Source organism: Procambarus clarkii, chromosome 13 (genome assembly GCF_040958095.1).
Source record: "Procambarus clarkii isolate CNS0578487 chromosome 13, FALCON_Pclarkii_2.0, whole genome shotgun sequence".
Classification (NCBI taxonomy): Eukaryota; Metazoa; Arthropoda; class Malacostraca; order Decapoda; family Cambaridae; genus Procambarus; species Procambarus clarkii.
Genome location: NC_091162.1, coordinates 21,419,563 through 21,563,741, shown reverse-complemented (window position 1 = coordinate 21,563,741; position 144,179 = coordinate 21,419,563). Strand labels below are relative to the sequence as shown.

Below are 144,179 nucleotides of genomic sequence, written 5' to 3'. Positions count from 1 at the left end.
GCGTGTCACTTTATAAACAGTGATGAACACCATTTTATTCATGGTTGGAAAAGATGCACAACCAAATGTTTTCCCAAAGAGATGGCAGCCATTAAATGTGGAAACAATTTTGATTCGTCCCCGTGTACACATGGTTGTGTCTGCTGTACCAAGACACCACACAACACAACTACAACCACTACCACAACCAGCCCTGAACCCACCACTACAATCACTAGCACTTCATCTACCAGTACATCGACCACTACCAGCACTACATCGACCACATCTACAACCAGCACCTCATCGACCACTACTACCTCTAGTACTACATCGACAACGACAACCACCAGCACTACATCGACCACTACTGTGACCACTACAACCACCAAATCAACAACAAACCAAACAAGTACTATTTCGACAACTACCACAACTACTTCGACCACTAGTACCACACATAAAATGTGTCATTTTGTCAACAGTCACGAACACCATTTTATTCATGGCAGGAAAAGATGCACAACCAAATGTTTTCCCAAAGAGATGGCAGCCATTAAATGTGGAAACAATTTTGATTCGTCCCCGTGTACACATGGTTGTGTCTGCTGTACCAAGACACCACACAACACAACGACAACCACTACCACAACCAGCCATGAACCCACAACTACCATCACTAGCACTTCATCTCCAAGTACATCGACCACTACCAGCATTACATCGACCACTACCAGCACTACATCGACCACTTCTACCACCACCACCTCATCGACCACTACTACCCATAGTAATATATCGACAACGACAACCACCAGCACTACATCGACCCCTACCAGCACTACATCGACCACTACCAGCACTACATCGACCACTACCAGCACTACATCGACCACTTCTACCACCACCACCTCATCGACCACTACTACCCATAGTACTACATCGACAACGACAACCACCAGCACTACATCGACCACTACAACCACCATACCAACAACAACCCCAACTAGTACTATATCGACAACTACCACAACTACAACTATCTCGACTACTAGTACCACACATAAAGCGTGTCACTTTATAAACAGTGATGAACACCATTTTAGTCATGGTTGGAAAAGATGCACAACCAAATGTTTTCCCAAAGAGATGGCAGCCATTAAATGTGGAAACAATTTTGATTCGTCCCCGTGTACACATGGTTGTGTCTGCTGTACCAAGACACCACACAACACAACTACAACCACTACCACAACAGGCCTTGAACCCACCACTACTATCACTAGCACTTCATCTACCAGTACATCGACCACTACAAGCACTACATCGACCACACCTACAACCAACACCTCATCGACCACTACTACTCCTAGTACTACATCGACAACAACAACCACCAGCACTACATCGACCACTACTGCCACCACTACAACCACCATATCAACAACAAACCCAGTAAGTACTATTTCGTCAACTACCACAACTACAATTACTTCGACCACTAGTACCACACATAAAGCATGTCACTTTTTAAACAGTGATGAACACCATTTTAGTCATGGTAGGAAAAGATGCACAACCAAATGTTTTCCCAAAGAGATGGCAGCCATTAAATGTGGAAACCATTTTGATTCCTCTCCGTGTACACCAGGTTGTGTCTGCTGTACCAAGATAGAACACAATACAACGACAACTACTACCACAACCAGCCCTGAACCCACAACTACCATTACAAGCACTTCATCTCCAAGTACATCGACCACTACCAGCACTACATCGGCCACTACCAGCACTACATCGACCACTACCAGCACTACATCGACCACTACCAGCAATACATCGACGACTTCTACCACCACCACCTCATCGACCACTACTACCCCTAGTACTACATCGACAACGACAACCACCAGCACTACAGCGACCACTACAACCAGCATATCAACAACAAACCCAACAAGTACAATTTCGACAACTACCACAACTACAACTACTTCGACCACTAGTACCACACATAAAGCGTGTCACTTTATTAACAGTGATGAACACCATTTTACTCATGGTAGGAAAAGATGCACAACCAAATGTTTTCCCAAAGAGATGGCAGCCATTAAATGTGGAAACAATTTCGATACATCCCCGTGTACACCAGGTTGTCTCTGCTGTACCAAGACACCTCACAACACAACAACAACCACTACCACAACCAGCCATGAACCCACAACTACCATCACTAGCACTTCATCTCCAAGTACATCGACCACTACCAGCACTACATCGACCACTACCAGTACTACATCGACCACTACCAGCAATACATCGACCACTACCAGCACTACATCGACCACTACCAGCACTACATCGACCACTACCAGCACTACATCGACCACTACCAGCACTACATCGACCACTTCTACCACCACCACCTCATCGACCACTACTACCCATAGTACTACATCGACAACGACAACCACCAGCACTACATCGACCACTACAACCACCATACCAACAACAACCCCAACTAGTACTATATCGACAACTACCACAACTACAACTATCTCGACTACTAGTACCACACATAAAGCGTGTCACTTTATAAACAGTGATGAACACCATTTTATTCATGGTTGGAAAAGATGCACAACCAAATGTTTTCCCAAAGAGATGACAGCCATTAAATGTGGAAACAATTTTGATTCGTCCCCGTGTACACATGGTTGTGTCTGCTGTACCAAGACACCACACAACACAACTACAACCACTACCACAACCAGCCCTGAACCCACCACTACTATCACTAGCACTTCATCTACCAGTACATCGACCACTACCAGCACTACATCGACCACTACCAGCACTACATCGACCACATCTACAACCAGCACCTCATCGACCACTACTACCTCTAGTACTACATCGACAACGACAACCACCAGCACTACATCGACCACTACTGTGACCACTACAACCACCAAATCAACAACAAACCAAACAAGTACTATTTCGACAACTACCACAACTACTTCGACCACTAGTACCACACATAAAATGTGTCATTTTGTCAACAGTCACGAACACCATTTTATTCATGGTAGGAAAAGATGCACAACCAAATGTTTTCCCAAAGAGATGGCAGCCATTAAATGTGGAAACAATTTTGATTCGTCCCCGTGTACACATGGTTGTGTCTGCTGTACCAAGACACCACACAACACAATAACAACCACTACCACAACCAGCCATGAACCCACAACTACCATCACTAGCACTTCATCTCCAAGTACATCGACCACTACCAGCACTACATCGACCACTACCAGCACTACATCGACCACTACCAGCACTACATCGACCACTTCTACCACCACCACCTCATCGACCACTACTACCCATAGTAATACATCGACAACGACAACCACCAGCACTACATCGACCACTACCAGCACTACATCGACCACTACCAGCACTACATCGACCACTACCAACACTACATCGACCACTTCTACCACCACCACCTCATCGACCACTACTACCCATAGTACTACATCGACAACGACAACCACCAGCACTACATCGACCACTACAACCACCATACCAACAACAACCCCAACTAGTACTATATCGACAACTACCACAACTACAACTATCTCGACTACTAGTTCCACACATAAAGCGTGTCACTTTATAAACAGTGATGAACACCATTTTATTCATGGTTGGAAAAGATGCACAACCAAATGTTTTCCCAAAGAGATGGCAGCCATTAAATGTGGAAACAATTTTGATTCGTCCCCGTGTACACATGGTTGTGTCTGCTGTACCAAGACACCACACAACACAACTACAACCACTACCACAACCAGCCCTGAACCCACCACTACAATCACTAGCACTTCATCTACCAGTACATCGACCACTACCAGCACTATATCGACCACATCTACAACCAGCACCTCATCGACCACTACTACCTCTAGTACTACATCGACAACGACAACCACCAGCACTACATCGACCACTACTGTGACCACTACAACCACCAAATCAACAACAAACCAAACAAGTACTATTTCGACAACTACCACAACTACTTCGACCACTAGTACCACACATAAAATGTGTCATTTTGTCAACAGTCATGAACACCATTTTATTCATGGTAGGAAAAGATGCACAACCAAATGTTTTCCCAAAGAGATGGCAGCCATTAAATGTGGAAACAATTTTGATTCGTCCCCGTGTACACATGGTTGTGTCTGCTGTACCAAGACACCACACAACACAACGACAACCACTACCACAACCAGCCATGAACCCACAACTACCATCACTAGCACTTCATCTCCAAGTACATCGACCACTACCAGCACTACATCGACCACTACCAGCACTACATCGACCACTACCAGCAATACATCGACCACTACCAGCACTACATCGACCACTACCAGCACTACATCGACCACTACCAGCACTACATCGACCACTACCAGCACTACATCGACCACTTCTACCACCACCACCTCATCGACCACTACTACCCATAGTACTACATCGACAACGACAACCACCAGCACTACATCGACCACTACAACCACCATACCAACAACAACCCCAACTAGTACTATATCGACAACTACCACAACTACAACTATCTCGACTACTAGTACCACACATAAAGCGTGTCACTTTATAAACAGTGATGAACACCATTTTATTCATGGTTGGAAAAGATGCACAACCAAATGTTTTCCTAAAGAGATGGCAGCCATTAAATGTGGAAACAATTTTGATTCGTCCCCGTGTACACATGGTTGTGTCTGCTGTACCAAGACACCACACAACACAACTACAACCACTACCACAACCAGCCCTGAACCCACCACTACTATCACTAGCACTTCATCTACCAGTACATCGACCACTACCAGCACTACATCGACCACTACCAGCACTACATCGACCACATCTACAACCAGCACCTCATCGACCACTACTACCTCTAGTACTACATCGACAACGACAACCACCAGCACTACATCGACCACTACTGTGACCACTACAACCACCAAATCAACAACAAACCAAACAAGTACTATTTCGACAACTACCACAACTACTTCGACCACTAGTACCACACATAAAATGTGTCATTTTGTCAACAGTCACGAACACCATTTTATTCATGGTAGGAAAAGATGCACAACCAAATGTTTTCCCAAAGAGATGGCAGCCATTAAATGTGGAAACAATTTTGATTCGTCCCCGTGTACACATGGTTGTGTCTGCTGTACCAAGACACCACACAACACAACGACAACCACTACCACAACCAGCCATGAACCCACAACTACCATCACTAGCACTTCATCTCCAAGTACATCGACCACTACCAGCACTACATCGACCACTACCAGCACTACATCGACCACTACCAGCACTACATCGACCACTACCAGCACTACATCGACCACTTCTACCACCACCACCTCATCGACCACTACTACCCATAGTAATACATCGACAACGACAACCACCAGCACTACATCGACCACTACCAGCACTACATCGACCACTACCAGCACTACATCGACCACTACCAACACTACATCGACCACTTCTACCACCACCACCTCATCGACCACTACTACCCATAGTACTACATCGACAACGACAACCACCAGCACTACATCGACCACTACAACCACCATACCAACAACAACCCCAACTAGTACTATATCGACAACTACCACAACTACAACTATCTCGACTACTAGTTCCACACATAAAGCGTGTCACTTTATAAACAGTGATGAACACCATTTTATTCATGGTTGGAAAAGATGCACAACCAAATGTTTTCCCAAAGAGATGGCAGCCATTAAATGTGGAAACAATTTTGATTCGTCCCCGTGTACACATGGTTGTGTCTGCTGTACCAAGACACCACACAACACACCTACAACCACTACCACAACCAGCCCTGAACCCACCACTACAATCACTAGCACTTCATCTACCAGTACATCGACCACTACCAGCACTACATCGACCACATCTACAACCAGCACCTCATCGACCACTACTACCTCTAGTACTACATCGACAACGACAACCACCAGCACTACATCGACCACTACTGTGACCACTACAACCACCAAATCAACAACAAACCAAACAAGTACTATTTCGACAACTACCACAACTACTTCGACCACTAGTACCACACATAAAATGTGTCATTTTGTCAACAGTCACGAACACCATTTTATTCATGGCAGGAAAAGATGCACAACCAAATGTTTTCCCAAAGAGATGGCAGCCATTAAATGTGGAAACAATTTTGATTCGTCCCCGTGTACACATGGTTGTGTCTGCTGTACCAAGACACCACACAACACAACGACAACCACTACCACAACCAGCCATGAACCCACAACTACCATCACTAGCACTTCATCTCCAAGTACATCGACCACTACCAGCACTACATCGACCACTACCAGCACTACATCGACCACTTCTACCACCACCACCTCATCGACCACTACTACCTATAGTAATACATCGACAACGACAACCACCAGCACTACATCGACCCCTACCAGCACTACATCGACCACTACCAGCACTACATCGACCACTACCAGCACTACATCGACCACTTCTACCACCACCACCTCATCGACCACTACTACCCATAGTACTACATCGACAACGACAACCACCAGCACTACATCGACCACTACAACCACCATACCAACAACAACCCCAACTAGTACTATATCGACAACTACCACAACTACAACTATCTCGACTACTAGTACCACACATAAAGCGTGTCACTTTATAAACAGTGATGAACACCATTTTAGTCATGGTTGGAAAAGATGCACAACCAAATGTTTTCCCAAAGAGATGGCAGCCATTAAATGTGGAAACAATTTGATTCGTCCCCGTGTACACATGGTTGTGTCTGCTGTACCAAGACACCACACAACACAACTACAACCACTACCACAACAGGCCTTGAACCCACCACTACTATCACTAGCACTTCATCTACCAGTACATCGACCACTACAAGCACTACATCGACCACACCTACAACCAACACCTCATCGACCACTACTACTCCTAGTACTACATCGACAACAACAACCACCAGCACTACATCGACCACTACTGCCACCACTACAACCACCATATCAACAACAACCCAGTAAGTACTATTTCGTCAACTACCACAACTACAATTACTTCGACCACTAGTACCACACATAAAGCATGTCACTTTTTTAAACAGTGATGAACACATTTTAGTCATGGTAGGAAAAGATGCACAACCAAATGTTTTCCCAAAGAGATGGCAGCCATTAAATGTGGAAACCATTTTGATTCCTCTCCGTGTACACCAGGTTGTGTCTGCTGTACCAAGATAGAACACAATACAACGACAACTACTACCACAACCAGCCCTGAACCCACAACTACCATTACAAGCACTTCATCTCCAAGTACATCGACCACTACCAGCACTACATCGGCCACTACCAGCACTACATCGACCACTACCAGCACTACATCGACCACTACCAGCAATACATCGACGACTTCTACCACCACCACCTCATCGACCACTACTACCCCTAGTACTACATCGACAACGACAACCACCAGCACTACAGCGACCACTACAACCAGCATATCAACAACAAACCCAACAAGTACAATTTCGACAACTACCACAACTACAACTACTTCGACCACTAGTACCACACATAAAGCGTGTCACTTTATTAACAGTGATGAACACCATTTTACTCATGGTAGGAAAAGATGCACAACAAATGTTTTCCCAAAGAGATGGCAGCCATTAAATGTGGAAACAATTTCGATACGTCCCCGTGTACACCAGGTTGTGTCTGCTGTACCAAGACACCTCACAACACAACAACATCCACTACCACAACCAGCCATGAACCCACAACTACCATCACTAGCACTTCATCTCCAAGTACATCGACCACTACCAGCACTACATCGACCACTACCAGCACTACATCGACCACTACCAGCAATACATCGACCACTACCAGCACTACATCGACCACTACCAGCACTACATCGACCACCACCAGCACTACATCGACCACTACCAGCACTACATCGACCACTTCTACCACCACCACCTCATCGACCACTACTACCCATAGTACTACATCGACAACGACAACCACCAGCACTACATCGACCACTACAACCACCATACCAACAACAACCCCAACTAGTACTATATCGACAACTACCACAACTACAACTATCTCGACTACTAGTACCACACATAAAGCGTGTCACTTTATAAACAGTGATGAACACCATTTTATTCATGGTTGGAAAAGATGCACAACCAAATGTTTTCCCAAAGAGATGGCAGCCATTAAATGTGGAAACAATTTTGATTCGTCCCCGTGTACACATGGTTGTGTCTGCTGTACCAAGACACCACACAACACAACTACAACCACTACCACAACCAGCCCTGAACCCACCACTACTATCACTAGCACTTCATCTACCAGTACATCGACCACTACCAGCACTACATCGACCACTACCAGCACTACATCGACCACTACCAGCACTACATCGACCACATCTACAACCAGCACCTCATCGACCACTACTACCTCTAGTACTACATCGACAACGACAACCACCAGCACTACATCGACCACTACTGTGACTTCTACAACCACCAAATCAACAACAAACCAAACAAGTACTATTTCGACAACTACCACAACTACTTCGACCACTAGTACCACACATAAAATGTGTCATTTTGTCAACAGTCACGAACACCATTTTATTCATGGTAGGAAAAGATGCACAACCAAATGTTTTCCCAAAGAGATGGCAGCCATTATATGTGGAAACAATTTTTGATTCGTCCCCGTGTACACATGGTTGTGTCTGCTGTACCAAGACACCACACAACACAACGACAACCACTACCACAACCAGCCATGAACCCACAACTACCATCACTAGCACTTCATCTCCAAGTACATCGACCACTACCAGCACTACATCGACCACTACCAGCACTACATCGACCACTTCTACCACCACCACCTCATCGACCACTACTACCCATAATAATACATCGACAACGACAACCACCAGCACTACATCGACCACTACCAGCACTACATCGACCACTACCAGCACTACATCGACCACTACCAGAACTACATCGACCACTTCTACCACCACCACCTCATCGACCACTACTTCCCATAGTACTACATCGACAACGACAACCACCAGCACTACATCGACCACTACAACCACCATACCAACAACAACCCACACTAGTACTATATCGACAACTACCACAACTACAACTATCTCGACTACTAGTACCACACATAAAGCGTGTCACTTTATAAACAGTGATGAACACCATTTTATTCATGGTTGGAAAAGATGCACAACCAAATGTTTTCCAAAGAGATGGCAGCCATTAAATGTGGAAACAATTTTGATTCGTCCCCGTGTACACATGGTTGTGTCTGCTGTACCAAGACACCACACAACACAACTACAACCACTACCACAACAGGCCTTGAACCCACCACTACTATCACTAGCACTTCATCTACCAGTACATCGACCACTACAAGCACTACATCGACCACACCTACAACCAACACCTCATCGACCACTACTACTCCTAGTACTACATCGACAACAAAACCACCAGCACTACATCGACCACTACTGCTACCACTACAACCACCATATCAACAAACAAACCCAGTAAGTACTATTTCGTCAACTACCACAACTACAATTACTTCGAGCCACTAGTACCACACATAAAGCATGTCACTTTTTAAACAGTGATGAACACCATTTTAGTCATGGTAGGAAAAGATGCACAACCAAATGTTTTCCCAAAGAGACGGCAGCCATTAAATGTGGAAACCATTTTGATTCCTCTCCGTGTACACCAGGTTGTGTCTGCTGTACCAAGATAGAACACAATACAACGACAACTACTACCACAACCAGCCCTGAACCCACAACTACCATTACAAGCACTTCATCTCCAAGTACATCGACCACTACCAGCACTACATCGGCCACTACCAGCACTACATCGACCACTACCAGCACTACATCGACCACTACCAGCAATACATCGACGACTTCTACCACCACCACCTCATCGACCACTACTACCCCTAGTTACTACATTGACAACGACAACCACCAGCACTACAGCGACCACTACAACCAGCATATCAACAACAAACCCAACAAGTACAATTTCGACAACTACCACAACTACAACTACTTCGACCACTAGTACCACACATAAAGCGTGTCACTTTATTAACAGTGATGAACACCATTTTACTCATGGTAGGAAAAGATGCACAACCAAATGTTTTCCCAAAGAGATGGCAGCCATTAAATGTGGAAACAATTTTGATTCCTCCTCGTGCACACCAGGTTGTGTCTGTTGTACCAAGATACAACACAATACAACTACAACCACTACCACAACCAGCCCTGAACCCACAACTACCATTACAAGCACTTTATATCCAAGTACATCGACCACTACCAGCACTACATCGTCCACTTCTACCACCATCACCTCGTCGACCACTACTACTCCTAGTACTGCATCGACAACGACAACCACCAGCACTACATCAACCACTACTGCGACCACTACAACTACCATATCAACAACAATCCCATCAAGTACTATTTCGACAACTACCACCACTACAACTACTTCGATCACTAGTACCACACATAAAGCGTGTCACTTTATAAACAGTGATGAACACCGTATTACTCATGGTCGGAAAAGATGCACAACCAAATGTTTTCCCAAAGAGATGGCAGCCATTAAATGTGGAAACAATTTCGATACGTCCCCGTGTACACCAGGTTGTGTCTGCTGTACCAAGACACCTCACAACACAACAACATCCACTACCACAACCAGCCATGAACCCACAACTACCATCACTAGCACTTCATCTCCAAGTACATCGACCACTACCAGCACTACATCGACCACTACCAGCACTACATCGACCACTACCAGCAATACATCGACCACTACCAGCACTACAGTCGACCACTACCAGCACTACATCGACCACTTACCAGCACTACATCGACCACTACCAGCACTACATCGACCACTTCTACCACCACCACCTCATCAACCACTACTACCCATAGTACTACATCGACAACGACAACCACCAGCACTACATCGACCACTACAACCACCATACCAACAACAACCCCAACTAGTACTATATCGACAACTACCACAACTACAACTATCTCAACTACTAGTACCACACATAAAGCGTGTCACTTTATAAACAGTGATGAACACCATTTTATTCATGGTTGGAAAAGATGCACAACCAAATGTTTTCCCAAGAGATGGCAGCCATTAAATGTGAAACAATTTTGATTCGTCCCCGTGTACACATGGTTGTGTCTGCTGTACCAAGACACCACACAACACAACTACAACCACTACCACAACCAGCCCTGAACCCACCACTACTATCACTAGCACTTCATCTACCAGTACATTCGACCACTACCAGCACTACATCGACCACTACCAGCACTACATCGGACCACATCTACAACCAGCACCTCATCGACCACTACTACCTCTAGTACTACATCGACAACGACAACCACCAGCACTACATCGACCACTACTGTAATCACTACAACCACCAAATCAACAACAAACCAAACAAGTACTATTTCGACAACTACCACAAAACTACTTCGACCACTAGTACAACACATAAAATGTGTCATTTTGTCAACAGTCACGAACACCATTTTATCATTGGTAGGAAAAGATGCACCACCAAATGTTTTCCCAAAGAGATGGCAGCCATTAAATGTGGAAACAATTTTGATTCGTCCCCGTGTACACATGGTTGTGTCTGCTGTACAAGACCACCACGACAACACAACGACAACCACTACCACAACCAGCCATGAACCCACAACTACCATCACTAGCACTTCATCTCCAAGTACATCGACCACTACCAGCACTACATCGACCACTACCAGCACTACATCGACCACTACCAGCACTACATCGACCACTTCTACCACCACCACCTCATCGACCACTACTACCCATAGCAATACATCGACAACGACAACCACCAGCACTACATCGACCACTACCAGCACTACATCGACCACTACCAGCACTACATGGACCACTTCTACCACCACCACCTCATCGACCACTACTACCCATAGTACTACATCGACAACGACAACCACCAGCACTACATCGACCACTACAACCACCATACCAACAACAACCCCAACTAGTACTATATCGACAACTACCACAAGCTAAAAACTACTTCGACCACTAGTACCACACATAAAGCGTGTCACTTTATAAACAGTGATGAACACCATTTTATTCATGGTAGGAAAAGATGCACAACCAAATGTTTTCCCAAAGAGATGGAAGCCATTAAATGTGGAAACAATTTTGATTCGTCCCCGTGTACACATGGTTGTGTCTGCTGTACCAAGACACCACACAACACAACTACAACCACTACCACAACAGGCCTTGAACCCACCACTACTATCACTAGCACTTCATCTACCAGTACATCGACCACTACAAGCACTACATCGACCACACCTACAACCAACACCTCATCGACCACTACTACTCCTAGTACTACATCGACAACAACAACCACCAGCACTACATCGACCACCACTGCTACCACTACAACCACCATATCAACAACAAACCCAGTAAGTACTATTTCGTCAACTACCACAACTACAATTACTTCGACCACTAGTACCACACATAAAGCATGTCATTTTTAAACAGTGATGAACACCATTTTAGTCATGGTAGGAAAAGATGCACAACCAAATGTTTTCCCAAAGAGATGGCAGCCATTAAATGTGGAAACCATTTTGATTCCTCTCCGTGTACACCAGGTTGTGTCTGCTGTACCAAGATAGAACACAATACAACGACAACTACTACCACAACCAGCCCTGAACCCACAACTACCATTACAAGCACTTCATCTCCAAGTACATCGACCACTACCAGCACTACATCGGCCACTACCAGCACTACATCGACCACTACCAGCACTACATCGACCACTACCAGCAATACATCGACGACTTCTACCACCACCACCTCATCGACCACTACTACCCCTAGTACTACATCGACAACGACAACCACCAGCACTACAGCGACCACTACAACCAGCATATCAACAACAAACCCAACAAGTACAATTTCGACAACTACCACAACTACAACTACTTCGACCACTAGTACCACACATAAAGCGTGTCACTTTATTAACAGTGATGAACACCATTTTACTCATGGTAGGAAAAGATGCACAACCAAATGTTTTCCCAAAGAGATGGCAGCCATTAAATGTGGAAACAATTTCGATACATCCCCGTGTACACCAGGTTGTGTCTGCTGTACCAAGACACCTCACAACACAACAACAACCACTACCACAACCAGCCATGAACCCACAACTACCATCACTAGCACTTCATCTCCAAGTACATCGACCACTACCAGCACTACATCGACCACTACCAGCACTACATCGACCACTACCAGCAATACATCGACCACTACCAGCACTACATCGACCACTACCAGCACTACATCGACCACTACCAGCACTACATCGACCACTACCAGCACTACATCGACCACTTCTACCACCACCACCTCATCGACCACTACTACCCATAGTACTACATCGACAACGACAACCACCAGCACTACATCGACCACTACAACCACCATACCAACAACAACCCCAACTAGTACTATATCGACAACTACCACAACTACAAACTATCTCGACTACTAGTACCACACATAAAGCGTGTCACTTTATAAACAGTGATGAACACCATTTTATTCATGGTTGGAAAAGATGCACAACCAAATGTTTTCCCAAAGAGATGGCAGCCATTAAATGTGGAAACAATTTTGATTCGTCCCCGTGTACACATGGTTGTGTCTGCTGTACCAAGACACCACACAACATAACTACAACCACTACCACAAACCAGCCCTGAACCCACCACTACTATCACTAGCACTTCATTCTACCAGTAAATCGACCACTACCAGCACTACATCGACCACTACCAGCACTACATCGACCACATCTACAACCAGCACCTCATCGACCCACTACTACCTCTAGTACTACATCGACAACGGACAACCACCAGCACTACATCGACCACTACTGTGACCACTACAACCACCAAATCAACAACAAACCAAACAAGTACTATTTCGACAACTACCACAACTACTTCGACCACTAGTACCACACATAAAATGTGTCATTTGTCAACAGTCATGAACACCATTTTATTCATGGTAGGAAAAGATGCACAACCAAATGTTTTCCCAAAGAGATGGCAGCCATTAAATTGTGGAAACAATTTGATTCGTCCCGTGTACACATGGTTGTGTCTGCTGTACCAATACACCACACAACACAACGACAACCACTACCACAACCAGCCATGAACCCACAACTACCATCACTAGCACTTCATCTCCAAGTACATCGACCACTACCAGCACTACATCGACCACTACCAGCACTACATCGACCACTACCAGCAATACATCGACCACTACCAGCACTACATCGACCACTACCAGCACTACATCGACACTACCAGCACTACATCGACCACTACCAGCACTACATCGACCACTTCTACCACCACCACCTCATCGACCACTACTACCCATAGTACTACATCGACAACGACAACCACCAGCACTACATCGACCACTACAACCACCATACCAACAACAACCCCAATTAGTACTATATCGACAACTACCACAACTACAACTATCTCGACTACTAGTACCACACATAAAACGTGTCACTTTATAAACAGTGATGAACACCATTTTATTCATGGTTGGAAAAGATGCACAACCAAATGTTTTCCTAAAGAGATGGCAGCCATTAAATGTGGAAACAATTTTGATTCGTCCCCGTGTACACATGGTTGTGTCTGCTGTACCAAGACACCACACAACACAACTACAACCACTACCACAACCAGCCCTGAACCCACCACTACTATCACTAGCACTTCATCTACCAGTACATCGACCACTACCAGCACTACATTGACCACTACCAGCACTACATCGACCACATCTACAACCAGCACCTCATCGACCACTACTACCTCTAGTACTACATCGACAACGACAACCACCAGCACTACATCGACCACTACTGTGACCACTACAACCACCAAATCAACAACAAACCAAACAAGTACTATTTCGACAACTACCACAACTACTTCGACCACTAGTACCACACATAAAATGTGTCATTTTGTCAACAGTCACGAACACCATTTTATTCATGGTAGGAAAAGATGCACAACCAAATGTTTTCCCAAAGAGATGGCAGCCATTAAATGTGGAAACAATTTTGATTCGTCCCCGTGTACACATGGTTGTGTCTGCTGTACCAAGACACCACACAACACAACGACAACCACTACCACAACCAGCCATGAACCCACAACTACCATCACTAGCACTTCATCTCCAAGTACATCGACCACTACCAGCAATACATCGACCACTACCAGCACTACATCGACCACTTCTACCACCACCACCTCATCGACCACTACTACCCATAGTAATACATCGACAACGACAACCACCAGCACTACATCGACCACTACCAGCACTACATCGACCACTACCAGCACTACATCGACCACTACCAACACTACATCGACCACTTCTACCACCACCACCTCATCGACCACTACTACCCATAGTACTACATCGACAACGACAACCACCAGCACTACATCGACCACTACAACCACCATACCAACAACAACCCCAACTAGTACTATATCGACAACTACCACAACTACAACTATCTCGACTACTAGTTCCACACATAAAGCGTGTCACTTTATAAACAGTGATGAACACCATTTTATTCATGGTTGGAAAAGATGCACAACCAAATGTTTTCCCAAAGAGATGGCAGCCATTAAATGTGGAAACAATTTTGATTCGTCCCCGTGTACACATGGTTGTGTCTGCTGTACCAAGACACCACACAACACAACTACAACCACTACCACAACCAGCCCTGAACCCACCACTACAATCACTAGCACTTCATCTACCAGTACATCGACCACTACCAGCACTACATCGACCACATCTACAACCAGCACCTCATCGACCACTACTACCTCTAGTACTACATCGACAACGACAACCACCAGCACTACATCGACCACTACTGTGACCACTACAACCACCAAATCAACAACAAACCAAACAAGTACTATTTCGACAACTACCACAACTACTTCGACCACTAGTACCACACATAAAATGTGTCATTTTGTCAACAGTCACGAACACCATTTTATTCATGGCAGGAAAAGATGCACAACCAAATGTTTTCCCAAAGAGATGGCAGCCATTAAATGTGGAAACAATTTTGATTCGTCCCCGTGTACACATGGTTGTGTCTGCTGTACCAAGACACCACACAACACAACGACAACCACTACCACAACCAGCCATGAACCCACAACTACCATCACTAGCACTTCATCTCCAAGTACATCGACCACTACCAGCATTACATCGACCACTACCAGCACTACATCGACCACTTCTACCACCACCACCTCATCGACCACTACTACCCATAGTAATATATCGACAACGACAACCACCAGCACTACATCGACCCCTACCAGCACTACATCGACCACTACCAGCACTACATCGACCACTACCAGCACTACATCGACCACTTCTACCACCACCACCTCATCGACCACTACTACCCATAGTACTACATCGACAACGACAACCACCAGCACTACATCGACCACTACAACCACCATACCAACAACAACCCCAACTAGTACTATATCGACAACTACCACAACTACAACTATCTCGACTACTAGTACCACACATAAAGCGTGTCACTTTATAAACAGTGATGAACACCATTTTAGTCATGGTTGGAAAAGATGCACAACCAAATGTTTTCCCAAAGAGATGGCAGCCATTAAATGTGGAAACAATTTTGATTCGTCCCCGTGTACACATGGTTGTGTCTGCTGTACCAAGACACCACACAACACAACTACAACCACTACCACAACAGGCCTTGAACCCACCACTACTATCACTAGCACTTCATCTACCAGTACATCGACCACTACAAGCACTACATCGACCACACCTACAACCAACACCTCATCGACCACTACTACTCCTAGTACTACATCGACAACAACAACCACCAGCACTACATCGACCACTACTGCCACCACTACAACCACCATATCAACAACAAACCCAGTAAGTACTATTTCGTCAACTACCACAACTACAATTACTTCGACCACTAGTACCACACATAAAGCATGTCACTTTTTAAACAGTGATGAACACCATTTTAGTCATGGTAGGAAAGATGCACAACCAAATGTTTTCCCAAAGAGATGGCAGCCATTAAATGTGGAAACCATTTTGATTCCTCTCCGTGTACACCAGGTTGTGTCTGCTGTACCAAGATAGAACACAATACAACGACAACTACTACCACAACCAGCCCTGAACCCACAACTACCATTACAAGCACTTCATCTCCAAGTACATCGACCACTACCAGCACTACATCGGCCACTACCAGCACTACATCGACCACTACCAGCACTACATCGACCACTACCAGCAATACATCGACGACTTCTACCACCACCACCTCATCGACCACTACTACCCCTAGTACTACATCGACAACGACAACCACCAGCACTACAGCGACCACTACAACCAGCATATCAACAACAAACCCAACAAGTACAATTTCGACAACTACCACAACTACAACTACTTCGACCACTAGTACCACACATAAAGCGTGTCACTTTATTAACAGTGATGAACACCATTTTACTCATGGTAGGAAAAGATGCACAACCAAATGTTTTCCAAAGAGATGGCAGCCATTAAATGTGGAAACAATTTCGATACATCCCCGTGTACACCAGGTTGTCTCTGCTGTACCAAGACACCTCACAACACAACAACAACCACTACCACAACCAGCCATGAACCCACAACTACCATCACTAGCACTTCATCTCCAAGTACATCGACCACTACCAGCACTACATCGACCACTACCAGTACTACATCGACCACTACCAGCAATACATCGACCACTACCAGCACTACATCGACCACTACCAGCACTACATCGACCACTACCAGCACTACATCGACCACTACCAGCACTACATCGACCACTTCTACCACCACCACCTCATCGACCACTACTACCCATAGTACTACATCGACAACGACAACCACCAGCACTACATCGACCACTACAACCACCATACCAACAACAACCCCAACTAGTACTATATCGACAACTACCACAACTACAACTATCTCGACTACTAGTACCACACATAAAGCGTGTCACTTTATAAACAGTGATGAACACCATTTTATTCATGGTTGGAAAAGATGCACAACCAAATGTTTTCCCAAAGAGATGACAGCCATTAAATGTGGAAACAATTTTGATTCGTCCCCGTGTACACATGGTTGTGTCTGCTGTACCAAGACACCACACAACACAACTACAACCACTACCACAACCAGCCCTGAACCCACCACTACTATCACTAGCACTTCATCTACCAGTACATCGACCACTACCAGCACTACATCGACCACTACCAGCACTACATCGACCACATCTACAACCAGCACCTCATCGACCACTACTACCTCTAGTACTACATCGACAACGACAACCACCAGCACTACATCGACCACTACTGTGACCACTACAACCACCAAATCAACAACAAACCAAACAAGTACTATTTCGACAACTACCACAACTACTTCGACCACTAGTACCACACATAAAATGTGTCATTTTGTCAACAGTCACGAACACCATTTTATTCATGGTAGGAAAAGATGCACAACCAAATGTTTTCCCAAAGAGATGGCAGCCATTAAATGTGGAAACAATTTTGATTCGTCCCCGTGTACACATGGTTGTGTCTGCTGTACCAAGACACCACACAACACAATAACAACCACTACCACAACCAGCCATGAACCCACAACTACCATCACTAGCACTTCATCTCCAAGTACATCGACCACTACCAGCACTACATCGACCACTACCAGCACTACATCGACCACTACCAGCACTACATCGACCACTTCTACCACCACCACCTCATCGACCACTACTACCCATAGTAATACATCGACAACGACAACCACCAGCACTACATCGACCACTACCAGCACTACATCGACCACTACCAGCACTACATCGACCACTACCAACACTACATCGACCACTTCTACCACCACCACCTCATCGACCACTACTACCCATAGTACTACATCGACAACGACAACCACCAGCACTACATCGACCACTACAACCACCATACCAACAACAACCCCAACTAGTACTATATCGACAACTACCACAACTACAACTATCTCGACTACTAGTTCCACACATAAAGCGTGTCACTTTATAAACAGTGATGAACACCATTTTATTCATGGTTGGAAAAGATGCACAACCAAATGTTTTCCCAAAGAGATGGCAGCCATTAAATGTGGAAACAATTTTGATTCGTCCCCGTGTACACATGGTTGTGTCTGCTGTACCAAGACACCACACAACACAACTACAACCACTACCACAACCAGCCCTGAACCCACCACTACAATCACTAGCACTTCATCTACCAGTACATCGACCACTACCAGCACTATATCGACCACATCTACAACCAGCACCTCATCGACCACTACTACCTCTAGTACTACATCGACAACGACAACCACCAGCACTACATCGACCACTACTGTGACCACTACAACCACCAAATCAACAACAAACCAAACAAGTACTATTTCGACAACTACCACAACTACTTCGACCACTAGTACCACACATAAAATGTGTCATTTTGTCAACAGTCATGAACACCATTTTATTCATGGTAGGAAAAGATGCACAACCAAATGTTTTCCCAAAGAGATGGCAGCCATTAAATGTGGAAACAATTTTGATTCGTCCCCGTGTACACATGGTTGTGTCTGCTGTACCAAGACACCACACAACACAACGACAACCACTACCACAACCAGCCATGAACCCACAACTACCATCACTAGCACTTCATCTCCAAGTACATCGACCACTACCAGCACTACATCGACCACTACCAGCACTACATCGACCACTACCAGCAATACATCGACCACTACCAGCACTACATCGACCACTACCAGCACTACATCGACCACTACCAGCACTACATCGACCACTACCAGCACTACATCGACCACTTCTACCACCACCACCTCATCGACCACTACTACCCATAGTACTACATCGACAACGACAACCACCAGCACTACATCGACCACTACAACCACCATACCAACAACAACCCCAACTAGTACTATATCGACAACTACCACAACTACAACTATCTCGACTACTAGTACCACACATAAAGCGTGTCACTTTATAAACAGTGATGAACACCATTTTATTCATGGTTGGAAAAGATGCACAACCAAATGTTTTCCTAAAGAGATGGCAGCCATTAAATGTGGAAACAATTTTGATTCGTCCCCGTGTACACATGGTTGTGTCTGCTGTACCAAGACACCACACAACACAACTACAACCACTACCACAACCAGCCCTGAACCCACCACTACTATCACTAGCACTTCATCTACCAGTACATCGACCACTACCAGCACTACATCGACCACTACCAGCACTACATCGACCACATCTACAACCAGCACCTCATCGACCACTACTACCTCTAGTACTACATCGACAACGACAACCACCAGCACTACATCGACCACTACTGTGACCACTACAACCACCAAATCAACAACAAACCAAACAAGTACTATTTCGACAACTACCACAACTACTTCGACCACTAGTACCACACATAAAATGTGTCATTTTGTCAACAGTCACGAACACCATTTTATTCATGGTAGGAAAAGATGCACAACCAAATGTTTTCCCAAAGAGATGGCAGCCATTAAATGTGGAAACAATTTTGATTCGTCCCCGTGTACACATGGTTGTGTCTGCTGTACCAAGACACCACACAACACAACGACAACCACTACCACAACCAGCCATGAACCCACAACTACCATCACTAGCACTTCATCTCCAAGTACATCGACCACTACCAGCACTACATCGACCACTACCAGCACTACATCGACCACTACCAGCACTACATCGACCACTACCAGCACTACATCGACCACTTCTACCACCACCACCTCATCGACCACTACTACCCATAGTAATACATCGACAACGACAACCACCAGCACTACATCGACCACTACCAGCACTACATCGACCACTACCAGCACTACATCGACCACTACCAACACTACATCGACCACTTCTACCACCACCACCTCATCGACCACTACTACCCATAGTACTACATCGACAACGACAACCACCAGCACTACATCGACCACTACAACCACCATACCAACAACAACCCCAACTAGTACTATATCGACAACTACCACAACTACAACTATCTCGACTACTAGTTCCACACATAAAGCGTGTCACTTTATAAACAGTGATGAACACCATTTTATTCATGGTTGGAAAAGATGCACAACCAAATGTTTTCCCAAAGAGATGGCAGCCATTAAATGTGGAAACAATTTTGATTCGTCCCCGTGTACACATGGTTGTGTCTGCTGTACCAAGACACCACACAACACACCTACAACCACTACCACAACCAGCCCTGAACCCACCACTACAATCACTAGCACTTCATCTACCAGTACATCGACCACTACCAGCACTACATCGACCACATCTACAACCAGCACCTCATCGACCACTACTACCTCTAGTACTACATCGACAACGACAACCACCAGCACTACATCGACCACTACTGTGACCACTACAACCACCAAATCAACAACAAACCAAACAAGTACTATTTCGACAACTACCACAACTACTTCGACCACTAGTACCACACATAAAATGTGTCATTTTGTCAACAGTCACGAACACCATTTTATTCATGGCAGGAAAAGATGCACAACCAAATGTTTTCCCAAAGAGATGGCAGCCATTAAATGTGGAAACAATTTTGATTCGTCCCCGTGTACACATGGTTGTGTCTGCTGTACCAAGACACCACACAACACAACGACAACCACTACCACAACCAGCCATGAACCCACAACTACCATCACTAGCACTTCATCTCCAAGTACATCGACCACTACCAGCACTACATCGACCACTACCAGCACTACATCGACCACTTCTACCACCACCACCTCATCGACCACTACTACCTATAGTAATACATCGACAACGACAACCACCAGCACTACATCGACCCCTACCAGCACTACATCGACCACTACCAGCACTACATCGACCACTACCAGCACTACATCGACCACTTCTACCACCACCACCTCATCGACCACTACTACCCATAGTACTACATCGACAACGACAACCACCAGCACTACATCGACCACTACAACCACCATACCAACAACAACCCCAACTAGTACTATATCGACAACTACCACAACTACAACTATCTCGACTACTAGTACCACACATAAAGCGTGTCACTTTATAAACAGTGATGAACACCATTTTAGTCATGGTTGGAAAAGATGCACAACCAAATGTTTTCCCAAAGAGATGGCAGCCATTAAATGTGGAAACAATTTTGATTCGTCCCCGTGTACACATGGTTGTGTCTGCTGTACCAAGACACCACACAACACAACTACAACCACTACCACAACAGGCCTTGAACCCACCACTACTATCACTAGCACTTCATCTACCAGTACATCGACCACTACAAGCACTACATCGACCACACCTACAACCAACACCTCATCGACCACTACTACTCCTAGTACTACATCGACAACAACAACCACCAGCACTACATCGACCACTACTGCCACCACTACAACCACCATATCAACAACAAACCCAGTAAGTACTATTTCGTCAACTACCACAACTACAATTACTTCGACCACTAGTACCACACATAAAGCATGTCACTTTTTAAACAGTGATGAACACCATTTTAGTCATGGTAGGAAAAGATGCACAACCAAATGTTTTCCCAAAGAGATGGCAGCCATTAAATGTGGAAACCATTTTGATTCCTCTCCGTGTACACCAGGTTGTGTCTGCTGTACCAAGATAGAACACAATACAACGACAACTACTACCACAACCAGCCCTGAACCCACAACTACCATTACAAGCACTTCATCTCCAAGTACATCGACCACTACCAGCACTACATCGGCCACTACCAGCACTACATCGACCACTACCAGCACTACATCGACCACTACCAGCAATACATCGACGACTTCTACCACCACCACCTCATCGACCACTACTACCCCTAGTACTACATCGACAACGACAACCACCAGCACTACAGCGACCACTACAACCAGCATATCAACAACAAACCCAACAAGTACAATTTCGACAACTACCACAACTACAACTACTTCGACCACTAGTACCACACATAAAGCGTGTCACTTTATTAACAGTGATGAACACCATTTTACTCATGGTAGGAAAAGATGCACAACCAAATGTTTTCCCAAAGAGATGGCAGCCATTAAATGTGGAAACAATTTCGATACGTCCCCGTGTACACCAGGTTGTGTCTGCTGTACCAAGACACCTCACAACACAACAACATCCACTACCACAACCAGCCATGAACCCACAACTACCATCACTAGCACTTCATCTCCAAGTACATCGACCACTACCAGCACTACATCGACCACTACCAGCACTACATCGACCACTACCAGCAATACATCGACCACTACCAGCACTACATCGACCACTACCAGCACTACATCGACCACCACCAGCACTACATCGACCACTACCAGCACTACATCGACCACTTCTACCACCACCACCTCATCGACCACTACTACCCATAGTACTACATCGACAACGACAACCACCAGCACTACATCGACCACTACAACCACCATACCAACAACAACCCCAACTAGTACTATATCGACAACTACCACAACTACAACTATCTCGACTACTAGTACCACACATAAAGCGTGTCACTTTATAAACAGTGATGAACACCATTTTATTCATGGTTGGAAAAGATGCACAACCAAATGTTTTCCCAAAGAGATGGCAGCCATTAAATGTGGAAACAATTTTGATTCGTCCCCGTGTACACATGGTTGTGTCTGCTGTACCAAGACACCACACAACACAACTACAACCACTACCACAACCAGCCCTGAACCCACCACTACTATCACTAGCACTTCATCTACCAGTACATCGACCACTACCAGCACTACATCGACCACTACCAGCACTACATCGACCACTACCAGCACTACATCGACCACATCTACAACCAGCACCTCATCGACCACTACTACCTCTAGTACTACATCGACAACGACAACCACCAGCACTACATCGACCACTACTGTGACTTCTACAACCACCAAATCAACAACAAACCAAACAAGTACTATTTCGACAACTACCACAACTACTTCGACCACTAGTACCACACATAAAATGTGTCATTTTGTCAACAGTCACGAACACCATTTTATTCATGGTAGGAAAAGATGCACAACCAAATGTTTTCCCAAAGAGATGGCAGCCATTATATGTGGAAACAATTTTGATTCGTCCCCGTGTACACATGGTTGTGTCTGCTGTACCAAGACACCACACAACACAACGACAACCACTACCACAACCAGCCATGAACCCACAACTACCATCACTAGCACTTCATCTCCAAGTACATCGACCACTACCAGCACTACATCGACCACTACCAGCACTACATCGACCACTTCTACCACCACCACCTCATCGACCACTACTACCCATAATAATACATCGACAACGACAACCACCAGCACTACATCGACCACTACCAGCACTACATCGACCACTACCAGCACTACATCGACCACTACCAGAACTACATCGACCACTTCTACCACCACCACCTCATCGACCACTACTTCCCATAGTACTACATCGACAACGACAACCACCAGCACTACATCGACCACTACAACCACCATACCAACAACAACCCACACTAGTACTATATCGACAACTACCACAACTACAACTATCTCGACTACTAGTACCACACATAAAGCGTGTCACTTTATAAACAGTGATGAACACCATTTTATTCATGGTTGGAAAAGATGCACAACCAAATGTTTTCCCAAAGAGATGGCAGCCATTAAATGTGGAAACAATTTTGATTCGTCCCCGTGTACACATGGTTGTGTCTGCTGTACCAAGACACCACACAACACAACTACAACCACTACCACAACAGGCCTTGAACCCACCACTACTATCACTAGCACTTCATCTACCAGTACATCGACCACTACAAGCACTACATCGACCACACCTACAACCAACACCTCATCGACCACTACTACTCCTAGTACTACATCGACAACAAAAACCACCAGCACTACATCGACCACTACTGCTACCACTACAACCACCATATCAACAACAAACCCAGTAAGTACTATTTCGTCAACTACCACAACTACAATTACTTCGACCACTAGTACCACACATAAAGCATGTCACTTTTTAAACAGTGATGAACACCATTTTAGTCATGGTAGGAAAAGATGCACAACCAAATGTTTTCCCAAAGAGACGGCAGCCATTAAATGTGGAAACCATTTTGATTCCTCTCCGTGTACACCAGGTTGTGTCTGCTGTACCAAGATAGAACACAATACAACGACAACTACTACCACAACCAGCCCTGAACCCACAACTACCATTACAAGCACTTCATCTCCAAGTACATCGACCACTACCAGCACTACATCGGCCACTACCAGCACTACATCGACCACTACCAGCACTACATCGACCACTACCAGCAATACATCGACGACTTCTACCACCACCACCTCATCGACCACTACTACCCCTAGTACTACATTGACAACGACAACCACCAGCACTACAGCGACCACTACAACCAGCATATCAACAACAAACCCAACAAGTACAATTTCGACAACTACCACAACTACAACTACTTCGACCACTAGTACCACACATAAAGCGTGTCACTTTATTAACAGTGATGAACACCATTTTACTCATGGTAGGAAAAGATGCACAACCAAATGTTTTCCCAAAGAGATGGCAGCCATTAAATGTGGAAACAATTTTGATTCCTCCTCGTGCACACCAGGTTGTGTCTGTTGTACCAAGATACAACACAATACAACTACAACCACTACCACAACCAGCCCTGAACCCACAACTACCATTACAAGCACTTTATATCCAAGTACATCGACCACTACCAGCACTACATCGTCCACTTCTACCACCATCACCTCGTCGACCACTACTACTCCTAGTACTGCATCGACAACGACAACCACCAGCACTACATCAACCACTACTGCGACCACTACAACTACCATATCAACAACAATCCCATCAAGTACTATTTCGACAACTACCACCACTACAACTACTTCGATCACTAGTACCACACATAAAGCGTGTCACTTTATAAACAGTGATGAACACCGTATTACTCATGGTCGGAAAAGATGCACAACCAAATGTTTTCCCAAAGAGATGGCAGCCATTAAATGTGGAAACAATTTCGATACGTCCCCGTGTACACCAGGTTGTGTCTGCTGTACCAAGACACCTCACAACACAACAACATCCACTACCACAACCAGCCATGAACCCACAACTACCATCACTAGCACTTCATCTCCAAGTACATCGACCACTACCAGCACTACATCGACCACTACCAGCACTACATCGACCACTACCAGCAATACATCGACCACTACCAGCACTACATCGACCACTACCAGCACTACATCGACCACTACCAGCACTACATCGACCACTACCAGCACTACATCGACCACTTCTACCACCACCACCTCATCAACCACTACTACCCATAGTACTACATCGACAACGACAACCACCAGCACTACATCGACCACTACAACCACCATACCAACAACAACCCCAACTAGTACTATATCGACAACTACCACAACTACAACTATCTCAACTACTAGTACCACACATAAAGCGTGTCACTTTATAAACAGTGATGAACACCATTTTATTCATGGTTGGAAAAGATGCACAACCAAATGTTTTCCCAAAGAGATGGCAGCCATTAAATGTGGAAACAATTTTGATTCGTCCCCGTGTACACATGGTTGTGTCTGCTGTACCAAGACACCACACAACACAACTACAACCACTACCACAACCAGCCCTGAACCCACCACTACTATCACTAGCACTTCATCTACCAGTACATCGACCACTACCAGCACTACATCGACCACTACCAGCACTACATCGACCACATCTACAACCAGCACCTCATCGACCACTACTACCTCTAGTACTACATCGACAACGACAACCACCAGCACTACATCGACCACTACTGTAATCACTACAACCACCAAATCAACAACAAACCAAACAAGTACTATTTCGACAACTACCACAACTACTTCGACCACTAGTACAACACATAAAATGTGTCATTTTGTCAACAGTCACGAACACCATTTTATTCATGGTAGGAAAAGATGCACAACCAAATGTTTTCCCAAAGAGATGGCAGCCATTAAATGTGGAAACAATTTTGATTCGTCCCCGTGTACACATGGTTGTGTCTGCTGTACCAAGACACCACACAACACAACGACAACCACTACCACAACCAGCCATGAACCCACAACTACCATCACTAGCACTTCATCTCCAAGTACATCGACCACTACCAGCACTACATCGACCACTACCAGCACTACATCGACCACTACCAGCACTACATCGACCACTTCTACCACCACCACCTCATCGACCACTACTACCCATAGCAATACATCGACAACGACAACCACCAGCACTACATCGACCACTACCAGCACTACATCGACCACTACCAGCACTACATGGACCACTTCTACCACCACCACCTCATCGACCACTACTACCCATAGTACTACATCGACAACGACAACCACCAGCACTACATCGACCACTACAACCACCATTCCAACAACAACCCCAACTAGTACTATATCGACAACTACCACAGCTAAAACTACTTCGACCACTAGTACCACACATAAAGCGTGTCACTTTATAAACAGTGATGAACACCATTTTATTCATGGTAGGAAAAGATGCACAACCAAATGTTTTCCCAAAGAGATGGCAGCCATTAAATGTGGAAACAATTTTGATTCGTCCCCGTGTACACATGGTTGTGTCTGCTGTACCAAGACACCACACAACACAACTACAACTACTACCACAACAGGCCTTGAACCCACCACTACTATCACTAGCACTTCATCTACCAGTACATCGACCACTACAAGCACTACATCGACCACACCTACAACCAACACCTCATCGACCACTACTACTCCTAGTACTACATCGACAACAACAACCACCAGCACTACATCGACCACTACTGCTACCACTACAACCACCATATCAACAACAAACCCAGTAAGTACTATTTCGTCAACTACCACAACTACAATTACTTCGACCACTAGTACCACACATAAAGCATGTCACTTTTTAAACAGTGATGAACACCATTTTAGTCATGGTAGGAAAAGATGCACAACCAAATGTTTTCCCAAAGAGACGGCAGCCATTAAATGTGGAAACCATTTTGATTCCTCTCCGTGTACACCAGGTTGTGTCTGCTGTACCAAGATAGAACACAATACAACGACAACTACTACCACAACCAGCCCTGAACCCACAACTACCATTACAAGAACTTCATCTCCAAGTACATCGACCACTACCAGCACTACATCGGCCACTACCAGCACTACATCGACCACTACCAGCACTACATCGACCACTACCAGCATTACATCGACCACTAGCAGCACTACATCGACCACTTCTACGACCACCACCTCATCGACCACTACTACCCCTAGTACTAAATCGACAACGACAACTACCAGCACTACATCGACCACTACCAGCACTACATCGACCACTACCAGCACTACATCGACCACTACTAGCACTACATCGACCACTACCAGCACTACATCGACCACTATTAGCACTACATTGACCACTACAAGCACTACATCGACCACTTCTAACACCACCACCTCATCGACCACTACTACTCCTAGTACTACATCGACAACAACAACCACCAGCACTACATCGACCACTACTGTGACCACTACAACCACCAAACCAACAACAAACCAAACAAGTACTATTTCGACAACTACCACAACTACTTCGACCACTAGTACCACACATAAAATGTGTCATTTTGTCAACAGTCACGAACACCATTTTATTCATGGTAGGAAAAGATGCACAACCAAATGTTTTCCCAAAGAGATGGCAGCCATTAAATGTGGAAACAATTTTGATTCGTCCCCGTGTACACATGGTTGTGTCTGCTGTACCAAGACACCACACAACACAACTACAACCACTACCACAACGAGCCCTGAACCCACCACTACTATCACTAGCACTTCATCTACCAGTACATCGACCACTACCAGTACTACATCGACCACTTCTACGACCACCACCACCTCATCGACCACTACTACCCCTAGTACTACATCGACAACAACAACCACCAGCACTACATCGACCACTTCTGCCACCACTACAACCACCATATCAACAACAAACCCAGTAAGTACTATTTCGACAACTACCACAACTACAATTACTTCGACCACTAGTACCACACATAAAGCGTGTCACTTTATAAACAGTGATGAACACCATTTTATTCATGGCAGGAAAAGATGCACAACCAAATGTTTTCCCAAAGAGATGGCAGCCATTAAATGTGGAAACCATTTTGATTCCTCTCCGTGTACACCAGGTTGTGTCTGCTGTACCAAGATAGAACATAATACAACGACAACTACTACCACAACCAGCCCTGAACCCACAACTACCATTACAAGCACTTCATCTCCAAGTACATCGACCACTACCAGCACTACATCGGCCACTACCAGCACTACATCGACCACTACCAGCACTACATCGACCACTACCAACACTACATCGACCACTACCAGCAATACATCGACGACTTCTACCACCACCACCTCATCAACCACTACTACCCCTAGTACTACAACGACAACGACAACCACCAGCACTACAGCGCCCACTACAACCACCATATCAACAACAACCCCAACAAGTACTATTTCGACAACTACCACAACTACAATTACTTCGACCACTAGTTCCACACATAAAGCGTGTCACTTTATAAACAGTGATAAACACCATTTTAGTCATGGTAGGAAAAGATGCACAACCAAATGTTTTCCCAAAGAGATGGCAGCCATTAAATGTGGAAACAATTTTGATTCCTCCTCGTGTACACCAGGTTGTGTCTGCTGTACCAAGACACCTCACAACACAACAACAACCACTACCACAACCAGCCTTGAACCCACCACTACTATCACTAGCTCTTCATCTACCAGTACATCGACCACTCCCAGCACTACATCGACCACTACTAACACTACATCGACCACTACCAGCACTACATCGACCACTACCAGCATTACATCGACCACTACCAGCACTACATCGACCACTTCTACGACCACCACCTCATCGACCACTACTACCCCTAGTACTAAATCGACAACGACAACTACCAGCACTACATCGACCACTACCAGCACTACATCGACCACTTCTACGACAACCACCTCATCGACCACTACTACCGCTAGTACTAAATCGACAACGACAACTACCAGCACTACATCGACTACTACCAGCACTACATCGACCACTACCAGCACTACATCGACCACTACCAGCACTACATCGACCACTACCAGCACTACATCGACCACTACCAGCAGTACATCGACCACTACCAGCACTACATCGACCACTTCTACCACCACCACCTCATCCACCACTACTACCCCTAGTACTACATCGACAACGACAGCCACCAGCACTACATCAACCACTACTCCGACCACTACAACCAACATATCAACAACAAACGCAACAAGTACTATTTCGACAACTACCACAAATACAACTACTTCGACCACTAGTACCACACATAAAGCGTGTCACTTTATTAACAGTGATGAACACCATTTTACTCATGGTAGGAAGAGATGCACAACCAAATGTTTTCCCAAAGAGATGGCAGCCATTAAATGTGGAAACAATTTTGATTCCTCCTCGTGTACACCAGGTTGTGTCTGCTGTACCAAGACACCTCACAACACAACAACAACCACTACCACAACCAGCCTTGAACCCACCACTACTATCACTAGCTCTTCATCTACCAGTACATCGACCACTCCCAGCACTACATCGACCACTACTAACACTACATCGACCACTACCAGCACTACATCGACCACTACCAGCACTACATCGACCACTACCAGCACTACATCGACCACTACAAGCACTACATCGACCACTACTAACACTATATCGACCACTACCAGCACTACATCGACCACTACCAGCACTACATCGACCACTTCCACCACCAGCACCTCATCGACCACTACTACCCCTAGCACAACATCAGCCACTTCAACCACCAGCACAACATCGACCACTACCAGCACTACATCGACCACTACAAACACTACATCGACCACTACCAGCACTACATCGACCACTACCAGCACTACATCGACCACTACCAGCACTACATCGACCACTACCAGCACTACATCGACCACTACCAGCACTACATCGACCACTACCAGCACTACATCGACCACTTCCAGCACTACATCGACCACTACTAACACTATATCGACCACTACCAGCACTACATCGACCACTACCAGCACTACATCGACCACTTCCACCACCAGCACCTCATCGACCACTACTACCCCTAGCACAACATCAGCGACTTCAACCACCAGCACAACATCGACCACTACCAGCACTACATCGACCACTACAAACACTACATCGACCACTACCAGCACTACATCGACCACTACCAGCACTACATCGACCACTACCAGCACTACATCGACCACTTCCACCACCAGCACCTCATCGACCACTACTACCCCTAGCACAACATCAACCACTTCAACCACCAGCACAACATCGACCACTTCTGCGACCACTACAACCACCATATCAAAGACAAGCCCAACAAATACTACTTCGACATCTACCACAACCACAACTACTTCGACCACTAGTACCACACATAAAATGTGTCATTTTATCAATAGTCACGAACACCATTTTATTCATGGTAGGAAAAGATGCACAACCAAATGTTTTCCCAAAGAGACGGCAGCCATTAAATGTGGAAACCATTTTGATTCCTCTCCGTGTACACCAGGTTGTGTCTGCTGTACCAAGATAGAACACAATACAACGACAACTACTACCACAACCAGCCCTGAACCCACAACTACCATTACAAGCACTTCATCTCCAAGTACATCGACCACTACCAGCACTACATCGACCACTACCAGCACTACATCGGCCACTACCAGCACTACATCGACCACTACCAGCACTACATCGACCACTACCAGCAATACATCGACGACTTCTACCACCACCACCTCATCGACCACTACAACCACCATATCAACAACAAACCCAACAAGTACTATTTCGACAACTACCACAACTACAACTACTTTGACCACTAGTACCACACGTAAAGCGTGTCACTTTATAAACAGTGATGAACACCATTTTACTCATGGTAGGAAAAGATGCACAACCAAATGTTTTCCCAAAGAGATGGCAGCCATTAAATGTGGAAACAATATTGATTCCTCCTCGTGCACACCAGGTTGTGTCTGCTGTACCAAGACACCTCACAACACAACAACAACCACTACCACAACTAGCCTTGAACCCACCACTACTATCACTAGCTCTTCATATTCCAGTACATCGACCACTACCAGCACTATATCGACCACTACCAGCATTACATCGACCACTACCAGCACTACATCGACCACTTCTACGACCACCACCTCATCGACCACTACTACCCCTAGTACTAAATCGACAACGACAACTACCAGCACTACATCGACCACTACCAGCACTACATCGACCACTACCAGCACTACATCGACCACTACCAGCACTACATCGACCACTACCAGCACTACATCGACCACTACTAACACTACATCGACCACTACCATCACTACATCGACCACTACTAACACTACATCGACCACTACCAGCACTGCATCGACCACTCCCAGCACTACATCGATCACTACCAGCACTACATCGACCACTACCAGCACCACATCGACCACTACCAGCACTACATCGACCACTACCAGCACTGCATCGACCACTACTAACACTACATCGACCACTACCAGCACTACATCGACCACTACCAGCACTACATCGATCACTACCAGCACTACATCGACCACTACCAGCACTACATCCACCACTACCAGCACTACATCGACCACTTCTACCACCACCACCTCATCGACCACTACTACCCCTAGTACTAAATCGACAACGACAACCACCAGCACTACATCGACCACTACTAACACTACATCGACCACTACCAGCACTACATCGACCACTACCAGCATTACATCGACCACTACCAGCACTACATCGACCACTTCTACGACCACCACCTCATCGACCACTACTACCGCTAGTACTAAATCGACAACGACAACTACCAGCACTACATCGACCACTACCAGCACTACATCGACCACTACCAGCACTACATCGACCACTACCAGCACTACATCAACCACTACCAGCACTACATCGACCACTACTAACACTATATCGACCACTACCAGCACTACATCGACCACTACCAGCACTACATCGATCACTTCCACCACCAGCACCTCATCGACCACTACTACCCCTAGCACAACATCAACCACTTCAACCACCAGCACAACATCGACCACTACCAGCACTACATTGACCACTACTAACACTACATCGACCACTACCAGCACTACATCGACCACTACCAGCACTACATCGACCACTACCAGCACTACGTCGACCACTTCCACCACCAGCACCTCATCGACCACTACTACCCCTAGCACAACATCAACCACTTCAACCACCAGCACAACATCGACCACTTCTGCGACCACTACAACCACCATATCAAAGACAAGGCCAACAAATACTACTTCGACAACTACCACAACCACAACTACTTCGACAACTACCACAACCACAACTACTTCGACCACTAGTACCACACATAAAATGTGTCATTTTATCAATAGTCACGAACACCATTTTATTCATGGTAGGAAAAGATGCACAACCAAATGTTTTCCCAAAGAGACGGCAGCCATTAAATGTGGAAACCATTTTGATTCCTCTCCGTGTACACCAGGTTGTGTCTGCTGTACCAAGATAGAACACAATACAACGACAACTACTACCACAACCAGCCCTGAACCCACAACTACCATTACAAGCACTTCATCTCCAAGTACATCGTCCACTACCAGCACTACATCGACCACTACCAGCACTACATCGGCCACTACCAGCACTACATCGACCACTACCAGCACTACATCGACCACTACCAGCAATACATCGACGACTTCTACCACCACCACCTCATCGACCACTACAACCACCATATCAACAACAAACCCAACAAGTACTATTTCGACAACTACCACAACTACAACTACTTTGACCACTAGTACCACACGTAAAGCGTGTCACTTTATAAACAGTGATGAACACCATTTTACTCATGGTAGGAAGAGATGCACAACCAAATGTTTTCCCAAAGAGATGGCAGCCATTAAATGTGGAAACAATATTGATTCCTCCTCGTGCACACCAGGTTGTGTCTGCTGTACCAAGACACCTCACAACACAACAACAACCACTACCACAACCAGCCTTGAACCCACCACTACTATCACTAGCTCTTCATATTCCAGTACATCGACCACTACCAGCACTATATCGACCACTACCAGCATTACATCGACCACTACCAGCACTACATCGACCACTTCTACGACCACCACCTCATCGACCACTACTACCCCTAGTACTAAATCGACAACGACAACTACCAGCACTACATCGACCACTACCAGCACTACATCGACCACTACCAGCACTACGTCGACCACTACCAGCACTACATCGACCACTACCAGCACTACATCGACCACTACTAACACTACATCGACCACTACCAGCACTACATCGACCACTACTAACACTACATCGACCACTACCAGCACTACATCGACCACTCCCAGCACTACATCGATCACTACCAGCACTACATCGACCACTACCAGCACTACATCGACCACTACCAGCACTACATCGACCACTACCAGCACTGCATCGACCACTACTAACACTACATCGACCACTACCAGCACTACATCGACCACTACCAGCACTACATCGATCACTACCAGCACTACATCGACCACTACCAGCACTACATCCACCACTACCAGCACTACATCGACCACTTCTACCACCACCACCTCATCGACCACTACTACCCCTAGTACTAAATCGACAACGACAACCACCAGCACTACATCGACCACTACTAACACTACATCGACCACTACCAGCACTACATCGACCACTACCAGCATTACATCGACCACTACCAGCACTACATCGACCACTTCTACGACCACCACCTCATCGACCACTACTACCGCTAGTACTAAATCGACAACGACAACTACCAGCACTACATCGACCACTACCGGCACTACATCGACCACTACCAGCACTACATCGACCACTACCAGCACTACATCAACCACTACCAGCACTACATCGACCACTACTAACACTATATCGACCACTACCAGCACTACATCGACCACTACCAGCACTACATCGATCACTTCCACCACCAGCACCTCATCGACCACTACTACCCCTAGCACAACATCAACCACTTCAACCACCAGCACAACATCGACCACTACCAGCACTACATTGACCACTACTAACACTACATCGACCACTACCAGCACTACATCGACCACTACCAGCACTACATCGACCACTACCAGCACTACGTCGACCACTTCCACTACCAGCACCTCATCGACCACTACTACCCCTAGCACAACATCAACCACTTCAACCACCAGCACAACATCGACCACTTCTGCGACCACTACAACCACCATATCAAAGACAAGCCCAACAAATACTACTTCGACATCTACCACAACCACAACTACTTCGACCACTAGTACCACACATAAAATGTGTCATTTTATCAATAGTCACGAACACCATTTTATTCATGGTAGGAAAAGATGCACAACCAAATGTTTTCCCAAAGAGACGGCAGCCATTAAATGTGGAAACCATTTTGATTCCTCTCCGTGTACACCAGGTTGTGTCTGCTGTACCAAGATAGAACACAATACAACGACAACTACTACCACAACCAGCCCTGAACCCACAACTACCATTACTAGCACTTCATCTCCAAGTACATCGACCACTAGCAGCACTACATCGTCCACTTCTACCACCATTACCTCGTCGACCACTACTACCCCTAGTACTGCATCGACAACGACAACCACCAGCACTACATCAACCAGTACTGCGACCACTACAACCACCATATCAACAACAATCCCAACAAGTACTACTTCGACAACTACCACAACCACAACTACTTCGACCACTAGTACCACACATAAAATGTGTCATTTTATCAATAGTCACGAACACCATTTTATTCATGGTAGGAAAAGATGCACAACCAAATGTTTTCCCAAAGAGACGGCAGCCATTAAATGTGGAAACCATTTTGATTCCTCTCCGTGTACACCAGGTTGTGTCTGCTGTACCAAGACACCACACAACACAACAACATCCACTACCACAACCAGCCTTGAACCCACCACTACTATCACTAGCACTTCATCTACCAGTACATCGACCACTACCAGCACTACATCGACCCCTACCAGCACTACATCGACCACTACCAGCACTACATCGATCACTACCAGCAATACATCGACCACTACCAGCACTACATCGACCACTACCAGCACTACATCGATCACTACCAGCAATACATCGACCACTACCAGCACTACATCGACCACTACCAGCACTACATCGACCACTACCAGCACTACATCGACCACTTCTACCACCACCACCTCATCGACCACTACTACCCCTAGTACTAAATCGACAACGACAACCACCAGCACTACATCGACCACTACTGCGACTACTACAACCACCATATCAACAGCAAACCCAACAAGTATTATTTCGACAACTACCACAATTACAACTACTTCGACAACTAGTACCACACATAAAGCCTGCCACTTTATAAACAGTCACGAGCACCATTTTACTCATGGTTGGAAAAGATGCACAACCAAATGTTTTCCCAAAGAGATGGCAGCCATGAAATGTGGAAACAATTTTGATACATCCCCGTGTACACATGGTTGTGTCTGCTGTACCAAGACACCACACAACACAACGATAACCGCTACAACAACAAGGCCTTAATCCACAACTACTATCACTAACACTTTATCCAAACCAACATCGACCACTACAACCATTACATCGACTACAATCACCAGTACATTGACCATTTTCAACAATATATTGACGACTACAACTACGAGCACTACATCGACTACTACCATTACCAGCACTGTATAGACCACTACCACTATCAGTACTGCATCGTCTATTACCACCACAAGCATTACATCGACAACTGCTACCACTACATCGACAACTACCACCACTACATCTACAACTACCACCACTACATCGACAACTACCACCACTACATCGACACCATCGACCATTACCACCAAAATCATTACATCAACATCTACCACCATAAGTATTACATCGACCACTACCACCAAAATTATTACATCAACAACTACCACCACTACATCTACACCTACCACCACTTCATCGACCTTTACCTCCACCAACATTTCATCTACAACTATCACCACTACATGGACCACCTCCTCCACTACATCGAACACTTCCACCACAAGCACTACATTGACCTCTATTATCACCAGCACACCAGCACTCAAACGTCAAGGCCGTCGGGTACTTATCTACCGGGTGCCAAGTCATGTGGGAATACTAGGAAATGACATTGCAGACGAAGGTGCAAAACATGCAACTAAGCGAAGAAATATAGTCATATATATATGTCTATATTTCTACATCGACAACTTAGAGCATTACATCATATACGACAGAGTCTATCACAGATTAAAAAAGTAATTAGAAATAAAGCAATGCAGATGATGTACATTGACTATAACACAGCAGTTGCAACATCGGGATCTGTGAGTTGGTACAAGAAGTCAACCAACTAAGAACAGCTTATTTTGATGAAAGGGAGAAGTAGAGCAACAGACGTATACTTACATTGCATCATGCTTGGATACCCATGTGCATGGGAAATAGTCTTACAGGTTCCGGAAGATGAAAGGAAATGTCAACACTGTAGAGAAAAGCTCAACAGACACTGAAACAGTATCTAACACAGTGCACAGTTACAAACTCATTAAGATTTCAACTAAGATTCAACAGAGCAGCAGAAGTTGTTAAACACATGGAACAAAATTTTACTGAAGCGACCATATGAGTCATAAATATTCATACTCCGCCCAAGTAAAACAGGAAAAAGCAACACTTAGTGGGCCAGCCAGAGGCATAGGGCCCGCGAAGGAATTTCCCTTCTAAGAAGAAAAAAAAAAAAAAAAAAAAAGCACTGCATCGACCACTATCACCATTACATCGACCACTATTACCGTTACATCGACCACTACCACCACCAGTAGTACATCGACCACTAAAACCACCAGTAGTACATCAACCACTACCAGTACTGCACCCACCACTACCACTACCAGCTCTTCATAGACCACTACATCGACCATTTCCACCACTACAACGACAACTATTACCACCAGCACTGCTGGTCGTAATACCACTAAATCGACAACTACCACCACTACTTCGACAACTACCACCACTACTTCGACAACTACCACCACTACTTCGACAACTACCACCACTACTTCGACAACTACCACCACTACATCGACAACTACCACCACTACTTCGACAACTACCACCACTACTTCGACAACTACCACCACTACTTCGACAACTACCACCACTACATCGACCACTTCCACCACCATCGATAGTAGTGGGAATAACAGCTTTTGGACTATATTTGTTTTTTTTCAAATATTGTCCATATGGAGTTAAAGGTTTCTTATGGGGGAAAATCAAGACAAAAGTGCCTCATTCGGACTTAAATGTTTCTTATTGGATAAATTCAAAATATTTTCAAAGTTTAGGACCAAAATTTTTCAAAAGCCCATTTTCAGAAATTATTGTCATAGATGTTTGTTAAGAAATTGTTATAGCATAAAATTCAGAATAAAAGTACTTGCTTTCTTTTCTTTTTTATTACTAGCTCCAGTCTTATTGAAAATAAACTCTACCGTCATAAACTGATATTTTCAACTGAAGTCTGAAGTAAAATTTATTAAAACATTTACTTAAAACACTCCCCCTGCCCCCCCCCCCCCCCCCCTCCACTGATCCTAACCGGGCCAGGTGTCTCCACCGTAATATAATCTAATCATCCCTCCCACCCCTCCCCCGCCCCCACTACCCTCCTGCTCCACCTGTTCCATCCTTACCCAGCACCCCCTCCCTCCCTCCCTCCCTCCCTACCCAGCTCTACCCTCCCACCCCTGCCAGGCGCTACCAATCCTACGTCACCCAACAGGTGTCTTACCTAAATCTAATCGCCCGCCTCTCCCCCTCCCTCGCTCCACCTGTTCCGACCTCACCTCACATCTGCCTCCCTCTCTCCCTCACTTCTCTACATAATTCATTAACATATTTTTTGTCATATCTATATAAATATAAATTTTCAGACGCCGTTAAACAAATCATAATCTTTAGTTCCGTGTTCATATCAAACTATTCATCAGACCTCTGTTCCTTATCCTTCTAATATGTGTACACAGCTGTGGAGCAGCCGAGACATCCTTATCAATATGTCCCCATGCCACTCTTTAAAACACCTGCCTCAATATGCCCCCAGGCTACTCCCTGAAACACCTGCTTCAATATGCCCCCCAGGCCACTCCCTGAAACACCTGCTTCAATATGCCCCCCAGGCCACTCCCTGAAACACCTGCCTCAATATGCCCCCCAGGCTACTCCCTGAAACACCTGCCTCAATATGCCCCCAGGCTACTCCCTGAAACACCTGCCTCAATATGCCCCCAGGCTACTCCCTGAAACACCTGCCTCAATATGCCCCCCAGGCAACTCCCTGAAACACCTGCCTCAATATGCCCCCAGGCTACTCCCTGAAACACCTGCCTCAATATGCCCCCAGGCTACTCCCTGAAACACCTGCCTCAATATACCCCATTCCACTTCCTGAAACACCTGCCTCAATATGCCCCCCAGGCCATTCCCTGAAACACCTGCCTCAATATGCCCCCAGGCTACTCCCTGAAACACCTGCCTCAATATGCCCCCAGGCTACTCCCTGAAACACCTGCCTCAATATACCCCAAAGGCCACTCCCTGAAACACCTGCCTCAATATACCCCATTCCACTTCCTGAAACACCTGCTTCAATATGCCCCCCAGGCCACTCCCTGAAACACCTGCCTCAATATACCCCATTCCACTTCCTGAAACACCTGCTTCAATATGCCCCCCAGGCCACTCCCTGAAACACCTGCCTCAATATGCCCCCCAGGCTACTCCCTGAAACACCTGCCTCAATATGCCCCCAGGCTGCTCCCTGAAACACCTGCCTCAATATGCCCCCCAGGCAACTCCCTGAAACACCTGCCTCAATATACCCCAAAGGCCACTCCCTGAAACACCTGCCTCAATATACCCCATTCCACTTCCTGAAACACCTGCCTCAATATGCCCCCCAGGCCATTCCCTGAAACACCTGCCTCAATATGCCCCCCAGGCCATTCCCTGAAACACCTGCCTCAATATGCCCCCCAGGCAACTCCCTGAAACACCTGCCTCAATATGCCCCCAGGCTACTCCGTGAAACACCTGCCTCAATATGCCCCCCAGGCCATTCCCTGAAACACCTGCCTCAATATGCCCCCCAGGCAACTCCCTGAAACACCTGCCTCAATATGCCCCCAGGCTACTCCCTGAAACACCTGACTCAATATATCCCAAAAGGCCACTCCCTGAAACACCTGCCTCAATATACCCCAAAGGCCACTCGCTGAAACACCTACCTCAATATACCCCCAGGCCACTCGCTGAAACACCTGCCTCAATATACCCTGTTATGACCCTTGTCCTCTGGGTATGGTTCCTCTGCTTCTGCAGTTGTAAAACATATATAATAATATGGCCTTGCCTACTAAAAGTGTCTAGGTTAAATAATTCAACTGCTTACTCAACAAAGCAATATACTTAAAGTAAGGGTAACAAAGAACATACAAACAAATAAATGAAAATATAGGCAGCCAGAAATATTAATGCACCAGGAAACAATAACACAATATCATTATATAAGCACTGATCACTATTTTAAAACTTAAATGAATAGATGGGTATGCAAATAATGGTCTAACCAGGCAATTAGCTATGTTACTAAACAATAAACAGGTACCACAGACTTATTTCAACATGTCCACCCCAGCCAGCTCCACCCACGCGACTGGCGTGCTCCAGCAGGCATGCAGGCATGGAGTATACAGGTTACTAACTAAAAACCACATGAAATCTCTAGATACTCTGCTATCAGAGATAAATACTTAAGAACATAATTATAACTAAACTTATATGCATATAACACTGCTAAGGTGTAATTAAGAAATTAAGTACCATCAATAAACAGGAACGATTACAAGGGTGAATCAGTGACGCTAGCTTGATATACTGCACGCATTACTGGAACATCACACATATGGTCATCCCCCCATGAGATGCCACGGTCTCCCACAGGAATGAACATGCAATAGCATTAGCAAAATATTACATACAGGCACACTACAACATGCAACATATAACTCAAACACATATATATATATATATATATATACCTAGAAGGGCTACCACCTCTGGTGCAAATGTAGGGACCCATAGCCTCGGAGAAGAAAATAAAGAGTACTCAGAGAAGACCTTGTGGATCCTCACTGAACACTTTGATATTTTCTTCTCCTACCACCCCTATTCTTTTGTTAAGTGTGTATATTTATCTAACTTTATTTGAAAATGTCATTACACAAAAAAAGTTACAATATTGATTACATACAGGGTACAAGGCTGCTTGTCACAAGTTGAATAGCTCCTCCAGCTCCTCAGATGGCGGGCAGGAACCATGGATGCAGTGAGCATTTCCTCTCTGGATTGCCACACTAAGGCGCTGAAAAAGAAAACTGGCAGCTCTGGGGTCTCTAGTTGTTTCGATTAGCTTAGACCCCAACTCCTTTAAAAAGCTAGCAGCACTTTTACCCCAGGCACCAAGCGTCTCTGAGGCAATGGGGACAAAATTGTAGTGGTGCTCAAGGTCTCTGTATTTACATATATATATATATATATATATATATATATATATATATATATATATATATATATATATATATATATATATATATATATATATATATATATATATATATATATATATATATATATATATATATATATATATATATATATATATATATATATATATATATATATATATATATATATATATACTGGAAAACAACTGGATACAATGTTTAATTTAAATAACTGAGGAAAGAAATAATGGACATACATGTTTATCATGATAAATGTTAGAATCAAATATATGGATTTGTAACATACCCCCAGGCCACGCTCTGAAACACCTGGCTCAATATGCCCCCAGTCCACTCCCTGAAACACCTGCCTCAATAAGCCTCCAGGCCACTCCCTGAAACACCTGCCTCAATATGCCCACAGTCCCCAGTCAGCCCTGAAACATCTGCCTTAATATACCCCCAAGCCACACCCTGAAACACCTGCCTCAATATACCCCCAGGCCACTCCCTGAAACACCTGCCTCAATATACCCCCAGGCCACTCCCTGAAACACCTGGCTCAATATGCCCCCAGTCAGCCCTGAAACACCTGCCTTAATATACCCCCAGGCCACACCCTGAAACACCTGCCTCAATATACCCCAGGCCACTCCCTGAAACACCTGCCTCAATATACCCCCAGGCCACTCCCTGAAACACCTGCCTCAATATTCCCCCAGGCCACTCCCTGAAACACGTGTCTCAATATACCCCCAGGCCACTCCCTGAAACACCTGCCTCAATATACCCCCAGGCCACTCCCTGAAACACCTGCCTTAATATACCCCCAGGCCACTCCCTGAAACACCTGCCTCAATATACCGCCAGGCCACTCCCTGAAACACCTGCCTCAATATACCGCCAGGCCACTCCCTGAAACACCTGCCTCAATATATCACCAGGCCACTCCCTGAAACACCTGCCTCAATATACCGCCAGGCCACTCCCTGAAACACCTGCCTCAATATACCGCCAGGCCACTCCCTGAAACACCTGCCTCAATATATCACCAGGCCACTCCCTGAAACACCTGCCTCAATATACCCCCAATGTGGAAAAACTTGACTCATGTAAATCAAATAAATTAATACTATTTTCGATAGCTTACGAAGGAACACCACTTTTTGGGAAAAAATGAAAAACAGGGTAGAGCAAGTGGTTTGATATTTTACTCCATGAACTAGTGTCCTGTGGATGTTTTAATTAATATGACATTGAATATGACTATTATGAGTCAAATCCTCTCACCCAAAATGGGGGATTTACATGCAAAAGGATTAATATATCCTAAGCATGATTTCAGTGCCGGTTCGTTCACTAAATTAAGTAAAAGTAAATGAATATTGAATGAATTAGATAATAGTAATTAGAGGCGAATGTGCCTCAAGATACTACAATACTATAGAATAATATTACTAAAATAAAAGGGTTAGTAATATTGATCTCATTAGATCATTAAAGTACTATAGGGTTATTTATCTACAGACAACATTAACAGCTTAGCTGTAAAATAAGAGATGCGAAATCGGTTGCCACACTCCACTGACGACGTGTCGCGTCGGGGAAATTGTTGCACGTGAAGGTGGTGGTGGGATAGCCTAGCTCCTCGCCTGACGTGGACCCGGGAGCTGGAAGGCAATTACATTGTAGAGATTTCCTACGTAACTAATTCCCTACGTAACTTTACAGACATATATAATCATAAGGAATGCTTCCTAATAAATTAAACGATATATCTGACGCTGTAGAATTCTTCTACAGATATTAAGGAAACACTTATTCCCATACAAATTACAGAACACGGCTAGAGAGTACACGCACTGGATTTTGATGTTAATTTCTCAGCCTAACGACAACTATCTAAGTGTAATATGTGCGCACAGTAATACAAATAGAATACTTAGTTGGCGGGCCAAGTGTCCGTTGATTAAGAAACGATTCCAGGTCCCTCGTCTTCAGCTGCCGTGATAAGAAGTCAGTTGTGGGTTGGAGTAATGATTAGTTCCTTGGACACTGCCGTGATGTGCCAAGATAACGTGGCACCGCTCTCGTGGTTGTAGGAGCGAAAATTAAAGACACTTAAGATCAAGACGTTGCTCTCTGTTGCACGTTGCTAATAGCGTCCGAGTCGCGTGATGGCGGAATGGCGTCTCTAGTAGGAGTGGCGTTTCCTTCTCCCTTGGCTGCGATACGCATGCTCAGAACGCTCTAAAGTATTCTCGAGCGTAAATTATTTTACTTATAATTAATCAAGGAAAGTAAGGAATTGTGACAAGTGTTTATGTCACTAATAAATGTATTAAGTTGTAATATATTTTGCACAATGCAAGTCAGTTTATTAAGACTGCATTAAGATATTTTATATAAATCGTTTTATACTATAATAATTTACACTGTAGTTATTAATACACCTAAATGAATGAATTCAGTAAGCAATAATATGCTATGTAAATGATCAACTAAATAAACGATCATTTTTAGTAAAGAGAAATAATTAACTAAACTCTCTTCAAGTTCAAGTTCATGTATGTTTATTGAGACAAGAAAAAATACATCTCAAAGGGATAGAGTAGCTTAGGCTATTTCTACCACATCCCCCCCCCCTCCCTACTTCAAGTCCCTCTAGGGGCGCACAAATTCAGTGAATACAAATACACAAATCACAATACAAGAATCCCATTTAACATTGCAGGTTAATATAGTAAGCACAGCATATAAGTGTTACACTCTTGGGGTAAAATTCTTGTAGCTCCTAGGTATACTGTCTATCATATCATTATCACACATCCAAACAATTTGATGTGGTACACTACTTATTTCCTTATTTCTATAGTTATAAGGTGACACTCTAATACGTAATGTTCTAAGGTGTGGGCGTGCGGCATACTACATAATTTGCACTCCTTATTCAAGTTCAAGTTCAAGTATGTTTATTAAGACAAGAAAAAATATACATCTTAAAGGGGTAGAGTAGCTTAGGCTATTTCTAATCCCCCCCCCCCCTCTCTATTTCAAGTCCCTCAAGGGGCGCACAATTCGGTGAGTACAGATATCATATCTATTTTCTTTTTTATTTCTCTATACCGTTTTACTTTAACCTTTGTTTCAACATTTGTCACTACAGAAGGTTGAACACCGCTAACACTACTAGAAAGTTCATTTTCCTGACTATCCTCTATCATCAATACGTCATGTTCTTCCTTACTTTCTTCAACGCACGTTTCACTTTCCATTTCACGTCCGGTTTCACTTTCCATTTCACGTCCTGTTTCACTTTCCAGTTCACGTCCTGTTTCATTTTCCATTTCACGTCCTATTTTACTTTCCATTTTACGTCCTGTTTCACCACCATCTTCACCCCGTCTACCCTCCATAACTAATTTTTCTAATGCCTCAATCCTCTTGTCTAGTTTTTTTTTAGATATTCCAATATTTGAGTACCAACCTCAGAGTTCACTATATTGTCCTGAACATTTTTTTCCACAAGGTTTAATTTTTTCAGCTGCATTTCCTACTTTCCCTAGGCTCGCTTTAAGTGTCTCCGTTCCTTTCTCCCACACATTGTTCATAGGCGCTGCCATTGGCTTCCAGCTGTTTCCTCTATGATCCTGCTGCACAATCTTTCCTTCCTTAGAGGATACATCTATCCTACTTGTAGCACCCGTCCTAGATTCTTTCAGATGAGGCTTCATGCGGCATAGATAGGAATCAGGGGCCGGATTCAGGAAGGTACTTACGAAGGTTTTTTCTTCTTAGCTACGAATGTTTTCCTTCTTAGCGCCTTCGTGGTGGCTACGTCGGTATTCAAGTAGCTACACTAAGTGGAAAAACCTTCGTAAGTTCATTCCGGGATCTAAGTGTGGTTTCGACCACTCGTAGCTTTACGTAAACTGGATATAACTCAATTTTTCTCTACTACATAACACTGGGATCGATTTTAAGATTTTGGAACATAAACAAAAGATTATAAAAATTGAATCTAGTGAAGAGGAGTCCTTCGTGTTAGTTATATATGCATTCTCTGCTTGAAACTTAAAGTAAATATGTCTTTTATGATAGTAGAATTAGTTTTATAATAGCAAGATATTATACCCGTAGTTATTAAGTAAATAAACACTGGTGAACATGAAATATGAGAGAAGGTGATGAGCCCTGCCTGATGGGATCATTTACTATCACCAAATGCCCCTGTTCACCTAGTAGTAAGGGTGTACCTTTGCTATACATACCCATTTCTAATTTATTTAGTTTGGTTTTATTTTGAAATTAAATCTGGGTGAAACATAAAATAAAAATATGCTGCACAAATGATGTTAGGTAAGGAGAAGGGTAAAAATGTCAAAAACTTTATTCATTGAATACTTAAAGCTATAATTATGACTATATAGATTATTAAAAAAGAGAGAGGGAAGTAGGGGTCCAAGACCTCTTCCTGTTATACAATTTGGGTGTGGAACAAGTAATTATCAAAAGAAGGCACCATGCCGGGAAGGCTATGTAACAGTAAGGCAGTGAGGTGAGGCAGCTACTTATTTGAGAAATGCTTATTTTATTTACCTTATAAGCTGAGACAACTTATTTTATTTGAGGAATACTCAGCTGATTCCTCTGCATTTAGCAAGGAACAAATTTGTGTCCAAGACTTCTTCCTGTTACACAATTTGGCTGTGTGTAACCAAACTAGAAGTGCTCTACAAATCAAGGGACCCAGAATGTGGAATGACCTCCCGAATCATGTCAAAGGCTGTACCTCTCTCAACCAGTTTAAGAGTTAAACCAAGTACTGCCTAATTAACTCCATGTAACCTAACTTACCTCCTAAATGTCAACCCATGTCTTGCTATTTTTTAAACAACGCTGTTCACCAACATATGCAATTGCTGATTTATGCTATGTTAACCCCCCTTTTTGTATTTCTTATTCCTTCTTTCAACACAATTTATACCTAATCCCGATTACTATTAACTTTTAGTCTGTGTTTTTCCCCCCACACCTTGCCCGAAATGCTATGAGTATTAGTGGCTTTAGGTATTGTATGTACTAGCTCTGTCTATAAATTCAACATTATGTTTGTAAATCAACTGTATGTACTTTTCCTGAAGTTAGTTTAGTTCATTTATTATGCACCCCATACCCCATCTTGTGGGCGGTAGTGGAAAGGGTTACAGAGGCACATAATGGGCTCAGGGACTGAACCCCACAATTCATTTAGCTAAGCAAGTTACAATCTTGATGAGTTAGTTACAAAATTCAATATATGTCGTCACATCAACAATGGGTTCGAGATCGACCTCAAGTACAGGTATAAAATGTATTTATTATTTATTTTTTAATCAGTAAGTATTAAAAGAAGGCACCAAGCTGGGAAGGCTATGTAGCACCATTGTGTGTAACAATAAACCAAATTTTTTTTTAACAAATAATGCACCTGTATGGTAAAACAAATCCTGTCAGCTGTAAAAATATTGATGCAGTTATTTAAATGAAAAATATAATGAAAGAAATATTACTGGTTTATTTTTATCCTATCTTTTTGTACTGTACAGTATATCCAAGGAAGTGAAAAATTGAGACATAATGCACAATTTAATGAATGATTAGCATGGATTAGCAGTTCAAAAGAAATATGACTATTACATATCAACATGAGATCTTAATGATCCATGGTCAACATGATTTAATAAGGATAATACAGTACTGAATTTGTAATAATACAAACTATAATTTAAAATCTTTATTACTGATTTTTTTTATTAAGAAGATTAGGTATACACAGCAATGTGCTACTACCCTATTCTATATGGAATATTACACAGTGTAGATAAAAAACTAGCTATAAGTTTATCTAATACTCCCATCTCACAGGATGGTTAGACATACTGTACATGGAATCAATTTAGAAAATACCAGCCTCAATACAAAAAAACAAATCAACTCTGACTAAACAACTCTAAGCAATTTTCACAAGAGGTAAGCACTCGAATCATGGAAACATTATATTATAATTACTCTTACCAGTTTCTACAAGACTCCTCTCAAACAATGTATTTTTAAACATGTTTAGGTATACACAGCAATGTGCTGCTTCCCTATTCTGTATAAAGGACCACACAGTGTAGATCAAAAACCAGCTACAAGCTCATCCAACATCCTCACCTCACAAGATGGCCAGTCATACATGGAATTAGGAGAGAACAAAATACTTAATGCTGATCTATTAGCCTCCACTGGCAAAATCTGGGTGCAGCACAAGAATATCTTCCAATATTCCTGAGTGTATGATGTAATTACAGAGCTCAAAATACCTCATATCATTTGGTATGAAGTCACTGATAACAGGGCAATCACAGATATAGTGTTGGAGAGTATGTTCTCTCAAGTAGGACTGAAAACAGATGTTTTTTTCCACCAAGAGGGCTATAAACCCATGGAACCGCCTACCCGCTGAAGCCGTAAATGCCAAATTCCAGCTAAAAAATATCATTAAGACAATTGGCGGGCCCTTTAACAAGCCGCCGGCTTTCTGTCCTCTTCGAGGCCACTAGATAGTTAGTGGCCCTTGGGTAAATTCAGTAAATATATATAATAATTGTCAGCGCATCTTCCGAGCAACAAGGACAGCTACACAGTATCTCTTAGAATTACGTAGGTAAACAACAAAAGTAACATATTTGTTTACTACAATGTCGGTGCTGGCTGTAGAAGTTGAAAAAACATTGTTTTACTTCGAAATATACTAATTTTATAAGAAAATTCGACGTAAATAGGAGGCAGTAGAGCTCCGATAAGCCAGCGCTAAATCCTCAATATGAAGAATGTTGCTGCTCTCTGATTGGCCAAACGAAACACAGTAGTGACCTCTATCGACACGCAGGTGAACCAACAAATTTCTTCCTAAGTGGACGTTATTGAATTGCACCTAAGCATCTTCTTAGGGCACACTTAGGAACCTTCGTAGCAAACCCACTTACGAAGAAATACACAGAGCTTCCTGAAACTAGGTCCAGCATTGTGGCTGCCTCGACAATTGCAACAAGATGGGACGATTTTTTCACCGTTTTTAATCTTGACTCTACACTCTCGAGAGTCATGTTTCTTACCACAGTACCGACACCTGGAGTCAAACTGGCATTTCCAAGCCATATGTCCCCAACGAGAACACTTCATGCATAATATGTGCTCCTCAATGTATTTTACAGCTTTCCTGTAGCCTAGTCCTTGCACAAAAATTCTTTCTGGAGCCTCACCCTTTACCAAGGCAACAACCTGGCTTTGTTTTTCACCACGAACACTGTTCCTCTTTGCCCAAACAACACTATCATTGTTGAGCAATAGATAATCAGGATCCAAATAAATTGGATACTTAAACACTATGACCTTGGTGTTATCATACCTTCTTCCGGAGTAACCATCACAATATTCTCAAATCCATCCGTCGTTAGGTGTTCCACGGCCTCTTCTGTCCCAGCTGTTATGTAGGGCCGGTGAAGACCCTCCTTGAATAGTGGTTCATATTAAAAAAAAAAACTCCTTAGCCAAACGATCCGTCCACTCCAGCTTTTGATGAAAATTCAGTTGACACGCTGCAGGGAACAACAGCCTCTTCCTTCCATTAGTCTGCATCTCCCGCGTCCTGCTGAGCATGTCTTCATTTTTTGGTCTCTGTTATTTCCTCCTCACTGTCTCTGTCTCGCTGTCTTTGAATATTTCTCCGTTTATATCTGTTCACTACTGCTTGATACGGCCTAGTATCATCCTGTCTGCCATCCCCACTGTCACACTCTCCAGGCCCAGTACAGGATCTTCCATCACCTAGGCAGACCGCCTCAGCCATTTCCTCAATACACAAAGGCACTGTATCACTGCAACAGTCGAGAACAAATTCACAACATCTAGCTGCAGCAGCCACGTGCAAACACGAAGATGCGGAGCAACATGTCTTCCTCGCATCATGCAGCAGACCCCACTGTAAACTCTCTTTAGATGTCTTCAGATGCAACTAACTGTGGAGAGATTCATGTTTTAGCCTGTCGTTCCTCACGTCGTCTCTCTGACTAGGAAGAATCTGGCAAATACTGCTTCGTAATAGAAACATTAATTGAATTAGTTCTACAAATTAGTAGGGTTAGTAATTAATGTGGTTAATACAGTAATGATGTTTTATTATACAAAAATGATGTATTAGTGTTGGAAAATTTGCAACACCCAGGCCACTCCCTGAAACACCTGCCTCAATATATCCCCAGGCCACTCCCTGAAACACCTGCCTCAATATATCCCCAGGCCACTCCCTGAAACACCTGCCTCAATATATCCCCAGGCCACTCCCTGAAACACCTGCCTCAATATATCCCCCAGGCCACTCCCTGAAACACCTGCCTCAATATATCCCCAGGCCACTCCCTGAAACACCTGCCACAATATACCCGCAGGGCCCAGGCTATACTACCGGCCTGCAATCAGTCATTGCCAGCGTTCACCAGCGTAATAATTGACATAGTCATTAGGCATTAATAAGACGTGTTTATTCTTTATTTATTTATTTATTCATCTAATTTTAGTTTACACAAGGATATCATCATTTATCCTGAGCTAACAGAAGCTCTCTCTACAATCCGCGTATATAATCTCCATCTTGCTCAGTCCTCATCTCTGTAAAATAGATAGAATAACAGTTTAGCTGGCGTTTACACCAATACAATATGAATCAAACGCAGAAGAGGCTAAAAACAAAAGTACTCACCATTGTAAGATAGTTTTTTCACATGTAGACTCCTTCAGCTTTACATCTCCACTTCCGGGGACTTTTTCCGACAATTCTCACTTCTATTGTAACGTAATGTTTCATAGCAGCTCGGCATATTTATAAATATATCATAAGATAGTTTCATTACTTTCCTATCATTCTGCATATAAGTTCTATAAGGAAAACTAGTTTAAATAGCTTTAATGCGTCTTTTAGATCCTTATTTGAGAGATGATAACAGAAAAACATTGCATATTGCCCGCATACGTATGTATTTAGACTCTGTAGTCGTTCTGTGAACATATATACATCGCAGTCTTTATAACAATTAAAAAAAACAAAATGTAGGGAGAATAAACATTTATTCCATAAGAATCTAGTAAACTATTTTCATTTTAGATTTGTATACAGTAATCCAGTCTCCCATCACTTCCTTAGAGTCTCTTCCTAATGTATTTATTTAAAAAATAATCAGATCATCACATATTCTTTTCATTATTTTATATATATATATCCGTCGCTAAATGGTAGTCTACATATTCAGCTTTATTGCCCATCATATATTTCAATGCTTTATTAAATTGTTTACAATTCATGCTCTCGTATCACACATAATTCCCCGATCAGAATATATTCTCAAAACTCCCGTTGTATTTCCAAATAAGATAATAACTTTATTTGATTTCACCGGAACAGCAAATTCTAGAGTAATTCTCAAGTTTCCCGATGCCTCTATAGGGAGAGTGTCTCTCAGCTCCTCAGGAGTTAGTCTATATGCCAACAACGTTCGTCCTTTTATAAATTAATTATATGTTAAGGTATTACAAGCGATAAAGCCTACTGTATTTTGAGTCTCATAGTATAGTTTTGAACATTTATTTGGGAACTTGCAAGATATTTTGAGTGAATTCGTCCCATCACAGGTGATATATACATTAGATAAATCACAATGATCGAAATAAAGAGGATTATGTGTATACACTCCAGATATCGCCTCCATGTCCATCATCATAAAAAATAATTTATCTGGGATAATGCTCCCCCATGGCTGATCAATACTTAATCTCTGCTGTCCATTTTCTTGAATAAACGTGATTGATTGATTGGTGAAGATTAAGCCACCCAAAAGGTGGCACGGGCATGATTAGCCCTTTAGAGCCATTACCAGTATCAATAAATGATACTTGAGATCTGTGGAGGTGCGACTGCACCTTGCGTGACGGGAGATGTCTCCCGTGGTAGTGTCCAAGATGAAGATGATTGATGAAGATTAAGCCACCCAAAAGGTGGCACGAGCATGAATGGCCCGTAAGTGGTGGCCCTTTTGAGCCATTACCAGTATCAAGAGATGAAACTGGAAATCTGTGGAGGAACCCTGCGTGACGGAAGATGTCTCCCGGGCCAAATGGTGACCAAATGGACCTTCTCTAGGCTGGGTTGAATTGTTTTATGTATCACTCAATGACGAGTTGCCAATTTAGCAATTTCATCAGCTTTCTCATTTAATGGGATTCAAACATGAGATGGGATCCAGTTTATGGTTATGTTGAGTCCTTTGACTTTAGCGACTGCTCCAAGATACAAAATGGTGGTAATTATTTCACGTTATCTTTCCACTGTTTTTGTCCTAGTATTTGAAGTGCAGCTTTTGAGTCTGTGTGTATGATTGCATTTTGAGTGTTTTGTGCAATCACATATATGAATGCCTGTTGTATGGCAAACAGCTCAGTTTGGGTTGATGATACTAGTCCTCCCAGTCTCCAGTAAGCCTGTACGCAGGCCGTGCAAAGAGCAGCGCCAGCACTCTCATATTCTGTGTCCACCGATCCGTCTGTGAAGATGTGGGTGGCTCCTGCTACTGCAATGCTATACATTTGTTCTTCTATTATGCGCCTTAGAATTGTCGGATCATAGGCAGCCTTTTCATTAGGAGACTTTCTATTACTATTTTGAAAGTAGGCTCTTCCCACGGTGGGGAAGAAGTTAATTTTGGGTGTGGTTGATCACCCTCTATCAAGAATCATGCTTTTTAAATGTAGTCTGTTTAGGATTTATCCTGCTCTTGCAGCCCAAGAGTTTCCATTGTTTTGACCTAGTCCAACCACCAAGGCCTGCCGTACTGGGATTGGATCAGGAGAAATAATTATCTTACTGATAATTGTAGCTGTTCTTTGTGATATTCTTTCTTGAAGAGAGGGCAAACCCGTTTCCAGTCTAAGAGTTTCAAGCCTGGTCCACATGGGGGCTCCCAGTGCGGCTCTCAGAGCATTGTTTTGGGCAACTTCAAGCTTTTTCCACTGTTGGTGTGATAGACTTGTGAGTGCAAGTGCGGCATAGTCGATCACTGATCTGACTACCAGTACATAGTATGTGCGAAGGACTTGCAGATTGGCTCCTCCAGAGAGGGAGGTTAGCGACCTGGGGCCGGATTCAGGAAGGTACTTACGAAGGTTTTTCCTTTTAGCTAAGAACGAATTCCTTCTTAGCGCCTTCGTGGCGGCTAGGTCCGTATTCAAAGAGCTACCCTAAGTGGAAAAACCTTCGTAAGTTCATTCCGGGATTTAAGTGTGGTTTCGACCACTCGTAGCTTTACGTAAACTGGATATAAGTCATTTTTTCTCTACTACATAATACTGGGATCGATTTATGATATTGGAACATGACCAAAATATTATAGCTGGTGAATCTAGTGGAGAGGAGTCCTTCGTGTTAGTTATATATGCATTCTCTGCTTGAAACTTGAAGTAAATATGTGTTTGATGATAGTAGAATTAGTTTTATAATAGCAAGATATTATACCAGTAGTTATTAAGTAAATAAACACTGGTGAACATGAAATATGAGAGAAGGTGATGAGCCCTGCCTGATGGGATCATTTACTATCACCAAATGCCCCTGTTCACCTAGTAGTAAGGGTGTACCTTAGCTATACATACCCATTTCTAATTTATTTAGTTTGGTTTTATTTTGAAATTAAATCTGGGTGAGACATAAAATAAAAATATGCTGCACAAATGATGTTAGGTAAGGAAAAGGGTAAAAATGTCAAAAACTTTATTCATTGAATACTTAAAGCTATAATTATGACTATATAGATTATTAAAAAAGAGAGAGGGAAGTAGGGGTCCAAGACCTCTTCCTGTTATACAATTTGGGTGTGGAACAAGTAATTATCAAAAGAAGGCACCATGCCGGGAAGGCTATGTAACAGTAAGGCAGTGAGGTGAGGCAGCTACTTATTTGAGAAATGCTTATTTTATTTACCTTATAAGCTGAGGCAACTTATTTTATTTGAGGAATACTCAGCTGATTCCTCTACATTTAGCATGGAACAAATTTGTGTCCAAGACCTCTTCCTGTTACTCAATTTGGCTGTGTGTAACCAAACTAGAAGTGCTCTACAAATCAAGGGACCCAGAATGTGGAATGACCTCCCGAATCATGTCAAAGGCTGTACCTCTCTCAACCAGTTTAAGAGTTAAACCAAGTACTGCCTAATTAACTCCATGTAACCTAACTTACCTCCTAAATGTCAACCCATGTCTTGCTATTTTTTAAACAACGCTGTTCACCAACATGTGCAATTGCTGATTTATGCTATGTTAACCCCCTTTTTGTATTTTTTATTCCTTCTTTCAACACAATTTATACCTAATCTCGATTGCTATTAAGTTTTAGTCTGTGTTTTTTTCCCCCCACACCTTGCCCGAAATGCTATGAGTATTAGTGGCTTTAGGTATTGTATGTACTAGCTCTGCCTATAAATCCAACATTATGTTTGTAAATCAACTGTATGCACTTTTCCTGAATAAAATGTATTTATTATTTATTTTTTAATCAGTAAGTATTAAAAGAAGGCACCAAGCTGGGAAGGCTATGTAGCACCATTGTGTGTAACAATAAACCAAATTTTTTTTAACAAATAATGCACCTGTATGGGAAAACAAATCCTGTCAGCTGTAAAAATATTGATGCAGTTATTTAAATGAAAAATATAATGAAAGAAATATTACTGGTTTATTTTTATCCTATCTTTTTGTACTGTACAGTATATCCAAGGAAGTGAAAAATTAAGACATAATGCACAATTTAATGAATGATTAGCATGGATTAGCAGTTCAAAAGAAATATGACTTGTATTACATATCAACATGAGATCTTAATGATCCATGGTCAACATGATTTAATAAGGATAATACAGTACTGTATTTGTAATAATACAAACTATAATTTAAAATCTTTATTACTGATTTTTTTTATTAAGAAGATTAGGTATACACAGCAATGTGCTGCTACCCTATTCTATATGGAATATTACACAGTGTAGATAAAAAACTAGCTATAAGTTTATCTAATACTCCCATCTCACAGGATGGTTAGACATACTGTACATGGAATCAATTTAGAAAATACCAGCCTCAATACAAAAAACAAATCAACTCTGACAAAACAACTCTAAGCAATTTTCACAAGAGGTAAGCACTGAATCATGGAAACATTATATTATAATTACTCTTACCAGTTTCTACAAAACTCCTCTCAAACAATGTATTTTTAAACATGTTTAGGTATACACAGCAATGTGCTGCTTCCCTATTCTGTATAAAGGACCACACAGTGTAGATCAAAAACCAGCTACAAGCTCACCCAACATCCTCACCTCACAGGATGGCCAGTCATACATGGAATTAGGAGAGAACAAAATACTTAATGCTGATCTATTAGCCTCCACTGGCAAAACCTGGGTGCAGCACAAGAATATCTTCCAATATTCCTGAGTGTATGAAGTAATTACAGAGCTCAAAGTACCTCATACCATTTGGTATGAAGTCACTGATAACAGGACAATCACAGATATAGTGTTGGAGAGTATGTTCTCTCAAGTAGGACTGAAAACAGATGTTTTTTTTCCACCAAGAGGGCTATAAACCCATGGAACCGCCTACCCGCTGAAGCCGTAAATGCCAAATTCCAGCTAAAAAATAACATTAATTCAATTGGCGGGCCCTTTAACAAGCCGCCGGCTTTCTGTCCTCTTCGAGGTCACTAGATAGTTAGTGGCCATTGGGTAAATTCAGTAAATATATACAATAATTGTCAGCGCATCTTCCGAGCAACAAGGACAGCTACACAGTATCTCTTAGAATTACGTAGGTAAACAACAAATGTAACATATTTGTTTACTACAATGTCGGTGCTGGCTGTAGAAGTTGAAAAAACATTGTTTTACTTCGAAATATACTAATTTTATAAGAAAATTCGACGTAAATAGGAGGCAGTAGAGCTCCTATAAGCCAGCGCTAAATCTTCAATATGAAGAATGTTGCTGCTCTCTGATTGGCCAAACGAAACACAGTAGTAACCTCTATCGGCACGCAGGTGAACCAACAATTTTCTTCCTAAGTATACCTTATTGAATCGCACCTAAGCATCTTCTTAGGGCGTACTTAGGAACCTTCGTAGCAAACCCACTTACGAAGAAATACACAGAGCTTCCTGAATCTAGGTCCAGCTGAGGCTTGCCGTCCGGGCCACAGTTCGCTCTCTCAAGTAAGTGACCTCAGCATTAAAATTCATGTGTGTGTCCAGGATTATTCCTAGATACTGATAGGTGTCCACCCATTCAATTGGTTGACCCTGTACTATGAGTTGGATGTTGGGCTTCGCTATTTTTATGAGCATGGCTTTTGACTTTGAGGGGTTGAGTTTGATACCAATCTGTTTTGCCTCTTTACTGATGCAGTCTAAGCATTTGGGTGCAAGACATGCCGCATCCCTTCTTTTTTTTTAGATATATATAAGAGTTGTTACATTCTTGTACAGCCACTAGTACGCGTAGAGTTTCGGGCAGGTCCCTGGAATACGATCCCCGCCGCGAAGAATCGTTGTTACAACCAAGTACACATTTTACTGTTGCGTTAAACAGAGGCTACAGTTAAGGATTTGCATCCAGTAAATCCTCCCCGGCCAGGATACGAACCCATGACAAAGCGCTCGCGGAACGCCAGGCGAGTGTCTTACCACTACACCACGGAGACTGTAAATGATGATTTTATGATGATAACAAAGTCGTCCGGGTAGTTTAGCAGCCTGCAGTGATGAGGAACTTTCAACCTCATTATTCTTTCCATTAAACAGTTAAAGAGAAGGGGGCTGAGAATACCTCCCTGCGGTGTACCATTTTCATGTCTTTTGTACTCAGAAACTGTGCCATGAAGTTTTACTCTTGCTTCTCTGTTTATGAGACAGGTTTTGGTCCAGGAGAGCAGGTTGCCTCTGACCTCTTTGTCGATGAGGCAGCAGAAAATAGCTGGGGCGCTAGCCAGTTCAAAGGCTTTTTCGAGGTCCAGGAATATCAGCATTCCTGGTCTGTCATTCAAGTGGGCTAACAGAGTTGTAATACATTCCACTGTACCAACCCCTCTTCTATAGGCATGGTGCAGTTTAGGCATTTTCCACTCCAGTCTGTTGAGTGCCATTCTGTCAGCCGTCTTGGCTGCACAGCTTTGGAGAGAGATGGACCTGGGATTAGCTGGATCTTTGGGTTTTGGGATCGGCACTATGTCTGCTCTATTCCAAGCAGAAGGTCTAGTTTGAGAAGTCCAGGCTAAATTAATTAACCTTAGGTATGCAGCGTCTCCCTCTGAGCCGAGGTTTCTAATCATTTTATAGGTTATTTTGTCGTCTCCAGGGGATGTATCCTTGGAGTTTTTTTTAGCCCGATTGATCTCATCCAGTGTGAAAGGGGCATTAGTGTCAGAGACTTCTTCACATGCTGTAAGGATTCTGTGCCACCTTTCTTCCTCTAGTCCGGTCTGTACTGCTAATACATCTGGTGGAAGCTGATTGCTGGCTGCTCTCTCTGCAAACCTGGTTGCCAGTACTTCGGCTTCCTGTTGAGGATCCTTGGGGTGTGGGGCTTTAGGTGTTTTATTCCCTTTGGCCCGGTGAATTTGCTGCCACATCTCTCCGAGAGAGGTGTGTTCATTCAGGTGTGAACACCATTCCAGCCACTTTTGTTCTTTTATTAGTCTGGTCTATCGATGCACATGTTCCTTGACCTCAGAAAGTAATGTCTTGTTGCAGTCACTTTGCTGCTTTTTGTATAGCTTTCTTGTTCCGTCGAGTCTATGGTTGAGTTCTTTGACACGTTCGCAATAGTACCAATGACCTTTATGGTGTCCGGTGGACTGTTTTTTCAGTGGGATTGAGTGGTTGGCTGCACTTTGAATCGCTTTGACAAATTCTTGTTCTGCCTGATTAAGGTCTTCGGGAAGATCATAGTTTCTATGCCACTCTGAAATGAGGTTTTAAAATCGGTCCTAGTTTGCTAAAGCAAAGTTCCAGGCTTCAGATGGAGGCGGAGGTGGGGTGGGTAGATCTAACTTAAGATCAATTTGGACCCCATAGTGGTCGCTTGTGAATGTGGGCTCAACTGACCATGTTGCTGCATCTCTTAGGGAGGCTGAAACGAAGGTAAGGTCTAATCTGCCTCCTTGGATGTGGGTGGGTTCATTCTTGTTTAGGATTTGGCTCGCTAAAACCCTGACACCTTACCTTGGCACTTTTTCCCCTGCCCACCTTCGTCACTCTCAGGACTTCATAGAAAGACTGCGCCTGCAGCCCTTTTGTAAGATGCTTAGTCTTGATGTCGACTCTCTGTTCACTAATGTTCCGCTCGATGACGTTCTCTCTTTCCTTAGACAGAAGGCGTCAGAGGGCCTCTTTCCTCTCCCGCTTCCCACTGACGTTTTCCTCGATCTCATTAGACTCTGTATTGATTCTAACTCTTTCTCTTTCAACGGTAAATATTACACTCAAACTTTCAGTGTCGCTATGGGTTCCCCTCTCTCCCCTGTTTTTGCTAATTTCTACATGGAATACTTCGAAACTGTTCTTCTTCCTTCTATTGATACTCGTCCCTCTCTCTGGCTTCGCTATGTTGATGACATTTTTGCTTTATGGCCTCATGACCTTAATCTTTTCCAGCCTTTCCTCGCCTCTCTTAACAATCTGGCTCCTTCTATCCATTTCAAAGTGAGTGGGAATCTAATTCCCTCCTTCCTTTTCTTGATGTTCATGTTCACAGCTCTGTGCCTGGGTTCTCTTTCTCTGTCTACCGTAAGCCCATGCATAGTGGCATGTACATTCACTTCTTTTCCTACCATCCTCCTTCTGTTAAGAAAAGTGTCCTCGTCTCCCTCTTCCTCCGCGCTCTACGCATCAGCGACCCTCAGTTTCTTGATTCTGAAATTGCCTTTATCTACAAATCATTCTCTCGCCTTGGTTATCCTTTGCATTTCATCAACCTTGCCTACTCTCAAGCTAAACGAAATTTCTTTCATCCTAAACCTGCTTCCAACACTAGTAGCACTGTACTATGCCTTCCCTTCATATCTGAACTCAAAACTTTTACCAATACCTTTCGTCCTCTTGACATTAAACTCGCCTTTCGACAAACCAACACACTTCGTAGCAATCTAGTTCACACTGCTCCTCCTGCTGCTGGTGTCTACTCTATTTCCTGTTCATCTTGTCCTCTCCAATACTTTGGCGAAACTGGCCGTACACCGAATGACAGACTTAAAGAACACAAGAGAAGTGTTAAGTCTGCAGACACTAACAATGCTCTCTTCTGCCATGTGAGGGATTCTAATCATCCCATTGATTGGTCTTCCACCAAAATAATCTTTCCTGCCTCTACTCTACACAGACGCCGTCTTGTAGAATCGGCTCTGATACACAATGTACCCAACATGAACTTGAGTCCTGGCTTTGTTGCTGTGGACTCTTCCCTTTCACAGTATATACTCAAATGCTCTAATCTTTCTAACAAACGTGACTTAACATAAGCTTACCCCTTCCATTTATCTTTCTTTCTCTTTCCTTTTCTTTCTCTCTTCTCCCCTTTTTCTGTTCATTGTCTTCTCCTACGCTCCCTTGCTATCCTCTTCTTATTCCTATTACTATCTCCTTCTCATTCGGTGGTTATAATGGGAGCTGCCTCGTATGGGCCAATAGGCCCTCTGCAGTTCTCATTATTACTACTATCCCCTACACCTTACTTTCCTCCTCAGCTCTCTCTTGCCTATTTATTGCCTGTCTCTACCTCCTCATCAAGACCATCTGGTCACCATTTGGTCCGGGAGACATCTCCCGTCACGCAGGGTGCAGTCGCACCTCCACAGATCTCCAGTATCATCTATTGATACTGGTGATGGCTCAAAAGGGCCACCACTTACGAGCTATTCATGCCTGTGCCACCTTTTGGGTGGCTTCATCTTCATCTTAAACACATTCACAAGGGAGACATCTCCCGTCATGCAGGGTGCATTCGCACCTCCACAGATCTCCAGTATCAGCTCCTGATACTGGTAATGGCTTAAAATGGCCACCACTTACGGGCTATTTATGCCCGTGCCACCTTTTGGGTTGCTTCATCTTCATCTTAACACATTCATAAGGGAGTCATCTCCCGTCATGCAGGGTGCATTCGCACCTCCACAGATCTCCAGTATCAGCTCTTGATACTGGTAATGGCTTAAAAGGGCCACCACTTACGGGCTATTCATGCCCGTGCCACCTTTTCGGTGGCTTAATCTTCATCAATCAATCTCCTCATCAAGCAGCTGGACACCCTCATAAAGACTGTGAAGCAGTATCCTCCCCCGCGATAAAAGCTTGACGATTAAATGCAACCTCAGAATACTGAGAAAAAAAATTGTACCACTTACGGGCTATTCATGCCCGTGCCACCTCTTGGGTGGCTTAATCTTTATCAATCAATCAATCTCCTCATCACAATCGACTTGAGAATGGTCCAGGACAGACCGAAACGTCGTCGTCCCTTCAACTTCTAGTGTGTGGTCTGGTCAACATAGGACACTGGGATTTATTAATCGAAGTGTTAGTAACAAGACATCTGGTGTTGTTCTTCATCTATATCATGCTCTGGTTAGGCCTTATTTAGACTATGCAGTTCAGTTTTAGTCGCCGTACTATAGAATGTGTAACTGTTCTATTGTTACGTAAAGTATGGTGACAAATAAACACAGACACTAAGATACTATATATATATTTGGTCGAATATACAGAAGTACACAGGTGATACGTTGGTGTGAGTTGAGCGCACTGAGCGTTGGTACAGTATCTCGCAAGTGTCTGCTCTAGACCACACTTGAAAGTAGACTAGTTAATGTTCGCTACACCGCTGCTTATATTGCTCGGGCATCTCACCGTGTTGCCCGGGCAACGCCTCACCTCAATTATCTCCAAAGGTTGACAGGAACATTAACACTATATTTGGAGCGAGTATATTATTGGGATAATCTACTCGCTACAGAACTCCCCCTCCCAGGGGATGAAAGGAAAAATACTTGATCAAGGAACTTAGCTGGTCGGCGAATTGTACGCCCTGCTCGCGTTACATAACCATCAAAGTTAACTTCCTCCTCTTCGCTGATGTCATCTAACTGGGGTCGTAGGGTGGGAGGTCGCACAGGATCGTCCGTCGTCGCAGGATCAGGTTGTGGTGCGGCTGGTAACTGGGGTTGTAGGGTGAGAGGTCGTACAGGATCGTCCGTTGTCGTAGGATCAGGTTGTGGTGCGGCTGGTAACTGGGGTCGAAAAGTGAACTGCGTAGTCGGCGGATGTGTCTCTGGAGGGATGTCTGGGGCAGCGTCACAGTGTGCTGGTTTAAGGCGATCGATGGAGATGTTTACCCGCTGTCCTCGGCGTTCAATGGTGAAGAACTTCGGTGTTCGAGAAACCACTTTAAATGGTCCTTCGTAAGGTGACTGTAGAGGGCGTCGAACAGCGTCGACTCTTACAAACACGTGTTCAGTTGTGTGGAGCTCATGAGGCACATATGTAGCACGAGTTGTCGGTTGGCGTGGTGGTGTAGGCCGAATGTTTGTCATGGCCGCCCGTAATTTCTGGACAAAAGTGGGGTCTGGGGGTGTGATAAGTGGCGTTGGGGTTAAGAACTCGCCCGGAAGCCGCAGGCTAGATCCGTATACTAAGTCTGCTGCCGAGAATCCACTGCCCTCCTTCGTGGCCGAACGGATGCCAAGCAAGACTAATGGAAGGTTGTCGATCCAATCGTCAGGGCGTGCTTGAGCTCTTAGGGCAGCTTTTAGTTGTCTATGAAAGCGTTCTACCATTCCGTTCGACTCAGGGTGGTATGCTGTGGTTCGGTTATGTGTGGTGCCGAGGAATTCCATAAGTTCCTTCCATAGATATGATTCGAACTGTCGTCCTTGGTCGGTGATGATGACGGAGGGGCTGCCAAAACGGGCGACCCATCCAGAGAGGAAAGCCTGGACCACTGACTCAGCTGAGATGTTGATTAATGGGATTGCTTCCGGCCATCTGGAGAATCGATCGATGCAGGTGAGTAGATAAGAATATCCTCTTGCCGACGGTAATGGTCCAACGATGTCTACATGCACCACCTCGAAACGGTCAGAAGGTAACGGAAACTGTTGAAGTGGGCTCTTTGTGTGACGATGTGTTTTCGCTCGCTGGCACTGGAGACATGAGCGAGTCCATCGTCGAACATCGGCATTGATTCCTGGCCATACAACACGCTCCGTTAGTAGTTTCTGGGAAGCGCGTACTCCTGGGTGTGCTAGGGAGTGAAATACTGAGAACGTTTTCCAGCGAAACTGGGCAGGAATGTAGGGCCTAAGTGCTCCCGTCCGTGAGGTGTCACAGATTATACTTCCGCCACCTTCCATGGGAATCTCGATGAACCGGAGAGCTGTGTCAGATGTTCGTAATCGCTGCAGATCAGGGTCTTCCCGTTGGGCCTTACTGATTACACAATAGTCCACCTGAGCTGGGTTTGTCACGACGTGGTTTATGGTGGGTCGAGACAGTGCATCGGCTATGACATTATTAGTTCCTTTGACATGACGGATATCCGAGGTAAATTGGGAAATAAATCCCAGGTGGTTGGCTACTCGAGGAGAGTGAGCATCACCCTTGGCCGCCAGCGCATAAGTGAGAGGTTTGTGGTCTGTGAGGATGTGGAAGTTCCGCCCCTCGAGAAAGTGCCGGAAATGTTGTATGGCTGAGTAGATGGCGAGCAGTTCCCTATCAAAAGTGCTGTACTTCTCTTCAGTGGGTGACAGGCGCGCTGAAAAGAATGCAATTGGGCGCCATTCTCCTTCAATGAGCTGTTGTAGTACAGCACCAATTGCTGTGTTTGAAGCGTCGGTAGAGAGATTGGTGGGAGCGTCAGACACTGGGTGTGCGAGTAAGGTGAATTCCGCCAGCTTGTTTTTTATGTCGGTGAATGCTGTCTCTGCCTGGGGAGTCCACTCCAACGGAAGACGGGACGTGAGTTTCCGACCATGTAAGAGGTCGTATAAGTGTCGCAAGATGTCCGAACAATGTGGGATGAATCGATGATAAAAATTCACCACACCAAGAAATTCTTGCAACTTCTTTGGAGTAGATGGGCGCGGGAATTCCTTGATTGCCTCGATTTTTTTCTCTAGTGGTTGGACCCCTGCTGCTGACACACGGTGTCCCAAGAAATCCAGCTCTGGAACATGGAAAATACACTTCTCGGAGTTGAGCTGCAAGCCGAAGTTGCGCAGACGGGTGAGAAGGAGTCGGAGGTGTAGCAGATGTTCTGTTGGTGATGTACTGGCCACCAGCAGATCGTCAATGTAGGCGTAGCAAAAAGGAAGGTCCCTAACTACTTGGTCGATGAAGCGTTGGAATGTCTGGGCTGCATTCCGTAGACCAAAAGGCATCCGGACGAATTCAAACAGTCCGAAAGGTGTTGTGATCGCTGTTTTCGGAATGTCTGCCGGTTCCACAGGGATCTGGTGAAATGCCCGCACAAGGTCAATTCTCGAAAAAACGGTTGCGTTGCTCAATCCCTGTGAGAAATCCTGGATGTGTGGTATTGGGTAGCGATCCGGCAGAGTATGGACGTTGAGAGCCCTGTAGTCTCCGCAAGGGCGCCATTCCCCTGGGGCTGTTTTCGGGACCATATGGAGAGGTGAAGCCCATGGACTGTTCGAAGGGCGGATTATTCCCGCCTCCTGTAGCTTATTGAATTCAGCACGTGCTACCGCCAGTCGTTCCGGTGCCAGGCGGCGTGGTCTGGCGAAGGTAGGTGCTCCCGTTGTAGTAATGTGATGCGTAATCGTATGTTGCACCTCTGGTCGAGGGCTGGCGGGTTGGGTCACATCTTTGAATTCATCCAGGAGTGCTTGAAGTTCCGTAGATGCGACTGGGGTGACGATGTTAACTTGTGGTGAGGTACTAGGAGAGGCTCGAAGTACTGCACCTGTGGGATCCACCATAAGTCGATGGTGTTGCAGGAAATCCCATCCAAGAATGGGTTGTTCCACATCCGCTATGAGGAAAGTCCACGTAAAGCGACCCAGAGAGGCGAACTCGAGAACCAGGGCGCGGGTCCCATATGTACGGACGGACGTACCATTGGCGGCTCGTAAGTCCAAACCAGGAGTACGGGTTGGTTTGACCAGTGGGGGAGGCAACACACTAGCTGCTGCACCTGTGTCAACGAGGAAACGGCGTTTGGTTATGACGTCAGATATGTAGAGCAGTGTAGTGTTTGAAATGGCGGGGTCACTGGCCGTTAACAGTCCCCGCCGAAGTAGTTTCCCGACCAGGAACAAGGAGCCCTACAGTTGCGGGCTTGGTGTCCGAACTTCTGGTGGTAAGAACAAAGTTCTCCACGACGTTCTCGCTGTCGCTTAGAGACTGATACTGGATTCGCATGGTACGTCTTCCCTGGGTGGAAAAAACGCCGGTTCTGGAGGACGTCGAGTTGTTGGGTGTCTGTAGTCTGCTGTGTATCACTGAGGTGGGACAGCGTAGCGTTATCAGACGTCGTATGAAGCCGGTCTGCCAGTGTAGCCAGCTGGGCTAATGGGGTGTCGTCAGCCATACTGAATAGGGCCGGTTGAATGTGTTTTGGACAGAGTTGTATCCACAGTGATCTCACAATCTCGCTGGGGGCTGGACCAGTTGCAGTATGCATCACATACTGAATATGCCGCAGAAGCTGGGCTGGTGTTTTGTCTACTAACCTTTTGTCAGTGAGGAGTTGGTCCCTTTGTTGAATGCGGCGTTTCATTGCTGCCTGTAGAAGAGCGGCCTTCAATGCAGTGTACGTCCTGGTGTCCGGTGATGGCGCGGTGATGACAGCGGAGGCAGTGTGCATAGCCTCCAAGGTAAGTGTTGGCAGGGTACAGGCATATCGGGCTTTCTCAGTCGAAATTTCGTGAAGGTCGAAAATAGCCTCCATCTGCATGAACCAAAATTCTGGCTCATCTGCGTTGTATGCTGGAAACCTGGTAGATAAATCCATGGCGAAGATCTAGTTTGTGACTAGGTGTTCTTTGTCACTCACTGGGTCACCAATGTAACTGTTCTATTGTTACGTAAAGTATGGTGACAAATAAACACAGACACTAAGATACTATATATATATTTGGTCGAATATACAGAAGTACACAGGTGATACGTTGGTGTGAGTTGAGCGCACTGAGCGTTGGTACAGTATCTCGCAAGTGTCTGCTCTAGACCACACTTGACCACACTATATAAGATATAAAGTGATATAAATTCACTTGAACGTGTCCACCGTAGGATGACTAAGTTAATTCCCCAAATTAGAAATCTTTCATATGAAGAAAGATTAACAAAGATTAAATTGCATTTTTTTTTTGAGATATATACAAGAGTTGTTACATTCTTGTACAGCTAATAGTATTTATTTATTTATTTATTTATTTATTTATTTATTTATTTATATACAAGAAGGTACATATTGGGTTTGTGAGAATACATAGCATAGTACAGTAATTACACTCTTGTAAAGCCACTAGTACGCGCAGCGTTTCGGGCAGGTCCTTAATCTAACAGATAATTTTAAGTAGGTAAATTCTATCAGAATTAGTAAAATGATAACAAATACATTGCAAGATAAAAATTAGATGAGAGAGATTAGTAAGTATATTAAAGCACATTGGTATATTAAAGCTCTGATTGATTACACTGACAGCTTGATTGGTAATTTAAACAAGAATAATAGACACCATACAACAGATTGACAGCACATATAAGAAGACAGCAATGATCGCAATGATAAAGATGTTCAGATACGTTCTGAACAGATAGTTCAGATAGTACGCGTAGCGTTTCGGGCAGGTCCCTGGAATACGATCCCCGCCGCGAAGAATCGTTTTTACAACCAAGTACACATTTTACTGTTGAGTTAAACAGAGGCTACAGTTAAGGATTTGCGCCCAGTAAATCCTCCCCGGCCAGGATACGAACCCATGACAAAGCACTCGCGGAACGCCAGGCGAGTGTCTTACCACTACACCACGGAGACTGGTCTGTCACTGGAAAGGCGAAGGGTTAGGGGTCACATGATAGAGGTTTGCATGTGGATAAATGGACACAACAAAGGGGATATTAATAGGGTATTCAAAGTATCAACACCAGACAGAACATTATATAAATATAAATTGGTATAAATTGGATAAATTTAGATTTAAGAAAGACCTGGGTAAATACTGGTTCGGTAACAGGGTTGTTGACTTGTGGAACCAATTACCGCTTAACGTGGTGGAGGTGGGGTCCCTCGATTGTTTCAAGCGCGGGTTGGACATGTATATGAGTGGGATTGGGTGGTTATAGATAGGAGCTGCCTCGTATGGATCAATAGGCCTTCTGTAGTTCCCTTTGTTCTTATGATCTCACACCTGACATACATCCTTGATACCACACCTGAGCCTTCCTTTCCTAAAGATAATCCCCTATCCAGTGCAATAATCTCCCTTTAACACCAAGATCAGCTAATTCATATAAAATAACCTCTTTGTTGGCTTTATCAAAAGTTCCTTGTAAATCATTAAAAATTCTATAGTAATCATTATCATTAGTTAGACATTTAATAATGAAGTCAGAGGTACTTTAAGGCACAATTAAGGTTGGGAAATCTATGGCTTCTGGGGAGGATTACGTTGCCTTGCGGTTACTTTTTTTCAAAGGTTCCTAGGATCAACGTCCCCAGGGGGGCCGGTCTCTTACCAGGCCTTCTGTGGTAAGTGGTCTAGTCAATCAGGCTGTTTAACGCGGCTGTGATTTGTACACATTACATTATAAAAGCATAAAGTGATTTGTACACATTACATTATAAAAGCATAAATAATCATCATTCAGTTTGTTAACGTTACTAGCCCAACTTGCTTTTAAAGTAGCCCAAAAAGTCGCAAGCAGCAAAATTAAAAATTTGGGAGCGCGGAGCTTTCAAAAGTAGCCCAATCTGGCAACCCTGGTCCACTCGGCCACCTGTTAAATTCTATTTGTGAGGGCTAGGAGATGTGGTAGAGGTATGTGACGGATAGAAGATGTGGTAAAGCTGTGTTGGTAAAGGAGGAGGAGACAACCTGTGCCACCCAAGGCTCAGGAACAGTCCTCCGGTGACCTTGTGGCCACCGTCTTCAGTTTAAACCCTGGCGGCCTCCTTGGCCGCTGCGTCCCGCTTCCTTACATTTGCACAAACTATTATTAAATGCGTACGAGATATAACCGTGATTTACAATCGTATAAATTTGATAGTAAGTTCTTTTATATTCGTAATTGTACGTTAAGATAGACGAAATTGTGGTAGAATTTAGTAAAACTAGCAAGCTTCGTGAAGTGTTATGCGAGGATTGAGACACTAGGTTTTCTCAAACATTGTGGCCATGCTAGTGTACGACAATCTCTACCAAATTCAATCACAATATAATACAAAATAACTAGTTTTATTGTAACATAGGTATACAAAACGCATGAAGGCAAATTTATTGACAGTAAAAGATCATAATAATTTTAAAGTAAAGTGTATTACAAACATAACAATGTAAATAGTTTGGCGGCGCGGCACCTTGAAGGCAGGAGCGGAAGGGGGCTGCTCGAGCGTGGCGGGAGACCAATACACTCGGATATATGTATGATGAATGGCTCTAAATCTCAAGGTACGTGACCTACTTCCGCTTGACAGTGCCATGCATGCAAAGGGGGAGTTACATGCTCAGCAACTATACAACGTTACAAGCACGGGTAGCCACAAGGCTCGAGCTTGCGGGAAGATGGATTGAATTGTGGCTTGAGTCTAGGATATGTTTTGTGTTGTATGGACTTGTCTTGAGGTGTTTGGCTGTTGTGTATTTTTCCCCATTAAGCGCATAGATGTGTTGTACAAAGATGGGTTGGGTGGGTGTTACAGGGGGGTGCCTGAACCCCTACTGTACCCACTGGGGGTGCCCGAGCCCCTACTGTACCCACTGGGGGTGCCCGAGCCCCTACTGTACCCACTGGGGGTGCCCGAGCCCCTACTGTACCCACTGGGGGTGCCCGAGCCCCTACTGTACCCACTGGGGGTGCCCGAGCCCCTACTGTACCCACTGGGGGTGCCCGAGCCCCTACTGTACCCACTGGGGGTGCCCGAGCCCCTACTGTACCCACTGGGGGTGCCCGAGCCCCTACTGTACCCACTGGGGGTGCCCGAGCCCCTACTGTACCCACTGGGGGTGCCCGAGCCCCTACTGTACCCACTGGGGGTGCCCGAGCCCCTACTGTACCCACTGGGGGTGCCCGAGCCCCTACTGTACCCACTGGGGGTGCCCGAGCCCCTACTGTACCCACTGGGGGTGCCCGAGCCCCTACTGTACCCACTGGGGGTGCCCGAACCCCTACTGTACCCACTGGGGGTGCCCGAGCCCCTACTGTACCCACTGGGGGTGCCCGAGCCCCTACTGTACCCACTGGGGGTGCCCGAACCCCTACTGTACCCACTGGGGGTGCCCGAGCCCCTACTGTACCCACTGGGGGTGCCCGAGCCCCTACTGTACCCACTGGGGGTGCCCGAGCCCCTACTGTACCCACTGGGGGTGCCCAAACCCCTACTGTACCCACTGGGGGTGCCCGAGCCCCTACTGTACCCACTGGGGGTGCCCGAACCCCTACTGTACCCACTGGGGGTGCCCGAGCCCCTACTGTACCCACTGGGGGTGCCCGAGCCCATACTGTACACACTGGGGGGTGCCCGAGACCCTACTGTAAACACTGGGGGTGCCCAAGCCCCCTACTGTACTCAATGGGGTGCCCGAGCCTTTACTGTACACACTGGGGGTGCCCGAGCCCTTACTGTAAACACTGGGGGTGCCCGAGCCCCCTACTGTACACAGCGGGGGTGCCCTGGCCCTTAATGTACACAGCGGGAGTGCCCTGGCCCCTACTGTACACAGCGGGGGTGCCCGAGCCCCTACTGTACACAGCCGAGTTACTTGAGGCGTGTGTTTTGACTGGTTACCATTATTTATCTTGACAAACCTGTGAGATTGCTGTCACTGCTCAGTTTTGACAACTTAGCTTTGGTGTCTTACTGCAAGGACTAAATAAGCAATTCTCCTTTGTTCTTTCTGAGACCTGGCAGAATGATGACACAACTGAACAATATAACATTCCCAATAATTCAGCTATTCGCAACTGTAGACCTAACCAGAAATGTGGGGTTACAGCAGTTTATTACCACAAGGAACTATCTTCCTCAAAAGTTATCAATACTAGAGACAATTGTGGAGCATATATATATATATATATTTTTTTTTCTCAGTTTAAAATGAAGAGCTTGGACACTAACTTTATGAGCAGCCTTTAGGATTGGGTACTATATAGGGCAGCATATATATAGGTACTATATATATAGAGCAGCCTATAGGATACACACGATCTTCCCGATTGAAAGCTATACTGTCTATTATTATGTAAGTTCACTCCGGAGATGTTCTACTCATTTGGGTTTAAGGATTTTTTTCCATTTTCCATTTTTTTTTTTGTTTTTAACTACCACGACTAGTCTATAAGAGTCTTCCCTTCTACTATTTCTGCATTGATAGTATTTTCCATATATCTGCCAAGACTCCTGCTCACAAAGATGACTGAAAAGGAAACTGGAGTGCTGAGCTAAGATGTGCATTATCTCGGAACGTAACATAAAAACTCCATCGAGGCCAACTGCTTTGTTTCTACTTATTTCCTTGAGCATTTTTTCCCATTTTTTCTCAAGACACCTCTATGTACTTTGTAATACTTTGAAATTTGTATTGTCTTGGTTCTCTGAAAACTTTATTTTTTGCAAATACATTTTGGAACGGTTTCAGTGTTACACATATTTCCTTTTTCATTCTCCGTTAGTCTGCTCCCTATTTTCAACCTCTGAATTTTATCTTTTATCTGCACTTTGCTTTTAATGAATTTATAGAATGCTGTTGGCCAGGTTCTGTTTTACATTTGCCCACTATCCCTTCTCAAAATTTCTCTTATCTTTTCACTGCTGTATAGTTGTTTCTTGTGTCTTTGTATTGTTGGTATGTTTGAGAGTTTGGTCTCTTGCTATTTTGATTCCATTTAAAAAAAACTTCACAAAACTCTTAAGCCTCTATAATACTCCCTGTTCCTTGCTTACTAAACAAGTCACAACAAAAAGGACTAACAACTCTTACTAAAGCTTAATAAAGGAATACTTAATCAGTAGTAAACATGAATGAGAATAAATACTGGATTGGAGTTCCCTATTTCACCTGCTAACAGGTAGGTATGGTAAAGTACTCATTGTTCTCTTAACACTTTCGCGCTAACCGGACTCACCGAGGAGTCCTGTTTCGCCTAACGCTACTGCATAGTGGACATAAAGTTATGTCCTCTTTTAAATTATTTGTATAAAATTCAATTTTTATCCGATTTACTTTGGGTTTGTTTCAAACTGCGCGCCATGAGGCTCTCTTTCTCACCACTAGGCTGCATGGTACAATAAGTTCATGAAAGGTGTGGACCACTTCGATCAAATGGTATTATGTCCCAAACGGGTTGCAGGTGGGTGACTTTAGCCGTTTATACTGGTAATGCTTCCCCCATATCATGTATTATATGCATATGTCTGTTTAGGGAATTTTATTCCGATCAATGTACAACCAAAAATAACTGTGTGCAACAAGTATAAACTTGACAAACATAACAAAAGTAAAAACATTTCGTGTGTGTTTGACGCTCACTGATATGTTCCAGCGTTGTTTTATATTTGGCGCTATTCTATCTTACGCTCTGTTGATCTTTTTTACGTATGGGCTCATAGAATATTCTATTGCGAACACATTGACACAAAAATGAATGACGTACATAGAAAATTAATGTCATGAGAGTGAAATAAGTATAAACTTTCAAAGCGCCGTGCGTCGTCCCGTCACCGATACCGGGTAACAATTTCACCACTTCCCACACTCTTGCGGGCGGGCCGCAATCATTATTCTATGCTTATATTCATATCACCGTGTTGGGAATTTCATTGCGAGTCCATTGATACCAAAATTAACGCTGTAGGACAAGTGTGGAGGTGATAACAATCCCAAGAGTAAAAACATTTTGTTGCTGTTGGGCGCTCACGGCGAGTCATCTTCGTAGTTATTTATTTGGTGCTGGTATCCCTATACGTTTCGTGACTTTTTTTACTGGTGTTCTTCTAGATAATTTTATTGCGAACACGTTGGTACCAAAATGAAATACGTAGCTCGAGAACTAAGGTAAGGAAAGTAAAAAGAGTATACACATTTTTGTTTTTACGCTTACGCAGTAAAAACGCCCCACGCACATACCGCTTTTTTTTTTTTTACCATCCCAGAGAACGCGAAAGTGTTAAGATGATGATAAAAGCGAAGACAATCTTGCTATGAAAAGGAATTTATTCAAGTAAAAGGTAACATGAAAAAAATTGAACACTATTTCCCTATTTCCATGGAACACTAGGGTCAAAGAACAACTTGGATAAAAAAACATTTCCTGGAAATGGAATGTCATCAAACGCTGACATGGCTATTAAATTTAATAGCTTCTTATCCATTGGCACATTCCTTGCAAATGAGATCCCAGCATTCCAAACAAATCTAAAACACTTATGTCTATGGTAAAGTTGGAAATGAAAATAATATTGAAGCCTTACAGTGAGAGCTACATGAACTTCACGAAGGCCTTAAGACTAGCAAATGCTTTTTAATATAAAAAATGCAAGACTTTGCATGTGGGGCATAATAACCCGTGTTACAACTACCAAATTAATAAGCTAACCTTGCAGCAGATTGATGAAGTAAAGGACCTGTGAGTCAAAATCCACCATTCACTGAAAGTTACACAACAGGTGGGAGCAGCAGTAAGAAAAAACTAACCAAACCCTAGGAATAATCAATTATGCCTTTGATTGTAAGGAAAAGGTGGTGATTCAACTACTACTGGGTATATAAATCTCAGATTTACCCCACCTGGATTATTGTATCCAAGCATGGATACAATAATGGATACATCTTCAGGACAGTGCTGCTTTGGAGATAGTACAACATCGGGCGACAAAAATAATTTCCAGAACTAAGTCAACTCTCGTGCCAGAATCGAGGCCTTCAGGGCAAACAGCACTGCAAACCAGGCATGACAAAGTAGATCTCATCAAAACCTTTCAAATACTGAATAATTTGGAAGATGTTGATTCAGACAAATTCTTCAAAAGGTCAGATGTAACATAAACAAGGAGAAATAGTTTCAAGCTTGGCAAGCCACACTGCAGGACTGAAAACAGTAGATGCTTTTTCACCCACAGGGTTTTAAACCCATGTAACTGCCTACCCCCCGAAGTCGTAAATGCCAGAACTGTTTAATTTTAAAATACAGCTGGAAAAAATCATCAGGGTAAATGGGAGTATCTTCAACAAGCTGTTGGCTTCCACAATTCTCTCCACAATCAGATATGTATGGTGCCCTGCCATGGTCTCTATTATTTGCTAATTTATTCATATATCAAATATGGGATCTATGCCTGAGGGATCTACAACCGTGTAATTATTCAACTTAAATCAGCAATCAGAACAATAACAAATCCAGTCCTAGACAGCATTCTGCTTTCTTACTTACTGAGATCTTTGAATATGTTAAATATCCAGCTACATGTATGTGCATCTTCTCAAGTGAACTAATTAATGTACTGTATTTGCTTTTGCTAAATTGCTTATTCAGGTCATGTTATCCTGTTTATTATTAATGGCTTACCCTATTAAACTTTAAAATTTTACTGATTTGTTTTGTTATGTTCTAGTGCTCTATAAAATTAAACTTCTATCCCTGCTGTTATTAATTTTAATTAATAACTTTACTGTTGCTAAAACTTCAGCTTCTTTAAAGTAGGGGGTCTATTCATGTCATCATGAAGTATCACCATTATTGTGTAAATCATTTATGTTTAAATGAAATTTATGAAAATTTCACATTTGTAATGTCATCAAGTATTAAGTGTTTATCCCTTTTTTCCTATTAATAATGATTATTTGAAAGTTTTGCCTGAAATGCTTTGCATAGTAATGGGCTCATTTTATGTGCAGTCCGTGTACCCTCTCTCTCTTTTATTATTCATATGATGTATGATTATTACTGTACATACTTGGGTACCTGAACTACTGTACAGTATGGGGCTACCTGAACTTCTACTGTATACCATTGGTACCTTAGCCCTGACTGTACACTAGGGGTACCTTAGCCTTTACTGTACACTGGGGGGTACATAAACCCCTATTATGTACATAAGGGTACCAGAGTCCCTACTGTACATATGGGTACCTGGGGCCCCCTACTGTACATATGGGTACCTGAGCCCCTACTGTACATTTGGGTACCTGAGCCCCTACTGTACATTTGGGTACCTGAGCCCCTACTATACATTTGGGTACCTGAGCCCCCCTACTGTACATTTGGGTACCTGAACCCCTACTGTACATTTGGGTACCTGAGCCCCTACTGTACATATGGGTACCTGAGCCCCTACTGTACACACTAGAGAGGACCAGAGAACAAAAGATAAAAGCATGGAATCATTATAGAAAGAGGCCAAACCCCCCAAACATACCAGCGATAAAAAGAGGCAAGAAACAACTACACGTCAGTAAGGAGAGAGGCAGAGAGGGACTTTGAGAACGGTATAGCAGACAAATGTAAATCAGATCCAGGCCTTTTCTATAAATTCATTAAAAGTAAGCTGCAGGAAAAGATAATATTCACGAGGTTAAAAATGGGGGGGGGAGACACACAGAAAATGCAAAGGAAATGTGTGAAACATTAAACGAAAAGTTCCAAAGTGCGTTTGTACAAAATGAGATCTTCAGAGAACCAGACACAATAAGAATTCCACAGAACAACATAGAGCGTATAGAGGTGTCTAGAGATGAAGTGGAAAATATGCTAAAGGAGCTAAGTAAGAATAAAGCAGTTGGCCCAGATAGTTTCATCATGGGTGAATGAATTTCATCATGGGTCTTTATGAATGACATTCAAGCTGCAGATAATATAACGGATATTACCACAAACTCGGAAGACTTTGAAAGAGAAATTGATAATATGCCTATGCACTCAGCTCCTGGGCCTGACTCATGGAATTCAATATTCATAAAGAAATGTAAAGTACCAGTAGCGAGAGCACTCAGCGTAATATGGAGAAAGAGCCTGGATACAGGGGAGATACCAGCAGCACTTAAATCTGCAGATATAGCTCCGTTGCACAAGGGGGGGAGTAAAGCCTTGGCAAAAAATTATAGGCCAGTTGCACTAACATCACACATAATAAAAGTGTTTGAAAGAGTGATTAGGAATCAAATTTCTAGTTTTATGGAAAACAATGAATTGCACAATCCAGGACAACATGGATTTAGAGCGGGAAGATCCTGTCTGTCACAGTTACTCAACCACTATGACAAAATCACAGAAGCCCTAGAAGAAAAGCAAAATGCAGATGTTGTATACACAGACTTTGCAAAGGCGTTCGACAAATGTGACCATGGGGTGATAGCTCACAAAATGAGGTCAATGGGAATAACTGGAAAAGTAGGACGCTGGATACTCAATTTCCTGTCGAACAGAACACAAAGAGTAACAGTCAATCAGATAAAATCGAGTCCAAGCGATGTTAAAAGCTCTGTACCTCAAGGTACAGTCCTTGCACCGCTACTGTTCCTTATTCTCATATCTGATATAGACAAAAATACACGCCACAGCTTCGTGTCGTCCTTTGCAGATGACACAAAAATCAGCATGAAAATTACCTCTGCTGAAGACATTGAAAAACTACAAGCAGATGTCAACAAAGTTTTTGATTGGGCAGCAGAAAATAACATGATGTTTAACAGTGATAAATTTCAGGTACTCAGGTACGGCAAAAATGAGGATCTGAAACATAATACAGGGTACAAAACACAATCGAATCTTCCCATAGTAGGAAAACAGCATGTCAAGGATTTGGGAATAATGATGTCCGATGATCTAACGTTTAGGGAGCATAACCAAGCAAATATCGCGTCAGCCAGAAAAATGATCGGATGGATTACGAGAACTTTCAAATCCAGGGATCCCATCACAATGGTTGTACTCTTCAAGTCACTTGTGCTGTCCCGTCTCGAGTACTGCTCAGTACTCACTTCCCCCTTCAGAGCAGGAGAGATTGCTGAAATAGAGGGAATACAGAGAACATATACGGCACGCATAGACGAGATAAAACACCTAAATTATTGGGATCGTCTCAAAGCTCTCCAAATGTACTCTCTAGAAAGGAGACGAGAGAGATACCAAATAATATACACCTGGAAAATACTGGAGGGTCAGGTCCCAAATCTACACAGTAAAATAACAACGTACTGGAGTGAACGATATGGAAGAAAATGCAAGATTGAACCTGTGAAGAGCAGAGGTGTCATAGGCACAATCAGAGAGCACTGTATAAACATCAGGGGTCCGCGGTTGTTCAACGTCCTCCCAGCGAGCATAAGAAATATTGCCGGAACAACCGTGGACATCTTCAAGAGAAAACTGGACGGTTTTCTAAGAGAAGTTCCGGATCAGCCGGGCTGTGGTGGGTACGTGGCCCTGCGGGCCGCTCCAAGCAACAGCCTGGTGGACCAAACTCTCACAAGTCGAGCCTGGCCTCGGGCCGGGCTTGGGGAGTAGAAGAACTCCCAGAACCCCATCAACCAGGTATCAACCAGGTATGGGTTCTGAGAGAATGTGCATCTGAGCTCAGCATTCCACTTCACCTGATCTTTCAGGCATCCCTGTGTACAGGAGTCATAGCAGACGTGTGGAATCAGGCTAACATAGTTCCAATCTACAAAAGTAACAGCAGGGAAGACCCCCTCAATTATAGACCTGTATCATTGACTAGTGTAATAGTGAAAGTTTTGGAAAAACTAATCAAAACTAAATGGGTAGAACACCTGGAGAGAAATTATATAATATCAGACAGACAGTATGGTTTTCGATCTGGAAGATCCTGTGTATCGAATTTACTGAGTTTCTATGATCGAGCCACTGAGATTTTACAGGAAAGAGATGGTTGGGTAGACTGCATCTATCTGGACCTAAAAAAGGCTTTCGACAGAGTTCCACATAAGAGGTTGTTCTGGAAACTGGAAAATATTGGAGGGGTGACAGGTAAGCTTCTATCATGGATGAAAAATTTCCTGACTGATAGCAAATGAGGGCAGTAATCAGAGGCAATGTATTGGACTGGAGAAATGTCACAAGTGGGGTACCACAGGGTTCAGTTCTTGCACCAGTGATGTTTATTGTCTACATAAATGATCTACCAGTTGGTATACAAAATTATATGAACATGTTTGCTGATGATGCTAAGATAATAGGAAGGATAAGAAACTTAGATGATTGTCATGCCCTTCAAGATGACCTGGACAAAATAAGTACAATGGGGCCTTGACTTCCGATGCTAATCCGTTCCCAGAGATGGATCGGAAGTCGAAGCGAATTTTCCCATAAGAAATAAAGGGATTTGAATTAATCCGTTCCCCACCCTCCAAAATATTAACATAAAAATACATTTTATACTGAATACAATGTTTTTTCTAACTACAATACAGTACCAAAGTTTCTCTTACCTTTATGGAGGGCTCTTGATGGTGTATGGAAGATGGTGATGAGGGGGGAGGAGGAGAGTTGTTACTGTTTAGAAGGAGAGTCCCCTTCCATTATCACATCAGGCAGTGATGTTTTCTCTGGGATACTCTCTCTCCTACGTTTTGCCTGAATACCACTAGGACCTGGTTGTGGTTCAGTGCTTGTTTGTCTCACTACAAATTTGTCAAGAGACATTTGTTTTTCCATTCGTTTTAACATTTGTCTGTAATGATGCATCACTTTAGCACCCATAATGTCTTTTTTTCTTAGCTAGTATGGTGGATATCGTTGACTGAGATTTGTTGTACTGGCTAGCCAGTTCACCTACCTGCACACCATCTTCATATTTACGAATGATCTCTTGTTTCTCTTATGTTGAGTCTTACCACTGACTTTCCTGGGACTCATGGCGTATTATATAATAATTACTTTAATGTTCAAAATGCAAAAAATCACCACTAAAGCGGAATTTCTTATAGGTGCGATCGTCACTAAGCGGGCAGCTGCAGTAAACTGAGGCAGGTCGGCCGCGTGACCGGGAACCACGCGCTCGGCCGACCCGAACGTGTACCAACAAATATCGGATGTCGAGTCACATTTTTCGATGAAATATATATCGTAACTCGAAATTATCGTAAGTAGGGGCAATCGTATGTCGAGGTGCCACTGTATATGGAGCACCACTTGGCAAATGGAATTTAATGTTAATAAATGCCATGTTCTGGAATGTGGAATAGGACACCATAGACCCCATGCAACCTATATATTATGTGAGAAATCTTTAAAGCATTCTGATAAAGAAAGAGATCTAGGGGTGGTTCTAAATAGAAAACTATCACCTGAGGACCACATAAAGAATGTTGTGCGAGGAGCCTATGCCACACTTTCTAACTTCAGAATTGCTTTTAAATACATGGATGGCAATATACTAAAGAAATTGTTCACGACTTTTGTTAGGCCAAAGCTAGAATATGCAGCGGTTGTGTGATACCCATATCTTAAGAAGCACATCAAACTGGAAAAGGTGCAAAGACATGCTACTAAGTGGCTCCCAGAACTATGAGGAGAGGTTAGAGGCATTAAATATGCCAAAACTAGAAGACAGAAGAAAAAGAGGTGATAAGATCACTACATACAAAATAGTAACAGGAATTGATAAAATCGATAGGGAAGATTTCCTGAGACCTGGAACTTCAAGAACAAGAGGTCACAGATTTAAACTAGCTAAGCACAGATGCCGAAGAAATATAAGAAAATTCACTTTCGCAAACAGAGTGGTAGACGGTTAGAACAGGTTAGGTGAGAAGGTGGTGGAGGCCAAGACCGTCAGTAGTTTCAAAGCGTTATACGACAAAGTGTGTTGGGAAGACGGGACACCACGAGCGTAACTCTCATCCTGTAACTACACTTAGGTAATTACTAGAGATACTTGACTCTACTTTGCACATTGGGGTACCTGAACACCCATCTGAAAACATGGTGGGGGGGGGGGTTACCCAAGTCCCAGCTATATAAATGTGGGATACCTTATCCCCTAATGTATGCACCAGGGAAGTCACCTTAACCCCTACTGTACATACCATGGGTACCTTAGCCCCTACTGTACAAACTCCGGGTACCTGAGCCCCTATTGTGCACATAGGCACCCGAACATCTTAAGGGGCCTACTGTAAAGTATATTTGTCCAAATATGAAATATGGTATAAAATGTTAAACAAATCTAATGTTATTTGGCATCAGTGTCTTGTAAAGTTAATTGCAATATGTTAAGAAATTGATTTTTATGATTTAAAAAAATGCTTGCAATTGGTACTGATGATAACAATAACACCTAATTAGTGGAACACATGGATAATGCAGTGATAGAGATGCAAGCATCTGTCCGACACACAAAAAAGTACAGTAGTAGTAAGGAGGGTCCACAAAGTGAATATGCAGCTGGTGCCTTCTAGGAGTGTTGATTCCCACCTGGAGGGCAAAATAATAATGAGTGATTACATTATTTTGCTCTATTTTATTTATTAAATATCACATACGTAAATGCATTGTCCAATGCCAATATTTCTTATGTCCTCCAATTCGTTTTTTTCCTATTTGATTTTGTTGTGGCTTCTACATCTTGGAAAATGCATACCTTCACTAAGTATGTGAAGTTGGAACAAAATTGGTCAACATGTAAATCAGCCACAGGTGGCAGAAGTTATGACTGAATTTTTGTTAGCCCATATTTTCACAGATTTCAAACTCTGTCTCTATAGGTTGTTTTTGCTGAATGGAGACCAGGTGAGGGCTTTATCACTTTACAGTACCTTTACAGACCAGGTGAGGGCTTTATCACTTTACAGTACCTTTACAGACCAGATGAGGGCTTTATCACTTTACAGTACCTTTACAGACCAGGTGAGGGCTTTATCACTTTACAGTACCTTTACAGACCAGGTGAGGGCTTTATCACTTTACAGTACCTTTACAGACCAGGTGAGGGCTTTATCACTTTACAGTACCTTTACAGACCAGGTGAGGGCTTTATCACTTTACAGTACCTTTACAGACCAGGTGAGGGCTTTATCACTTTACAGTACCTTTACAGACCAGGTGAGGGCTTTATCACTTTACAGTACCTTTACAGACCAGATGAGGGCTTTATCACTTTACAGTACCTTTACAGACCAGATGAGGGCTTTATCACTTTACAGTACCTTTACAGACCAGGTGAGGGCTTTATCACTTTACAGTACCTTTACAGACCAGGTGAGGGCTTTATCACTTTACAGTACCTTTACAGACCAGATGAGGGCTTTATCACTTTACAGTACCTTTACAGACCAGATGAGGGCTTTATCACTTTACAGTACCTTTACAGACCAGATGAGGGCTTTATCACTTTACAGTACCTTTACAGACCAGATGAGGGCTTTATCACTTTACAGTACCTTTACAGACCAGATGAGGGCTTTATCACTTACATAAAGTATACAGTACTTATATACATACCCTAACCTATTATAATTATCCATATATTTTGTTTTTTAGGGGGGAGGGGTATTTTTTCTTAACTTCATTTCAACACACATTTATCTACAACTTTCACGTATTCGAGTACTGATGCCAAGCAGTATTTATTAAAACTTACAAGATATGACATAAATATGAACTACTATATTTATTGTCGAAGTTTATCTTAATTTTTCTATATGAACAGGATTTCAACTTTGAAACCGAGTAAAAAATTCAGTTTCTTAGCGATTTTCACCATTTTTACATATGTGCAAAGTTCTTAGTTCTAAGGTTTCCATTAGAATGTTTATTCATAAACCAATAACTTTGGGAGTTATACATTATTTTTTTATGTGAAATTTAACAAATAAATATTTTTTTTTTTATTTTCTGTTCACTTTATGATGTTGATACATTAGGAAATGTTGGAGCATTTACTATGTAGATTATACACAACAAATTTGAGTGTATTTGAGAAAGGTTGATACATTTTGCACCGCGCCCCTTAAGCTTGCAAAACAAAGGTTATGAAAGTCCTTGGACTGAGTATCTTCTGTAGATGATGAGTCACATCAACATGGCTGAAGATATGACGACAAAACCGCACATCAGAAAATGAAGAAAAGGTGTCGTTTTGGTTCATTGTGGCCTATTGTCAAGTCATGTGATGTCATCCTCATTTTCTGATGTATGGTTTGCTTATCACCGAGTATCCTGTTGATCAGAGGAATTTTGCCTTTGGTTTTCATCTAGGAATACTGTCAATATTTATGGAGTCCAACCATGCCTATTGCATTTCTAAATAAGTGCAGGATATCTTGTGTGAATGAGATAAACAAAAATATCCTGTTTCAAATGTGGTTAAAATATACTGGGTATACAATTTGTATATAAAATGCAGTCTCACAGAGCAGTGAAATCTTATCCAACTTTAAAATTTTGTGATTAAAAGCACTGACTATGATTTTTTTCTTAAGATTACTGTATGCTGGTATATTTAATTTCAGGTGCAAAATGAGTGCAGCAAAAAACAAAAATAAAAAGGAGTTGTGTTGCTTTTGTGGTATTGGACATGGACAAGAATTACAACTGGGGAAGCTGTATACTCTAGATAACATTACTGTACACTATTATTGTATGGTAAGTTAATACCATTTGTACCATTGTTGAATATGTCATCATATTTTTAATATACTGTACTGTATTGTACAATTGTCATACCGTGTTATATTCGAGTATATCTTTTCTTAATTTTCATTTGTACAGTCATTTATATGTATGTTCATATCTACCTAGGCCTACCCATCCATCAGTCTGTAGGTTTTGTTAAGTACTGTAGTTAAATTCTGAAGTGGTTGGAGCAAAGTCTGGTAAATTAGGTATCCCCATATATTGTATATCCCAATGGGATATACAATATCAGATTTTTTCTCTGAGAGCCATATAAGATTAAGCACTGTTTTTGTTATGCCTTAGAAAATCATAAAGCAGCTAGGAGAGATTAGTTACTGGGGAATGAAGCACCTGTGAGAGATTAGTTACTGGGGATTGGAGCACCTGTGAGATTAGTTACTGGGGAATGTGTCACCTGTGAGAGATTAGTTACTGGGGATTAGCACACCTAGGAGAGATTAGTTACTGGGGAATGTGGCACCTGTGAGAGATTAGTTACTGGGGAATGTGGCACCTGTGAGAGATTAGTTACTGGGGATTAGCACACCTAGGAGAGATTAGTTACTGGGGAATGAAGCACATGTGAGCAATTAATTACTGGGGAATGGAGTAATAAGGGCACTATATCTTCAATTCTTATATCTGATGACAATCTGTATTTTGTCAGCAGTACTATATGTCAAAAGTTAGTTTACTTTCATTAAACTGCATTTGTTATAAAAAAAAAACCTACTCTTAATCTTATGCTATCCTCTACAGTTATTCTCAAGTGGCTTAGCTCAAAATGGCGATGACAATGAAGGCATCTTGGGATTTTTTCCTGAAGACATAGAAAAGGAAATCCACCGGGGAAGAAAGCTGGTAAGTGCCATAAAAAAGGATGCTGAAGAATATGTATATTGCAACTGGAAAAAAATTATTCTTGACTGAAAATACACATATACAGTGGAGCCTTGGTGTTCAAACTTATTGGTTCCTGAAGTCGGGATGAATGATCAAAAGTTTTATCTAATTTTAGTTTTTACGTTTGCCTTTACGTTTTTCTACATATGAAATACATTGGTTTAAATTTCAGGGAAATTTATATGTGACTTAAGCAATCTGAGAGGCCCCTGAATGAGCATAATAACTTTTAGTGTGCCCCTGAGTGAGCATTTTGGCTGTTTTTATTATTAGCAATAGTGATTATGGTGAATACTGGGATTAAAAAACTTTTTTATAACTTGTGTAAACTAAAATTAGGTGAATAAATGAAAATATAAATAAATAAATAAATCCGATTTATTTATGTTTATTGAATGTATATAAATTATTACGGTGGTGAACGCTGGTAATGACTGATGGAGGGCGGACAGGTAGTTAAATGGTCGGGTGTTGAGGCCCTTGGGGAAGGTAGCTGGCGACAGCTTAGGTATTGAGGGTCTCGGGCCTGGGGAAACTTGAAGTACTGCAGGTCATATTGAGATGTCTCGGTTGGTTTGTGAAAAACAGATCTGATGACTTGTTATAATGCAAAGGAACTAACATTACAATGACCAAATTATAAATAGCTGTATGGAAATATGAACGATGAAAGACAGGGGTAAGGTCGGAAACAGGTAGGGAGGGGGAATAGGGGAGGGGCAAGCCAGATAATTACGGTGGTAAGATCATGGTGATGGTGGCGTCTGGCAGGGGGGGAGGGGAGCAGGTTGCGAGGGTTGGCACAGGTGACGCAGGGGGTGGGAGGGGCCGGTCAGGTAGTTAACATCATATGATGTAGCCGGGTAAAGCTACATTTTTAGTTACATAGACATCCTCATTTCTAAGTAAGAATTCTACTTAAAAGTTTACAGTCTAAAATATCTGTTTATGACTATGACTATATCTGAGTTTATTCTCAGTAAAGAAGGGAGCGGACTTTGTCCCTGAATTTTCTATAACAAACTTCTAAGATATCTGAAATTATTTTTCTCATAAGAAACCTTTAACTCCAAATCGGCCTCTTTCGCCCTTGAATTTTTCCCATAAGAAATCTTTAACTCCAAATTGGCCCTTTTTCCTGAAAAAAATCTGCTACGCTGTGTAGCGGAACACAGTAGTAGGGAGTGCAGTCTAACCATGATATTGTTTTTTTTTTTTTTTTAAATTTCGTGTTTAGACTGCAGAGGGTTCTCAAAGACCATTTTCAGATAAAGTGTTCATAAAAGTTTGTTAAAGAGTTCTTATGGGAGAAATTCAGGCTGAAAATCACTTAAACGTTCTTAAAGGTTTTTTATGGGAGAAATTCAAAATTTTTCAGAGTTCAGTTTTTAGGAAAATATTTCAGAGTTCATATAATCATAGAAATTTATTTATGAGTTTATGACCGAAATTTGGGAAAAGACCATTTTCAGAGAATATGTTCCTAGAAGTTTTGTTAAGGAAAATAGACATCTAGCCATGACTTTTTACAGCTATTTCACCTGAAAAAGACCGATTTCCTACAGAGACCACTTGAAGACCGATTTTCTTCAGAGATCATTTATGACCAAAAATATGACAGTCCTATTTGAAGACCGAAATTTACTGAAATGTGACAGATTATTTTAGACCCAAATATTGTCAGAGCCCTACCATTATAACTTGTGGTAGTTGTGCTTCTAGGGTTGTGAGGCAACGGTATGAAGTATCCTGGCCTTCCCTTTGTCGTATTTTTTCTTTTGTCTCCTATTTTCGGTATTTTGTTTTTGTTAACCTACTTAATACTTCTTGATGGGGTTCTGGGAGTTCTACTCCCCAAGCCCGGCCTGAGGCCAGGCTTGATGTGTGAGAGCTTGGTCCAACAGGCTGTTGCTTGGAGTGGCCCGCAGGCCCACATACCCACTACAACCCAGTTGGTCTGGCACTTCTTGAAGAAAACTATCTAATTTTCTCTTTGAAGATGTCCATTGTTGTTCCAGCAATATTTCTTATACATGCGAGGAGGATGTTGAACAACCGTGGACCTCTGATGTTTGTATAGTGTTCTGATTGTGCCTATGGCACCCCCTGCTCTTCACTGGTTCTACAGTATCCACTCGATTTAACGGCCTATATGGGGCTGTACCCTGGTCGTTAAATGTGGGGCTCTGGTATTTCCGAAGTTGTTAAGTGTCGGTAATATTTCAAGTAACATTCGAATAAGATATATTTTGTACAGACAGCCACTTGGTACACCATGTACCAAGAACTGCAGAACTCCATGTACTTTAACTGATGCCAGAAAGCTAATATATACATACTGTATCAGCCTGGATAGCTCCGGGAAGCCTTTGGATCTAACCCAGAAAATGGCATTTCATTACATTCAACGCTTTTTTTTTTCCTTGAATAAAGTGCTAGTGTGACGAATTATTCGAACTTGGAACCATTAGAGTGCTGAGGTATCACTGTATAGGGTTACAGTAGGTAGTTAGGTGTAAAAACACTATATTGAGCTCAAGTTAATTAAGTTGGACTAGCAGTATTTAACTACATTTACAAATTTAAGAAAGTTATCCATTTGGCATTTTTCAGTCTTGCTGTTACTGTCTCAAGAAAGGAGCAACAATTGGCTGCTCGGAGAAAAAGTGTCGCAGAACTTACCATTATGCATGTGGATTACAACGTTTTGCTGTTGGTAAATTTGCTGATGATTTCAGGTGAGTGATTCATTGGTTTTTGACATTTCAATGTTCAAATAGTTGATGCTTCCCAGAATATCCTTTCAAGTTATAATGATTATTTTTACCTGCTGTTCCCCTTCAGCATGCTGGTTTATTCATCTCAAATGGGAAAACCCCTTTGGTGTTTTGTAAAGCTATTGAGGTCTTGATCATGGGTTGACTAATAATCATAATGTTTATTGGATCTGTAGACACTTAGCCCTTGTTGACCAGACCACACACTAGAAGGTGAAGGGACGATGACGTTTTGGTCCGTCCTGGACCATTCTCAAGTCGATTGTGACCGAAACGTCGTCGTCTTTTCACCTTCTAGTGTGTGGTCTGGTCAACATAATTTAGCCACGTTATTGTGACTCATCGCCTACACACTTAGCCCTTGTATGGTGCCGGGCTATTTAGTATTTGTCACCCACAGGCACATACCAAAAAAAAAAAAATGTATTTCTTCTAAACGTGTTAATTTGTGTTCACTGATCATGGGAAAAATAATAAAAAAAATCGAAAGTGGCATATATTGCCCGCTATAGGGTGGGGGAATTCTGGCAAAAAACAGGCACTGACTCAGCGTGCGTCCCAGACGGTCTGTTGCTCCCAGCTGTCAGGCAGGAGTGGCCACAAAGAGATAATTACCTAATTATTTCAATGTCTCTGATTGATTTTTCGTAGTTTTTTTTCCTGTAATATTGTTCCATAGTGTGTAGTGTGATATATTTATATAATAAAATGAGTGAATCATCGTTGTACTCAAAAATATGGTGTGCATATTGTTGATTCAATTATGTTCATCAAACAGTGAACAAATACTTTATCGGTTATTACACTATATACACAGGTTATATATAAGTGTCTGCATGTTTTGTTCACCATAACGAACCACTTAAGTTGCTATTATGAGTCAAAAAGTAGCGAGGAGTGACCGCCACACACCAGCCAGCCACTCGCTGCCACTCACTCCCTCAACACCTCACTCGCCCACATTCTCCTCCCACCATACTGTTTTTGCTTTTATTCACTACAGTGTGTCCTCACTTGAACGAACTATATGGGGCGAAGCCGATTCGTTCCAGTGCGGAATTCGTTCCATCCGTCCGGCCCCAACAACCTTCTTATTTTTTTTTTTTAAACATATGCCAGGACACATTAGTTTGTTTCTTTGTTGTGTGGTGCTTCATTATAATATCTTTCATGCTCTTTTGGTGTCAATAATAATCTGAGATGCGAGAATCACCATCCCCCACCCCACTCACACCATCCTCCACACCACCCACACCATCCTCCACACCACCCACACCATCCTCCACACCATCCTCCACACCACCCACACCATCCCCCACACCACCCACACCATCCCCCACACCACCCACACCATCCTCCACACCACCCACACCATCCTCCACACCACCCACACCATCCTCCACACCACCCACACCATCCTCCACACCACCCACACCATCCTCCACACCACCCACACCATCCTCCACACCACCCACACCACCCACACCATCCTCCACACCACCCACACCATCCTCCACACCACCCACACCATCCTCCACACCACCCACACCATCCTCCACACCACCCACACCATCCCCCACACCACCCACACCATCCCCCACACCACCCACACCATCCCCACACCATCCTCCACACCATCCATACCATCCCCACACCACCCATACCATCCCCCACACCACCCACACCATCCCCACACCACCCATACCATCCCCCACACCACCCACACCATCCCCACACCATCCTCCACACCACCCACACCATCCCCCACACCACCCACACCATCCCCCACACCACCCACACCACCCACACCATCCCCCACACCATACCCCACACCACCCACACCATACCCCACACCACCCACACCATCCCCCACACCACCCACACCATCCCCCACACCACCCACACCATCCCCCACACCACCCACACCATCCCCCACACCACCCACACCATCCCCCACACCACCCACACCATCCCCCACACCACCCACACCATCCCCAACACCATTCGCCCCCACCACCCACACTCCCCACACCACCACCCACACACCCCACACACCCCACACCACCTACATCATCCCCCCACACCCAACCACACCACCCACACCAACCCACCCACACCCAAACCACACCACACCACCCAAACCATACCACACCACCCACACCATACCACACCACCCACACCGTGTATTGAAGCAGCAGGCTTGGAAGCGTCTCAACTCGCCCGACAAAAAAAAAATGATGGGTTGACAGGTCTCCTCTCACACCTCCAGGACCCCCCCACCCCCCAGGTACCCGGCCATACACACCACAATGCCAAGTCAGCTATTGTTTTCTTCAGGAAACAATAAAACATGTTAATGATTAATAATGTATAGTAATACACGAAAATTAACATATTTTGGCATATATATTTTACAGCTAAGATTGAGATTTATAATAGAGTATGAATGAGAGGTTTGGCAGCCATGCGTGGTCACCACCCTTCTCTCTCCACTTCCACCTACCCTGACAACACCTTCCACCACTGACCCCACCTGCCTCTTTCCACCACCTGCCTCCCCTGACACCGCCTGCGTCCCCTGACACCGCCTGCGTCCCCTGACCCCACCTGCCTCCCCTGACCCCACCTGCCTCCCCTGACCCCACCTGCCTCCCCTGACCCCACCTGCCTACCCTGACCCCACCTGCCTCCCCTGACCCCACCTGCCTCCCCTGACCCCACCTGCCTCCCCTGACCCCACCTGCCTCCCCTGACCCCACCTGCCTCCCCTGACCCCACCTGCCTCCCCTGACCCCACCTGCCTCCCCTGACCCCACCTGCCTCCCCTGACCCCACCTGCCTCCCCTGACACCACCTGCCTCTTTCCACCACCTGCCTCCCCTGACCCCACCTGCCTCCCCTGACCCCACCTGCCTCCCCTGACACCGCCTGCCTCCCCTGACCCCACCTGCCTCCCCTGACACCACCTGCCTCCCCTGACACCACCTGCCTCATTCCACCACCTGCCTCCCCTGACACCGCCTGCCTCCCCTGACCCCACCTGCCTCCTCTGACCCCACCTGCCTCCCCTGACCCCACCTGCCTCCCCTGACCCCACCTGCCTCCCCTGACCCCACCTGCCTCCCCTGACCCCACCTGCCTCCCCTGACCCCACCTGCCTCCCCTGACACCGCCTGCCTCCCCTGACCCCACCTGCCTCCCCTGACACCACCTGCCTCCCCTGACCCCACCTGCCTCCCCTGACCCCACCTGCCTCCTCTGACACCACCTGCCTCCCCTGACACCACCTGCCTCCCCTGACACCGCCTGCCTCCCCTGACACTGCCTGCCTCCCCTGACACCACCTGCCTCCCCTGACACCGCCTGCCTCCCCTGACACCGCCTGCCTCCCCTGACACCGCCTGCCTCCCCTGACACCACCTGCCTCCCCTGACACCACCTGCCTCCCCTGACACCACCTGCCTCCCCTGACACCACCTGCCTCCCCTGACACCACCTGCCTCCCCTGACACCGCCTGCCTCCCCTGACACTGCCTGCCTCCCCTGACACTGCCTGCCTCCCCTGACACTGCCTGCCTCCCCTGACACTGCCTGCCTCCCCTGACACCGCCTGCCTCCCCTGACACCGCCTGCCTCCCCTGACACCACCACAAATGATGCCAGCCACCTCACCAAGGCCTAACGTTCACACGACCTGTGCTTGTTTTATTGGCCTCCTCAAAATTTATTCTAAATAGGTATTAGTACAGTACATAGGCTGTTAGAGGAGGGAGGGAGGGATCCAGGAAACAACCCCCCCCCACCCTCCCACCCCCCCCCCCAATGGCTCAGGGAGCGACCGGCCGGCCACACAATGCCAGCTGTTATCTAAACCCCCATTGTGTTAAAAATTCTGTGAAAATGAAATGTGTTCAAACTGTTTAAAATATGTACTGTATATATTACAATTTTCACCATTATTATTGCTCCAATATGACATTTTTCTAATAAAAAGGCTATTTTCAGTGTAGATAATGCGATAATTATCATTAAATTGACTCTTGGCATCTGACGACGAGAGGAGAGTGAGTGGTCTCTGTGGTCAGGTGGAGGAAGGAGGGTGGGGGCGGGGGAGCACGTGTTGCCTCCTGACAACAACTCTCTCACTAATGCCCCCCTGACACCATTTTATCACCATTTTTATCACCATTTCTCCCTAGAAACAATGGGTAGGGATAATAAAACACTACATAACTGTTTACACTCTGGCGAATCATAGTTGATGACAGCCAGCTCTGACGCTCGGCCTCGGTGACCGCTTGGACGAACATTCCTCACTTAATCGAACATTTGTATGTTCCACTGAACATTTGGTACCGAATTCAATTTGTTCGGCTCTTCCGGGAATTCGATAGAGCGGGGTTCGTTAGTCTGAGGAAGCACTGTATATACAGACGTTATATATAAGTACAGTACAGTATCTACATTCGTGTTCACCATAACGAACCACTAAGTTGGCATGCTGAGTGGCAGTGGCAGCCTGCCACTGGCTGCTACTTCCTCCCTCAACTTACCTAACTCGCCCACATTCTCCTCCCACAATACTGTTTTTGCTTTTATTCACTATATACAGACGTTATATATATAAGTATTTACATGTTTTGTTAACCATAACTGTACATCTAAGCTTGTATGGTGAGTAAATGCACAAAGACGTAGCTACTCACACAGTCAGCTGGTGGCGGCCGTCCTCAAGGCCAGACGCACTAATATTTCTCCTCCAACAATACTGTTTGTGGTGTTAGTACACTATATACACACATTATATATAAGTATCTACCTGTTTTATTCACCATACTTGTACAAGTAAGCTGGTATGGTGCCCAAAGACCATAGTGGTCACCAGTAAACAACATGACAAGTCGTGCAGACGACACACCTCCCTCACCAAAATGGCGGCTCCCAACCTACTCCTATTGCTGTTATTGCACTCTATACACACGTTATATATAAGTATCTACATTTGTGTTCACCATAGCGAACCACTAAGCTGGTATGGTGAGTGCAGTCAATAAAAGGTGGCTACACACAGTCAGAAGAAAACGCCACCACCCTCCCTCCCACAGCATTACTCCTCCCTCCATGGAGCACAGTACTAAATATCACCACAATCCTGCTATTATCAGAACCCTGGTCAGTTTTATCACAGTCAGGGGTCTTCTGTAATAATATCATCGCTAAATAATAGCAAGAACATGTATATTATGGCATTTTTAGGCGATGGTGGCCACAAGCTGAACAGCAGTGCTGTGAGCTCATGCTGCGTGCGTCAGGCTTGGTAGCTCAATACTGAGGCCCCTCACACCCAGGAATTTGGTCCACGATTGTTTTTTTAAATTGGCGTCTGTTTACAAGAGCCCTGATAAAGGTGTGGTGTACCCTGTGTATCTGCGGGCCATTTAAATATTGAGCGGTACTCCAAAACATCATATGATGTGGAGCGCAAGTTACTGCAAGTCACTCAACGCATCATATGATGTCTTGCACAACTAAAGGGTTAACAAGTTCAAATATCAAGAGTCTCTGATTCATCACTCAGAACCGAGTCATCACTGATACACTGTTTATCATCTGAATATATTTTAAGCTTTAGTAACATTTTTATTATTCAGGTTTATGATACCAAGTCATCTTTGTCTAACAATTTTGTCATAAGAGTATTTGTGTTTTCAGATTCTTTATTGCAAGCAATTTGCAGCCAGTGTATTCTGTGGTGCTGTTTCAGTGCCTTGCATCTCAAGTTTTCCCTTCTCCAAATATCTTATATTATTATTGATCTCCCTATGCATTTATTTTTACTTTTACTTTCCTTCTAGGTCATATTGTGCACAGCATCGTGACTATCAGAAAGGACCTGGTGTGGGTGCAGAAGTTGAATGTCCTATTTGCATGGAGGAACTTATAGCAGATCCAAAGGTAGCGGTTTGGGCTCCTTGCTGTAAGAGGGATTCATGGTTTCATAAAATTTGTCTGCAGGTAAGAAATCTGTAAATTTAAGTAATATTTTATTAAAGTTTCCCAGATCCCTTTATTATTATTATTATTATTATAATAATAATAATAATATATGGTCATGCATAGATAATAGTTTAAGTGTCTTGATCATGCAGCTGCTAATCTCAAATTGTTTATGTGGTTTTGGTGCTGTTTGTTTTGTAATAATTGTCTATATGTTTATGTATATATTTGATATCCTGTGAAGTATTTATACTAGAGGAAAAACCCACATGCAGAAGGCATTTGAGATGTCTTCTTATTCTTGAAGGTACATGAAGGAGCAGTTGGAATGCATGTCAAACAATTATGCTTGTTGAGTTGACATTTGTAGAAGTGAAGCAGTCAAAACCTGCTTCAATAAATATTACAAGGATGCAAGATTTATCTAGGTAGTGTATTCTTGCATAATTTTTATTTCCTATTTGCTATCTTTTACATCCTTAAGATGTGCAATTGGGAATATAATGACTGCTTCACTTAATCAGTAACCCAGCCAGACTCCTAGAATTCTATATTCATCAATAATTGTATAAAACCATTATCCACAGGCCCTAAACATCTGTTGGAAATGGAGTCTAGATACTGATCTTATCCTTGACATACTTACATCAGTGGAGATCGTGCCACTTCACAAAGGAGGTAGTAAAACAGATGGGAAAAATTAGAGACAGATTTCACTATCATTACACATCATAAAAATATTTGAAATGTGTGCTAGGTAGGAAGATAACGCATGGAATCAGTGTCTACATAACCCTGGGCAACAGGGTTCAGAACTTGCCTCTCACAATTGCTAGACCACTATGACATGGTCTTAGATGCCATGCAAGACAAGCAAAATGCTGGCGCACTTGCACAGATTTTACAAAAGCCTTTGACACAAATGTGACCGTGGTGAACCTGTACACCAGTTGATTGACAGTCAAGAGGTGGGACCAAAGAGCTCGCTCAACCTTCGCAAGCCCAATTAGGTGAGTACCAAAATGTGCACAGAAGAAACTAATGTACTGGCTAAGTTGGGAATCTTTAACTTCCTAATGGACAGAACCTATAGTGTAATAGTCAACAAAGTCAACTCTGGTAATCTACTATGAAAAGCTCAGTCCCCCAGAGTATTGTGCTTATTCTGGGGCTTTTTCTCGTCCTCATATCAGAAATAGACAGATACAAACTATAGTACTGTACTGTATCATCCTTTGCAGATGACACTAGATTCTTCATGAGAGTAGACAATAGAGGGCACAGCAAACCTTGAATTTGATGTTAATTAAGTCTTTCAATGGGCCACAGAAAATAACATATTTAATGAGGATAAGTTCTAGCTCCAATGCTGTGGAAAAAATTTAAATATCAAACAGAAACCACATATAAGACGTCGAACCACACTATTGAAAGAAAATGCAATGTTAAAAATGTAGGGGTAATCATGTTGGAAGTCCTTACTTTTAAACATAGTAGTTGTCACAAATGCAAGAAAAATGACAAGGTTGGATAACAAGGAACTTTCACACAAAGAGATTGTACACCAATGATACTTTTAAGACACTAGTGCTCTCTAGAGTGGAATATTGTTGCACACTAATAACAGCCCAAATCCAAACTGGAGAAATTGCTCACCTGGAGAGCATGCAAAAATGTTTTACTGCTAGAATCCTTTCAATAAAACATCAAAATTATTGGGACCTTAAAATGCTTAATTCTGTATTCCCTAGAGCGCAGGCAAGAGATACATAATTAAATAATAGCACTGGTTCTGAATCTGTGCACAGAAATAACACCATGAGACCAGAATGCATGGTAGGATAAAATAGCCCCACTGAAAAGCAGAAGTGCAATAGGCACACTGAGGAAAAACTTGATTAATATCAAAGGCCCAAGACTTTTCAACTCTCTCCTGCCACACATACAGAGCATAACTGGCTGACCTTTTGCAGTGTTCAAAAGAAAACTTGACAAACACCTTCAAAGAATACCTGATCAACCAGGCTGTGACTCATATGTCAGGCTGCGACTCATACGTCAGGCTGTGACTCATACGTCAAGCTGCAAGCAGCCACATTGAACCGCCTGGTTATCCAGACCAACCAGGAAGTCTAGTGAGAGACTGGGCCGTGGCGACGTTGATCCTCAGAATCATTGACAGGTCAGGGTATGGCAGTCATTTAAGGAGTTCATTGTGATGTTCTTTCCTAAATTAACATTTAGGAATAGCCTAGATATCCTGAAAATAAAAGAAAATTATATGGTTTTTATATTAGATACATACATTGAATAGCAAGGTTCATATTCTTCTATGACCATTAAATTTACTGAAGTTGTAATTTTTATTATTTATTTATTTATTAGCTGTACCCAGCCACAGCAACCTTCCCCTATCTACCAGTCCTCCCCACTATTCCCCCTGCCCCATCCCCTCATCCTTCCAACCATTCCTCACTCACCCGTCCCCTCTTCCTCCCAACCATTCCCCCACTCCCTCGTCCCCTCATCCTCCCCACTGTTCCCCCCCCCCTCCCCCGTCACTTTGTCCTCCCCAACATCCCTCACTCCAGCTTCTGTTCATCCTCCTAACCATTCCCCACTCCATAGGCCCCTCCTCCTCCTCCCCACCATCTCCCACTCCCCCCATCCCCTCGTCCTCCCTACCATTCCCCCCCCCCCCTCCCCGTCCCCTCGTCCTTTCCACCAACCCCCACTCCTCTGTCCCCTTGTCCTTCCCACCATTCTCCATTCCCCTGTCCCCTCGTCCCCACGATCCCCAACTGCCCCGTCTCCCTCACCCTCCCCGCTATTACCCCCTCCCCTGTCCCCTCTACCTCCCCACCATCCCCCACTCCTGTCCCCTTGTTATCCCCAGCATTCCCCACTCCCTCGTTCGATGCATTCCTAAACGATCTGATGTTCCCATCAGAAAATTGGGAACATTAAATGCTTTGATGTTCCCATCACTGAAATAGTCAGTTAAAAAAACAAAATGAAAAACAATGAAAAAAAAATAAAAAATAAACTATATTCGGGAAATGAACGGTATGGTAAACAACACAGCTCAATTCCAATGCAATGTTGTCACACACACAAATTAAATCAAAATGAAAATCAATTGAAATCTATGAAAATTCAATATGTCAATGCAATCAGAAACATTGAAATGGAATCGTAACATATTAAGTATTGCGTGTGTTGCTCTTACGTGCAACAGATGGCGCCGTTTTTTAAAAAATGAACAATTTTACCTGTCACAGGTGTGGCATCTATACTTATACTTACAAAATGGTACACAACACAGCTCAATTTAGCCGCAATGTCACACAAAATATTAAATCAAAATGAAAATAAATTGAAATTTTTGAAAATTAAATTTATCAATGCAATCGGAAACACTGAAATGGAATCGTAACATATTTAGTATAGCGTGAGTTGCTATTATGTGCAACAGATGGCGCTGTTTTTCAAAAACGCATGTTTTTACTTGTCACAGGTGTGGCATCTATATAGTCGGTATATAAAAATACGTGCGTATTCGAATGGAATGTCAAAATTTCAAAGCCATCGGTGAAGAAATTTCGGAGATTACAGCGTGTGTTGCTCTTACGTCTAACAGATGGTGCTGTTTTTCAAGAAAAGCATGTTTTTTCCTGTCACAGGTGAGGCATGCATATGGTAGGCATATAAAAACGCGCACCTATTCGAATGCAACGTTGTCAAAATTTTAAAGCCATCGGTAAAGAGGTTTCGAAGATTTCCCTCGCATGAAAAACACAATTTAAAAAAAAAATGTTTTTCCCTGTCACAGACGTGACATCTATATAATATGTATATATAAACCAGCTTGGATGCGAATGGAACATTGTGTGAAAATTTCAAAGCAATCGGTGAAGAACTTTCGGAGATTAGCGATTTTGAACAAACGAACATTTCCACTTTTATTTATATAGATTTTTGTATTTTGTTTTTTACAGAAATTGGCTTTAAGTGCTGGGTACTTCTTTAAGTGTCCACTGTGCAACGACAAGGAAACGTTTTTAAGGGAGATGCAAAATGTTGGCATCTTTGTACCGGAAAAGTAAGTTTTAAATTTTTGTATGGTATTTTATTTATACAACAGTGTGTTGTCTGTTAGCACCTATTGGGAGTGAGACTTGGTTCTTGTTCCTTTTTTCTTGTAATTAGTGCCTGGTATTGGGGGTGCATATAATAATGTTGTTGTGTTTGCACCAGCGAGTTAAAGCAGTATGCCTTTTTGTAAATTTATATCGGCTCCATTCAAGAAGGTAATATCAATGTTTCATGATCACAAAAACTATTGATTTGTAATAAATGCTGGTCCAGAATGTTAATGTTGAACATATGCAATAAATTGTGGTGCATATTGGCTCTTGAACCACAGACACTCACATTGCTACCAGGCCTGCCAAGTCATGTGGGAATAATAGGAAAGGACATTGCAGATGAAGCTGCAAAACGTGCAACTAAGCGAAGAAATGTAGACATATACTACAGAGTCGTAATTTTAAGAAAGTAATTAGAAATAGAGCAATGCAGATGATATACAGTGACCACAACATAGCAGTGGCAACATCAGGATCTGCAGATTGGTACAAGAATTCAACCAACTACGAACCACTTATTTTGATGAAAGGGAGCAGTAGAATAGTTGAAGTACTTACATTGCATCAGGCTTGGATACCCATGTGCATGGGAAATAGGCTTACAGGTTCCAGAAGATGAGAGGAAATGTCAGTACTGTGGAGAAATGTCCGAAAGACCACTGGAACATCATCTAACACAGTGCACAGTTACAAACCCAAAAAGATTTAAACTTAGAATCAATAAAGCAGAAGTTGTTGTTAAACACATGGGGCAAAATCCTACTGAAGCGACCATACGATTCATAAATACACACACTTTGCCTAAGTAAAACAAAAGCAAGCAACACTTAGTGGGCCAGCCAGAGGCTTGGGTTGAAACTTTGGGGATTTCCTCTTTCGGAGTGGCGACGGAGGCAATCAAGTATGTTCCTTCAGCCGTGCCGTATGGGTCTGACCAGTGGGCTCCCATCCCATGTTTGTACGGCTGCCCCAGCTTTTCCTTGTCAAGCTAGGGCTTTTGGGGTGCGGCTCAGCCCCGGGTCTTGCCGTAGAGGTTCCCGGGGTTGGGGAGGGGTTGCCTGGGGGGCCTCGGCCTCGTTTGCTCCTCTTGGGTCTTTGTACCCTTGGTGAGAGGCTGGCAGTTCCTCAGAGTGGGGTTGTTCCTTCCCCCTCTGTGTTCCTGTTGGTTCGGATATACCCCTCCCTGGGTTCGGGTTCGTCGGTGCCGTCGTTCCTGGGGGTGTGTTTCGCCCCCTTTTCGTGCTTACGATGCGATACTGTTCCCTTCGTATCGGGGTCCCTGCGTGTCCCTTGATCAAGGGTTTATTTTTGTCCATATGTACCTCCGTGCGTTTGTGCTCGGAGCTCGTTTTCTCCCTCCAGTCGTAGCCCTCTGGATGCTAGGGGTGTTCTGAATTTTATATATGGGGGGCGTCACTTTGTTCTTCCTCTGTTTCCGGGTGTGGGATGGCTCAGAGTGGCACCTCCTTCCCCTTTGTACTGCTCCTCGTCTTCTGCAGGGGGCGCGTGCCTCTGGATGTATTTCTCCTTAGACTTCCAAATTTTATTCAGGTAACGGTACATACAATGCCTACTGCCTCTAGTATGCATGGCGTTCGAGCGCACCACTAGCGATGCTCTTGGTATGTTACTTGGCTTGCCTGTGTTGTGTTGCACGGTCGTGTCTTTGCTCTACAGGCGAGATTGTCATGTCTGGTGCCTCTGTCGGCCATGTGCTGGTTCTCGACTTTTGGTGGGGTGCTTGTGGGGGGTTGAGCTCTGGCTCTTTGGCCCCACCTTTCTCCTGACGGTCGACGGTAGTGCAGTTTCCAGAGCCTCCTGGGCTCTATCTTATCTACGTTTGCTCCTGTGGGTGGAGTCTGCCTCCACCACGTAGCGTTCTAGTGCTTTTCACTTTCTATCTCCTCTGACATTGATCAGGTTCTTTTTCATGTCTGTGGCTCTTTTGGGTACTCAGCTTCCTCCTGTGTCCTCCCTTGTGCATACGAACATAAGGACATAAGAACAGAAGAACTGCAGAGGGCCTATTGGCCCATCGAGGCAGCTCCTATTTATTTCCACCCGATCCCACTCATATACATGTCCAACCCATGCTTGACACAATCGTGGGACCCCACCTCCACCACGTTACGCGGTAATTGGTTCCACAAATCAACGAACCTGTTACCGTACCAGTATTTCCTCAAGTCTTTCCTAAATCTACACTTCTCCAATTTATACCAATTGTTTCGGGTACAAAACGTGCCAAAAGGGTGGCATGTGCCACCCTCGGTCACTGCTCCATCCTTGTTTACTCTACCCCGTTTGGCAAGGTGGTGTCAATGGCTCCTAACAAGGGTGTTTGGTGTGGTGTGTTGTTTGGTCACCTTGCGTGTGTCTTCAGTGACTTTCCTTTGTCCATGTATCTTGTTCTTTGTTGTCCTGTGGGGCTCTGCCCCGCATTTCGGTGCTTTTGGTTTTGTTGTCGGCATCTGGGTCTTTTCCCTATGTGCACACTCATTCCTTGCCTATCTTCTGTGCCTGGCTGCACCCTGCTGTCCATGAGGTCCCTCGGGTATGTACGCCCTCCACTACACATTTTGTGGTTGGTCGTGTGCATTACTTCCTGGCCTCTCCTTGGTCCATATTCGGGGTTTTCCTTGCCTATTTCTGTTTTTCCTCCTCCTATGCTACACTTGTCTGTGTATCTGGGTCGGTGCTTCTTGACTATCCTGATGTTGGGTGCTCAGATCGCCACAGTTCAGCGATCTACAGCTTCAAAATAATAAAATTAATAAATCAGTTCCAAAGGGAGTTTTTTATAGCTCTTATTATCGTAATAATATTGCTAAACTAAATATGTAACCCAAAAATATATAATTTGATGTAAATTGAATATTTGAGAGAAATATATGTTACTGGAAATCGAACACAACACCAGGCAGTGTTTTGTTCGATTTCATCGCCACAGTTCAGTGACCTACGGCTTCGAAATGATAAAATTAATAAATCAGTTCCAAAATAAGTATTTTTTATAGCTCTTATTATCATAATAATGTTGCTAAACTAAATATATAACCCAAAAATATATAATTTGATGTAAATCGAATTGTTAAGGGAAATTTATGTTACTGGATCAGGCTTAAACACCAGCCTACTGAAGGGTGTACATATAGACTTAGTCTGCGTTCATACAGTATGCACCCAGTGCCCTTAGCTTTGTCTGCGATTGACGTGCAGTATTTATCCGCCGGTGGAAGAATAATCGTGGAATTGACCATTTTTTTACTACAGCTCTTTGGTTATAAAACAAAATGTCTCAGGGGCTTACTAATTGTGCCTTATTAATGCCAAAAATGAAGCAATATTTTGCAAGAACTAGTAGCAGAAAATCAACCAGCACGAGAACAGCCGTACCCAACACGAGAACAGCCGTACCCAGCACGAGAACAGCCGTACCCAGCACGAGAACAGCCGTACCCAGCACGAGAACAGCCGTACCCAGCACGAGAACAGCCGTACCCAGCACGAGAACAGCCGTACCCAGCACGAGAACAGCCGTACCCAGCACGAGAACAGCCGTACCCAGCACGAGAACAGCCGTACCCAGCACGAGAACAGCCGTACCCAGCACGAGAACAGCCGTACCCAGCACGAGAACAGCCGTACCCAGCACGAGAACAGCCGTACCCAGCACGAGAACAGCCGTACCCAGCACGAGAACAGCCGTACCCAGCACGAGAACAGCCGTACCCAGCACGAGAACAGCCGAACCCAGCACGAGAACAGCCGAACCCAGCACGAGAACAGCCGTACCCAGCACGAGCACAGTTGTACCCAGCACTGGTACAACAGCCGTACCCAGCACAAGCACAGTTGTACCCAGCACAAGCACAGTTGTACCCAGCACTGGTACAACAGCAGCCAGCACCAGCTCAGAAGCAGCTGAACCCACAGCAGCAGCGAGCACCAGCAAAGCTGATGCAAACATCTAAAAACATCATGTGCAGCATGAACAGTTAGAAAAAGTGTTAAATTTAAGTGTGTACACAGTGTTAAAATTAAAGTTGCAGTAATTTTAGTGTACAATAGTTTTCATAAATTGTATTGTAGTATTCAACATACAGCAGAACTACTTTTAATCAACACAGTGCTAACAGCATAATGCACTGCAGTACGTATTTAATGTAGAGCATTCACAACTTCACGAAACTTCAAGATGGACATAACTTCAACAATAAGGTAAATTTATGAATTACAGTATTTTTTAGTAGAGAAGTAATATATAGGTAGAGTATGTAATATGATAATGCATTTTTATTGTGTACAAGAAAAAAAAAGACACTGACACAAACGCCTCCTGAAGGTCACCTCTTGCAACAAATCCAACGCTCCAACGAACTGGGGTTGGTCCCATATAGTACGTTGAATCGAGGTTGTACTGTATATTTATTTTGACATTTTTCGGCGATGCTGTGGTCACAAGCTGGACAGCAATGCTGTTTGCTCATGCTGCGTGTGCCAGCCTTGATTGCTCCAACAGTACTGTGGCTCTCACACCTGAGAATATTGCCCACGGTTTTTTTTTAAATGGCGTCTGTTTACAAGAGCCCTGAGGAATCTACTGTGAACCCCGTGTAGCCGCGGGCCATTTGAATCGGGCCTGGCACCCTATGGCGTATATATATGCCATGCGCACTGTGGGACATGTTACTCAGGGCGTATATATACGCCATGCGCAGTTTAAGGGTTAAGGAAGAGCTATTCCTGATCACAAAATGGTTATTTGACCTTTGAGAAATAGAGGACATGGAATCCTCTGGTGACCTATGACCGCCAGGTCACTCCGCCTTATAGCCTAGTTCTGGCTCGTGACATCACTGATGGTGACTTAACTCAAAATCCTAATAATTAGAATACTCTTGATATTATAAACTAATACTATACAATACAATTTGAATACAAAATGAATAAAGGCTAATTTCTCTAAGTGAATACTATAGAATGGTTCATTATACGAAACTATGAACAAAGACGCCAGCCATTTTGTGACTCAGACTTGCTTATCCCCAGTGGAATGCGCAATGTTGAGGTCAGGTCCCTACACGAGACTTCTGGAACCTTCTGGATAATTCTTACAACAAACCTAGTTTATTACATGGCTCTCCTGGTGATTTACGTCCAGGAGGTGTCCAGCGTGCTTGCAGACGGCCTGTCCCAGTTCGTTCCCCTGTCCACGGAATGGACGGTCGACGCCAACTCATTCAGTTGGCTCTGCCAGACGTTCGGGACTCTGGACGTGGATCTCTTCACGTCAGCTACACATCAGCCCGTTATAGCTCCGGGGAGCCTCCGGGTCTAACCCAGAAAATGGCGTTTCATAACATTCAACGCTGGTTTTTTCTTTTTCTCCGCCTATCGGTGTTGAAGGTGAAATAGCCCAGAGCAGCTTAGGGGTTAAGAAGATCAAAAAAGGTACTTTTGCTATTGCAATATTCAGTTCATACGACACTTCTCGGGACACCACTCTCCCACCTTCTTAATTATTTCAACTTCTCAAATGTCATCACTGACCTCTTTTCTGAGGGGAGCCCCTAAGGCTCCCCGGAGCTATCCATGGCTGATATGGATACCCTAACTATTTTGCATCAGTCGATGTGGGTGGAGTTCTAGGCCTACCGGGGACCACGAGCCAGAACCTGGCCCCCTCAGAGAGGCACGGGGAGCAATGGCCCATAGAAATGCACATGTGATTTGGAGCATTCTATATCTGCCATTGACTGGGACAGGCACCCAGAAAGGTAAGCACCACAAAACAAACCCCTATTCTGGTTAACAACAAAAATTGACAAACGAGTGGACAGAACTCCCCCAGGAAAACGAACTAACAAGCATGACGTCACACGAGCCACGCCGCATGTCTGCGCAGCTCCCCCCTCCCCGGGAGGGGGAAGGGGGAGCCCCAGACCCCCGCGCCGGCGATCCCCGCCCCAGTTCCTCGGCTGATGGGATCATGCACAGTCGTGTGGCTCCAGCTCCGGTCTTGTCTCAGTGCTGTGACTTGTTTGCAGTGCTGCTCTTACAGTGGTCGTGTGAGCTGGGAGTAGTATTCTCAGGTACTCAGGCTGCATGTGTTTAGGGTCTGTACTCAGGCTGCATGTGCTTAGGGTCTGTACTCAGGCTGCATGTGCTTAGGGTCTGTACTCAGGCTGCATGTGCCCTGTAAGTACCGCCCTTGGGGCTTGGGGTTGCCTTCCACAAGTCACCTTGGATCTACCTCTGTTGGCTTTTCGCTGCTTGGCGTTTGGCCACCCCGAGGGTTTGGGGGTTTTCCTCCCTTTACCTTGGGGTAAGTGGTAGTTATAGCACTGGTGGGGTGCAGGGTACTGCGTAGCTAGTTTTCACCTATGACAGCGGCCGGCTCTGTTCCCTCTGAGTACGTTGTCCACTTGTGTGGTTTTTCTTTTATATTTGTTTTTGCCTGGTAGGGGGGTCTGCCTTGTGTTCCCCCCCCCCCCCCTTATATTAGGTTCATTTGTGTGGTGGCACCCCCCGCTTCGCCCTCGCGATTGGACACGTCCCATGGGTTCAGCTTTAGCAGTTTGCTTGGTAGTTTGGGGCGCCGGTTAGCAGTACCCTGCCTGGGATAACCCTTAGCAGACCCAGTCTAGGGGCCCTGGGAAACCCCCCCAGGGGCTCTCGGGTCCGATAGTGGAGACCCTTGCGTCCCCTCTCGCTCTGTGCGAGTTGAGGGTTGCTCTGTCCCTTTGTCTCAGGATGACTCCTTGTTTTTGCCTCCGTCATGCTGCCTGTTGGGTCGGTGACACATTCGACCCTGGGTCCTGCGAGCTTTGTTGCTTGTTCGTGACTCCATTCACCCAGTCTGCTGATGAATTCCCGTGGGTGCAGGCAGCTCGCGTGTTGCAGGGTAGGATGTTGCAACGTGCTCAGGTTTGTCGCTTCCCTGGACGCCCCGATGCTGCCCCGCTTGTGTAGGGACCCAGACTAGGGTGTTTTGGTCGCTTCAGCCTTGGTTCTTCCAAGCCCCCCTTGTTTTTCCCCCCTCCTGCTTCTGGCCCCTACACATCTGCAGGCTTCGGGGGCGGGGCGGGGTTAGAGGTTCTGAGACTTGGGCAGTTTCGGGGGTTGCCCGTCCGGGGTAGCTGCAGAGGGATTCGAGTCTGTTCCTCCGGCTGATGCTCCGGGGTCTGACCAGTGGGCCCCTTCTCTTTCAGCTCTCTCAGCTGCCCCGGCTTTTTCTTGTGGGGCCGGGGCCTGGTGTAGAGGCTCCTGGGGTTGGGGAGGAATGGCCTTGGGGGCCTTGGGGTCCATTGCGCCCCGCCTGGATTTCCGCCCTTCTGAGCGGGGCTTACTGTTGCGAGGAATGGGGTTTTCTTCCCCCCCTCTTCGTACGATTTGGGCTTGGGTTCTGCTCCTCCCCGGGTTCGGTTCCGTGTCCCTGTGGTTTCTTCGGTTCTGTCTTCCGGAGGTTTTCGGCTAACCGCATCTCTTTGCCTGCGGTGCGGTTGGCCTTTGCGGCTTACCTCCTGCGTGTCCCGGAGTTTGCCTCCATACTGGTTCCTTCTGTTCTGGACAGGTTGGGCTCCTTTGTAGCCGTTTGGGCTCTTTTGTACACGTTTGGGCTCTTTTGTACACGTTTGGGCTCCTTTGTCGCCATTGGCGCTCCTTTGTAGCTGTTTGCGCTCCTTGTAGCAGTTTGAGCTACTGTCGTCAGTTGGGCTGCTTGTCGCCGGTTGGGCTGCTTGTCGCCGGTTGGGCTCCTTCTCGCCGGTTGGGCTCCTTCTCGCCTTGTTGGGCTCCTTGTAGCCGGTTGGGCTACTTCTCGCCTTGTTGGGCTCCTTCTCGCCTTGTTGGGCTCCTTCTCGCCTTGTTGGGCTACTTCTCGCCTTGTTGGGCTCCTTGTAGCCGGTTGGGCTACTTCTCGCCTTGTTGAGCTACTTCTCGCCTGGTTGGGCTACTTCTCGCCTGGTTGGGCTACATCTCGCCTGGTTGGGCTACTTTCGCGTCCTGCGCATGCGCCGTGGGAGTTTGTTTTGATTCCGGGCGGTGTGCACACGTATTCCTCATCCCATTCTCTCGGAGGTCTTCGCCTCTTGCTCTTTTCTTAATCCAATCCGTGCCCCGTTGCTTTGGGGGTGTTTTGGGGTGCCGCTGTGGGAAAGTCACGAGGTTTTTCCCTGCGTTCTAGAGTGGGGAGCCTCCTTCGCTGCTCCCCTCCTCTCCAGCATGGGCGCCCTGGCCGCCTCCGGCTGATACGGACTCGAACGCTTGCGTCATGGCCCTTCAGCGCCTATGTTCTGCAGATCAGTTGGTGCGGTTTGGCGTCTCCTTCGTCCTGACGCTGTTTTTGTTTTTGGGAGTAGGAATGGGTATACATACGTACTTGAGAACGTAGACCGTATCACCCAAGGTGCCTACTGCAGGGCTATTAGCCCATACTGGGCAGCTCTTGTTCTCTCCACCTGATTCCTTCCTCGGTTCACGGGTGTCTGCGGGTGGCCTCTTGGCCCTTCCGAGGCAGCTCCTGCCTGTACTCCTCTTGCCCCTCTCCTATGCTTGTCTAACCTTGCTTGAGTTCGGGGCCCCGCCTCCACCTTGTTCCGCAGTGCAACGGTGGGGGTGCCTGTTTGGTAGTACGTTTTCCTGTGTCGGAGGTTTTGTGCTCGCCTCCTTGTGCTTGCAGGTTGGATTCTGGCTCTTTGGTTCCGCCTCTCCCCTGTCGTTTGCCTGTTGGGCGGATTCTGTGCTTCTTGGGCGCTCTCGTCTCTGCTCTTGGGGCTGTGTATGGGGTCAGCCCATGTTGGGCTGCCTTCTGTGTTCCTTTGTTTGCCTGTTACACTGCACACGTTTCTTCTACCGTCCCTGTGGCTCAGTTGGGTGCTCGGTTTCCGCCTGTGTCCCCTTGTGTGCCACTCGTGTACGGTTTATCTATCTTCTCTGTCGCTTCCTCGGGGAGTATGGTGACATTTTGCTGCGGTTTTGGTACTGCAGCTGCCTGTCGGGGTTGGTTGTGGCGTTATGTTCGGCCCTTCCGTGCTCCCTCTGGGGCTCTCCTTCCTTGCCGGTCTTGCTGTGCCGGGCCTGGTTTTTCCATGTTCCTTGGGTTCTGTCTTGTCCTCGCCTCATTGTGATGCCTGGGGATGTGCTTGAGGTCTTCGTCTCGCCCCTCGCCTATCCTCCGGTTTCGATTCAAGTTCCAGAGCCTAGTGGGCTCCCTTCCTTCGTGTTTTTCACGGCTGCCCCGGGGTTTTTCTTGACGCTGGGGCTTTGAAGGGACAGCTCTGCCCCGGGGCCTGCAGGGTGGGTTCTCGGGGCTGGGGTGGGACTAACGTAAGGGGCCTGAGGCCCCGTTGGTCCCCGCCGGGGTGATTCTACCCCTTTGGGCGGGGCTTGCAGTTTTGTGGTGTGGGGTTTTTCCGTTCCCCCTCTCCGCATGTGCTTTGTGGGCGTCGGCCCCTCCCTGGGCTCGGTTTCCTTGTCCATTGTGCCCGTTGTTTCTGTCCTGTCGGTGGGTGCTTTTCTACAGTCTTCGCCCCTTTTCTCCGGGACGGGCCTTCTCCGTCGTGTCCCCCTCTTCTTGGGGTTTCTGCATGACTTTTGGTGTCGGGTGCGACGGGGTTTTTGTGCCTTCGTCCTTTGTGTCTGCTTCTTTTTGTTCTCGAAGGTTCGGGACGGTTTTGCTCCTTCCCGTTTTCTGGTACAGTATGTCTGTCGTCATTCGGTTGAGCTTCCCTCCGGTCCTTTCTAGGGCTTGTGGGTCCTCTTCCTGGCAGCTTCTGGGTGTTTGGCCTTCTTGTTCTTTTGTGCTACTCTCTTCTCTTCGTGCTGTCTCGGCGCTACTCGTTTTCCCGGGGGCGATTTTGCTCCTCTTAATGAGTCTTTTCGCTCCTGCCCTTCTGCGGGATGTTGGTGCAGGGCGGCTCCTGATGCAGGTTCCTTCCCTGTCAGCTGCACTTGTGTCGGTGGACTTGCACGCTTGTGGCATTTTCGTTTTGGTTCTGTGTTTTTATTTTCCCTCCTGGGGCTGTCATAGGATTGGCTTGCGGAGGATGCAGAGGCGCTTGGGGCCGTTCCTGGGTCTGGCACCTTGGTTTCTGCTGCTAGCTTTCGGTATCGATATTCCTTCGCCGTTTCGCAGGCTGTATCGTGCGTTGTTTCACCTCCGGCCTGCTTATGCACTGCCTGTGTCATCCTGGTCTTTGGACAGGGTGCTCTCCTGTTTTTCTTCTCCTTGGTGGTTGTGGCTCCTTGGGGTCAGATTTGCTTTGCCTCGGCTTTCTTTTTATGTTGGCATTGGCCTCTGGGGGTCGTGTGGTAGAGCTTCTTGCTCTTCTCAGGTGCAGTGGTTTTTGGCTCCTATGGTCGTGCTCGTAGGTTTCTTCGTCTGCGGCCGTTCTCCCTTTTTTCTGGCGAATGATGTGCCTGCTGCTTTCCGGAGGGGTCCTTGGGTTGTTGTCTCGACTTTGTGTTGAGGAATGGTTCACCGACCACCTCCCGGGTATGTCCCCTTGTTAGGTAGTCTTTGGTGAAGTAGTTCCGGGGAGCCGTAGGGGGCTCCCCCCAGAAAACCAGCGTTGGATGTAATGAACGCCGTTTTCTGGGCAAGTCCCGGAGGCTCCCCGGCACCCTCCCGCCCCCCGGTCGGCGGGTTTTTTCGCAGTTTTGATATCCAGCCTCAGAACTGGGGCGGGGGTCTTGGGCTCCCCCTTCCCCCTCCCGGGGAGGGGGGAGCTGCGCAGACATGCGGCGCGGCTCGTGTGACGTCATGCTTGTTAGTTCGTTTTCCTGGGGGAGTTCTGTCCATTCGTTTGTCGATTTTTGTTGTTAACCAGAATAGGGGTTTGTTTTGTGGCGCTTACCTTTCTGGGTGCCTGTCCCGGTTGATGGCAGATATAGAATGCTCCAAATCACATGTGCATTTCTATGGGCCATTGCTCCCCGTGCCTCTCTGAGGGGGCCAGGATCTGGCTCGTGGTCCCCAGTAGGCCTAGAACTCCACCCACATCGACTGATGCAAAATAGTTAGGGTATTCTTATCAGCCATGGACAGCTCCGGGGAGCCTCCGGGACTCACCCAGAAAGTGGCGTTTCATTACATTCAACGCTGGTTTTTTATGTATCCTGCTTCTTGATGTTTCACTAACGCAATGCGTGCATTTGGAGCCAACATGGTGCACGGATGTTCCATGATTGTGCAGATATGTCCAACAAAATTACGGAATGAACACTAGCCTCATGACAAATCAAAACAATGGGAACAATAGGCCATGACTGACATCACAGGGTAGAGGAACTAGAGTGGTGGTGCCCGACGTGGTCAGTGAGCAAACTAGGCCATCTCCCACCCCGGGCCAGTGCGAGGCTTAGCAGACCACTTCCTCACCCGAACTTAATTCGTGTAGCGTGAAATCCCAAACCCGCCTGGTGCGAGGCTTGGCGGACCACTTCTTCACCCGAACTTAGTTCGTGTAGGTGCTGTGTAGCATGAAACCCCAACCCCAATCGTGAAACAGGAAGTTCCAGATAACTTAAGTTTGCAAACCAAGTGGCTGTCTGTAGTAGTAATGAATTTACAGATATATTTTGGGCATGATTTATCATCAATATACTTGTCTACAGAGATGCAAGCTGGGAATTGGAGCCAAATGCCTTTAGTGAATTACTGGAACGTCCCATCCACTGTGATGCTCCAAAATGCAAGTGCCCCGATGGACGCAAGAGTGATGAAGATGGCTCGTACGTATACTTTTGTAGATTCTTATTATTGTATGCATATTCTAGTTATCAATTTTACCCAATAGGTCCGATGCTATACTTGTGCTTGTGTATTAGTGTCCCGAAGGAAGAAGGACAGAGCCTCGTCGATCTCCATAGGTGACACTCGGTCACTGCTCTCTTTACAGTATTCTTATTGTCGGCTCTATACTCACTTTTCCTCTTAATGAAGTCGGCACTTAATCCCTGCGTACACCAGCCAAAAAAATACAGGAACCTCGCAGCACCACTTGGGACTTACCAAGCTACTTTCTCTACCCAGAGAGCAGGAGTTAGTGGCAGGTGTCTACCTCAGACACCTGGTTATCCAGCTACTTCTGTGATTATCAAGGTTCTCACCTGCACCCAGCGTGGAGGAAATGACGTAAATTCTCTACTCTAGTCTTCTTGAGCATGAGGCTATGTTTCCGATTTCATTTAATCTTTATTCCTGTCCTCAGTACCCCACTGTCAGGCTGTCACATGAATGTGACCTGTCATAACCGAAATTATGATACAGTACATATAAACACAGCATTTAAAAAAAACATTTACTGACTATAGAAATACATAAATAAATAATAATTTCTTGGATAGCCTCAATCAAGTCTGCAATCAACAGCCACTCTCAATCTTTAAAATACTAACGTTACTCTATTCACATGTATAGTCTCAATATATCCTACTTCAAAGTGTGTGTGTGTGTGTGTATGTATAATTACCTAAGTGTAGTTACAGGATGAGAGCTATGCTCATGGTGTCCTGTCTTCCCAGCACTCTGTCATATAACACTGAAACTACTGACGATTTTGGCCTCCACCACCTTCTCGCCTAATTTGTTCCAACCGTCTACCACTGTTTGCAAAAGGGAATTTTCTTATATTTCTTTGGCATCTTTATTTAGTTAGTTTAAATCTATGACCTCTTGTTCTTGAGGTTCCAGGTCTCGGGAAATCTTCCCTATCAATTTTATCAATTCCTGTTACTATTTTGTACATAGTGATCATAGGAGCCGGTCGGCCGAGCGGACAGCACGCTGGACTTGTGATCCTGTGGTCCTGGGTTCGATCCCAGGCGCCGGCGAGAAACAATGGGCAAAGTTTCTTTCATCCTATGCCCCTGTTACCTAGCAGTAAAATAGGTACCTGGGTGTTAGTCAGCTGTCACAGGCTGCTTCCTGGGGGTGAAGGCCTGGTCGAGGACCGGGCCGCGGGGACACTAAAGCCCCGAAATCATCTCAAGATATCCTCAAGAAGATCATATCACCTCTTTTTCTTCTGTCTTCTAGTTTTGGCATATTTAATGCCTCTAACCTCTCCTTGTAGCTCTTGCCCTTCAGTTCTGGGTACCACTTAGTAGCATGTCTTTGCACCTTTTCCAGTTTGTTGATGTGTTTCTTAAGATGTTGATGTGCTTCTTAAGATATGGGCACCACACAACCGCTGCATATTCCAGCTTTGGCCTAATAAAAGTCGTGAACAATTTTTTAAGTATCTCTCCATCCATGTATTTAAAATCAATTCGGAAATTAGAAAGCGTGGCATAGGCTCCTCGCACAACGTTCTTTATGTGGTCTTCAGGTGATAGTTTTCTATCGAGAACCCCCCCCCCCCTGGATCTTTTTCTTTATCAGAATTCTTTAAAGATTCTCACATAATTTATAGGTTGTGTGAGGTCTATGTTCTATTCCACATTCCATAACATCGCATTTATTCACATTAAATTCCATTTGCCAAGTGGTGCTCCATATACTTATTTTGTCCAGGTCTTCTTGAAGGACATAACAATCATCTAAGTTTCTTATCCTTCCTATTTTCTTGGCATCATCAGCAAACATGATCATATAATTCTGTATACCAACTGGTAGATCATTTATGTAGACAATAAATATCACTGGTGCAAGAACTGAACTCTGTGGTACTCCACTTGTGACATTTCTCCAGTCCGATACATTGCCTCTGATCACTGCCCTCAGTTTTCTATCAGTCAGGAAATTTTTCATCCATGTTAGAAGTGTACCTGTCACCCCTCCAATATTTTCCAGTTTCCAGAACAACCTATTATGTGGAACTCTGTCAAAAGCCTTTTTTAGGTCCAGATAGATGCAGTCAACCCAACCATCTCTTTCCTGTAATATCTCTGTTGCTCGATCATAGAAACTGAGTAAATTCGATACACAGGATCTTCCAGATCGAAAACCATACTGTCTGTCTGATATTATATCATTTCTCTCCAGGTGTTCTACCCATTTAGTTTTTATTATTTTTTCTAATATTTGCACTATTACACTTGTCAATGATACAGGTCTGTAATTGAGGAGGGTCTTTCCTGCTGCCACTCTTGTAGATTGAAACTATGTTAGCCTTTTTCCACACTTTCGCTAAGACTCCTGTACACTGGAATGCCTGAAAAATGAGGTGAAGTGGAATTCTGAGCTCAGATGCACATTCTCTCAGAACCCATGGTGAAACTCCATCTGGGCCAACTGCTTTGTTGTTACTTAGCGCCTATATTTTCCACTTCATCTCAAGACACCTCTATACACTCTGTTGTTCTCTGGAATTCTTATTGTGTCTGTACAAAATGAAATCTTCAGAGAACCAAACACACTTTGGAATTTTTCGTTTAAAGTTTCACACATTTCCTTTTTATTTTCTGTGAATCTGTTTCCCATTTTCAACCTCTGGATATTATCTTTTACCTGCAATTTGTTGTTTACGAATTTGTAGAATAGGCCCGGTTCTGTTTTACATTTATCCACTATCCCTTTTTCAAAATTTCTTTCTGCCTCTCTCTCCTTACTGCCGTATAGTTGTTTCTCGCATCTTTGTATCACTGGTATGTTTGAGGGTTTGGCCTCTTCCTATACTGATTCCATTTTTGTGTCCTTTGGTCTCTGGCCCTCTCACAATTTCTGTTGAATCAGTCCTGTTTTCTGGCCCTGTATCTCTGTTATGGTATGAATGTTTGTGTGCCTTCATCGTATATTTTGCAAAATTTGGCATACATTTCATTTACTTCCCTGCCTAGCAGCAAGTCTGTCCAATTACACTCATTAAAAAATTTTCGAAGTTCCTCATAGTGACCTCTCCTTAAATCGAGTTGATCAACTGTTTCAATGTCCCCATTTTCTTCTACATGATATCTTAAAGCATATTTAATGTCTAACAGGACATGATCACTCTTTTCCAAGGGAGGACGGTACTGGATGTCAAATATGTCTTCTTCTTTCCTGGTGAATACTAGATGCAATACTGACGGTGCATCTGCTTCCCTCCCCATGTTGCCTGCTTGATGTGTTGCTACAAGAATGTCTCCAGAATGAGGTTCACAAATCTGCATGTCCAAAAGTTCTCCGTTCTTGCTTCATACGCCTCCCAGTCTATTGCTTTAAAGTTGAAGTCACCCAGTATCAACAGTCGTAATTTATCTTTATCTGCTTGTACTATAATATCTCTCATGACCATTATGAGGCCCTCTCGTTTGTCATCCAGTTCTTCCTTTGTCCATGTGTTGCTTGCTGGTGGGCTGTAGGCATTTAAAATTATCAACTTATCCTGATTCCAGACCTCCAATGCCATTGTCAATATCTCGAGGGTTTTCAAATATTAACTCTCTTACCTTCAGGTGTTCTTTCACCAGCACAGCCACTCCTCCTCCCTTCCTAGTTTCCTGTAACGTCTCCAAACTGAATAGCCCCTTGGGAATACAGCTTCATTTAATATATTTCCTTCAAGTATCATCTCTGATAATGCGACAATATCTGGGACCTTAAGCTGAATTATATCTTGCAACTCCAAAGTTTTTGACCTCACTCCATCTATGTTGGTATATACAATTTTCAGGAACATGTTCCCTTTCCCTTTGCTCTTTACTCCCCCCTTTCCACAAATGATTTTGTTGCCTTGTTTTCATGTACCATTTCACAAGCTTTCCAGTCCCCGTCACTTTGTAGAAAAAAGAATTTGTCTTCATTTCTATCCCCATTTAGATGTTTTTCTTCAATGATGTTCATTTTCAGCTTTTTTCTATCTACCTTTGAGAGGTCTTGTCTTATTGACCAAAGTTTGCCACCTTCATCACTCTGCAATTTCCTGGCATTTCTAAGTACTCTCATCATGTTTTTCATTCCATTAAACGTCACTCTTGAAGGGGCGGTTCTTGTCTCTCACATTTTCCTATTCTCCTAAAATCACTGATATTTTCCTCTGAGCCTTCTCCTAAACCTATTATTTTCTCAATGATTTTCATCTCTTCTGCTGCTCAGTCTACCCTAGATGAAATTTCCTTCTCTAAACATCCAAAAATTATTATGGACTTACTTCTATCTGCAGTGTTTTGTACTAGTTTACTGTTGGTAACCAGTTCTTTCCTAATTGCTTTTCTAATTTCTGCTTCTTGCTGGTCATTTCTGGTTTTGACTTCCGAGCACACTTCCTTGATTGTCTCTTTCTCTTTTACAACTTGTGTATACATCTCTTTTTATTTCTTCTTTATACTTTTCTAGTTCTTTTTTTAACCTCCTCTATTTGAGTTGCCAAGGAAGTTTCTTGTTGCATCTCCTTGCCTAACTCCATGTTAGCCCTCAAGGTCCCTTGGAGTTGTTCACTATATGAGTATTTTCTTGCTAATTTCTTCAAATTCCCTACTCTTTACTTTTCATGCCTCATTATCCTGTACTAGTTCCTTGATGTGTTCCTCCTGCATCCTCACCTTATCAGTCAAGCTGGTAATTTCCTTACCTTGCTGGAAAATACTTTTAAATTACAAAACTCAATCTTCAGACCTTCATTTTCTTGTTCTAATTTAATAACCTTTTCTTCATAATTCTTTAGCATGTCCTCAATTAATCACTAACCTGCCAAGAAAACACCTTTCATTGCATCTTGTGAGAAACCTGCAAAAGATTCCTTTGTTGGGGTACTGTCCTCCCCTGTGGTGATACCTGCTTGATACCTGCTTGATGGGGTTCTGGGAGTTCTTCTACAACCCAAGCCCGGCCCAGGCTTGACTTGTGAGAGTTTGGTCCATCAGGCTGTTGCTTGGAGCGGCCGCAGGCCTACATACCCACCACAGACCAGTTGGTCGGGCACGTTTTTTTTAGAAAAGTCTAGTTTTATCTTGAAGATGTCCACGGTTGTTCCGGCAATATTTCTTATAGTCGCTGGGAGGACGTTGAACAACCGTGGACCTCTGACGTTTATAGTGTTCTCTGATTGTGCCTATGGCACCTCTGCTACCTCTGCTCTTCACTGGTTCAATCCTGCATTTTCTTCCATATCGTTCACTCCTGTACGTTGTTATTTTACTGTGTAGATTTGGGACCTGTCCCTCCAGTATTTTCCATGTGTATATTATTTGGTATCTCTCTTGTCTCTTTTCTAGTGAGTACATTTGGAGGGCTTTGAGATGATCCTAATAATTTAGATCTTTTATCGCGTCTATGCATGCCATAAATGTTCTCTGTATTCCCTCTATTTCAGCAATCTCTCCTGCTCTGAAGGGGGAAGTGAGTACTGAGTAGTACTAAAGATGGGACAACACAAGTGACTTGAAGAGTACAACCATCGTGATGGGATCCCTGGATTTGAAAGTTCTCGTAATCCATCCTATCGTTCTTATGGCTGCCGCAATATTTGCTTGTCACGGAAGAGGTTCTTCCGTGACAAGAAGAGGTGGCAGCCATTTTTGTTGTTATTCTGCTGTTTTGAAAGATCAACTTTTCTACCCAAGATTTTTCCTTTACTAACACTTATTTCTAATCTCTTAGTTTATTTTCAAATTCCCTACACCTTCATATATTCTGGGACACCACTTGCAACCTTCACCCTACTCCTGACACTTAAATAATTTCAATTATCCTTGAGCATACAGCAGTGTGACTCTTCAGTGTGATGATGCTCTTCCGTGACTCATCTGTGTGTAATTACCTAAGTGTAGTTACAGGATGAGAGCTACGCTCGTGGTGTCCCGTCTTCCCAGCACTCTTTGTCATATAACGCTTTGAAACTACTGACGGTCTTGGCCTCCACCACCTTCTCACTTAACTTGTTCCAACCGTCTACCACTCTATTTGCGAAGGTGAATTTTCTTATATTTCTTCGGCATCTGTGTTTAGCTAGTTTAAATCTATGACCTCTTGTTCTTGAAGTGCCAGGTCTCAGGAAATCTTCCCTGTCGATTTTATCAATTCCTGTTACTATTTTGTATGTAGTGATCATATCACCTCTTTTTCTTCTGTCTTCTAGTTTTGGCATGTTTAATGCCTCCAACCTCTCCTCGTAGCTCTTGCCCTTCAGTTCTGGGAGCCACTTCGTAGCATGTCTTTGCACCTTTTCCAGTTTGTTGATGTGCTTCTTAACACTTTCGCGCTCTCGGCGCTCAAAAAAAAAAAAATACCCCAGATGCTTTCGGCACTTCGCGCGCCTACGCGGTAAGACCGAAAAAGTGTACACTCTTTTGACTGTCCTGACAATAATTGAAGGCGCACGTATTTAAATTTGGTATCACTGTGTTCGCAATGAAATTGTCTATAAGAGCATACCTATAAAATGCCGCCCAAGCATAAGGAGTATCAACACCAAATAAAAAACTATGCAGATCACTCGCCGAGAGCGCCAAACAGCAACAAAATGTTTCCACTTTCTTAATGGTTGCGAAGCCTACAGTTGTCCTACATCGCTAATTTTGGTATCATTGGAATCGCAATAGAATTCTTTACACGGACATATGCATATGAATGTTTAATATAGGTAATTGCCCACCCGCAAGAGTGTGTGAAGTGGAGAGTAGTTAGCCGCGAGCGCACTGGCGAAAACACAGGGGGGAAATCATGCTTGGAAAGTTTATACGTTTCCTGACCCTACTTTTCTATGTATGTATTTCTTTTTTATACCAATGTGTTCGCAATAAAATTTTCTATAAGATGAACTGTATAACATTGGTACAAAGCATGTGTAAGAGAAGCGCCAAATATAGAACCACGTCGCTCAGTATGCGTTCGCGGCAGAAACGAACGCATTGTTTTCGTTCGTTTGATGTTTGTCATGTTTATACTTGTTGAAACATTTTATAATTTGTATGACAGTGATTGCAGTAAAATTCCCTACACAGACATATACTTAACACATACAAATATTTCCCACGTGTTGGATATATCAACGGCTAAAGGGAACCCACTGCCACATGCTCGCCACACCCCCAAACATACTTTGTGTATTTTTTTTTTTTTACTCATAGAAGTTTATGTGATATAATATTCATTCTGGTACCAAAAGCTTCGCAAATAAATTCTCTACAAAACAAAAGTATCCCCATCCATTTCAGTTAAAAAATGGAATTTATAGAAATATTTTTTCGATTGACGAGAAAAGTAGGCAGTTATGCGGAATCGTAAGAAAAACCAGTGACGAGTTATCTCTAATATAAAGCGCGAAAGTGTTAAGATATGGGCACCACACAGCAACTGCATATTCTAGCTTTGGCCTAACAAAAGTCATGAACAATTTCTTTAGTATATCGCCATCCATGTATTTAAATGCAATTCTGAAGTTAGAAAGCATCGCATAGGCTCCTTGCGCAATATTCTTTATGTGGTCCTCAGGTGATAGTTTTCTATCTAGAACCACCCCTAGATCTCTTTCTTTATCAGAATTCTTTAAAGATTTCTCACATAATATATAGGTTGTATGGGGTCTGTGTTCTCCTATTCCACATTCCATAACATGACATTTATTAACATTAAATTCCATTTGCCAGGTGGTGCTCCATATACTTATTTTGTCCAGGTCTTCTTGAAGAGCATGACAATCATCTAAATTTCTTATCCTTCCTATTATCTTAGCATCATCAGCAAACATGTTCATATAATTCTGTATACCAACTGGTAGATCATTTATGTAGACAATAAACATCACTGGTGCAAGAACTGAACCCTGTGGTACTCCACTTGTGACATTTCTCCATTCCGATACATTGCCTCTGATTACTGCCCTCATTTTTCTATCAGTCAGAAAATGTGTGTGTGTGTGTGTGTGTGTGTGTACTCACCTAATTGTGCTCGCGGGTTTTGAGCTTAGGCTCTTTGGTCCCTCCTCTCATTGAGAGGCCGTGTGTGTGTGTGTGTATTCAGAATTTCATAGTTAGAGATCACTGGCTTAGTCATTGCAGTCAGGGAAAAGTAGGATATGTATCACTGTTGGAATACACATCCATAAAAGCGAATACAGACATCAATACAGGTGGAGGATTATCTTGGTAGAGCTTGAGAAGGTTGATGTGGCAGTTATGTTTATCGCTGCCGATCAGGTTGATAGGTTCTAGACAAGACTTGGGTTATGTTGAATTTCTTAAGGGTTTTCTTAAAAAACTCACTGGTGAACTTTGTGCCACGGTCACTTTGAATCTCCTTTGGAAATCCATACTGCGTGAAGATCTTCAGGAGGTGCTTGACAACTGTAGCAGCCGTGATGTTCTTGGATGATGATGATAATGTAGAGGATGCCAGAACTGGTTCTAGGTAGAGGCCCAACTCAGCGGATGATGAGGTTTGAGAAGGGTTCTGAAGGCACATGAATAGAAATCAGTGGTGCCTTAGGAAAAGGAGCATTGGGTTTTCCTGCCATTTCATGTATATGATAAATATTCACTGAGGTACTCGCATCTTGTGCCATGCCTGGCCAATAATAATTTTGTAATAAAACATGGTGGGTCTTGTTGATGCCATAATGGGACATCTGACCATGGGCCAAGTTTAGAATATCCTGACGTATAGATGTTTGAACTACCACCTGAATAACATTAGCCCAATCATCCTCTGCCTTAAGTTTACTGGATCTGAATCTACAGTATAATAATTGGTTATTGTTAATGAAATAACCTGAGATGGAATCAGTCTTAGTTGAGCCTGATAAAACAAGGGAGTTAAAGAAATGTCAGCTTGTTGTAACTTACGGAACTCCAACAGGTTGAGATTCGGTGGGAGGCTATGTGGATCTTGAAGGATAGCTATGGCTATTTAGGGTGGTTGAGCAGCTTGAGCACGAGTAGTCACTAAAACAGTCCGGGAGATGTCTTCTGTCACCGGTACCTCTGCTTCTGTGGCATACTTCATTGCAGGATCTTCTTCCGTGGCCGAGTCACATACCTGGGGTTTGTCACATATGATTAAATTTGTGGAGTCTTGTTGTGTAGCCAATTTGTTGCCCAGAAGAAGTTTAATTCCTGGCATTGGGAAAGGTTTCTCCTGTATGGCAACTTGACTTGTCCACGAATAAAGGGACAATCCAGGTGGACTATGGCGTTCGGGTATGTTGTGGTTGCAGTGAGGTAGGTGACTTTAGGGTGCAGTGGCTTTGAGTAGAATACTTTGTAGAGAAGCTCTATCCCTCAAGATGTTCATGGGACCTTTCCATCGGAATCTTTACTGTTGGCAGACAGTTCCTGGATACATATGTCTGTTAACCCCTTAACTGTGCGACCTCCAAATATGAACACCCCCCCCCCCCCCCCCCCCCCCAGTGTGCAGGAAATAAAATCTCTGGACAAAATTCTTTTCTGTTTTGAAAGTGTCAAAAAACCGTTCCCTGAGTATGGGTATAGTAACAGAAGGTCGAAATTGTACGTACTTTGGCTGCTATGGGGTCCGTAAGTTAGTGCGTGACATCACCATTCCCTGGTCGCCTGTGGCGTACTCCCCCGGCGCCAGTAGGGCGCTCGGGGCAGGATGCGCAAGTTGCCGCGAAAATATTTTTGTTCATTTTCTGCGCACAGTTCCAAATACTGTCTCCACTCGATCATCCGGACTATATGGGAAGGACCCCCAGTCGGATCATCACATTTTTCGAATAATGGTACTTTTGCACCTGCGAGTCCAAAAGTGACAATTTCCAACTACTTTTATACTACAAACAACATAATTTGAATTGCCTTGTCACATATAATTATTAGATATTCAACTAGAAACCTCAACTTGTTGGTGTTCATCTTCTTGATTGATGCCACACATCTTGAAGTTAAGAATTCTTAACAATTTACGTAACCTATACTAACACAACACTAAAATTAACACTTAAAATTACTGTACAGTTCATTAAGCAAAGTTAGTTTTGACTGCCAGCTGCTGAAGCCTCACTGGTTGAAGGCATTTGGGTTGCCTGTGAGGCCTCGCTTGTTGAAGGCGCTTGCATGCGCCTCACTTGTTGAAGGTTCTTGGCTTGCCTGTGACGCCTTACTTGTTAAAGGCACTTGCTTGCGCTTCACTTGTTGAAGGCGCTTGGCTTGCCTGTGAAGCCTCACTTGTTGAAGGCATTTGGCTTGCTTGTGACGCTTCGCTTGTTGAAGGCGCTTGCTTGCTTGTGACGCTTCGCTTGTTGAAGGCGCTTGCTTGCTTGTGCCTCACTTGTTGAAGGTGCTTGGCTTGCCTGTGGCGCCTCACTTGTTAAAGGCATTTGGCTACCTGTGACACCTCACTGGTTGAACAACACGTAACTTGTCTTTAATGGCTAGGACAACCTTCTTCCTCTTAACACCTCCAGAACGATTGATGCTGCTACCAGACATAGTCTTGGGCAAAAATGTTCAAAGTTACTATGAAAGAAAAAGTTATTTAAAAAAATATTTTACTAATGGAGCAGTACTGTGACGTGGCACTGGTTGAGGTGTATAACAGTAACTTGTCTTTAATTGTTAGGACAATTTTCTTCGTCTTAACACCTCCAGAACGATTGATGCTGCTACCAGACATAATCTTGGCCAAAAATGTTCAAAGTTACTATGAAAATAAAAAAAGTTATTTAAAAAAATATTTCACTAATGGCGCAGCACTGTGTATAACACGAGGAACGGCCGCACATGGGTTGACCAGTGTTGGACGGGTCCACTTGCGGCAGCTATAGCACGTTACGTAGGCCGCCAGGAGGAAAAAAAACACAATACAGTATTTCTGAAGGAAACTTCAGCCTGTGCACATTACTTTTAGGAAACTTATTTATTTGTTATTACATAATTACTAGTACTTATTTCATTTGTTTTTGGCTATGATTAAGTGTTCTAAAATTATGGTAATTCCTGTACCCAGGTGGTCCCTCCCAACGCACCCCTCCCACCCTCCCAACACCACCCACCCACCCCACCCCCTCCTCCACCATGCGTCTAGAGCCACAGACGGGATTAATACGGTATGGCTGAATATTCATCCGGCCAAACCAGCTTTTATCCGGTTCCTGTGGCCATTTTGGCCGGATATTGTGATAACTTTATCCGATCACGATTTTGGCCATATAAGAGCGTTTTCCGGATGTTTGAATCCTGGATAATCGCGGGGTTACAGTACATTTTATATGCTTTTACGTGCCAATCCTATGTATAATGAACATGTACACTATATTATGGCAGTAGAATGTCCGTACTGTCCGAATACACTGTGTTACGTGCATGACACATGTGTACACATATCCAGCACATATTTCCATTGTATCATGCTAATTTATTTATATATATATATATATATATATATATATATATATATATATATATATATATATATATATATATAAATAAATAATATGCGTGCGAACAAGCCTGAATGGTCCCCAGGACTATATGCAACTGAAAACTCACACCCCAGAAGTGACTGGAACCCATACTGCCAGGAGCGCTCTGCTGGCGTACACGATCCCTTAACCGCTCGACCAACACGACCGGACAAAAGAGGATGGTAGCCGAGGCTATTTCCATCCCCCCGCCGGCACTTGGTAATCTCGGGCATGGTATTTTATCAAATCGCCTCATTCTTTGAGGCACACGTGAGGAACACAAATACGAACAAGCCTGAATGGTCCCCAGGACTATATGCAACTGAAAACTCATACCCCAGAAGCGACTCGAACCCATGTGAGTTTTCAGTTGCATATATATAGTCTTTGCGTCGGTATGGTCGAGGCATCTTCCGGTATATGTGGCACCCTTCCCCAACTGAGAGGCCGTCGGTATCAATGCCTTCAGGCAGGACTGGTCTTGGTGAGGGTTCTTGTAATTCTTTCCCCCGGTTCTGCTATTGCTCCGGGTCCTAGGCTCACATGGAGACTTACCAGGGAAGAGTTGTCCTCTTGCCCCAATGGTGGCCGACCCATCCTTGGTTTCAGATGCTGCTTGCTCGGTGTCCGAACTCGGAGGTTTTCCGCGGCTCCGCCTCTTTCAGCAGATCGGTCCGGTCTGTGGTTTGATCTCCTCTTCGAGTCTTCGCGTCTGGTCATTTTGACACTCTTACCATCTGTATGGTGATCAGGTGGCTTCTTTGATAGTCCCACCTGCAGGCTTCGTCTCAGCGGCAGTATGAAGTTTCCTGGCAGTCATTCAGATTCTTTTTGTCTCTTCATCGTTATACTTGGCTTTCTGTTAAGATTTATTCCTTTCTCTTGTGATTGTTTCAGGACCGTCATCTTATGCCGAATACTGTCGCCTCGTATCGTATGGTGTTGGTGGAGCCGCTGCAGCATGCATTTGGTATTGATGTTACTTGAGCTCCATTTTGCAAGCTGTTTGCAATCAGTGCCACATGAAAGACTGATTAAAAAAATAGAGGCTCATGGTATTGGGGGTGCTATATTAAGTTGGATTAGGGCATGGCTATTCCAAAGGAAACAGAGTTAGTATAAATGGGGTTAAGTCAGAGTGGGATAATGTTGTTAGTGGAGTGCCTCAAGGCTCTGTCCTGGGACCTCTGTTGTTTATAATATATATAAAGGATTTAGATTCAGGTGTGAGTAGCAACATCTGCAAATTTGCAGATACAAAAATCGGTAGGGAAATTAACACGGAAGAAGACTCACTATGACTTCAAGTTGATCTAAATAGGGTTTTGAAATGGTCAAAAAATTGGCAGATGCAGTTTAATGCTGATAAATGTAAAGTTCTGAGGCTAGGTAATGATGATAGAGTTACAAGATACGAGCTAGATGGCGTTGAGATTGCGAAAGGGATCTGGGAGTTATGATTAGTAAGAATTTAAAACCAAAGGATCAATGCATGAATGTTCGTAATAAGGCAAATAGGACACTGGGATTTATTAATCGAAGCGTTAGTAACAAGACACCTGGTGTTGTTCTTCAGCTATATCTTGCTCTGGTTAGGCCCCATTTAGATTATGCAGTTCAGTTTTGGTCGCCGTACTATAGAATGGATATAAATTCACTTGAACGTGTCCAGCGTAGGATGACTAAGTTAATTCCCCAAATTAGAAATCTTTCATATGAAGAAAGATTAACAAAGCTTAAATTGCATTTACTGGAAAGGCGAATTCACTCACTTTTCAATGGTTATCGCCGATGTGCTGTCGGGTGTGCGGTAACGGGTAACACTTTGGCCACTTCCCACACTCTTGTGGGTCGGCTGCGATCATGATTCTACATTTATATGCATATGTCCGTGTAGGGAATTTTATTGCGATCTCAGTGATACCAAACTTAATCCTTAAACCGCGCAAATCATATATACAGTATGTGATTTCAGTGACAAAACCGAAACAGCACATGTTATATATATATGATTTCATGTCTAGCACTATAATTTAAACGCATAGCCTAGGATAGGGGCAGCTATAGTGCAGCCATGACCAATAGTTGCCAGATGCCACCTAGAAAAAAAATCCAGGCAAACATTATAGTGTGTGAGCTTCAGTATTGAGCGAGCCACCAAGACTAACGCACACAGCATAAACTCACAGCATCGCCTACAAATGCCATAATATATATGTTCATGCTATTATTTAGCAATGATAGTATTACAGAAGACCCCTGACTGTGATTAAACTGACCAAGATTCTGATAATAGCAGGATTGTGGTGATATTTAGCGCTGTGCTCCATGGAGGGAAGAGTAATGCTGTGGGAGGGAGGGTGGTGGTGTCGTCTTCTGACTGTGTGTGGCCACCTTTTATTGACTGCACTCACCATACCAGCTTAGTGGTTCACTATGGTGAACACAAATGTAGATACTTATATAAAACATGTGTATAGAGTGTAATAACAGCAACAGGAGTAGGTTGGGAGCCGCCATTTTGGGGAGGGAGGCGAGTCGTCTGCACGACTTGTCATGTTGTTTACTGGTGGCCACTATGGTCTTTGGGCACCATACCAGCTTATTTGTACAGGTATGGTGAATAAAACAGGTAGATACTTGTATATAATGTGTGTATATAGCATAATAACACCACAAACAGTATTGTTGGAGGAGAATTAGTGCATCTGGCCTTGAGGGCAGCTGCCACCAACTGACTGTGTGAATAGCTACGTCTTTGTGCCTTTACTCTATACAAGCTTAGATGTACAGTTATGGTGAACAAAACATGTAAATACTTATATATAACATCTGTGTATAGTGAATAAATGCAAAAACAGTATTGTGGGAGGAGAATGAGGGTGAGTGAGGTGTTGTTGAGGGAGGGAGTGGCAACGAGAGGCTGGCTGGTGTGTGGCGGTCACTCCTCGTTGCATTTTGATTCACATTACCAACTTAGTGGTTCGTTATGGTGAGCAGAACATGCAGATACTTATATATAACCTGTGTATATAGTGTAATAACAGCAAAACTCTTTGTTTAGTGTTTTATGAACATAATAATTGAATCACTAATATGCACACCATAATTTTGAGTACAGCGATGGTTCACACATTTTATTATATAAATATATCACAATTCACACTATTGAATAATATGCAGGCGATGAGTCACAATAACGTGGCTGAAGTATGTTGACCAGACCACACACTAGAAATTGAAGGGACGACGACGTTTCGGTCCGTCCTGGACCATTCTCAAGTCGATTGTGACGTGCGCCAGAGCAGTATGCTCTCGGGGCCGGTGGGGTGCCCGGGGCGGGGCGCGCGAGTTGCCGCAAATATATTTTTGTTCATTTTTTGCTCACAGTTCCAAATACATTTTATTTGTTTTTACGTGCTAATCCTATGTATAATGAACACGTACACTACATTGTGGTAGTAAAACATCCGTACTGTCCAAGGACACTGTTACGTGCATGACACTTGTGTACACATATCTTGCACATATTTACCATGTATCATGCTAATTTATGTATATATACAATCTATTTACAGACTATACACTGTCACACAATATATACATTCACCATCAACACATTCAGAACACCACGAGTGTGAGCAGCCACACCCAGCCAGCCCTCCCTCACTTCGCCAACATTGCCCCTCCCATCATACAGTTATTCTCACCAATGTTTCATGTTCATTTATGTATATTTACAACATATGTACACACTATACACTGTCACACACTATATACATTTACCATCAACACATTCAGAACATTGCGAGTGTGAGCAGCCACACCCACACAGGCCCTCCCTCACTCCAACATCTTACTCGCCAACTTAGCTCCTCCCACCATACTGTCATTGTTTTTATTACACAATTTACACATGTTATATATACTTATCTACATGTTTTAATATTTACTAGAACTATGCAAGTAAGCCGGTATTGTGTCCAAACAGTACAGTGGCCATCATACACTGCATAAGAAATCACACAGCAGACGACACTACAATTACGACGTCACATCCCTCACCAAAATATCTCATATGGGCCACTAGCAGCTGCCTCGTATGGGCCAATAGCAGGTGCCTCGTATTGACCAATAGGAGCTGCCTCGTATCGGCCAATAGCAGGTGCCTCATATGGGCCAATAGCAGCTGCCTCGTATGGGCCAATAGCAGCTGCCTCGTATGGGCCAATAGCAGCTGCCTCGTATGGGCCAATAGCAGCTGCCTCGTATGGGCCAATAGCAGCTGCCTCGTATGGGCCAATAGCAGCTGCCTCGTATGGGCCAATAGCAGCTGCCTCGTATCGGCCAATAGGAGCTGCCTCGTATCGGCCAATAGCAGCTGCCTCGTATGGGCCACTAGCAGCTGCCTCGTATCGGCCAATAGCAGCTGCCTCGTATGGGCCAATAGCAGCTGCCTCGTATGGGCCACTAGCAGCTGCCTCCTATGGGCCAATCCTGGTCACTAATTTCTGTAAATGAATAATTGACCACAAGTTTATTTTGAAAAGGAACCTAAGAAGTCGTTTGAAGATTCTTAGATGGACGAAATAATGCTGTGGTGCTGTGGCTAGCACTGTGAACATCGTGAACAGCATTGAATCACTGATATTTGAACATTGTACCCAGTCATTATCCCACTCAAACTCTTCTATAATACTATCACGGCTAAATAATACAGGTTATATATATATATATTGACATTATTAGGCGATGCTGTGGTCACACGCTGAACAGCAGAGCTGTGCGCTCATGCTGCGAGTGCCAGCCTTGGTTGCTCACTCACTACTGAGGCTCTGACACCTGGCAATGTGGACCATGATTTTTTTTAAAGATGGCATCTGTTTACAAGAGCCCTGAGGACGCTGATGTTAACCCCATGTATCCGCGGGAGTTTTGAATGGAACGTGAAAAATAAAAACACCAGGAGGCGCGTTGCGCACCCGAAGCCTGGGCCTGCAGGCGCGTTGCGCAGTTAAAGGGTTAAAATTGTGTAATTTGTAGCATTTATATAGTGCAATATGTGGAACATTGCTATGCTCATAATTATGGGGCTCATGTATGTGACATGTATATTATATTCTACGATCAGTCAAACAGTGTTTGTGGTGTTATTACACTATATATACACATTATATATAAGCACATGTGTTGTTCACCATAACTGTACAACTATGCTGGTATAGTGGCCATCCTACAAAGCATGACAAGTCACAAACCAGCCAGCAGACGAATACTCCTCCCTCACCAAAGTGGATCCTCCCAACATAATACTTTTGCTGTTATTACACTATTGACTTACATTATATAAGTATCTACATTTGTGTTCACCATAGCGAAACACTAAGCTGGTATGGTGAGTCCAAACAATAATTGAGGTCGCCACACAGTTGGCTGATGCTGCCTCCCTCCCTCACCAACATCCCTCCTCCTTCTCCTCCCACAATACTGTTTCCTGTTATTACACTATACACACAGTATATATAAGTATCTACATGTTTTATTCACTATAACTGTACAACTAAGATGGTGTGGTGTCCAAACAGCATAGTGGCCATCATTCACTGCATGACAAGTCACACACCAGCCAGCAGCCGACGCTACCTCCCTCACCAAAGTGGCTCCTCCCAACATACAATGGGGCCTCGACTTACGATGCTAATCCGTTCCCAGAGACGGATCGTAAGTCGAAGCGATTTTTCCCATAAGAAATAAAGGTAATTGAATTAATCTGTTCCCCACCCTCCAAAATATTAACATACAAATACATTTTATACGGAATACAATGTTTTTTTCTAACTACAATACAGTACCAAAGTTACTCTTACCTTTATGGAGGGCTCTTGATGGCATATGGAAGATGGTGATGAGGGGGAAGGATGAGAGTTGTTACTGTTTGGAAGGGGAGTCCCCTTCCGTTATCACATCAGGCAGTGATGTTTTCTCTGGGATACACACTCTCCTACGTTTTGCCTGAATACCACTAGGACCTGGTTGTGGTTCAGTGCTTGTTTGTCTCACTACAAATTTGTCAAGAGACATTTGTTTTTCCCTTCGTTTTAACATTTATCTGTAATGATGCATCAGTGTCATTGAATAGGTTAAGGCAACGACCTACTGCAGCTTGATTTGGGCGAGTCGTTTCAGCAAAGGTTTGCAATTCTTCCCATGCTGCACACATTTTCTTAATTGTTGAGGAAGAGTCATTCTGTACTCTTGTTTCTGCTCTATGGTCATCCTTACATGGGTTTTCATATGTTGAGCCTTACCACTGACTTTCCTGGCTCGTAGCGTGATATATAATAATTACTTTAATGTTCAAAATGCAAAAAATCACCACAAAAGCGGAATTTCTTATAGGCGCGATCATCACTAAGCGGGCAGCTGTAGTAAACTGAGGCAGGTCAACCGCGTGAGCGGGAACCACGCGCTTGGTCGACCCGAACATGTACCAACAAGTATCAAAAGTCGACGACACCATCGGATGTCGAGTCACATTTTTTTATGAAATTTACATCGTACAGTGGTACCTCGGAATGCGATTGTCCCTGTATGCGAGGTTTTCGGAAGGCGAGGTGTATTTACTCCAAAAATTTGTCTCGGAAGGCGATGGTTACTTCGGGAGGCGAGTTTGGACGCGAGTTTGTTGATACGCGTACAGCCGACCTAGCGCGTGGTGGTTCGGCGATCGTCGCCCCTCCGCCCCGCCGCCCCTCAGTTTATTATTGTCTCGCGCTCAGTGACTACCCCCACATCAATTCTTCTCGCGGATTTTCAGTGTTTTGTTGGATTTTTGGTGATTTGTCTATACAATTTGTTATTATATATCTCACCATAGGTCCCAAGAAAGCCAGTGGTAAGGATAAAGGCCAGAAAGCTCATGTGAGGATGACAATAGAGGAGAAATAAGAGATCATTCGGAAGCATGAGAACGGTACACGTGTTGTTGAACTTTGTAGGCAGTACAACAAAGCCACATCAACAATATGCACTATACTTAAGAAGAAAAATAAGATTATGGGTGCTAAAGTGGCAAAAGGAGTAAGAACATTAACGGCACAAAGACCACAAATACTTGAAGAAGTGGAAAAGTTGTTATTAATTTGGATACACGACAAGGAGTTGAGGGGTGATAGTGTTTCGGAGGCCATTATTTGTGAGAAAGCCAGGGTGTTGCACGAAGACCTTCTAAAGAATACCCCTGCAACGAGTGATGCAGATAAGAAAGAGTTTAAGGCAAGCAGGGGCTGGTTTGAAAAATTTAGAAAGAGAAGTGGTATCCATAGTGTTACAAGGCATGGGGTTATGTGATGTGATTATGGAAGGGGACTCCCCTTCCAAACAGTAACTCCTCTCCTCCTCCCCCCTCCTCACCATCTTCCATACACCTACAGCACTTGACAGCAAGGTAAGTAATAACTGGAACACAGTTTTGTAGGTTTATTTAGATGAATTAGGTAAATTAGGTATAAAAATTTAGTTTGATGTGGGGTTTTTGGGGTAGTCAGGAACGGATTAATTCATTTCCCTTTATTTCTTATGGGGAAATTAACTTCGGAATGCGAGTTTTCGGAAGGCGAGGCGTCTCCAGGAACGGATTAAACTCTTATTCTGAGGTATGCCTGTAACTCGAAATTATCGTAAGTAGGGGCAATCGTATGTCGAAGTGTCACTATTTCTTTTGCTGTTATTATGCAATATACACACACATTATATATAAGTACATGTATCTACATTTGTGTTCTCGATAGAGAATTACTAAGCTGGTATGGTGAGTCTAGACAATAACAGGTGGCCACATAGTCAGCAGACGACACTACCTCCCTCCGTCACCAAGATTATACCTCCCAACATACTACACAGTGCTAATTATCACCACAATCATGCTATTATCAGAATGCTGGTCATTTTTATCACAGGGGTCTTCTGTAATACTATCATTGCTAAATAATAGCAGTTGCATATATATATATATTTTTTGACATTTTTAGGCAATGCTGTGATGAACCAATCAACCAGGTATCACAAGCTGAACAGTAGTTCTGTTAGCTTATGCTAAATGTGCCAGCCTTGGTTGCTCACTCAGTACTGAGGCTCTCACACCCAGGAATGTTACCCACTTTTTTTTTTTTTTTTTTTGAAAGTGACATCTCTATACAGGAGTCCTGAAACACAGGATGAGAGCCCCGTGTACCCGCGGGAGTTTTGACTCCTGCACTATACCTACGATCACCATGAGGCGCTCTGCACACCCTCGATCTTGTGCCCAAGGCACTCTGCACAGTGCCGTGTGTCTATTGTGGAAAAGTTGCTTGAATCGATAATCAAGCAACTTGAATCATTGATAATCATTGAATCGATAAAGGGCCGCTCTTGTTTGATAAATTTGCTTATATTCTATTCCAGCATATTTTAGGTAGTTGACAGTGGAAGGGATTATGACATACCTTGTACCTTGACTTTAGAAAAGCTTTTGATGAACTTAAATTAAGGAACACGTGCAGTAAGGAAGGTTGCACGAAGGAGTGGTAGTACTGTACTGTGTTATTTATGGTTGCGAAATGCAGGTGTGATATGAACATGAAAATTGATGAGTTAGAGTAGTGGAAATTAATAATAAAGTACGAGAATCGTGTGTGGTATTAAAAAATTGATTAAATGTCAAATTTAGTTGACATTCATTTGTTAATCATGAATTTTTTCTATTTCAGGAGATGGGAAATTCTTCTCTGCAACTTGTGTGGTTCATCAGGTGTTCATGTTGCCTGTGGAGGTCTGCCATTCACATGTGTTGAATGGACCTGCCCAGTGTGTGCAGACATGATAACAGAGAGTGTAAAACGTATGCGACAGGAAGTTCGTAAGAGACGCCTTCAAAATAGAAATGTCAAGTTAAAACAAAATTCACTTGAATCCACTTCACATGAGATGGCTGTGGGAAATAGCCAATCAGCAGAGGAAACAGGTTCCATTTATAGTGATTGTTCTTATGAAGACATGGCTGTCGATTCTGGAATCTGCAATGAAACGCCTTGTAAAAGAAAGTTAGAAGTTATGGACTGGAATGATGAAACTCCAGCAAAGACGAGTAAAGGAGACAGTGAGGACACTGTTCTTAAGCTAACATATGCTAGTGATTCAGATGATGAAATTGACATTGAGCTGGGGGAATACCAGGTTCCTCCTCATACCATTATTAGAGAACTTAAAGAGCATGGGGAGGAACTACCTTCACAATTAAGAAGATTAAAAGACTATGCAATTCGAGCACAAAAAAGAATGCTGGAGTTAAGGCTGACTGAAGCTGAAATGGTGATGATGGCAAAAGAGTCTTCAAAGTATAAAGCTTTTTGTGTTAATAAATCAGACATACAGAGGTTTTATCGGTATAGCTTGCCCTTAGAAAAGATGTTACAAATGCTAAAGCTAATTACAGCAATTTTTGATCTTCGGAAAGCTGCTGTTGAAGAAGCTCAATCTTCATCTGCAAAGAAACAGAAGAAAACAAAATCAATTACACCAAATGGTAGAAAATGTGGGAAAAAATCTGCTCCAGGAACTCCGAAAATAAAAATTCCTCTTCTGAAAAGTGCTCTTGCACAGTCATTGATTGCTGCAGGAAAATCACCAAAGACTGTAGAGCAACATCAGGTAGAAGCAATTGAAGACTGTTCAGTTCTAGACACTTGGTCAATGCAAAACACACAGCCCAATAACATGGAATACTCGTCATCCTTGAATATTGAAAAGGTTTCTGGAGATGGTAAAGATGTGAAAGGGGTCCTTCTCAGTACAAGTTCTGCTGCAACTGTTACTATCAATGACAATAGTAATGAAGCATCTATCCAAGCTCCTGAATCTCTTAAGACATGTGGGGAAACAAGCCAAATATCAAAGTCAGGTGAAGCTCTTATGCATGTACAACCTAAGACATCTGCAGTTGATGGTCTGCTGGAGGATCAGAACACAGAGTCCAAGAATGGGAAGAGTACAAGTACGAAAGGGGTTAAACAGGTAAATAACATGTTTAAGGTATTGTTTAGCATAGTGTTGTTCCACACATTTAACTATATAAATTCCTCAAATTACACACTCTTGAATATTACTAAAAAAACTAGATATTAAAACATTAAAAATGTATTTGCAGCAGCTTTCACCTTTCTGCTCACCTAGGGCACATCGCCACTTGCATGTCCTCTCTCAGCGAGTGAATATTTCCACACTTCCTTGTTCCATTACAGCCAAAGTATGTCACATACATTATTTATTTTAATACAAGACCAAAAATGAGAGGGAAATAGTTTTTCTGCTCACCCCAGGTCTTGTCATATTTTATACCTGTCCCCTACAGGTACTATATGTTAATGAAACACTTGATTTTTTTTTTTAAATTTTGGACTAGCCTCTCTAGCTCCCTGGTACATCAGCTCTGATACCACAAAGGTCTGGTACCACAATTCTACCAGATCTCTGGACTTGTGCAAGCCTACCAAACACCATGATCTGAGTCTGGTGTGCTCATAGAAGTGAGGGGAACATAATAATTAGCAATCAGCCTAACATAGAACAAAAAATGCAGTGGAAATAGTGGCACCTCCATATAGCAGATCCCAATAAATTTAAACCAAGTCTGTCCAATAAATTTTCCCTCCATTTTTTTAATTGAAAAGATGCTGCTGGAGAAGTTAGCGAAATATAGTTCATTGGTTCATTTTCATAAAATTTTCTTGTTTTTTATATATATATATATATATATATATAATGTGTGTGTGTGTGTGTGTATATCACGAAAATAAACACGTGATTAAGAATGTGACAATGTCAGACCACGGGCAAGGAAATTCCTGTTTCATTTTTCCTCCGTGGTCTGACATTGTCTATATATATATATATATATATATATATTATGTATGTATGTATGTATATGTATATGTCGTACCTAATAGCCAGAACGCACTTCTCAGCCTACTATTCAAGGCCCGATTTGCCTAATAAGCCAAGTTTTCATGAATTAATGTTTTTTCGTCTACCTAACCTACCTAACCTAACCTAACCTAGCTTTTTTTGGCTACCTAACCTAACCTTACCTATAAATATAGGTTAGGTTAGGTAGGGTTGGTTAGGTTCGGGCACATATCTACGTTAATTTTAACTCCAATAAAAAAAAATTGACCTCATACATAGAGAAAATGGTTGCTTTATCATTTCATAAGAAAAAAATTATAGTAAATATATTAATTCAGGAAAACTTGGCTTATTAGGCAAATCGGGCCTTGAATAGTAGGCTGAGAAGTGAGTTCTGGCTACTAGGTACGACATATATATATATATATATATATATATATATATATATATATATATATATATATATATATATATATATATATATATATATATATATATATATATGTCGTACCTAGTAGCCAGAACGCACTTCTGAGCCTACTATGCAAGGCCCGATTTGCCTAATAAGCCAAGTTTTCCTGAATTAATATATTTTTTCAAATTTTTTTCTTATGAAATGATAAAGCTACCCATTTCATTATGTATGAGGTAAATTTTTTTTATTGGAGTTAAAATTAACGTAGATATATGACCGAACCTAACCAAGCCTACCTAACCTAACCTAACCTATCTTTATAGGTTAGGTTTGGTTAGGTAGCCGAAAAAGTTAGGTTAGGTTAGGTAGGTTAGGTAGTCGAAAAAACATTAATTCATGAAAACTTTACTTATTAGGCAAATCGGGCCTTGCATAGTAGGCTGAGAAGTGTGTTCTGGCTACTAGGTACGACATATATATATATATATATAATATACTTATATAAATATATTACAATTCTATATATATATATATATTATTACAATATTATATATATATATATTATATATATTTACATGTATATATATATTATATTTATATATTATATATATATATATATATTATATATATATATATATAAGTATATTTTGGTAGCAGTCTTTCTTGTAAACATATGTTGTTGAATATGACCGAAAAGGTAAGATTAATAATTCTAACACGAATCTTCTCAATATTTCTTATGTTTTTCTTCACTGTCGGTGGTAATAAAAATATAAAAATTCCGAAATTATATATAATATTTATACATACATACATATATATATATATATATATATATATATATATATATATATATATATATATATATATATATATATATATATATATATATATATATATATATATATATATATATATATATATATATATATATATATATATATATATATATATAATCTATCTCTCATTGAATATGACTGCATATTCTGTATTTACTATCTTTTGATTTAGGGCTTCTATCCCTCTAACTATTTTCTTAGCATCAGGGCTTAGCTGAAATAGGAGTTCTCCAAAACCCATTTTTGTAATTTTAAGGTGAAGAAAAGAAGTGAATTACTATAGAATGTATTACACTTATTTATACAATTTGCACGTTTCGAACCTCCATGGTTCATTCTCAAGTGAAAGGAATTTTCAGGTTTGGTTGATTTTATACCCGCACTGGGTCAGGTGATAAGACAATAAAGGTGAAAACATGGTGGGATACATTAGGGATAAAGGGGGGTGAAACATAAGAATAGAGGTAACTGCGGAAGGCCTATTGGCCCATACGAGGCAGCTGCTAACTACATACAAAGATTAATCAAGTGTAATTGGCCTGTTATGTTGAACAGTGTCTTCTATGTTGGCATCGTTATGTTCTGGTCTTGTCCTTCTCATGGTGGGTATTGTAAATAGTTCCGTGATTTGGGTGTTCATGGTAGGTTGTTCCATTCTTATGTGAATTGCTTCAAGAATTTGTAATCTTCTTACATCTTGGGTTTTGTCTATTATACAGGTATTTTTGTTCAACATTTCTCTTGTTAGGGTGATGTCATGGGCTTGTCTCATGTGATTCCTGGGGGCACCGGATTGAAGATGGCATGTCAAACGCCTCGTCAGCTTGGTCGACGTCATACCTATGTACTTAGATTGAAGGTTACATCCTTTGTGGGGGCAAGTGTACATGTATACAACTCTTGACTGCTGTAGAGGGTTCTCCGTCGGCTTCGGGCTGTTTATAGGGGAGTGACTGTGATTAAGACTGTGCAATGTTGAGATATAAGTGAACACTGCTGTTTATGATGTTCACTGTACTAGGCAGGCAGGCAGGCAGCCACAACATTATATCATTGTTTGGTCCATCTAAGCAACTTGAAATGACAGCTCAGGTTCCTTTACTTGTGGAAACTTGTGGAAAATTATTCATTTTCAGGATTTAGTGACCAGGATTTTGATAATACTGAACAGTACTGTAGAAGCATTATGCCTACTATTAGTGATGGGTGTGTGGTATGTTGAGAGAAGGAATACTAGCGTGTGGTGGCACAATGCTGTTTGGACATGCCAGATGAGCTTAGTGATTTGTTATGATGCACATTGGACGTACTGGTTTAAAAACCTGGACATGAAAATAATGCTAGTTGGGATCATGCGGAGTTTTTTCTATTCCCAAGTCTGGCCTGGGCTATGCATGTTTTGTGATAACTTGATCTAAAAGGCTGTTGCTTGGAGATGCCCGCAGGCCTACATATCCATTTATAACTTGGTTGGTCTGGAACTTTTTGCAGGAACTGATCATATTGTTTCTTGAACATGTTCTCCTTTGTTATGAATATAACCATAATAAAGTTATGGTTATGTAACCATAGCCATACCCTATAACCTATACCATATATGGTATGGTGGTATGGTACCATATATGGCATATATATGGTATATATGGTACTATAACCATAATAAAGTTATGGTTATGTCCGACCAAATATTTCTTATATTTGAGGATATTGTAAAGTTGTAGGCCTCTCATGTTCATAAAGTGTTCTCTTGGTGTTCAAAAGAGAAATTGATCAACACCACCTAAAAATACCTGATCAACTGGGTTGTAATTCATAACTTAGATTGCGAGCAGCAATGTCTAATAGCCTGGTTGACCAGACTACCAACCAGGGTATGAAGCTGCAGAATCAGTGATCCTCAAAACCACCTCAAGATAATGCTCCACTCACCTATGGAAAAAGGTAGATTAACCCTTAACATGCTCGGGGTTTAATATCCTGTCATCCCCACAGGCGCATGTCATTTTGAAAAAAAAAAAAAAAATCTTCCTAACCTGTTAATTTGTGTTCACTGATCACAGGAAAAATAATAATAAAATCGTAAGTGGCATATATTGCCCGCTATAGGGCGGGGAAGTCTGGCAAATTATAGGCGCTGACTCAGCGTGCGTCCCAGGCGGTCTGTTGCTCGCAAGCTGTCAGGCCGGAGTTGCCACAAAGAGATAATTACTGAGTTATTTCAATGTCTCTGATTGATTTTTCATACTTTTTTTGCTGTAATATTATTCAATAGTGTGTAGTTTGATATATTTATATAATAAAATGAGTGAATCATCGCTGTACTCAAAAATATGGTGTGCATATTGTTGATTCAATTATGTTCATCAATCAGTGAACAAATACTTTGTCGGTTATTACATTATAAGCACAGGTTATATATAAGTATCTGCATGTTTAGTTCACTATAACGAACCACTAAGTAGCTATTATGAGTCAAAAAGTAACGAGGAGTGACCGCCGTTTACCAGCCAGCCACTCCCGCCCTCCCTCCAGTCATCTGACTCACCCACATTCTCCTCCCACAATAATGTTTTTGCTATAATTCACTATATACAGACGTTATATATAAGTATCTACATGTTTTGTTCACCATAACTGTACATCTAAGCTTGTATGGTGAGTAAATGCACAAAGACGTAGCTACTCACACAGTCAGCTGGTGGCGGCCGCCCTCAAGGCCAGACGCACTAATATTTCTCCTCCAACAATACTGTGTGGTGTTATTACGCTATATACACACATTATATATAAATATCTACCTGTTTTATTCACCATACTTGTACAAATAAACTGGTATGGTGCCCAAAGACCATCATGGTAACCAGTAAACAACACCGTCGTCTGCACGGTGGCGTCGTGCAGACGACGCCACCGCCCTCACCAAAATGGCGGCTCCAAACCTTCTCTTGCTGTTTATACCCTCTATACACACGTTTAATATAAGTATCTACATTTGTGTTCACCATAGAGAACCACTAAGCTGGTATGGTGAGTGCAGTCAATAAAAGGTGGCCACACACAGTCAAAAGACATCGCCACCACCCTCCCTCTCACAGCATTACTCCTCCCTCCATGGCGCACAGCGCTAAATATCACCACAATCCTGCTATTATCAGAACCGTGGTCAGTTTTATCACAGTCAGGGGTCTTCTGTAATAATATCATCGCTACATAATAGCATGAACAAGTATAATTTGGCATTTTTAGGCGATGCTGTGGTCACAAGCTGAACAGCAGTGCTGTTAGCTCATGCTGCGTGCGTCAGGCTTGGTTGCTCACTCAATACTGAGGCCAATAACACCCGGGAGTTTGGCCCACGATTTTTTTAAAAAATGGCATCTGTTTACAAGAGCCCTGATGAAGGTGTGGTGAACCCCGTGTATCCGCGGGCTGTTTAAATCTTGCGTAGTACTCCAACACATCATATGACGTGAAGCGCAGTTGACTGGAACAACGTCCAGCACGTCATATGACGTGATGCGCACTTTAAGGGTTAAAAGGTCTTTGCTAACAGTGGGTCAGGTTTCATCTTGGAAGCTTGGTGCTGTTTCCTAGGGCTTGCTAATACTAGCGTTTATGGTCAGGGAGCTATTGTAGGGCTCCACCAGAAAAGAACATATGATTGCATTCAGTGCTCGACTATTACAATGAAGTAATTTTTGTCTTTTCAAAATTCACATTCTCTCCATTTAAAATTTCTTTGTAGACATTTGTTTTCACAATCCTGCAGTTTTAGATTTTCTTCCATTATTCTTCAGTACGTCTTGGTCGTTAACCTTATCAGCAAATATTGACATGTTGGATCTCACCACCTCGGGTTGGCTTAATTTATACACTGACGTTGGATTTATTTATTGGAAATACGAGTTAAAATTTATCTTATTTCTTTACAGGAAACACAGACACTAGGAGCCTGCCGTAAGCTCTCGCTTGAGTTTGCCTCCAATATTGAGAAATTGGAAGAGAGTTATACTTCCAGTCCATCTACAGACATCCTTCTAGACTCATCTCATAGGTATGAGAATGTACTGATGTCTATACCATTAATAGCAAACACTAGCATTAGTGAATTGTCTAATGATGTTGAAGTAGAAGTCAAAAAGTGTACAAACCAAAAATTAGCAAATGAGGAAAACTGTGGATCAAGCTCATTAAAAGCTGAGGTAGAACTTGGATCTGCAGGTAAGAGTTGTAATATAAAAGGGGAGGAAAAACTAAGACAAACTGTCTTAATGCCTTTTAATTCTGATGTTAATCAAAATTTAGAGCCTACCAAAAAGAAACGAGTGAAGTCTCACTGTACTGATAAAAATAAGTACGTGCAGAAAACACTGTCACCTTTCATTTTGAAAAGAAAGAATCCAAGTTAAGGAATAGTTAAAAGGTGAGAAATTGTAAAGCATAAGGGAAGATATTTACAGTGACTCCTTATGTGTCTTGGTATTATTTAGTTCATTGCTTAAGTGTTTAAAACATGTTTTGTGAAGTACAGTATCTTTTCTTTCTTCCTCGAAGTGCAATGGTCTTCATATTCCTGACTTATCAGGTATTTGATGGGTTAGTGTGAGACATATATAATTTATTATATAGTACATAATTCATGATTTTCTTTGAAAAATTTTAAAAGAGAGAGAAATATTAGACTTTCAGGTGATTAATATAACTCTTAATGTATTTTTTATATTCAGTAGGACATTCTGTCCTTTGGCAGTAAAAGTTGTTGAGCATTCATTACTGGATTGATCTTGTTGATCATCTGGTGTGTTTGCTGATGAGATTGAAGACAAATACCAGTACTTGTATGTAGTAAAATGACAAAACGAGATTTATGTGATGATTTGGCCATTAAATTATATTTTCTAAAGTTGGAAGTTTTCTGCAGTGTTTACAAGACTTGATGTGTATTTTTTTTATTTTAGTACAGTATAAGAATTATACAAAAGCTCTCAAATGAGGGTGTATAAACTTATTAGTGCTGGTTCAATACATAACAGTAGTTGTATCCATGGGCACTACAAGCCTCACTGATCATGCTGTCATCAGAGAAGTCTGGTTTTGGACCCAGCTGCTAGAGTACATGAAAACTAAAATTGGCCTCAGTTAAATCACAGGCAATTCAATTTGTGCCCATGTATTGTTGGGGCATACAGCACTGCCTGCCAATAAGGGTGGTGAGAGACAAGATTTGATGCAGATTAATGCAAATTTTTCAGACTGTTATGTATTTGCATAAAATAATAAAATGAATTCGATTGTCAAATACTATCACTTCTTTGAATAGAAATATGAATAGATAGGCATTTAGTCAGAGTAAGTGAATGGAAGGTTTAGCACTAACATTCCACAGGTGCCTACTGATATTATCAAGAATGAATCGCTTCTTTCTAATGAAGTAGTGCTCATGAAATAAGTTAAAAACAGCAAATATTTTGACACATGCTATCAAAATACAAAATAAAATTGACAAGCCAGAGTTAATAAACGACTAATAATGGAAGATGCTTGTAAGTGTAAATGCAGCTAGATGTGTATGCTCTGTAGCCAGCAGTGAATTGTTACAGTAGTCAGCAGTAACATGTTGCAGTAGTCAATACTAATTTGTTGCAATAGCCAGCAGTGAATTGTTGTAATAGGCAACAGTGGCTTGTTGCAGTAGTCAGCAGTGAATTGTTGCAATAGCCATCAATGAATTGTTATATTAGTTAGTAGTGATGTGTTGTAATAGCCAACAGTGAATTATTCCAGTAGCCACCACTAATATGTTGCAATAGCCAACAGTTAATTGATGCAATAGTCAGCAACAACCATGCAACAGCCAGCCAGTGGCGGCCAGTGCAGTAGCCAGCCAGCAAGTTTACCTGTTGCTAGGTTGTAATGATAGTCGTGAGTGAATCTATTGATATGAGCATAGTGTGTTTACATCGACTTCTGACAGTTATTTATATTTTCCTCAAGTGTTATATTAGAGTGTCTTTAACTGCTTGTCTATAAAAAGATCTTTGGGTCTTTAAAGCAAGAATGAGGGAATTTGTAAATAAAATTAAGTAATCATGGATACTTTGAAGTTCATGATCATGAAGTTAAATATTTCTCTTGGTTAAGGGAATACAATTTTTGTTAATATGGTTGAATATTAATTAAAACAAACAAGCTGATTAATTTTAAAATTAAAAAGTAAATTAGGTGAACAGCTGAAAAGTAGTGGTTGGCCAATGGCATTGTTCCATTGGATAAAGTGAAACTTGCCTATTGTGTACCATTATGATTGAATGGTGATTTTGAACAAAGGTAGTGTTATACCTGTGGAGTTTTACTTAAAGTACACAAAGTACCCAAGATATCTTTAGTTTATTAGTTAGTGTGGATTAATTATCTTCATTTTCAGGTTGTATTGGTTAAAGGGAGAGTATAATTTGTATTTTCTAGGTATTTTATTTTAAAGTAGACTTATTTGATTTATTGGTGTAAATATCTGGTTTATATGAAAGTAGGCATTATATTAGTTTGAAAATTCTTAACTCTTTCGTAGCAGTTACGATGAGATTTGTCCTGCATATGAATAGGTATCCATAGATTTATGGAGCCGGTAGATTTGGCGCTCCTGCGTCTAACACAAATATTAAATCTATTTGTGCAGAGATCTGAATCTTCATATTTTGTGTTACATATACATTAGATTTGTAGTACTAGCCAGTTCCTACGTGCTTCCTTATTCAAATATTGTTACAGGTATACGAGCTAAACTCTTACACAATGTCTCGGTACAAGTGATATAATCTTGGGGGGGTGCAGTGTTGTTTGTAGTGTACATAGTGTCCAGAAATATACCTATGGATATTCCTATAAGATAATTTGTGTTAATACATGTACTATATGCACCATTGGTTTTCACAGCAAGACAGTTATTATTACTGTATATAATATTTTAGATAGTCATTAGTGCCAAGTATACTAAAATAATGTTCACAGTGTCAAAGCAAATTCTTTGCTGTTCAACATCATACTTATCATGACATTTCCTGTTTTTTATAATAATTGGTGGCATGGCATTATTGGATGATCATAACAAATGTTTTTTTTTTTGTGTCTTCATGTTCCATCTTGCCACAATATGCAGAGAATACGTAGTGGTGAAGCCATACACAGACTACTAAAATAAATATATATATATATATATATATATATATATATATATATATATATATATATATATATATATATATATATATATATATATATATATATATGTATATGTATATATGTATATATGTATATATATATATATATATATATATATATATATATATATATATATATATATATATATATATAATGTCGTACCTAGTAGCCAGAACGCACTTCTCAGCCTACTATGCAAGGCCCGATTTGCCTAATAAGCCAAGTTTTCATGAATTGTTTTTCGACTACCTAACCTACTTAACCTAACCTAACTTAACTTTTTCGGCTACTTAACCTAACCTAACCTATAATGATAGGTTAGGTTAGTTAGGGTTGGTCCATGGTTGGTCTTCTGGTCCATGGTTTCTACCTATCCAAGACAGTTGGCAGTCAGACTTACCTGGATTGTCATTCTATCCACATATCTTATAATATGGAGTTTTGAGCTGTTTGTACTTTCCACCATTATGGGGCCCAGATTGTGGCTTTCTTAGTGTTGCATCTGTGTCCCCAGTGCCAGTATGTGGTGGCTTGGTGGTCCTTGCAGCTTCTCCTTTCATTTTTGCCAATTTTCTTCCATTTTTGTGCATGTACTGTAGTTATATTCTTTCTATCTTGGTTCTTTATAAATTAGCATATGCCTAATACTGTTCAACCTTGGAAAAGCATCTATTTTGCTTTCAAGGTAGGTGTTTCTTCTTCCTCTTTCCTGAAGTTGTTCTGAGCATTTTTCAGCTCCAGCTAGCTCCCATTCCTCTGGAACTAATTTGGCCTGTGAATTTGGTTCTGTCCGTTTTATAATCGCCACTGAATATTCCCTTTTTTAAAGGTGGTCTTATTGCTTTGGCATCTGGTAGGTGCATTTGCAAACTCGTGTTTTTTTCGGCAAGAAGGGGTTTTGTGCCTTTCATCCTAAGAACTAAGAACTTGCTTCTTGCAGGGTTGGCATTCAGTCCTTGACCATTCCATGTGGTTGAGCACCATTCCTCTCCTGTCCTATCCTAAATCCTTGTTCCCCTTTATTCCTTCCAAGTGCTGTAAAGTTGTAATGGCTTGGGTGCTTTCTCCTGATAATTACCTTACTTCATTCTAAGAAATGTTCTCTGTTACAACCTTCTTTGTTCCTTTCACCATGAACAAGTCCTCTGCTGTTTGTTGGTGGACACTTGGTTTGTCTGATCAGGAGTGCACCAATCCCTTTGTCCTGTTACTGCTGTGTGATGTCATTTGTCAATCCAGTTTCCTTGGTGCCTTATCTTAAGGCCATGTTTTTCTGGTTATCCATTGGTTGGCTCAGTTCAGCTAACTTGATACGTGTCTGCATATACATGGTCCATGCAAATTACAGGCTAATTTGCCTTCTTTACTAATATGTTTATGGCTGATATTCAAGTTTGGCAGTTCTGGCGATCTAATCAGGTGTTGGCTGCTTGTTAACTGTTGGATGTTCCCCCTGTCCTCACCAGACCTTTATGACTTTTCGAACACCTTTTCAGTTGCTTAGTTACTCCTTCCCTGAGCTCTGGGTTTCACACTTCTTCACCCCCCATGGGTTAGCCCCTCTCTTTTTTTTTTTTTTTTTTTTTTTTTTTTTTTTTTGTTAATCTGTTTGTTCAACCAATAGATGGTTTCTCTCTGTGGAGCCATTGGCAGTATGCACTGGGTAGCTACTCATGGCCAGCCAAGAAAATTAAGATCTGAATGTAATAAATAGCCATATTCTGGGTGGCCTCAGTAGCTCCATATACCCTTCTTGACTGTTTTTCCCCTGTTGGTATCAGATACTACTTGGGGGGGGCAGCACATGAATGAGGAGGCAGGCAGGCTGAACCTTTGGGTGACCCGAGTTGCCACCTTACGGTGTTCTTGGGTCAACAAACCCAATGTTAACAAACACATGGTTTGTTGACATTGGGCACACTGCTGCTTCTCTTATTTTCAGTTTTTTCCTTAATCAAAATACATAGCGTGTTTACTTCACGTGTACTTTCTGGGTATTTTTACTTGGTTTGGGGGGGGGGGGCTTATCAGATCCCAGTGCTGGCCTTGCCCCTGTGAGGACACTAGATTCTGATCCTGGTGTGGTAGGTCTGCACAAGACCCGAGGACTGGCAGTTTTGTGGATAACTGTGGTACTAGAACCAGTGCACTATGGAGCTACTGAAGCTGTCACCCTGCCCCAAAATGTATTTCATTCAATGCTTGATTTATTAGCCATAAATTAATATTCTTTATTTGTTGAGGTGGTGTCTGCTCAGTTCATAATTTTGCTACAAATGAAGTTGTAATACCAGCATATTCTTAAAATAAAAATGTTGTCATGTATGTTCATAGAAAAAAGTTCCCACTAAAGATAGATTTGTGTCAAAAGCCAAGGTCACAGCCTAGTATCATATATCACAAATTCATAATGTATTTCAGAAATATTAAACATTAAAAATAAAAAAACAGATGGTATTGCATATACATGTGGTAAGGTGGGGTGATGGTCATAATTCCTTCGGTCCATTTCCTCCTGCATACAGGACGAGCGTGTGTCTTGCTTTCCGACCGTCCCTCGCGGTCCCTTGTCCCTGGATAGAATTCTTGGTGACTCGGATACTTTTGATATCGTTTGCCTTATGCGTTTCTGTTCTCATATTGGCATCCTTAGTGATATTTAACGCTCTGGTTATTCCGCACATTTGATGGTGCTACATAGCCTGCCCGGCTTGGTGCCTTCTTTTGATAATTACAGTACAGTACTTACTTCCTCCTGCATAGGCATGAATAATTGAGGATCCGGATGTAAAAAACTCGGATAGTAGTGTTTTACAGAAGACATGGGGCTGAATGACCTGACTGGCTTGTGAATATCTTGCACGAGACCAAAGTCTCTATATAAATAGTGATTGTTTTCTTATCCTTTGAAATGCGGTTATCATAAAAGGGTGCCACTGCCTGTGTGGAAAAGTGTATAAAAATTCAAGAAAATTTAAAAGATCCATTTTTTTTTTTTTTTTACAGTATCAGGATTTAGATTATCAAGATATTTTTATCAGAGGGGGTAGGCCATTGGGTCCATAAAATCATGGCACTGCAGTAATTTGACTGATTTGCCATGTAGAGGAGAGGACTGTAATGTTCGAGTTAATGGCTTTTATGTTCGCTGTTTCACTTTATTTTACACAATATGTGGAATAACTCGGTTTATATGCACACATAGTACAAGGTAGACAACAATAAAAGAAGTGTCTTGCAAGCCACTCTTTTCTGCTATTGTGTTTGATAATGTCGTCTAGAAATATTCAGACACTTGTGGGAAACAAAATGTGATTGAATGATAACAGTAAGCCACTAGTATGCTGCAGTAACGTTATCATATAGTAAGCAATTAAAACCTTTAGCAGAATTGTTTTTTTTCGGGTCTAGGTTAACTGTGTTACATCAATGAAGATGTATTATAGCCATATTTACATCATTTATATAAAAACCCGGCGATAATAACCAAGTCAAAATACAACGCATTACCCTGGGAATCGTCGTATAGTGATAATCACATTCCTAAGGGCATTCTTATTTATATGGCCACTTGCAGAATATTGGGTGTTGTCTATCCATGTCTACATAGTAATTGATGGCCATACTATGTTAGTTGATTTCAGTTTTGTTATGACTTGGTGTTGAAGTGTTTTTATTTTAATAAAAGTATTATTTAGCAGTGAAGAGTTGAGAGTTGTTTCTCCTTGAGGTGGTCTCATAAGAGTCCTACAATACAACATAGATATAAGTGTTTTGTACATGTTGATACATAGCCTTCCTGGCTTGGTGCCTTCTTTTGATAATTACTGCATTTGTAAATGTGGGTAGAGAGATGATGAGTGTTTTCTATACATCAGTGAAGGTATATATTTTTGTTGTTATAACATGGTAAAGGCATAGCTATTTTATATAAAACAGTGGAGTCTGTGAATGTGATCCGAGATCTATCCCAAGGGCCTGCCTCCTAGTTGTTGTACCTGACTTTACAGTTCTATCATACCTACTCTTGAAGCTGTGGATGGTGGTTGCTTTCACCACCTCATGTTCAAGCTATTGTTTATCACTTTCACTGCTTACACACCTTTCCTTATATATTTCTCTCGCCTTCTGTGGTTTTCCATGGTGCCACACTTCGTTGTTTTTTAACTGGAAAAGCGTGTTCATTTTCACTTTCTTTATTCTCCTTAGTATCTTGATTCATTGTTTTTATCATCCTTTCTTCCAGTGTTGTTAGCTGCAGTCCATTGAGCTTATTCTCTAAGCTCATTTTTCTTTATCTCTGGCACTTGTCTCATGACAAAATATTAAACCTTTTCAGTTTTGTGTTTTATGAGTAGTGGGTTAAACCGTAGCTCCATACCCTAGGACTCGTTTAACATACCAAGTGTAGTATTTTGAAGGAATCCTTGGTTAGGTGGGTAAGTGGGATTGTTGTGGTTTCATGGAATTCCAGTATTAACATTAGTATGTATTTGGTGACAAACATTGATATGTATTGAAATATGAGCATTATTATGTGCCAAACTGTAAGAATTAGAAGTAAATCATGCTGTTTTGATTTCATTGTGTGTGTGTGTGTAAACATTGCCTTGTACTATACATACAGTATTTGAAGAGAAATATTACTGATTACAATCATATGTTGCCTGGAAACAATAACATAGTTTCTGCGTAAATATTTCGTGCATAAATTGTCATTATCCAGTTTCCACTTTCATGGCGTTATGATATATCAGTTAAGGGGAAAAAGGCAAGAAATGTACTGGATGGTTGTAAATATTAAATCATAAACCTTTGAAAATATCACTCGACTGTTGTATAATTCACGAGAGCAACATTACAGTATGTCTTAAGAATTTTCACATGCATTGTATATACTGTAGTCCATCACAATTTCCACCCAGTGTTGTCCTTCCATTTTGTGTGTTGTTCACACTAATTCCTCATAAATGCCCACCTTCCCAAACTACGATTTCTTCTACCCCAAAATTCACTTGAATACATACTTTTCACCAGTCTACCATCATCTATTTATTCTACATGCCCAGACTATCTCAGAGTATTAACACTTTGGTGGTGTGGCCTCCCTACACGTTCCCAACCATAAATGTTTCAGGCTTACCGGCTTGCTCAGCAATGTGAAATTTTTTTACACTCGTTTTACATTTTCTAAGTTATATGTTGGGTTATAAATATAAATTTGGTTTTAAAATACTCACAAGTGAATTTCCTAGAGAACAGAAGCAAAAATGAAAAAATATTTATAATAAATTTTGCATGATACTGATGAATGTTTGAATGTTTATGAATAACAATTGAATGGTGCATTTTTATGCATTTTAGCATCATTGGAATGTGAGTGTTAGTGAGATGTTAATTGTATCAACATGAAATTGAACAATTAACAATGGATATAATGAGATTGGATAATGGATTGAATAGGTATAGATTCAGAAAAGACTTAGGTAAATACTGGTTTGGAAAGTATTGTTGATTTATGGAACAAATTACTCTCCTGGGTAATATAATAGATGTGATTGGTGGATTATTTAAGCCAAAGTA

General features: G+C 43.1%; 2 protein-coding genes across 2 annotated transcripts; both read left to right on the top strand.

The window, feature by feature from the left end:
- Positions 1-28,604: 28,604 nt before the first annotated feature.
- LOC138364388 (mucin-2-like) lies at positions 28,605-39,959 on the top strand. The gene has a single exon (XM_069324007.1). It carries the CDS (start codon positions 28,605-28,607, stop codon positions 38,013-38,015), a length of 9,411 nt encoding a protein of 3,136 aa, XP_069180108.1. The 3' UTR covers positions 38,016-39,959.
- A 28,804-nt stretch (positions 39,960-68,763) lies between these two features.
- Positions 68,764-135,906, top strand: LOC123757248 (uncharacterized). The gene is made up of 9 exons (XM_045740768.2): positions 68,764-68,884; positions 81,902-82,034; positions 82,827-82,928; positions 85,584-85,708; positions 91,603-91,762; positions 95,743-95,846; positions 107,512-107,628; positions 127,931-129,233; positions 135,311-135,906. The coding sequence occupies exons 2-9, from the start codon at positions 81,909-81,911 to the stop codon at positions 135,785-135,787; spliced, it is 2,514 nt and encodes an 837-aa protein (XP_045596724.1). The 5' UTR covers positions 68,764-68,884; positions 81,902-81,908; the 3' UTR covers positions 135,788-135,906.
- The last annotated feature ends 8,273 nt before the right edge of the window (positions 135,907-144,179 follow it).

Excerpts from the sequence above, each read along its gene's own strand:
- LOC138364388 (XM_069324007.1), top strand. The coding sequence starts at position 28,605 with ATGGCAGCCATTAAATGTGGAAACAATTTTGATTCGTCCCCGTGTACA.
- LOC123757248 (XM_045740768.2), top strand. The coding sequence starts at position 81,909 with ATGAGTGCAGCAAAAAACAAAAATAAAAAGGAGTTGTGTTGCTTTTGT. Across the intron at positions 82,929-85,583 it reads TCCACCGGGGAAGAAAGCTG|TCTTGCTGTTACTGTCTCAA; the intron begins GTAAGTGCCATA and ends GGCATTTTTCAG. Across the intron at positions 107,629-127,930 it reads AAGAGTGATGAAGATGGCTC|GAGATGGGAAATTCTTCTCT; the intron begins GTACGTATACTT and ends TTTCTATTTCAG.